Source organism: Oncorhynchus mykiss, chromosome 2 (assembly GCF_057628025.1).
Source record: "Oncorhynchus mykiss isolate SJ-2025 chromosome 2, ASM5762802v1, whole genome shotgun sequence".
In the NCBI taxonomy this organism is placed as follows: domain Eukaryota; kingdom Metazoa; phylum Chordata; class Actinopteri; order Salmoniformes; family Salmonidae; genus Oncorhynchus; species Oncorhynchus mykiss.
The window spans coordinates 99,076,866-99,221,044 of record NC_143023.1 but is presented as its reverse complement, the minus strand read 5'-3'; the positions used below and the strand labels follow the sequence as shown (position 1 = coordinate 99,221,044).

At 47.3% G+C, this 144,179-nt stretch overlaps 4 protein-coding genes, 1 long non-coding RNA gene, 1 other non-coding gene and 3 pseudogenes across 8 annotated transcripts; 6 read left to right on the top strand and 3 right to left on the bottom strand.

Moving 5' to 3' along the window:
• Nucleotides 1–40,318: 40,318 nt before the first annotated feature.
• On the top strand, nucleotides 40,319–56,619 carry LOC110500795 (sulfide:quinone oxidoreductase, mitochondrial). Of its 2 annotated transcripts, none has more exons than XM_021578338.3 (10): nucleotides 40,319–40,422; nucleotides 43,468–43,699; nucleotides 45,522–45,692; nucleotides 46,019–46,072; nucleotides 46,693–46,893; nucleotides 47,584–47,793; nucleotides 48,166–48,349; nucleotides 55,131–55,198; nucleotides 55,327–55,505; nucleotides 55,773–56,619. In XM_021578338.3, exons 2-10 carry the CDS (start codon nucleotides 43,475–43,477, stop codon nucleotides 55,828–55,830), a joined length of 1,350 nt encoding a protein of 449 aa, XP_021434013.3. In that variant the 5' UTR covers nucleotides 40,319–40,422; nucleotides 43,468–43,474; the 3' UTR covers nucleotides 55,831–56,619. The 2 variants fall into 2 exon arrangements, with proteins under 2 accessions (XP_021434013.3, XP_021434007.3); XM_021578332.3 differs by lacking the exon at nucleotides 40,319–40,422 and adding an exon at nucleotides 40,506–40,659.
• A 658-nt stretch (nucleotides 56,620–57,277) lies between these two features.
• On the top strand, nucleotides 57,278–78,858 carry ctdspl2a (CTD (carboxy-terminal domain, RNA polymerase II, polypeptide A) small phosphatase like 2a). 2 transcript variants are annotated; one of them, XM_036960597.2, is made up of 13 exons: nucleotides 57,278–57,477; nucleotides 64,135–64,355; nucleotides 66,580–66,712; nucleotides 68,462–68,608; nucleotides 68,989–69,231; nucleotides 69,515–69,608; nucleotides 69,946–70,057; nucleotides 71,853–71,939; nucleotides 73,277–73,339; nucleotides 74,714–74,793; nucleotides 75,052–75,178; nucleotides 75,984–76,079; nucleotides 77,040–78,858. In XM_036960597.2, exons 2-13 carry the CDS (start codon nucleotides 64,155–64,157, stop codon nucleotides 77,103–77,105), a joined length of 1,449 nt encoding a protein of 482 aa, XP_036816492.2. In that variant the 5' UTR covers nucleotides 57,278–57,477; nucleotides 64,135–64,154; the 3' UTR covers nucleotides 77,106–78,858. The 2 variants fall into 2 exon arrangements, with proteins under 2 accessions (XP_036816492.2, XP_036816485.2); XM_036960590.2 differs by lacking the exon at nucleotides 57,278–57,477 and adding an exon at nucleotides 57,551–57,900.
• A 4,391-nt stretch (nucleotides 78,859–83,249) lies between these two features.
• eif3ja (eukaryotic translation initiation factor 3, subunit Ja) lies at nucleotides 83,250–91,538 on the top strand. The gene is given in 9 exon segments (XM_090213802.1): nucleotides 83,250–83,334; nucleotides 83,457–83,554; nucleotides 87,169–87,223; nucleotides 87,320–87,414; nucleotides 88,229–88,340; nucleotides 89,769–89,826; nucleotides 89,828–89,928; nucleotides 90,059–90,132; nucleotides 90,437–91,538. Coding segments are annotated over 9 exon segments (771 nt in total). The 5' UTR covers nucleotides 83,250–83,291; the 3' UTR covers nucleotides 90,572–91,538.
• A 4,750-nt stretch (nucleotides 91,539–96,288) lies between these two features.
• On the top strand, nucleotides 96,289–96,404 carry LOC118944223 (U2 spliceosomal RNA; annotated as a pseudogene).
• Nucleotides 96,405–97,732: 1,328 nt separating this feature from the next.
• Nucleotides 97,733–97,907, bottom strand: LOC118944193 (U2 spliceosomal RNA; annotated as a pseudogene).
• Nucleotides 97,908–103,874: 5,967 nt separating this feature from the next.
• LOC118944187 (U2 spliceosomal RNA) lies at nucleotides 103,875–104,065 on the bottom strand. Its single transcript, XR_005039500.1, has one exon. It is a non-coding gene; the product is annotated as a U2 spliceosomal RNA (small nuclear RNA).
• Nucleotides 104,066–106,290: 2,225 nt separating this feature from the next.
• On the bottom strand, nucleotides 106,291–107,488 carry LOC118943869 (uncharacterized). Its single transcript, XR_005039177.2, has 2 exons — nucleotides 107,158–107,488; nucleotides 106,291–106,765 (listed from the first exon to the last, which is right to left on the bottom strand). It is a non-coding gene; the product is annotated as an uncharacterized LOC118943869 (long non-coding RNA).
• LOC118944200 (U2 spliceosomal RNA) lies at nucleotides 106,554–106,767 on the top strand (annotated as a pseudogene).
• A 4,431-nt stretch (nucleotides 107,489–111,919) lies between the features above and the next one.
• LOC110500708 (E3 ubiquitin-protein ligase TRIM16) lies at nucleotides 111,920–128,612 on the top strand. The gene is made up of 11 exons (XM_090213791.1): nucleotides 111,920–113,131; nucleotides 113,905–114,865; nucleotides 115,100–115,235; nucleotides 115,455–115,550; nucleotides 120,639–120,740; nucleotides 122,783–122,929; nucleotides 123,127–123,149; nucleotides 125,352–125,497; nucleotides 126,395–126,609; nucleotides 127,068–127,190; nucleotides 127,376–128,612. The coding sequence occupies exons 1-11, from the start codon at nucleotides 112,861–112,863 to the stop codon at nucleotides 127,598–127,600; spliced, it is 2,445 nt and encodes an 814-aa protein (XP_090069917.1). The 5' UTR covers nucleotides 111,920–112,860; the 3' UTR covers nucleotides 127,601–128,612.
• The last annotated feature ends 15,567 nt before the right edge of the window (nucleotides 128,613–144,179 follow it).

Below are 144,179 nucleotides of genomic sequence, written 5' to 3'. Positions count from 1 at the left end.
CACCCCACATACCGCTGTATGGTCCTGTTCCACCCCACAGACCTCTGTATGGTCCTGGTCCACCCCACAACCCCCTGTATGGTTCTGGTCCACCCCACAACCCCCTGTATGGTCCTGTTCCACCCCACAGACCCCTGTATGGTCCTGTTCCACCCCACAGACCCCTGTATGGTCCTGGTCCACCCCACAACCCCCTGTATGGTCCTGGTCCACCCCACAGCCCCCTGTATGGTCCTGGTCCACCCCACAACCCCCTGTATCGTCCTGTTCCACCCCACAGCCCCCTGTATGGTCCTGTTCCACCCCACAACCCCCTGTATGGTCTTTTTCCACCCCACAGCCCCCTGTATGGTCCTGGTCCACCCCACAGCCCCCTGTATAGTCCTGTTCCACCCACAGCCCCCTGTATGGTCCTGTTCCACCCCACAGCCCCCTGTATGGTCCTGGTCCACCCCACAACCCCCTGTATGGTCCTGTTACACCCCACAACCCCCTGTATGGTCCTGTTCCACCCCACAACCCCCTGTATGGTCCTGTTCCACCCCACAGCCCTCTGTATGGTCCTGGTCCACCCCACAACCCCTGTATGGTCCTGGTCCACCCCACAGCCCCCTGTACGGTCCTGGTCCACCCCACAGCCCCCTGTATGGTCCTGTTCCACCCCACAACCCCCTGTATGGTCCTGTTCCACCCCACAACCCCCTGTATGGTCCTGTTCCACCCCACAGCCCCCTGTATGGTCCTGGTCCACCCCACAGACCCCTGTATGGTCCTGGTCCACCCCACAACCCCCTGTATGGTCCTGGTCCACCCCACAACCCCCTGTATGGTCCTGTTCCACCCCACAACCCCCTGTATGGTACTGTTCCACCCCACAACCCCCTGTATGGTCCTGGTCCACCCCACAACCCCCTGTATGGTTCTGGTCCACCCCACAACCCCCTGTATGGTCCTGGTCCACCCCACAGCCCCCTGTATGGTCCTGTTCCACCCCACAACCCCCTGTATGGTCCTGTTCCACCCCACAGCCCCCTGTATGGTCCTGGTCCACCCCACAGACCCCTGTATGGTTCTGGTCCACCCCACAACCCCCTGTATGGTCCTGGTCCACCCCACAACCCCCTGTATGGTCCTGTTCCACCCCACAACACCCAGTATGGTCCTGGTCCACGCCACAACCCCCTGTATGGTTCTGGTCCACCCCACAGCCCCCTGTATGGTTCTGGTCCACCCCACAGACCCCTGTATGGTCCTGTTCCACCCCACAACCCCCTGTATGGTCCTGTTCCACCCCACAGCCCCCTGTATGGTCCTGGTCCACCCCACAGACCCCTGTATGGTCCTGATCCACCCCACAGCCCCCTGTATGGTCCTGTTCTACCCCACAGACCCCTGTATGGTCCTGGCCCACCCCCTGTATGGTCCTGATCCACCCCACAACCCCCTGTATGGTCCTGTTCCACCCCACAGCCCCCTGTATGGTCCTGGTCCACCCCACAACCCCCTGTATGGTCCTGTTCCACCCCACAGCCCCCTGTATGGTCCTGTTCCACCCCACAACCCCCTGTATGGTCCTGTTCCACCCCACAGCCCCCTGTACGGTCCTGTTCCACCCCACAGACCCCTGTATGGTCCTGTTCCACCCCACAACCCCCTGTATGGTCCTGTTCCACCCCACAACCCCCTGTATGGTCCTGTTCCACCCCACAGCCCCCTGTATGGTCCTGATCCACCCCACAGCCCCCTGTATGGTCCTGTTCCACCCCACAGCCCCCTGTATGGTCCTGATCCACCCCACAACCCCCTGTATGGTCCTGTTCCACCCCACAGCCCCCTGTATGGTCCTGATCCACCCCACAGCCCCCTGTATGGTCCTGGTCCACCCCACAGCCCCCTGTATGGTCCTGGTCCACCCCACAGCCCTCTGTATGGTCCTGGTCCACCCCACAACCCCCTGTATTGTCCTGTTCCACCCCACAGCCCCCTGTATGGTCCTGTTCCACCCCACAGCCCCCTGTATGGTCCTGGTCCACCCCACAGCCCCCAGTATGGTCCTGGTCCACCCCACAACCCCCTGTATGGTCCTGTTCCACCCCACAACCCCCTGTATGGTCCTGGTCCACCCCACAACCCCCTGTATGGTCCTGTTCCACCCCACAGCCCCCTGTATGGTCCTGTTCCACCCCACAGCCCCCTGTATGGTCCTGGTCCACCCCACAACCCCCTGTATGGTCCTGTTCCACCCCACAACCCCCTGTATGGTCCTGGTCCACCCCACAACCCCCTGTATGGTCCTGTTCCACCCCACAACCCCCTGTATGGTCCTGTTCCACCCCACAGCCCCCTGTATGGTCCTGGTCCACCCCACAACCCCCTGTATGGTCCTGTTCCACCCCACAGCCCCCTGTATGGTCCTGTTCCACCCCACAACCCCCTGTATGGTCCTGTTCCACCCCACAGCCCCCTGTACGGTCCTGTTCCACCCCACAGACCCCTGTATGGTCCTGTTCCACCCCACAACCCCCTGTATGGTCCTGTTCCACCCCACAACCCCCTGTATGGTCCTGTTCCACCCCACAACCCCCTGTATGGTCCTGTTCCACCCCACAGCCCCCTGTATGGTCCTGATCCACCCCACAGCCCCCTGTATGGTCCTGTTCCACCCCACAGCCCCCTGTATGGTCCTGATCCACCCCACAACCCCCTGTATGGTCCTGATCCACCCCACAGCCCCCTGTATGGTCCTGGTCCACCCTACAGCCCCCTGTATGGTCCTGATCCACCCCACAGCCCCCTGTATGGTCCTGTTCCACCCCACAGCCCCCTGTATGGTCCTGGTCCACCCCACAGCCCCCTGTATGGTCCTGGTCCACCCCACAGCCCCCTGTATGGTCCTGATCCACCCCACAGCCCCCTGTATAGTCCTGTTCCACCCACAGCCCCCTGTATGGTCCTGATCCACCCCACAGCCCCCTGTATGGTCCTGTTCCACCCCACAGCCCCCTGTATGGTCCTGATCCACCCCACAACCCCCTGTATGGTCCTGATCCACCCCACAGCCCCCTGTATGGTCCTGGTCCACCCCACAGCCCCCTGTATGGTCCTGATCCACCCCACAGCCCCCTGTATGGTCCTGTTCCACCCCACAGCCCCCTGTATGGTCCTGATCCACCCCACAGCCCCCTGTATGGTCCTGTTCCAGCCCACAGACCCCTGTATGGTCCTGATCCACCCCACAGCCCCCTGTATGGTCCTGGTCCACCCCACAGACCCCTGTATGGTCCTGATCCACCCCACAGCCCCCTGTTTGGTCCTGTTCTACCCCACAGACCCCTGTATGGTCCTGGTCCACCCCCTGTATGGTCCTGATCCACCCCACAACCCCCTGTATGGTCCTGTTCCACCCCACAGCCCCCTGTATGGTCCTGATCCACCCCACAGACCCTTGTATGGTCCTGTTCCACCCCACAGCCCCCTGTATGGTCCTGTTCCACCCCACAACCCCCTGTATGGTCCTGTTCCACCCCACAGCCCCCTGTATGGTCCTGTTCCACCCCACAGACCCCTGTATGGTTCTGTTCCACCCCACAACCCCCTGTATGGTCCTGTTCCACCCCACAACCCCCTGTATGGTCCTGTTCCACCCCACAACCCCCTGTATGGTCCTGTTCCACCCCACAGACCCCTGTATGGTCCTGGTCCACCCCACAGCCCCCTGTATGGTCCTGGTCCACCCCACAGCCCCCTGTATGGTCCTGTTCTACCCCACAGACCCCTGTATGGTCCTGATCCACCCCACAGCCCCCTGTATGGTCCTGATCCACCCCACAGCCCCCTGTATGGTCCTGGTCCACCCCACAGACCCCTGTATGGTCCTGGTCCACCCCACAGCCCCCTGTATGGTCCTGTTCCACCCCACAGCCCTCTGTATGGTCCTGGTCCACCCCACAGCCCCCTGTATGGTCCTGTTCCACCCCACAGCCCCCTGTATGGTCCTGGTCCACCCCACAGCCCCCTGTATGGTCCTGGTCCACCCCACAGCCCCCTGTATGGTCCTGGTCCACCCCACAGCCCCCTGTATGGTCCTGTTCCACCCCACAACCCCCTGTATGGTCCTGTTCCACCCCACAACCCCCTGTATGGTCCTGTTCCACCCCACAGACCCCTGTATGGTCCTGGTCCACCCCACAGCCCCCTGTATGGTCCTGGTCCACCCCACAGCCCCCTGTATGGTCCTGTTCTACCCCACAGACCCCTGTATGGTCCTGATCCACCCCACAGCCCCCTGTATGGTCCTGATCCACCCCACAGCCCCCTGTATGGTCCTGATCCACCCCACAGCCCCCTGTATGGTCCTGGTCCACCCCACAGACCCCTGTATGGTCCTGGTCCACCCCACAGCCCCCTGTATGGTCCTGTTCCACCCCACAGCCCCCTGTATGGTCCTGGTCCACCCCACAGCCCCCTGTATGGTCCTGGCCCACCCCACAACACCCTGTATGGTCCTGGTCCACCCCACAACACCCTGTATGGTCCTGTTCCACCCCACAACACCCTGTATGGTCCTGGTCCACCCCACAACACCCTGTATGGTCCTGGTCTACCCCACAACCCCCTGTACGGTCCTGTTCCACCCCACAGCCCCCTGTATGGTCCTGTTCCACGCCACAGCCCCCTGTATCGTTCTGGTCCACCCCACAGCCCCCTGTATGGTCCTGGTCCACCCCACAACACCCTGTATGGTCCTGGTCCACCCCACAGCCCCCTGTATGGTCCTGGCCCACCCCACAACACCCTGTATGGTCCTGGTCCACCCCACAACACCCTGTATGGTCCTGTTCCACCCCACAACACCCTGTATGGTCCTGGTCCACCCCACAACACCCTGTATGGTCCTGGTCTACCCCACAACCCCCTGTACGGTCCTGTTCCACCCCACAGCCCCCTGTATGGTCCTGTTCCACGCCACAGCCCCCTGTATCGTTCTGGTCCACCCCACAGCCCCCTGTATGGTCCTGGTCCACCCCACAACACCCTGTATGGTCCTGGTCCACCCCACAACACCCTGTATGGTCCTGGTCCACCCCACAACACCCTGTATGGTCCTGGTCCACCCCACAACCCCCTGTATGGTCCTGTTCCACCCCACAGCCCCCTGTATGGTCCTGATCCACCCCACAGACCCCTGTATGGTCCTGATCCACCCCACAACCCCCTGTATGGTCCTGTTCCACCCCACAACCCCCTGTATGGTCCTGTTCCACCCCACAGACCCCTGTATGGTCCTGTTCCACCCCACAGACCCCTGTATGGTCCTGGTCCACCCCACAACCCCCTGTATCGTTCTGGTCCACCCCAAAACCCCCTGTATGGTCCTGTTCCACCCCACAGCCCCCTGTATGGTCCTGATCCACCCCACAGCCCCCTGTATGGTCCTGTTCCACCTCACAACAGGGGGTTGTGGGGTGTATTGTCCTGTTCCACCCCACAGCCCCCTGTATGGTCCTGATCCACCCCACAACCCCCTGTATGGTCCTTATCCACCCCAAAGCCCCCTGTATGGTCCTGTTCTACCCCACAGACCCCTGTATGGTCCTGGTCCACCCCCTGTATGGTCCTGATCCACCCCACAACCCCCTGTATGGTCCTGTTCCACCCCACAGCCCCCTGTATGGTCCTGTTCCACCCCACAACCCCCTGTATGGTCCTGTTCCACCCCACAGCCCCCTGTATGGTCCTGTTCCACCCCACAGCCCCCTGTATGGTCCTGGTCCACCCCACAGCCCCCTGTATGGTCCTGGTCCACCCCACAACCCCCTGTATGGTCCTGTTCCACCCCACAACCCCCTGTATGGTCCTGGTCCACCCCACAGCCCCCTGTATGGTCCTGATCCACCCCACAGCCCCCTGTATGGTCCTGGTCCACCCCACAACCCCCTGTATGGTCCTGGTCCACCCCACAACCCCCTGTATGGTCCTGTTCCACCCCACAACCCCCTGTATGGTCCTGGTCCACCCCACAACCCCCTGTATGGTCCTGGTCCACCCCACAACCCCCTGTATGGTCCTGGTCCACCACACAGCCCCCTGTATGGTCCTGTTCCACCCCACAGCCCCCTGTATGGTCCTGGTCCACCCCACAGCCCCCTGTATGGTCCTGGTCCACCCCACAGCCCTCTGTATGGTCCTGGTCCACCCCACAGCCCCCTGTATGGTCCTGGTCCACCCACAGCCCCCTGTATGGTCCTGGTCCACCCCACAGCCCCCTGTATGGTCCTGTTCCACCCCACAACATCCTGTATGGTCCTGTTCCATCCCACAACCCCCTGTATGGTCCTGGTCCACCCCACAACCCCCTGTATGGTCCTGTTCCACCCCACAGCCCCCTGTATGGTCCTGGTCCACCCCACAACCCCCTGTATGGTCCTGGTCCACCCCACAGCCCCCTGTATGGTCCTGGTCCACCCCACAGCCCTCTGTATGGTCCTGGTCCACCCCACAGCCCCCTGTATGGTCCTGTTCCACCCCACAGCCCCCTTTATGGTCCTGGTCCACCCCACAGCCCCCTGTATGGTCCTGGTCCACCCACAGCCCCCTGTATGGTCCTGGTCCACCCCACAGCCCCCTGTATGGTCCTGTTCCACCCCACAACATCCTGTATGGTCCTGATCCACCCCACAGACCCCTGTATGGTCCTGTTCCACCCCACAACACCCTGTATGGTCCTGTTCCACCCCACAGCCCCCTGTATGGTCCTGTTCCAACCCACAGCCCCTGTATGGTTCTGGTCCACCCCACAGCCCCCTGTATGGTCCTGTTCCACCCCACAGCCCCCTGTATGGTCCTGGTCCACCCCACAGCCCCCTGTATGGTCCTGGTCCACCCCACAGCCCTCTGTATGGTCCTGGTCCACCCCACAGCCCCCTGTATGGTCCTGTTCCACCCCACAGCCCCCTGTATGGTCCTGGTCCACCCCACAGCCCCCTGTATGGTCCTGGTCCACCCCACAGCCCCCTGTATGGTCCTGGTCCACCCCACAGCCCCCTGTATGGTCCTGTTCCACCCCACAACATCCTGTATGGTCCTGTTCCACCCCACAACCCCCTGTATGGTCCTGATCCACCCCACAGCCCCCTGTATGGTCCTGGTCCACCCCACAGCCCCCTGTATGGTCCTGATCCACCCCACAGCCCCCTGTATGGTCCTGGTCCACCCCACAGCCCCCTGTATGGTCCTGTTCCACCCCACAACATCCTGTATGGTCCTGTTCCACCCCACAGACCCCTGTATGGTCCTGATCCACCCCACAGCCCCCTGTATGGTCCTGATCCACCCCACAGACCCCTGTATGGTCCTGATCCACCCCACAGCCCCCTGTATGGTCCTGGTCCACCCCACAACCCCTGTATGTTCCTGGTCCACCCCACAGACCCCTGCCCCTTGTATGGTCCTGATCCACCCCACAGCCCCCTGTATGGTCCTGTTCCACCCCACAGCCCCCTTTATGGTCCTGGTCCACCCCACAGCCCCCTGTATGGTCCTGGTCCACCCCACAGCCCCCTGTATGGTCCTGGTCCACCCCACAGCCCCCTGTATGGTCCTGTTCCACCCCACAACATCCTGTATGGTCCTGTTCCATCCCACAGCCCCCTGTATGGTCCTGATCCACCCCACAACCCCCTGTATGGTCCTGGTCCACCCCACAGCCCCCTGTATGGTCCTGGTCCACCCCACAACCCCTGTATGTTCCTGGTCCACCCCACAGCCCCCTGTATGGTCCTGTTCCACCCCACAGCCCCCTGTATGGTCCTGATCCACCCCACAGCCCCCTGTATGGTCCTGGTCCACCCCACAACCCCCTGTATGGTCCTGTTCCACCCCACAACCCCCTGTATATGGTCCTGTTCCACCCCACAGCCCCCTGTATGGTCCTGGTCCACCCCACAACCCCCTGTATGGTCCTGGTCCACCCCACAACCCCCTGTATGGTCCTGGTCCACCACACAGCCCCCTGTATGGTCCTGTTCCACCCCACAGCCCCCTGTATGGTCCTGGTCCACCCCACAGCCCCCTGTATGGTCCTGGTCCACCCCACAGCCCTCTGTATGGTCCTGGTCCACCCCACAGCCCCCTGTATGGTCCTGTTCCACCCCACAGCCCCCTTTATGGTCCTGGTCCACCCCACAGCCCCCTGTATGGTCCTGGTCCACCCACAGCCCCCTGTATGGTCCTGGTCCACCCCACAGCCCCCTGTATGGTCCTGTTCCACCCCACAACATCCTGTATGGTCCTGATCCACCCCACAGACCCCTGTATGGTCCTGTTCCACCCCACAACACCCTGTATGGTCCTGTTCCACCCCACAGTCCCCTGTATGGTCCTGTTCCAACCCACAGCCCCTGTATGGTTCTGGTCCACCCCACAGCCCCCTGTATGGTCCTGTTCCACCCCACAGCCCCCTGTATGGTCCTGGTCCACCCCACAGCCCCCTGTATGGTCCTGGTCCACCCCACAGCCCTCTGTATGGTCCTGGTCCACCCCACAGCCCCCTGTATGGTCCTGTTCCACCCCACAGCCCCCTGTATGGTCCTGGTCCACCCCACAGCCCCCTGTATGGTCCTGGTCCACCCCACAGCCCCCTGTATGGTCCTGGTCCACCCCACAGCCCCCTGTATGGTCCTGTTCCACCCCACAACATCCTGTATGGTCCTGTTCCACCCCACAACCCCCTGTATGGTCCTGATCCACCCCACAGCCCCCTGTATGGTCCTGGTCCACCCCACAGCCCCCTGTATGGTCCTGTTCCACCCCACAACATCCTGTATGGTCCTGTTCCACCCCACAGACCCCTGTATGGTCCTGATCCACCCCACAGCCCCCTGTATGGTCCTGATCCACCCCACAGACCCCTGTATGGTCCTGATCCACCCCACAGCCCCCTGTATGGTCCTGATCCACCCCACAGACCCCTGTATGGTCCTGGTCCACCCCACAGCCCCTGTATGGTCCTGGTCCACCCCACAACCCCTGTATGTTCCTGGTCCACCCCACAGACCCCTGTATGGTCCTGGTCCACCCCACAGCCCCCTGTATGGTCCTGTTCCACCCCACAACCCCCTGTATGGTCCTGTTCCACCCCACAACCCCCTGTATGGTCCTGATCCACCCCACAGACCCCTGTATGGTCCTGGTCCACCGCACAGCCCCCTGTATGGTCCTGTTCCAACCCACAGCCCCTGTATGGTTCTGGTCCACCCCACAGCCCCCTGTATGGTCCTGTTCCACCCCACAGCCCCCTGTATGGTCCTGGTCCACCCCACAGCCCCCTGTATGGTCCTGGTCCACCCCACAGCCCTCTGTATGGTCCTGGTCCACCCCACAGCCCCCTGTATGGTCCTGTTCCACCCCACAGCCCCCTGTATGGTCCTGTTCCACCCCACAGCCCCCTGTATGGTCCTGGTCCACCCCACAGCCCCCTGTATGGTCCTGGTCCACCCCACAGCCCTCTGTATGGTCCTGGTCCACCCCACAACCCCCTGTATTGTCCTGTTCCACCCCACAGCCCCCTGTATGGTCCTGTTCCACCCCACAGCCCCCTGTATGGTCCTGGTCCACCCCACAGCCCCCAGTATGGTCCTGGTCCACCCCACAACCCCCTGTATGGTCCTGTTCCACCCCACAACCCCCTGTATGGTCCTGGTCCACCCCACAACCCCCTGTATGGTCCTGTTCCACTCCACAGCCCCCTGTATGGTCCTGGTCCACCCCACAACCCCCTGTATGGTCCTGTTCCACCCCACAACCCCCTGTATGGTCCTGGTCCACCCCACAGCCCCCTGTATGGTCCTGATCCACCCCACAGCCCCCTGTATGGTCCTGGTCCACCCCACAACCCCCTGTATGGTCCTGTTCCACCCCACAACCCCCTGTATATGGTCCTGTTCCACCCCACAGCCCCCTGTATGTTCCTGGTCCACCCCACAACCCCCTGTATGGTCCTGGTCCACCCCACAACCCCCTGTATGGTCCTGGTCCACCACACAGCCCCCTGTATGGTCCTGTTCCACCCCACAGCCCCCTGTATGGTCCTGGTCCACCCCACAGCCCCCTGTATGGTCCTGGTCCACCCCACAGCCCTCTGTATGGTCCTGGTCCACCCCACAGCCCCCTGTATGGTCCTGGTCCACCCACAGCCCCCTGTATGGTCCTGGTCCACCCCACAGCCCCCTGTATGGTCCTGTTCCACCCCACAACATCCTGTATGGTCCTGTTCCATCCCACAACCCCCTGTATGGTCCTGGTCCACCCCACAACCCCCTGTATGGTCCTGTTCCACCCCACAGCCCCCTGTATGGTCCTGGTCCACCCCACAACCCCCTGTATGGTCCTGGTCCACCCCACAGCCCCCTGTATGGTCCTGTTCCACCCCACAGCCCCCTGTATGGTCCTGATCCACCCCACAGCCCCCTGTATGGTCCTGGTCCACCCCACAACCCCCTGTATGGTCCTGTTCCACCCCACAACCCCCTGTATATGGTCCTGTTCCACCCCACAGCCCCCTGTATGGTCCTGGTCCACCCCACAACCCCCTGTATGGTCCTGGTCCACCACACAGCCCCCTGTATGGTCCTGTTCCACCCCACAGCCCCCTGTATGGTCCTGGTCCACCCCACAGCCCCCTGTATGGTCCTGGTCCACCCCACAGCCCCCTGTATGGTCCTGTTCCACCCCACAGCCCCCTTTATGGTCCTGGTCCACCCCACAGCCCCCTGTATGGTCCTGGTCCACCCACAGCCCCCTGTATGGTCCTGTTCCACCCCACAGCCCCCTGTATGGTCCTGATCCACCCCACAGCCCCCTGTATGGTCCTGGTCCACCCCACAACCCCCTGTATGGTCCTGTTCCACCCCACAACCCCCTGTATATGGTCCTGTTCCACCCCACAGCCCCCTGTATGGTCCTGGTCCACCCCACAACCCCCTGTATGGTCCTGGTCCACCCCACAACCCCCTGTATGGTCCTGGTCCACCACACAGCCCCCTGTATGGTCCTGTTCCACCCCACAGCCCCCTGTATGGTCCTGGTCCACCCCACAGCCCCCTGTATGGTCCTGGTCCACCCCACAGCCCTCTGTAAGGTCCTGGTCCACCCCACAGCCCCCTGTATGGTCCTGTTCCACCCCACAGCCCCCTTTATGGTCCTGGTCCACCCCACAGCCCCCTGTATGGTCCTGGTCCACCCACAGCCCCCTGTATGGTCCTGGTCCACCCCACAGCCCCCTGTATGGTCCTGTTCCACCCCACAACATCCTGTATGGTCCTGATCCACCCCACAGACCCCTGTATGGTCCTGTTCCACCCCACAGACCCCTGTATGGTCCTGATCCACCCCACAGCCCCCTGTATGGTCCTGATCCACCCCACAGACCCCTGTATGGTCCTGATCCACCCCACAGCCCCCTGTATGGTCCTGGTCCACCCACAGCCCCCTGTATGGTCCTGGTCCACCCCACAGCCCCCTGTATGGTCCTGTTCCACCCCACAACATCCTGTATGGTCCTGGTCCACCCCACAGACCCCTGTATGGTCCTGGTCCACCCCACAGCCCCCTGTATGGTCCTGGTCCACCCCACAACCCCTGTATGTTCCTGGTCCACCCCACAGACCCCTGTATGGTCCTGGTCCACCCCACAGCCCCCTGTATGGTCCTGTTCCACCCCACAACCCCCTGTATGGTCCTGTTCCACCCCACAACCCCCTGTATGGTCCTGTTCCACCCCACAGACCCCTGTATGGTCCTGTTCCACCCCACAGACCCCTGTATGGTCCTGGTCCACCCCACAACCCCCTGTATGGTTCTGGTCCACCCCACAACCCCCTGTATGGTCCTGTTCCACCCCACAGCCCCCTGTATGGTCCTGATCCACCCCACATACCCCTGTATGGTCCTGTTCCACCCCACAGACATATGTATGGTCCTGGTCCACCCCACAGCCCCCTGTATGGTCCTGTTCCACCCCACAACCCCCTGTATGGTCTTTTTCCACCCCACAGCCCCCTGTATGGTCCTGGTCCACCCCACAGCCCCCTGTATGGTCCTGTTCCACCCACAGCCCCCTGTATGGTCCTGTTCCACCCCACAGCCCCCTGTATGGTCCTGGTCCACCCCACAACCCCCTGTATGGTCCTGTTACACCCCACAACCCCCTGTATGGTCCTGTTCCACCCCACAGCCCCCTGTATCGTCCTGTTCCACCCCACAGCCCTCTGTATGGTCCTGTTCCACCCCACAACCCCCTGTATGGTCCTGTTCCACCCCACAACCCCTGTATGGTCCTGGTCCACCCCACAGACCCCTGTATGGTCCTGGTCCACCCCACAACCCCCTGTATGGTCCTGTTACACCCCACAACCCCCTGTATGGTCCTGTTCCACCCCACAGCCCCCTGTATGGTCCTGTTCCACCCCACAGCCCTCTGTATGGTCCTGTTCCACCCCACAGACCCCTGTATGGTCCTGGTCCACCCCACAACCCCCTGTATGGTTCTGGTCCACCCCACAACCCCCTGTATGGTCCTGTTCCACCCCACAGCCCCCTGTATGGTCCTGATCCACCCCACATACCCCTGTATGGTCCTGTTCCACCCCACAGACATATGTATGGTCCTGGTCCACCCCACAGCCCCCTGTATGGTCCTGTTCCACCCCACAACCCCTGTATGGTCTTTTTCCACCCCACAGCCCCCTGTATGGTCCTGGTCCACCCCACAGCCCCCTGTATGGTCCTGTTCCACCCACAGCCCCCTGTATGGTCCTGTTCCACCCCACAGCCCCCTGTATGGTCCTGGTCCACCCCACAACCCCCTGTATGGTCCTGTTACACCCCACAACCCCCTGTATGGTCCTGTTCCACCCCACAGCCCCCTGTATCGTCCTGTTCCACCCCACAGCCCTCTGTATGGTCCTGTTCCACCCCACAACCCCCTGTATGGTCCTGGTCCACCCCACAACCCCTGTATGGTCCTGGTCCACCCCACAGACCCCTGTATGGTCCTGGTCCACCCCACAACCCCCTGTATGGTCCTGTTACACCCCACAACCCCCTGTATGGTCCTGTTCCACCCCACAGCCCCCTGTATGGTCCTGTTCCACCCCACAGCCCTCTGTATGGTCCTGGTCCACCCCACAACCCCTGTATGGTCCTGGTCCACCCCACAGACCCCTGTATGGTCCTGGTCCACCCCACAGCCCCCTGTATGGTCCTGTTCCACCCCACAACCCCCTGTATGGTCCTGTTCCACCCCACAACCCCCTGTATGGTCCTGTTCCACCCCACAGACCCCTGTATGGTCCTGTTCCACCCCACAGACCCCTGTATGGTCCTGGTCCACCCCACAACCCCCTGTATGGTTCTGGTCCACCCCACAACCCCCTGTATGGTCCTGTTCCACCCCACAGCCCCCTGTATGGTCCTGATCCACCCCACAGCCCCCTGTATGGTCCTGTTCCACCCCACAACCCCCTGTATGGTCCTGTTCCACCCCACAACCCCCTGTAAGGTCCTGATCCACCCCACAGACCCCTGTATGGTCCTGTTCCACCCCACAGACCCCTGAATGGTCCTGGTCCACCCCACAACCCCCTGTATGGTTCTGGTCCACCCCACAACCCCCTGTATGGTCCTGTTCCACCCCACAGCCCCCTGTATGGTCCTGATCCACCCCACAGCCCCCTGTATGGTCCTGTTCCACCCCACAACCCCCTGTATGGTCCTGTTCCACCCCACAACCCCCTGTATGGTCCTGATCCGACCCACAGACCCCTGTATGGTCCTGTTCCACCCCACAGACCCCTGAATGGTCCTGGTCCACCCCACAACCCCCTGTATGGTTCTGGTCCACCCCACAACCCCCTGTATGGATGGTCCTGTTCCACCCCACAGCCTCCTGTATGGTCCTGATGCACCCCACATACCGCTGTATGGTCCTGTTCCACCCCACAGACCTCTGTATGGTCCTGGTCCACCCCACAACCCCCTGTATGGTTCTGGTCCACCCCACAACCCCCTGTATGGTCCTGTTCCACCCCACAGACCCCTGTATGGTCCTGTTCCACCCCACAGACCCCTGTATGGTCCTGGTCCACCCCACAACCCCCTGTATGGTCCTGGTCCACCCCACAGCCCCCTGTATGGTCCTGGTCCACCCCACAACCCCCTGTATCGTCCTGTTCCACCCCACAGCCCCCTGTATGGTCCTGTTCCACCCCACAACCCCCTGTATGGTCTTTTTCCACCCCACAGCCCCCTGTATGGTCCTGGTCCACCCCACAGCCCCCTGTATAGTCCTGTTCCACCCACAGCCCCCTGTATGGTCCTGTTCCACCCCACAGCCCCCTGTATGGTCCTGGTCCACCCCACAACCCCCTGTATGGTCCTGTTACACCCCACAACCCCCTGTATGGTCCTGTTCCACCCCACAACCCCCTGTATGGTCCTGTTCCACCCCACAGCCCTCTGTATGGTCCTGGTCCACCCCACAACCCCTGTATGGTCCTGGTCCACCCCACAGCCCCCTGTATGGTCCTGGTCCACCCCACAGCCCCCTGTATGGTCCTGTTCCACCCCACAACCCCCTGTATGGTCCTGTTCCACCCCACAACCCCCTGTATGGTCCTGTTCCACCCCACAGCCCCCTGTATGGTCCTGGTCCACCCCACAGACCCCTGTATGGTCCTGGTCCACCCCACAACCCCCTGTATGGTCCTGGTCCACCCCACAACCCCCTGTATGGTCCTGTTCCACCCCACAACCCCCTGTATGGTACTGTTCCACCCCACAACCCCCTGTATGGTCCTGGTCCACCCCACAACCCCCTGTATGGTTCTGGTCCACCCCACAACCCCCTGTATGGTCCTGGTCCACCCCACAGCCCCCTGTATGGTCCTGTTCCACCCCACAACCCCCTGTATGGTCCTGTTCCACCCCACAGCCCCCTGTATGGTCCTGGTCCACCCCACAGACCCCTGTATGGTTCTGGTCCACCCCACAACCCCCTGTATGGTCCTGGTCCACCCCACAACCCCCTGTATGGTCCTGTTCCACCCCACAACACCCAGTATGGTCCTGGTCCACGCCAAAAGCCCCTGTATGGTTCTGGTCCACCCCACAGCCCCCTGTATGGTTCTGGTCCACCCCACAGACCCCTGTATGGTCCTGTTCCACCCCACAACCCCCTGTATGGTCCTGGTCCACCCCACAACCCCCTGTATGGTCCTGTTCCACCCCACAACCCCCTGTATGGTCCTGTTCCACCCCACAGCCCCCTGTATGGTCCTGGTCCACCCCACAGACCCCTGTATGGTCCTGATCCACCCCACAGCCCCCTGTATGGTCCTGTTCTACCCCACAGACCCCTGTATGGTCCTGGCCCACCCCCTGTATGGTCCTGATCCACCCCACAACCCCCTGTATGGTCCTGTTCCACCCCACAGCCCCCTGTATGGTCCTGGTCCACCCCACAACCCCCTGTATGGTCCTGTTCCACCCCACAGCCCCCTGTATGGTCCTGTTCCACCCCACAACCCCCTGTATGGTCCTGTTCCACCCCACAGCCCCCTGTACGGTCCTGTTCCACCCCACAGACCCCTGTATGGTCCTGTTCCACCCCACAACCCCCTGTATGGTCCTGTTCCACCCCACAACCCCCTGTATGGTCCTGTTCCACCCCACAACCCCCTGTATGGTCCTGTTCCACCCCACAGCCCCCTGTATGGTCCTGGTCCACCCCACAGACCCCTGTATGGTCCTGATCCACCCCACAGCCCCCTGTATGGTCCTGTTCTACCCCACAGACCCCTGTATGGTCCTGGCCCACCCCTGTATGGTCCTGATCCACCCCACAACCCCCTGTATGGTCCTGTTCCACCCCACAGCCCCCTGTATGGTCCTGGTCCACCCCACAACCCCCTGTATGGTCCTGTTCCACCCCACAGCCCCCTGTATGGTCCTGTTCCACCCCACAACCCCCTGTATGGTCCTGTTCCACCCCACAGCCCCCTGTACGGTCCTGTTCCACCCCACAGACCCCTGTATGGTCCTGTTCCACCCCACAACCCCCTGTATGGTCCTGTTCCACCCCACAACCCCCTGTATGGTCCTGTTCCACCCCACAACCCCCTGTATGGTCCTGTTCCACCCCACAGCCCCCTGTATGGTCCTGATCCACCCCACAGCCCCCTGTATGGTCCTGTTCCACCCCACAGCCCCCTGTATGGTCCTGATCCACCCCACAACCCCCTGTATGGTCCTGTTCCACCCCACAGCCCCCTGTATGGTCCTGATCCACCCCACAGCCCCCTGTATGGTCCTGGTCCACCCCACAGCCCCCTGTATGGTCCTGGTCCACCCCACAGCCCTCTGTATGGTCCTGGTCCACCCCACAACCCCCTGTATTGTCCTGTTCCACCCCACAGCCCCCTGTATGGTCCTGTTCCACCCCACAGCCCCCTCTATGGTCCTGGTCCACCCCACAGCCCCCAGTATGGTCCTGGTCCACCCCACAACCCCCTGTATGGTCCTGTTCCACCCCACAACCCCCTGTATGGTCCTGGTCCACCCCACAACCCCCTGTATGGTCCTGTTCCACCCCACAGCCCCCTGTATGGTCCTGTTCCACCCCACAGCCCCCTGTATGGTCCTGGTCCACCCCACAACCCCCTGTATGGTCCTGTTCCACCCCACAACCCCCTGTATGGTCCTGGTCCACCCCACAACCCCCTGTATGGTCCTGTTCCACCCCACAACCCCCTGTATGGTCCTGTTCCACCCCACAGCCCCCTGTATGGTCCTGGTCCACCCCACAACCCCCTGTATGGTCCTGTTCCACCCCACAGCCCCCTGTATGGTCCAGTTCCACCCCACAACCCCCTGTATGGTCCTGTTCCACCCCACAGCCCCCTGTACGGTCCTGTTCCACCCCACAGACCCCTGTATGGTCCTGTTCCACCCCACAACCCCCTGTATGGTCCTGTTCCACCCCACAACCCCCTGTATGGTCCTGTTCCACCCCACAACCCCCTGTATGGTCCTGTTCCACCCCACAGCCCCCTGTATGGTCCTGATCCACCCCACAGCCCCCTGTATGGTCCTGTTCCACCCCACAGCCCCCTGTATGGTCCTGATCCACCCCACAACCCCCTGTATGGTCCTGATCCACCCCACAGCCCCCTGTATGGTCCTGGTCCACCCCACAGCCCCCTGTATGGTCCTGATCCACCCCACAGCCCCCTGTATGGTCCTGTTCCACCCCACAGCCCCCTGTATGGTCCTGATCCACCCCACAGCCCCCTGTATGGTCCTGGTCCACCCCACAGCCCCCTGTAAGGTCCTGATCCACCCCACAGACCCCTGTATGGTCCTGTTCCACCCCACAGACCCCTGAATGGTCCTGGTCCACCCCACAACCCCCTGTATGGTTCTGGTCCACCCCACAACCCCCTGTATGGTCCTGTTCCACCCCACAGCCCCCTGTATGGTCCTGATCCACCCCACAGCCCCCTGTATGGTCCTGTTCCACCCCACAACCCCCTGTATGGTCCTGTTCCACCCCACAACCCCCTGTATGGTCCTGATCCACCCCACAGACCCCTGTATGGTCCTGTTCCACCCCACAGACCCCTGAATGGTCCTGGTCCACCCCACAACCCCCTGTATGGTTCTGGTCCACCCCACAACCCCCTGTATGGATGGTCCTGTTCCACCCCACAGCCTCCTGTATGGTCCTGATGCACCCCACATACCGCTGTATGGTCCTGTTCCACCCCACAGACCTCTGTATGGTCCTGGTCCACCCCACAACCCCCTGTATGGTTCTGGTCCACCCCACAACCCCCTGTATGGTCCTGTTCCACCCCACAGACCCCTGTATGGTCCTGTTCCACCCCACAGACCCCTGTATGGTCCTGGTCCACCCCACAACCCCCTGTATGGTCCTGGTCCACCCCACAGCCCCCTGTATGGTCCTGGTCCACCCCACAACCCCCTGTATCGTCCTGTTCCACCCCACAGCCCCCTGTATGGTCCTGTTCCACCCCACAACCCCCTGTATGGTCTTTTTCCACCCCACAGCCCCCTGTATGGTCCTGGTCCACCCCACAGCCCCCTGTATAGTCCTGTTCCACCCACAGCCCCCTGTATGGTCCTGTTCCACCCCACAGCCCCCTGTATGGTCCTGGTCCACCCCACAACCCCCTGTATGGTCCTGTTACACCCCACAACCCCCTGTATGGTCCTGTTCCACCCCACAACCCCCTGTATGGTCCTGTTCCACCCCACAGCCCTCTGTATGGTCCTGGTCCACCCCACAACCCCTGTATGGTCCTGGTCCACCCCACAGCCCCCTGTACGGTCCTGGTCCACCCCACAGCCCCCTGTATGGTCCTGTTCCACCCCACAACCCCCTGTATGGTCCTGTTCCACCCCACAACCCCCTGTATGGTCCTGTTCCACCCCACAGCCCCCTGTATGGTCCTGGTCCACCCCACAGACCCCTGTATGGTCCTGGTCCACCCCACAACCCCCTGTATGGTCCTGGTCCACCCCACAACCCCCTGTATGGTCCTGTTCCACCCCACAACCCCCTGTATGGTACTGTTCCACCCCACAACCCCCTGTATGGTCCTGGTCCACCCCACAGACCCCTGTATGGTCCTGGTCCACCCCACAGCCCCCTGTATGGTCCTGGTCCACCCCACAGCCCCCTGTATGGTCCTGTTCTACCCCACAGACCCCTGTATGGTCCTGATCCACCCCACAGCCCCCTGTATGGTCCTGATCCACCCCACAGCCCCCTGTATGGTCCTGTTCCACCCCACAGCCCCCTGTATGGTCCTGGTCCACCCCACAGCCCCCTGTATGGTCCTGGTCCACCCCACAGCCCCCTGTATGGTCCTGGTCCACCCCACAGCCCCCTGTATGGTCCTGTTCCACCCCACAACATCCTGTATGGTCCTGTTCCACCCCACAACCCCCTGTATGGTCCTGGTCCACCCCACAGACCCCTGTATGGTCCTGGTCCACCCCACAGACCCATGTATGGTCCTGTTCCACCCCACAGCCCCCTGTATGGTCCTGTTCCACCCCACAGACCCCTGTATGGTCCTGTTCCACCCCACAGACCCCTGTATGGTCCTGTTCCACCCCACAGACCCCTGTATGGTCCTGGTCCACCCCACAGACCCCTGTATGGTCCTGTTCCACCCCACAGCCCCCTGTATGGTCCTGTTCCACCCCACAGCCCCCTGTATGGTCCTGTTCCACCCCACAGCCCCCTGTATGGTCCTGGTCCACCCCACAGCCCCCTGTATGGTCCTGTTCTACCCCACAGACCCCTGTATGGTCCTGATCCACCCCACAGCCCCCTGTATGGTCCTGATCCACCCCACAGCCCCCTGTATGGTCCTGGTCCACCCCACAGACCCCTGTATGGTCCTGGTCCACCCCACAGCCCCCTGTATGGTCCTGTTCCACCCCACAGCCCTCTGTATGGTCCTGGTCCACCCCACAGCCCCCTGTATGGTCCTGTTCCACCCCACAGCCCCCTGTATGGTCCTGGTCCACCCCACAGCCCCCTGTATGGTCCTGGTCCACCCCACAGCCCCCTGTATGGTCCTGGTCCACCCCACAGCCCCCTGTATGGTCCTGTTCCACCCCACAACCCCCTGTATGGTCCTGTTCCACCCCACAACCCCCTGTATGGTCCTGTTCCACCCCACAGACCCCTGTATGGTCCTGGTCCACCCCACAGCCCCCTGTATGGTCCTGGTCCACCCCACAGCCCCCTGTATGGTCCTGTTCTACCCCACAGACCCCTGTATGGTCCTGATCCACCCCACAGCCCCCTGTATGGTCCTGATCCACCCCACAGCCCCCTGTATGGTCCTGGTCCACCCCACAGACCCCTGTATGGTCCTGGTCCACCCCACAGCCCCCTGTATGGTCCTGTTCCACCCCACATCCCTCTGTATGGTCCTGGTCCACCCCACAGCCCCCTGTATGGTCCTGTTCCACCCCACAGCCCCCTGTATGGTCCTGGTCCACCCCACAGCCCCCTGTAAGGTCCTGGTCCACCCCACAGCCCCCTGTATGGTCCTGGTCCACCCCACAGCCCCCTGTATGGTCCTGTTCCACCCCACAACATCCTGTATGGTCCTGTTCCACCCCACAACCCCCTGTATGGTCCTGGTCCACCCCACAGACCCCTGTATGGTCCTGGTCCACCCCACAGACTCATGTATGGTCCTGTTCCACCCCACAGCCCCCTGTATGGTCCTGTTCCACCCCACAGACCCCTGTATGGTCCTGTTCCACCCCACAGACCCCTGTATGGTCCTGTTCCACCCCACAGACCCCTGTATGGTCCTGGTCCACCCCACAGACCCCTGTATGGTCCTGTTCCACCCCACAGCCCCCTGTATGGTCCTGTTCCACCCCACAGCCCCCTGTATGGTCCTGTTCCACCCCACAGCCCCCTGTATGGTCCTGTTCCATCCCACAGCCCCCTGTATGGTCCTGGTCCACCCCACAGACCCCTGTATGGTCCTGTTCTACCCCACAGCCCCCTGTATGGTTCTGGTCCACCCCACAGCCCCCTGTATGGTCCTGTTCTACCCCACAGCCCCCTGTATGGTCCTGGTCCACCCCACAGACCCCTGTATGGTCCTGTTCCACCCCACAGCCCCCTGTATGGTCCTGTTCCACCCCACAACACCCTGTATGGTCCTGGTCCACCCCACAACACCCTGTATGGTCCTGGTCCACCCCACAGCCCCCTGTATGGTCCTGTTCCACCCCACAACACCCTGTATGGTCCTGGTCCACCCCACAACACCCTGTATGGTCCTGATCCACCCCACAGCCCCCTGTATGGTCCTGTTCCACCCCACAGCCCCCTGTATGGTCCTGATCCACCCCACAACCCCCTGTATGGTCCTGATCCACCCCACAGCCCCCTGTATGGTCCTGGTCCACCCCACAGCCCCCTGTATGGTCCTGGTCCACCCCACAGACCCCTGTATGGTCCTGATCCACCCCACAGCCCCCTGTATGGTCCTGTTCTACCCCACAGACCCCTGTATGGTCCTGGTCCACCCCCTGTATGGTCCTCATCCACCCCACAGCCCCCTGTATGGTCCTGGTCCACCCCACAGACCCCTGTATGGTCCTGATCCACCCCACAGCCCCCTGTATGGTCCTGATCCACCCCACAACCCCCTGTATGGTCCTGTTCCACCCCACAGCCCCCTGTATGGTCCTGTTCCACCCCACAGACCCCTGTATGGTTCTGTTCCACCCCACAACCCCCTGTATGGTCCTGTTCCACCCCACAACCCCCTGTATGGTCCTGTTCCACCCCACAACCCCCTGTATGGTCCTGTTCCACCCCACAGCCCCCTGTATGGTCCTGTTCCACCCCACAGCCCCCTGTATGGTCCTGTTCCACCCCACAGACCCCTGTATGGTCCTGGTCCACCCCACAGCCCCCTGTATGGTCCTGGTCCACCCCACAGCCCCCTGTATGGTCCTGTTCTACCCCACAGACCCCTGTATGGTCCTGATCCACCCCACAGCCCCCTGTATGGTCCTGATCCACCCCACAGCCCCCTGTATGGTCCTGGTCCACCCCACAGACCCCTGTATGGTCCTGGTCCACCCCACAGCCCCCTGTATGGTCCTGTTCCACCCCACAGCCCTCTGTATGGTCCTGGTCCACCCCACAGCCCCCTGTATGGTCCTGTTCCACCCCACAGCCCCCTGTATGGTCCTGGTCCACCCCACAGCCCCCTGTATGGTCCTGGTCCACCCCACAGCCCCCTGTATGGTCCTGGTCCACCCCACAGCCCCCTGTATGGTCCTGTTCCACCCCACAACATCCTGTATGGTCCTGTTCCACCCCACAACCCCCTGTATGGTCCTGGTCCACCCCACAGACCCCTGTATGGTCCTGGTCCACCCCACAACCCCCTGTATGGTCCTGTTCCACCCCACAGCCCCCTGTATGGTCCTGTTCCACCCCACAGACCCCTGTATGGTCCTGTTCCACCCCACAGACCCCTGTATGGTCCTGTTCCACCCCACAGACCCCTGTATGGTCCTGGTCCACCCCACAGACCCCTGTATGGTCCTGTTCCACCCCACAGCCCCCTGTATGGTCCTGTTCCACCCCACAGCCCCCTGTATGGTCCTGTTCCACCCCACAGACCCCTGTATGGTCCTGTTCCACCCCACAGCCCCCTGTATGGTCCTGGTCCACCCCACAGACCCCTGTATGGTCCTGTTCTACCCCACAGCCCCCTGTATGGTTCTGGTCCACCCCACAGCCCCCTGTATGGTCCTGTTCTACCCCACAGCCCCCTGTATGGTCCTGGTCCACCCCACAGACCCCTGTATGGTCCTGTTCCACCCCACAGCCCCCTGTATGGTCCTGTTCCACCCCACAACACCCTGTATGGTCCTGGTCCACCCCACAACACCCTGTATGGTCCTGGTCCACCCCACAACACCCTGTATGGTCCTGTTCCACCCCACAACACCCTGTATGGTCCTGGTCCACCCCACAACACCCTGTATGGTCCTGGTCCACCCCACAACACCCTGTATGGTCCTGGTCTACCCCACAACCCCCTGTATGGTCCTGTTCCACCCCACAACACCCTGTATGGTCCTGTTCCACCCCACAGCCCCCTGTATGGTCCTGGTCCACCCCACAACCCCCTGTATGGTCCTGTTCCACCCCACAGCCCCCTGTATGGTCCTGGTCCACCCCACAGCCCCCTGTATGGTCCTGTTCTACCCCACAGACCCCTGTATGGTCCTGATCCACCCCACAGCCCCCTGTATGGTCCTGATCCACCCCACAGCCCCCTGTATGGTCCTGGTCCACCCCACAGACCCCTGTATGGTCCTGGTCCACCCCACAGCCCCCTGTATGGTCCTGTTCCACCCCACAGCCCTCTGTATGGTCCTGGTCCACCCCACAGCCCCCTGTATGGTCCTGTTCCACCCCACAGCCCCCTGTATGGTCCTGATCCACCCCACAACCCCCTGTATGGTCCTGGTACACCCCACAGCCCCCTGTATGGTCCTGGTCCACCCCACAGCCCCCTGTATGGTCCTGTTCCACCCCACAACCCCCTGTATGGTCCTGTTCCACCCCACAACCCCCTGTATGGTCCTGTTCCACCCCACAGACCCCTGTATGGTCCTGGTCCACCCCACAGCCCCCTGTATGGTCCTGGTCCACCCCACAGCCCCCTGTATGGTCCTGTTCTACCCCACAGACCCCTGTATGGTCCTGATCCACCCCACAGCCCCCTGTATGGTCCTGATCCACCCCACAGCCCCCTGTATGGTCCTGGTCCACCCCACAGACCCCTGTATGGTCCTGGTCCACCCCACAGCCCCCTGTATGGTCCTGTTCCACCCCACATCCCTCTGTATGGTCCTGGTCCACCCCACAGCCCCCTGTATGGTCCTGTTCCACCCCACAGCCCCCTGTATGGTCCTGGTCCACCCCACAGCCCCCTGTATGGTCCTGGTCCACCCCACAGCCCCCTGTATGGTCCTGGTCCACCCCACAGCCCCCTGTATGGTCCTGTTCCACCCCACAACATCCTGTATGGTCCTGTTCCACCCCACAACCCCCTGTATGGTCCTGGTCCACCCCACAGACCCCTGTATGGTCCTGGTCCACCCCACAGACTCATGTATGGTCCTGTTCCACCCCACAGCCCCCTGTATGGTCCTGTTCCACCCCACAGACCCCTGTATGGTCCTGTTCCACCCCACAGACCCCTGTATGGTCCTGTTCCACCCCACAGACCCCTGTATGGTCCTGGTCCACCCCACAGACCCCTGTATGGTCCTGTTCCACCCCACAGCCCCCTGTATGGTCCTGTTCCACCCCACAGCCCCCTGTATGGTCCTGTTCCACCCCACAGCCCCCTGTATGGTCCTGTTCCACCCCACAGCCCCCTGTATGGTCCTGGTCCACCCCACAGACCCCTGTATGGTCCTGTTCTACCCCACAGCCCCCTGTATGGTTCTGGTCCACCCCACAGCCCCCTGTATGGTCCTGTTCTACCCCACAGCCCCCTGTATGGTCCTGGTCCACCCCACAGACCCCTGTATGGTCCTGTTCCACCCCACAGCCCCCTGTATGGTCCTGTTCCACCCCACAACACCCTGTATGGTCCTGGTCCACCCCACAACACCCTGTATGGTCCTGGTCCACCCCACAGCCCCCTGTATGGTCCTGTTCCACCCCACAACACCCTGTATGGTCCTGGTCCACCCCACAACACCCTGTATGGTCCTGATCCACCCCACAGCCCCCTGTATGGTCCTGTTCCACCCCACAGCCCCCTGTATGGTCCTGATCCACCCCACAACCCCCTGTATGGTCCTGATCCACCCCACAGCCCCCTGTATGGTCCTGGTCCACCCCACAGCCCCCTGTATGGTCCTGGTCCACCCCACAGACCCCTGTATGGTCCTGATCCACCCCACAGCCCCCTGTATGGTCCTGTTCTACCCCACAGACCCCTGTATGGTCCTGGTCCACCCCCTGTATGGTCCTCATCCACCCCACAGCCCCCTGTATGGTCCTGGTCCACCCCACAGACCCCTGTATGGTCCTGATCCACCCCACAGCCCCCTGTATGGTCCTGATCCACCCCACAACCCCCTGTATGGTCCTGTTCCACCCCACAGCCCCCTGTATGGTCCTGTTCCACCCCACAGACCCCTGTATGGTTCTGTTCCACCCCACAACCCCCTGTATGGTCCTGTTCCACCCCACAACCCCCTGTATGGTCCTGTTCCACCCCACAACCCCCTGTATGGTCCTGTTCCACCCCACAGCCCCCTGTATGGTCCTGTTCCACCCCACAGCCCCCTGTATGGTCCTGTTCCACCCCACAGACCCCTGTATGGTCCTGGTCCACCCCACAGCCCCCTGTATGGTCCTGGTCCACCCCACAGCCCCCTGTATGGTCCTGTTCTACCCCACAGACCCCTGTATGGTCCTGATCCACCCCACAGCCCCCTGTATGGTCCTGATCCACCCCACAGCCCCCTGTATGGTCCTGGTCCACCCCACAGACCCCTGTATGGTCCTGGTCCACCCCACAGCCCCCTGTATGGTCCTGTTCCACCCCACAGCCCTCTGTATGGTCCTGGTCCACCCCACAGCCCCCTGTATGGTCCTGTTCCACCCCACAGCCCCCTGTATGGTCCTGGTCCACCCCACAGCCCCCTGTATGGTCCTGGTCCACCCCACAGCCCCCTGTATGGTCCTGGTCCACCCCACAGCCCCCTGTATGGTCCTGTTCCACCCCACAACATCCTGTATGGTCCTGTTCCACCCCACAACCCCCTGTATGGTCCTGGTCCACCCCACAGACCCCTGTATGGTCCTGGTCCACCCCACAACCCCCTGTATGGTCCTGTTCCACCCCACAGCCCCCTGTATGGTCCTGTTCCACCCCACAGACCCCTGTATGGTCCTGTTCCACCCCACAGACCCCTGTATGGTCCTGTTCCACCCCACAGACCCCTGTATGGTCCTGGTCCACCCCACAGACCCCTGTATGGTCCTGTTCCACCCCACAGCCCCCTGTATGGTCCTGTTCCACCCCACAGCCCCCTGTATGGTCCTGTTCCACCCCACAGACCCCTGTATGGTCCTGTTCCACCCCACAGCCCCCTGTATGGTCCTGGTCCACCCCACAGACCCCTGTATGGTCCTGTTCTACCCCACAGCCCCCTGTATGGTTCTGGTCCACCCCACAGCCCCCTGTATGGTCCTGTTCTACCCCACAGCCCCCTGTATGGTCCTGGTCCACCCCACAGACCCCTGTATGGTCCTGTTCCACCCCACAGCCCCCTGTATGGTCCTGTTCCACCCCACAACACCCTGTATGGTCCTGGTCCACCCCACAACACCCTGTATGGTCCTGGTCCACCCCACAACACCCTGTATGGTCCTGTTCCACCCCACAACACCCTGTATGGTCCTGGTCCACCCCACAACACCCTGTATGGTCCTGGTCCACCCCACAACACCCTGTATGGTCCTGGTCTACCCCACAACCCCCTGTATGGTCCTGTTCCACCCCACAACACCCTGTATGGTCCTGTTCCACCCCACAGCCCCCTGTATGGTCCTGGTCCACCCCACAACACCCTGTATGGTCCTGGTCCACCCCACAACACCCTGTATGGTCCTGGTCCACCCCACAACACCCTGTATGGTCCTGGTCCACCCCACAGACCCCTGTATGGTCCTGGTCCACCCCACAGCCCCCTGTATGGTCCTGTTCCACCCCACAGCCCTCTGTATGGTCCTGGTCCACCCCACAGCCCCCTGTATGGTCCTGTTCCACCCCACAGCCCCCTGTATGGTCCTGGTCCACCCCACAGCCCCCTGTATGGTCCTGGTCCACCCCACAGCCCCCTGTATGGTCCTGGTCCACCCCACAGCCCCCTGTATGGTCCTGTTCCACCCCACAACATCCTGTATGGTCCTGTTCCACCCCACAACCCCCTGTATGGTCCTGGTCCACCCCACAGACCCCTGTATGGTCCTGGTCCACCCCACAACCCCCTGTATGGTCCTGTTCCACCCCACAGCCCCCTGTATGGTCCTGTTCCACCCCACAGACCCCTGTATGGTCCTGTTCCACCCCACAGACCCCTGTATGGTCCTGTTCCACCCCACAGACCCCTGTATGGTCCTGGTCCACCCCACAGACCCCTGTATGGTCCTGTTCCACCCCACAGCCCCCTGTATGGTCCTGTTCCACCCCACAGCCCCCTGTATGGTCCTGTTCCACCCCACAGACCCCTGTATGGTCCTGTTCCACCCCACAGCCCCCTGTATGGTCCTGGTCCACCCCACAGACCCCTGTATGGTCCTGTTCTACCCCACAGCCCCCTGTATGGTTCTGGTCCACCCCACAGCCCCCTGTATGGTCCTGTTCTACCCCACAGCCCCCTGTATGGTCCTGGTCCACCCCACAGACCCCTGTATGGTCCTGTTCCACCCCACAGCCCCCTGTATGGTCCTGTTCCACCCCACAACACCCTGTATGGTCCTGGTCCACCCCACAACACCCTGTATGGTCCTGGTCCACCCCACAACACCCTGTATGGTCCTGTTCCACCCCACAACACCCTGTATGGTCCTGGTCCACCCCACAACACCCTGTATGGTCCTGGTCCACCCCACAACACCCTGTATGGTCCTGGTCTACCCCACAACCCCCTGTATGGTCCTGTTCCACCCCACAACACCCTGTATGGTCCTGTTCCACCCCACAGCCCCCTGTATGGTCCTGGTCCACCCCACAACACCCTGTATGGTCCTGGTCCACCCCACAACACCCTGTATGGTCCTGGTCCACCCCACAACACCCTGTATGGTCCTGGTCCACCCCACAACACCCTGTATGGTCCTGGTCTACCCCACAACCCCCTGTATGGTCCTGTTCCACCCCACAACCCCCTGTATGGTCCTGGTCCACCCCACAACCCCCTGTATGGTCCTGGTCCACCCCACAACACCCTGTATGGTCCTGGTCCACCCCACAACACCCTGTATGGTCCTGGTCTACCCCACAACACCCTGTATGGTCCTGGTCCACCCCACAACACCCTGTATGGTCCTGGTCTACCCCACAACACCCTGTATGGTCCTGGTCTACCCCACAGCCCCCTGTATGGTCCTGTTCTACCCCACAGACCTCTGAGGGAAAAACGTATGTTATTGTATTCTTTGAATATTTGTTTACTGTCTCCCAAATATAGCATCATATTCATTTTATAGAGCACTACCTTTGACCAGGGCCCACTGGGTTCTATAGGGTTCTGGGCAACAGTAGTGCACTATATAGGGAATAGGGTTCTATTGGGTTCTGGGCAACAGTAGTGCACTATATAGGGAATGGGGTTCTATAGGGTTCTGGGCAACAGTAGTGCACTATATAGGGAATAGGGTTCTATAGGGTTCTGGGCAAAAGTAGTACACTATATAGGGATTAGGGTTCTATAGGATTCTGGGCAAAAGTAGTACACTATATAGGGAATAGGGTTCTATAGGGCTCTGGTCTAAAGTAGTGCACTATATAGGGAATAGGGTTCTATAGGACTCTGGTCTAAAGTAGTGCACTATATAGAGATTAGGGTTCTATAGGGTTCTGGGCAAAAGTAGTACACTAAATAGGGAATAGGGTTCTATAGGGCTCTGGTCTAAAGTAGTGCACTATATAGGGAATAGGGTTCTGTAGGGCTCTGGTCTAAAGTAGTGCACTATGTAGGGAATAGGGTTCTATAGGACTCTGGTCTAAAGTAGTGCACTATATAGAGATTAGGGTTCTATAGGGTTCTGGGCAAAAGTAGTACACTAAATAGGGAATAGGGTTCTATAGGGCTCTGGTCTAAAGTAGTGCACTATATAGGGAATAGGGTTCTGTAGGGCTCTGGTCTAAAGTAGTGCACTATGTAGGGAATAGGGTTCTATAGGGCTCTGGTCTAAAGTAGTGTATTATATAGGGAATAGGGTTCTATAGGGCTCTGGTCTAAAGTAGTGCATTATATAGGGAATAGGGTTCCATAGGGCTCTGGTCTAAAGTAGTGCACTATATAGGGAATAGGGTGCCATTTGGGAAGCAGACTCCCACTCTGCATATTGAAATGCATTCACTGAGAAAGCTACTTACTTGAGAAGATCATGCCAGTACAGATGAGGCATCACGTCAGCTTTCATGTGGTACATGGTCCATCTCTCTGTTAGGTATGCGTAACTGGCTGTAAGGGAGTCAGGCGCAGGAGAGCAGAAGTTGGGTAGACAAAGGAGCCTTTTATTTCGGTGAACAAAACACTCACGGCACTGAGAACACTAAACACAATATGGGTTTAACATAACCCAGACATAACCCAGTCTAGCGTGCACATACACGAAACAACAAACAATTCCTCACACAGACATGGGGGGGGAAACAGAGGGTTATATGCATGTCTAATACTGAGGGAATTTAATCCAGGTGTGATGGAAAACAAGACAAGACAAATGGAAAAATGAAAGGTGGATCGGCGATGGCTAGAAAAGCCGGTGACGTCGACCGTCGAACACTGCCCGAACAAGGAGTGGAACCGACTTTGGCGGGACGTCATGACAGTACCCCCTCCCTCCCCCTTGACGCACGGCTCCAGCAGCGCGCCGACACCGGCCTTGGGGACGACCCGGAGGGCGAGGTGCAGGGCGGTCCGGACGGAGACGGTGGAACTCCCGCAGCATTGAAGGGTCCAACACGTCCTCCACCGGAACCCAGCATCTCTCCTCCGGACCGTACCCCTCTCATTCCACGAGGTACTGAAGGCCCCACGCCCGACGCCTCGAATCCAGTATGGAGCGAAAGGCGTACGCCAGGGCCCACTCGAGGGGGCGGAGGAACCTCCCGCACCTCAGACTCTTGGAGCGGACCAGCCACCACCGGCCTGAGGAGAGACACATGGAACGAAGGGTTAACGCGGTAATCGGGGGGAGCTGTAAACTGAAACACAGTTTCCTCAGGACTTTGAACGGCCCCACAAACCGCAGACCCAGCTTCCGGCAGGTCAGGCGGAGGGGCAGGTTTCGGGTCGAGAGCCAGACCCGGTCCCCCAGTGAGAACACCGGGGCCTCACTGCGGTGACGGTCTGCGCTGGCTGTCTGGCGCAGCACGGCGAGCTGAAGGTGGGAGGCGTCTCATGTCTCCTCCGCACGCCGGAACCAGTCGTCCACCGCAGGAGCTTTGGTCTGACTCTGATACCAAGGAGCCAGAACCAGCTGGTACCCAAGTACACACTGGAAGGGGGAGAGGTTAGTGAAGGAGTGGTGAAGCGAGTTCTGGGCCATCTCTGCCCAGGGCACGAACGCCGCCCACTCCCCTGGCCGGTCCTGGCAATAAGACCGTAGAAACTTACCCACATCCTGGTTTACTCTCTCTACCTGCCCATTACTCTCAGGGTGAAAACCCGAGGTAAGTCTGATCGAGACCCCCAGACGTTCCATGAAGTGAACTGGAGACCCCGATCAGACACTATATCCTCAGGCACCCCGTAGTGCCGGAAGACGTGCGTAAACAAGGCCTCCGCAGTCTGTAGGGCCGTTGGGAGACCGGGTAGAGGAAGGAGACGGCAGGACTTAGAGAAACGATCCACAACGAACAGGATCGTGGTGTTTCCCTGTTAAGCATGAAAATTCCATATGGAGTTGATGAGAGAGCAGAAAGAGACTAGCAACCAGGCTAGTGCTCAAACAAACTGACCCACTGCAGCAGCAGTTCTAGCAGTGGGTCCCTCAACCTTATTCTGAACTTAACCTAATTAATCTAACCTTCTACGTAAATGATCCTAACCTTTGTCTTTAATTCATCTAACCTTCTACGTAAATTATCCTAACCTTTGTCTTTAATTCATCTAACCTTCTACGTAAATTATCCTAACCTTTGTCTTTAGTTCACCTAACCTTTTACGTAAATGATCCTAACCTTTGTCTTTAATTCATCTAACCTTCTACGTAAATGATCCTAACCTTTTGTCTTTAATTCACCTAACCTTCCTCGTAAATTATCCTAACCTTTTGTCTTTAATTCACCTAACCTTCCACGTAAATGATCCTAACCTTTGTCTTTAGTTCAACTGACCACCAAACGTAGACTCTCCCTGTAATGTGTCCTTTGTTGTTATGACACATCAGTTAACCTGGTCAGAGAGAAAGACGTATAATACTACACATGCTACAAGATGTAGGATAATTTACGTCGTCCAATTCGCACAATATTGTACGACCGCCGTTCCATCCATGTAACGTAACATATCATGCTAAATGGAGTGTCACAGACTTATATGAATTTGCCCTGACACTACGTTGTTCAGACATGTACAGTATTTGACAGCAGTGGTGGGCTAGAGGTTAGGGACGGTCCAGGTACGTACGACAAATTTCTCCATACTGGTCTGGCACTTCTCCAGGTTGATTTGTTTGACGTCCACCTTCTCCTTTGCGGGGATGACGTTAGGCTGCCTGCACCACCACTGCCGGCAACGTCTGGGAACACCCATCGGACCATCTTCAGCAGGATCTGTGGAGGGGAAAATAAGTAAAGAATTTCACGGTAAAGTCTACACTTGTTGTATTAGGAGCATGTGACAAATAAAGTTTGAGTTGATTTTAATCCTCGCCCTCCTCCCCTTCGCCTAATGAACCAAAGTACTGGCTGGACGTAGTGTCCCTCACCTTGTTGATGGCACGAGTCTCCAGATACAAAGCCGGCCGGAACAGATCAATGAAGGTGAGATAATCCCGTGCGATGTAAGTACCTCTGAGGCGAACAGCTCAGCTGTTGGTTGTGCAAGCATCCTTTAGGCTGCAGGTTGCATAGCAGCAGTATACTGTGTGAATGTAGTGACCTTTGATAGTAGTGACCCATTTCCAGGGATTTCCCTTTGACAGTGGTGCCGTTCCTGTGTACTACTCAGCTGACGGGCGTTGTTGTGCTGACGAGCCTGTATTTTCTTTTCTGTTACAACCAAATCTTTTTCCACAGCTGGGTCATTCCACCAAATGATTTGGACTTTACATTTTTTTTAAACTTTTTTAACCCAATGTATTTTCTTCTTGTTAATACCCCATGTCATGAAGGACATATTTAACCTCCAAGAAACATATTTTCCTATCTCAGGCATCAAAGCCCTTGTCACGTTTTGACCTTAGTTATTTTGTTATGTCTTTGTTTTAGTATGGTCAGGGCGTGAGTTGGGTGGGTTGTCTGTGTTAGTTTTTCTATGATTTGGTATTTCTGTGTTTTGGCCTGGTATGGTTCTCAATCAGAGGCAGCTGTCAATCGCTGTTTTTCACCCTTGAGTTGTGGGTGATTTTTTTCTGTTTTGTGTCTACACCAGACAGGACTGTTTCGTTTCGGTCATTCTCCTTTGTTATTTTGTTTCAGTGTTCTCGTGATAATAAATGATCAATGTGGACACTTACCACGCTGCGCATTGGTCCTCCTCTTCTCCTTCATACGACGACCGTTACAGCCTTATGATTGTCGGCCATTTTCTTCTGATACGGACACCATTTGTCTTCAACCGCGTTATGGACAGTATGGAAGTCGTCTGAATATGATTATAAAAAAATACTTGTAATAATCATATGTCCCTCAAACTAATTCAATAATTACAAATATAAAATATATATTAAATCTCACACTTTTGCAAATTAAAGCCTGAAATGGACACTTTGTGTGTCATCGACCTCATCATTTTTAATAAAAAAGTATGGTTTCACTTCAGAATTTGAAATAATGTCTATATTCTCATGATTGCTCGAAATATTTCAGACTGAGCTCAACAAACATTAAATTCATATTTCATAAACCTTCCAAAATTGTGTCACAAAAATGGTCATGTAACAGGGTTGAAGATGGTAACAGAGTTGAAGAGACAAACTGTAAGGACCGACACTGGAGACGAGAAGCAAGTACAGGCAGTGAACATTTAATGGAAAACGGACATCAAACAAAACAAGAACAGCGTCTGGACGGGGGGAATAAAATAACATTACGACAATAATGCTGACACAGGGAACAGACAGATATAGAGGGGGCAATCAACAACGTGAAGGAGTCCAGGTGAGTCCAATGAGTGCTGATGCGCGTAATGATGGTGACAGGTGTACGTAATGAAGGGCAGCCTGGTGCCCTCGAGAGGGAGAGAGGGAGCAGGCGTGACACAAATACAGCTTCCATATCAATTGGTTTAGTTTATTCTCAAATTCACTCCGAGATTTTCTATAAACATTGTATTTCATAGAAGTAACCATGTGACGATGGCAATTTATATCAATTTGAATTAAATTGTATTAACCCAACTCTTAACTAAACAAACCATAGCAGACATTAACAACATAGAACAGGTCATCAGAACATGTCAACAGGTCATCTTACTGAACAGGTCTTCAGAACAGATTAACAGGTCAACAGGTCAGAACAGATCATCTTACTGAGCAGGTCATCAGAACAGGTCAACAGGTCAGAATATGTCAACAGGTCAGAACAGATCATCTTACTGAACAGGTCATCAGAATCATAAATCCCTTTATGTAGGCTCCCAGTTACTACAGAAATGTCAGCGAGACCGTCCTCTCTACTCCTCAACAGCTACTGGACGAATCGAAAGACCCGAAGAGACCTGAGCCTGTCTGTTGAAACATCACAGGCTGGGTCGCCACTGGATACACTTCCTATTGGCAGGCTGAGGCTTCGGCGGTATGTTACAATCATGACCACAGAACACAATGAATATCTTCATTATAAATAAGTCTGTGGGGCTGGAAGGACATCATCAAACAGGTACCAGTGGATGTGAACAGACCATAATAATCTGTTTGATCCAACGTGATGCAAACACTTTACCTGGACATGTGTTTTCATTCATCAAAAGTCGATAAATTCTCTGCTCAGACCCCATCCAAAGAACATCAAAAGTCGTGCTATAAATTCTCGGACAACCCAAAGATTCCTAGATGCTCTTCCAGACTCCCTCTAACCTACCCAAGGACGTCAGAGTACAGACATCAATTAACCACCTAACTGAGGAACTCAATTTCACCTTGTGCACTACCCTAGATGCAGTCGCACCCCTAAAAACCAAAAACATTTGTCATAAGAAACTAGCTCCCTGGTATACAGAAAATACCCGAGCTCTGAAGCAAGCTTCCAGAAAATTTGAACGGAAATGGCGCCACACCAAACTGGAAGTCTTCCGACTAGTTTGGAAAGACAGTACCGTGCAGTATCGAAGAGCCCTTACTGCTGCTCGATCATCCTATTTTTCCAACTTAACTGAGGAAAATAAGAACAATCCTAAATGTATTTTGGTACTGTCGCAAAGTCAACTAAAAAGCAGCATTTCCCAAGAGCGGATGGCTTTCACTTCAGCAGTGATAAATTCATGAACTTCTTGGAGGAAAAGATCATGATCATTAGAAAGCAAATTACGGACTCCTCTTTAAATCTGCATATTCCTCCAAAGCTCAGTTGTCCTGAGTCTGCACAACTCTGCCAGGACCTAGGATCAAGAGAGACACTTAAGTGTTTTAGTACTATATCTCTTGACACAATGATGAAAATAATCATGGCCTCTAAACCTTCAAGCTGCATACTGGACCATATTCCAACTAAACTACTGAAAGAGTTGCTTCCTGTGCTTGGCCTTCCTATGTTGAACATAATAAATGGCTCTCTATCCACCGGATGTGTACCAAACTCACTAAAAGTGGCAGTAATAAAACCTTTCTTGAAAAAGCCAAACCTTGACCCAGAAAATATTTTTTTAAACTATCAGCCTATATCGTATCTCCCATTCCTCTAAAAAAAAAGTTAAAAGCTGTTGCGCAGCAAATCACTGCCTTCCTGAAGACAGACAATGTATACGAAACGCTTCAGTCTGGTTTTAGACCCCATCATAGCACTGAGACTGCACTTGTAAAGGTGGTAAATTACCTTTTAATGGCGTCAGACCAAGGCTCTGCGTCTGCCCTCGTGCTCCTAGACCTTAGTGCTGCTTTTGATACCATCGATCACCACATTCTTTTGGAGAGATTGGAAACCCAAATTGGTCTACATGGACAAGTTCTGGCCTGATTTAGATCTTATCTGTCGGAAAGATATCAGTTTGTCTCTGTGGATAGTTTGTCCTCTGACAAATCAACTGTAAATTTCGGTGTTCCTCAAGGTTCTGTTTTAGGACCACTATTGTTTTCACTATATATTTTACCTCTTGGTGATGTCATTCTGAAACATAAAGTTAACTTTCACTGCTATGCGGATGACACACAGCTGTACATTTCGATGAAACATGGTGAAGCCCCAAAATTGCCCTCGCTGGAAGCCTGTGTTTCAGACATAAGGAAGTGGATGGCTGCAAATGTTCTACTTTTAAACTTGGACAAAACAGAGATGCTTATTCTAGGTTTCAAGAAACAAAGAGATTTTCTGTTGAATCTGACAATTAATCTTGATGATTGTACAGTCGTCTCAAATAAAACTGTGAAGGACCTCGGCGTTACTCGTGACCCTGATCTCTCTTTTGATGAACATATCAAGACTGTTTCAAGGACAGCTTTTTTCCATCTACTTAACATTGCAAAAATCAGAGACTTTCTGTCCAAAAATGATGCAGAAAAATTAATCCATGCTCTTGTCACTTCTAGGTTAGACTACTGCAATGCTCTACTTTCCGGCTACCCGGATAAAGCACTAAATAAACTTCCGTTAGTGCCTAACACGGCTGCTAGAATCTTGACTAGAACCAAAAAATTTGATCATATTACTCCAGTGCTAGCCTCTCAACACTGGCTTCATGTTAAGGCAAGGGCTGATTTCAAGGTTTTACTGCTAACCTACAAAGCATTACATGGGCTTGCTCATACCTATCTTTCCGATTTGGTCCTGCCGTACATACCTCCACGTATGCTACGGTCACCAGACGCAGGCCTCCTAACTGTCCCTAGAATTTCTAAGCAAACAGCTGGGGGCAGGGCTTTCTCCTATAGAGCTCCATTTTAATGGAATGGTCTGCCTACCCATATGAGAGACGCAGACTCTGTCTCAACCTTTAAGTCTTTATTGAAGACTCATCTCTTCAGTAGGTCCTATGATTGAGTGTAGTCTGTCCCAGGAGTGTGAAGATGAACGGAAAGGCACTGGAGCAACGAACTGCCCTTGCTGTCTCTGCCTGGCCGGTTCCCCTCTCTCCACTGGGATTCCCCCCCCCCCCCCCCCTTGGGTTGTGCCGAGGCGGAGATCTTTGTGGGCTATACTCAGCCTTGTCTCAGGATGGTAAGTTGGTGGCTGAAGATATCCCTCTAGTGGTGTGGGGTCTGTGCTTTGGCAAAGTGAGTGGAGCTATATCATGCATGTTTGGCCCTGTCCGAGGGTATTGTCCGATGGGGCCACAGTGTCTCCCGACCCCTCCAGTCTCAGCCTCCAGTTTTTATGCTGCAGTAGTTTGTGTCGGGGGTCTAGGGTCAGTCTGTTATGTCTGAAGTATTTCTCCTGTCTCATCCGATGTCCTGTGTGAATTTAAGTATGCTCTCTCTAATTCTCTCTTTCTTTCTCTCTCTCGGTGGACCTGAGCCCTAGGACCATGTCTCGGGACTACCTGGCACGATGACTCCTTGCTGTCCCCAGTCCACCTGGCCATGCTGCTGCTCCAGTTTCAACTGTTCTGCCTGCGGCTATGGTATCCTGACCTGTTCACCGGACGTGCTACCGGTCCCAGACCTGCTGTTTTCAACTCTCTAGAGACAGCAGGAGCGGTAGAGATACTCTTAATGATCGGCTATGAAAAGCCAACTGACATTTACTCCTGAGGTGCTGACCTGTTGCACCCTCGACAACCACCTGGCCTGATATTGGCCTGATATAATCTCCACCCGGCACAGCCAGAAGAGGACTGGCCAACCCTCATAGCCTGGTTCCTCTCTAGGTTTCTTCCTAGGTTATGGCCTTTCTAGGGAGTTTTTTCATAGCCACCGTGCTTCTACACCTGCATTGCTTGCTGTTTGGCGTTTTATAGGCTGGGTTTCTGTACAGCACTTGGAGATATCAGCTGATGTACGAAGGGCTTTATAAATAATTTTGATTTGATTTGATCTGTGGACACAACATGTTATTTTCATGAGAGAAACTGACCAGGTGAAACTATAATCTCTTATTGATGTCACCTGTTGAATCCACATCAATCACAGACCGTTTAAAGAATAGTTGTTGAGCCTAGAGACAATTGAGACATGGACTGTGTATGTGTGCCGTTCAGAGGGTGAATGGGCAAGACACAATATTTAAGCGCATTTGAACGGGGTATGGTAGTAGGTACCAGGCGCACCGGTTTGAGTGTGTCAAGAACTGCAACCCTGCTGGGTTTTTCACGCTCAACAGTTTCCCATGTGTATCAAGAATGGTCCACCACTCAAAGGACATTTAGTCAACTTGACACAACTGTGGTAAGCATTGGAGTCAAGCATCCCTGTGGAACGCTTTCCACACCTTGCAGAGGTGGCGTAGGCACAGATACTGAGTGTACATAACATGTTGAACACCTTCCTACATTATCTTAGTAGCACCCCCTTTAGCCTTCATAACAGCCTCAATTTGTGAACGAATTGATGTTCCAACTGTTTTGTACACTCAGTGTAGGTCTTAAACGTGTCTGAGCCTATAGTACTCCACTGCCCAATCAGCTCTGGACTTCCCCACTGGATCTCCTCACATTTACATAATTTAGCAGACACGCTTATCCAGAGTGAGTTACAGGAACAATTTGAGTTAAGTGCCCTGCTCAAGGGCACACTTGAGATTTTCCACTTGAGATTTTGCACATGCAACTGACATCACGATAATGAACTAGCTTAGCTAATGAACTAGCTTAGCTAATGAACTAGCTTAGCTAATGAACTAGCTTAGCTAATGAACTAGCTTAGCTAATGAACTAGATTAGCTAATGAACTAGCTTAGCTAATGAACTAGCTTAGCTAATGAACTAGCTTAGCTAATGAACTAGATTAGCTAATGAACTAGCTTAGCTAATGAACTAGCTACGTTGGTCGAGGTGTGCATGACCAGAATGACACAGATCTTCACAGTCTTGTATCATATTCAGCTCCAGGCTGCCATTCATTACTCACACCTGTCACCATCATTACGCGCATTAGCGATCACTGGACTCATCTGGAGTCCTTCACTTTGTTGATTGTCCCATCTATAACTGTCTGCTCCCCCATTTGTTCCCTGTGTCAGCATTAATTTTAATTTTTTAAAATGTTTATTTCACCTTTATTTAACCAGGTAGGCAAGTTGAGAACACCTTTATTTAACCAGGTAGGCTAGTTGAGAACACCTGTATTTAACCAGGTAGGCTAGTTGAGAACACCTTTATTTAACCAGGTAGGCAAGTTGAGAACACCTTTATTTAACCAGGTAGGCAAGTTGAGAACACCTTTATTTAACCAGGTAGGCAAGTTGAGAACAAGTTCTCATTTACAATTGCGACCTGGCCAAGATAAAGCAAAGCAGTTCGACACATACAAAAACACAGAGTTACACATGGAGTAAAACAAACATACAGTCAATAATACAGTAGAAAAATAAGTCAATGTGAGCAAATGAGGTGAGATAAGGGAGGTAAAGGCAAAAAAAAGGCCATGGTGGCGAAGTAAATACAATATAGCAAGTAAAACACTGGAATGGTAGATTTGCAGTGGAAGAATGTGCAAAGTAGAGATAGAAATAATGGGGTGCAAAGTAGCAAAATAAATAAATAAATACAGTAGGGGGAGAGGTAGTTGTTTGGGCTAGATTATAGATGGGGTATGTACAGGTGCAGTAATCTGTGAGCTGCTCTGACAGCTGGTGCTTAAGGCTAGTGAGGGAGATAAGTGTTAATGTTAATGTCATTATGTGTTCATGTCCAGACACTGTCCTGTCCTGTTCCATGTCCATTGCTCCTTAAATGTTCACTTCCTGTACATGCTTCTCGTCTACCAGCGTCGATCCTTACAGAATGCTGACATCGGGGCCTCCCGAGTAGCGCAGTGGTCTAAGACACTGCATCGCAGTGCTAGCTGTGCCACTAGAGATCCTGGTCCGAGTCCAGGCTCTGTCGCAGCCAGCCGCGACTGGGACACCCATGGGGCAGTGCACAATTGGCCCAGCATCATCCTGGTAAGGGGAGGGTTTGGCCGGCAGGGATGGCCTTGTCCCCACGTCATGTTTCAGCCGGCCCATCAGGCTCCCACGCCGGGGATCGGCGGGCTCCCACGCCTCAGCCGGCTCGCCAGGCTCCCATGCCTCTGCTGGTTCATTGGGCTTCTACGCCCCAAAAGGCTTGTCCAGCGCCCATGCCTCGGCTGGCCCATCAGGCTCACCCAGGTGGGACGCCGTGTGGCGCCCCTAGAGGGGGGTGGGGGTACTGCTACACCTGCTCCCGCTCTCCCTCTCTGGAAAGCGTGATCACACAGTCTTCTGGAAACAGCTGGTGCTATCATGCATGGTTCAGTGTTATTTGCATCGAAGCGAGCATAGAAGTAGTTTAGCTCGTCTGGTAGACTCTTGTCACTGGGCAGCTCTCGGCTGTGCTTCCCTTTGTTGTCTGTAATGGTTTGCAAGCCCTGCCACATCCGACGAGCTTCAGAGCCAGTGTAGTACGATTCAATCTTAGTCCTGTATTGACGCTTTGCCTGTTTGATGGTTCGTCGGAGGGCATAGCGCGGGATTTCTTATAAGCTTCCGGGTTAGAGTCCAGCTCCTTTAAAGCGGCAGCTCAAGCCTTTAGCTCAGTGCGGATGTTGCCTGTAATCCATGGATTCTGGTTGGGATATGTACGTACAGTCACTGTGGGGACGACGTCACCGATGCACTTATTGATGAAGCCAATGACTGGTGTGGTGTATTCCTCAATGCCATCGGAGGAATCCCGGAACATATTCCAGTCTGTGCTAGCAAAACACTCCATTTAGCACGATATGTTACATTTGGTATGAAGACCAGGTTGCATATAAGGATAAATTCACATTTTTTTATGGGGCGAGATTGGTTGGCATAACAGGGTAGAATGAGGTACGCAAATAAATATTGCAATTTTAATCAATAATCATGCATTTATTTGGAAAAATACATACTCACCAAAAGTGCACAAATAGATGTTTACATCGATGGCTAAATCTATGTGCAAATTGTATTCGTCATATCCTAAGTAGAGATTCAGTGAAGGCCACAGATGACATGACAAAATGAATTGTTTCAGTTAAAAACAACATATTTTCTGATATTTCAAATCAAATCAAATGAAATTGTATTGGTCACATACACATGGTCAGCAAATGTTATTGCCAGTGTAGCGAAATGCTTGTAGTGTAGGGAAAATGCTTGTTAAAAAAATGTCATGTTTCTTACACTTCATTACAGGGGACATTTCAATGTATATAAATTAAGCTTTTTAAATTAGATGTCGGTGATCCAATAAACTTAAAAAAGGTCTGAGGAACTAAAAAAAATACAGGTTTAATAGAATGACCCAGCTACTGTTTGAACTGGTTTGAGTCGGGGTTTTGTGAAATGAGGCCAATTTGTATTTACCGTCGCCTTAATCTAGTCCCCAGACACTTCTTCCAATTTCCGTTGTGCGCAATAGCCTGGGGGCGAGGTTACTGTAGCCTTGACTGCCCTAATTGGCTCTGCAGCGACAAGTGGTGCGTTTGAAAACTATAGAAAGTTCTCTCTTTTTCTTTTCCGTGTGACTTTACCTGGAACTTTTTTGAAACCGGTAAGTTAAGGTGGTTTGGAAAGTCAACAGGGTAAAGGTGGAATAATTCGTGTCCAGTACGTTTTAAAACGATGTGCCATACTGAACGCGACCCAGGTCATTCTGGGTATTATGCAATCCGTGACACTCTCGAGGCGTGTGTTCAAAAAGATAGACCAGTTTTAATAGAAGTCTGCGGGTAGATCGCCAGCTTGCAAGGATCATATCCCGTTTTCGCAATTTCCTTCATTAAATAAGGTAGGTTTCTACCATGACAGAATTTTTGGTGTTTTCAAGACAAAAAAATTAATACGTTTTTTTTGTTGCGGTGAGCTTCCTTTTGGTTGATTCTGATACTTTCCAAGTGGGGAACTGAGTTTATCTTTCTACGAGTTTCCAAGTAGAAAATGTCGGAGTTTCCGAGTTCCGATTTTCTTGAATGCGGCAACATGAATAGGGTTTCTCTGCATGAGTTATAACTTATTTTTATTTATTTAACTAGGCAAGTCAGAACAAATTCGTATTTACAATGAAGGCGCCGCCCTTTGGCACTTCCAATTACGGCCGGTTGTGATACAGCCTGGATAACTTGATTGCTAATCATTTATGAGAATATCTGAGAATAAGCTGTTGTTGACTTCAAATAACCTTTCTCTACACAATTATTTTTCAACAAAACACATAGATGTAGCCTACCATGTGCATCGGCAATGAAGTATGTTGAATAAGTAAAATTGGTCGTGAGACAGCTACGCACTATGCGACAACACAATTTGATGTCGGGGCAATATACTGTAGCCTCAATTCACTATAAGCATGGACCGACGGCTTTTGGACTAGCAATGATTTCCAACTTCCACTGATACCGATTGTTGGTCCGGATTTGGCCCAAATGTAGAAGTCTACGCTTGGTTCAGATTTGGTCAGACCGGCCATGATTTGGCCCATCTGATTGGGGTCCGTAACAAATCTGAACCAATCATAGAGTACGTTTACACGCACACTACTAATTTGATATTAAAGTGATTATGACAGAAGGCGGAGTATGGCTTTAGTCATGTAAACATGCACCCTATTCTTCTGATATTGATCGGTGTAAGGTCATATTCAAAGTAAGAATGCGCCGATTAAAACGTCTGCTCGCTTAATCAGCTCAACCTCCCTCTTTAATACGCGATTGAAGTGAGTTCGGGAAAAATTGAAAGTATGCATCTTATAATTCGTTTTCACGTACAAACTTTATATGTCCGAACTCGGAATCAAATAGTCTTTGCAAAAATAACACGATCACTGTGGCAGAACGTTTATTTGGATTGAGTTTCTGCATTTATCAAAGTCCCATCAGTAGCCTGATTTCAGTACAGTACTCCGGCCAGCCTGTTGCACCAGTTGGGCATAAACAAGTTGGTTTTAAATGCTAAATCGGCGTATATACGTCCGACTTTGGGATCAGAATGTACACCTGTTGCACAAATAAAAAAAATAAGACTAGTTTTAGCTAAATCTGGCGTAAGCAATATGCGTTCATGAGATTTTATGGTTCATACGGGTGGTTGTTAGGCAGTGCCCGTTACTAGGCTGTTACGGTCTTCATGGCAGTAATACACTTTGCAAGACGTGTCCTCATTACTTCGCAAATCCCACCACTATGTATGCACGTTTTCTCAACCACAAGTGGATGAATCAACTAATAATTATTGTGGGAATGAATATCACTGAATTACGAAAATATTGGAATAAAGTAGGCTAGTGCCACTGAAGGAATTTATTATATTGTTGCTTTTACAGCCCCATGAATGGGACAGTAGTTATCGCGCTGCTTTGAGACAAGCGTGGGGACTCGTCTTGATTATCAATCAATGTCGGATTTTTGTTTTCATGGAATTTCCGTTTGGATATTTGGTTACAATTAGACTGGGAAAATGTTAGCCCGCGCAAGTTCCCCCAAAACACCAGTCTCAAAGTCAACAGTGAAGAGGTGACTCCGGGATGCTAGCCTTCTAGGCAGAGTTGCTAAAAGAGAGCCATATCTCAGACTGTCCAATAAAAAGAAAAGATTAACATGGGCAAAATAACACACACTGGACAGAGGAACTCTGCCTAGAAGGCCAGCATCCCGGATTCGCCTCTTCACTGTTGACGTTGAGACAGGTGTTTTGGGGGAACTATTTAATGAAGCTGCCAGTTGAGGACTTGTGAGGCGTCTGTTTCTCAAACGTGACACTAATGTACTTGTCCTCTTGCTCAGTTGTGCACCTGGGCCTCCCACTCCTCTTTCTATTCTGGTTAGAGCCAGTTTGCGTTGTTCTGTGAATGGAGTAGTACACAGCGTTGTACGAGATCTTCAGTTTCTTGGCAATTTCTCTCATTGAATAGCCTTCATTTCTCAGAACAAGAAGACTGACAAGTTTCAGAAGAAAGTTATTTGTTTCTGTCCATTTTGAGCCTGTAATCAAACCCACAAATGCTGATGCTCCAGATACTCACCTAGTCTAAATTATATGTTGAAATCTTCATTTGGCTCCTCTTTCCTATATTAAATGGATAAACAAATAATTATTGTGTTATAATGTTTACTTTATTAAGAATGTATGTGGCAGTTGAAATTTGGCCCAATGTCTCTAATGAGCACTTTTTAACTTTCATTCAGAACCGAAAATGTACGCCTGGAAAATACGTATATTCAACATCTGGAAAATGTACCTGATTTTTTTTTTTTTTAAATGTCCAGAAAAGTATTTTTAACATGATTTAACTTACTAGGGAAGCCTACTATAAAATAGCATTTGTCACTTGCACCGAATACGACCTTAAGGTGAAATGCTTACCTATACGAGCCCTTAACCAACAATGCACTTTTAAGAAAATAGAGTTAAGAAAATATTTACTAAGTAAACTAAAGTAAATACTTTAAAAAACATTTTTTTTTTAAAGGTGCTTGTTTTTATGTTTGCAGACGTGCGCCCTCTGCTGTTCATTCCTTTGACTACACTGCCTGTCAATAATCTGTCACTTTAAGCCTATGTAATCATTGCAACTGAATTCTGACTTTTGAATACATTCTAGAGAAAACATGGCAACAGTGACAGTCATGCGCCGGCAGCCAGCCCTGTGGAGGCAGTGCCATAGGACGGCTGGTATTGGCGTCTGTCGTCTCCACACCAGCAGCAGCAGTGCCTCCTCCAAAGAGCATTACAAGGTCCTAGTGCTGGGAGGAGGAACTGGGGGCATCGCAATGAGTGCTCGGATGAAGAGGAAGCTAGGGGCGGAAAATGTGGCCATAGTGGAAACCAGTGAGGTATTAAAGACAGTTGTTGACTGCTAAAGGGCGCCATATTCTCTATAGCATCGGTGCTAGGGAAAGGGGGATACCTAGTCAGTTGTACAACTGAATGACTTAAATTGAAATGTGTCTTCCGAATATAACCCAACCCCTCAATCAGAGAGGCCTACAATCTACAGTCAATCCAATGTGCCTTAAGAAAGTATTCATACCCCTTGACTTATTCCACATTTTGTTTATATAGCCTTTATTCAAAATAGATTAAAAATATATAATTCTTACCCATCTACACACAATTTATTGAGAATGAAATACAGTATTCATTTACAAAAGTATTCACATCCTTGAGTCAATACTTTTTTAGATTACAGCTGCAAGTCTTTCTGGGTAAGTCTCTAAAAGCTTTCCACACCTGGATTGTGCAACATTTGTCCGTTATTGTTTTTAAAATTCTTCAAGATCTGTCAAATTGGTTCTCACTGCTAGACAACCATTTTCAGATCTTGCCAATGATTTTTAAGTAGATTTAAGTCAAAGCTGTAATATGGCCACTCAGGAACATTCACTGTCTTCTTGGCAAGCAACTACAGAGTAGATTTGGCCTTGTGAAATTAGGTTATTGTCCTGCTGAAAGGTGAATTCTTCTCCCAGTGTCTGGTGGAAAGCAGACTGAACCAGGTTTTCCTCTAGGATTTTTCCTGTGCTTAGCTCCATTCTGTTTCTTTTTTTATCCTGAAAAACTCCCCAGTCCTTAACGATTACAAGCATACCCATAACATGATGCAGCCACCACTACGCTTGGAAATATGGAGAATGGTTCTCAGTAATGTATTGGATTTGCCCCAAACGTAACAATTTGTTTTCAGGACAAAAGTCAATTGCTTTGTCACATTTTTTGCAGTTTTACTTTAGTGCCTTGTTGCAAACAGGATGCATGTTTTGGAATATTTATATTCTGTACAGGCTTCCTTCTTTTCACTCTGTCAATGAGGTTAGTATTGTGGAGTAACTACAATGTTGTTTATCCATCCTCTGTTTTCTCCTATCACAGCCATTAAACTCTAACTGTTTTAAAGTCACATTTGGCCTCATGGTGAAATCCTTGAGCAGTTTCTTTCCTCTCCTGCAACTGAGTTAGGAAGGACACCTGTATCTTTGTATTGATACACCATCCAAAGTGTAATTAATAACTTCACCATGTTCAAAGGGATATTCAATGTCTGCTATTTATTTTATTTTGACCATTTAACAATAGGTTCCCTTCTTTTCAAGGCATGGGAAAACCTCCCTGGTCTTTGTGTTTCAAATTCGCTGCTCGACGGAGGGACCTTACTGATAATTGTGTTTGTGTGTGGGTTACAGAGATGAGGTAGTCATTCAAAAATCATATTGAACACTATTCCATATAACTTGTTAAGCAACGTTTTACTCCTGAACTTATTTAGGCTTAATCTAACAAAGGGGTTGAATACTTATTGAACTCAAGACATTTCAGCTTTTCATTTTTTTTAATGAATTTGTTTAAAAATATATATACTCTAAACACAATTACACTTTGACATTATTGGATATTAAATGAAGGTTAGTGACAATTATTATTATTTAAAAAAAAATCCCATTTAAATTAAGGCTGTAAAACACAACAAAAATGTGGGAAAAGGCCATGGTGTGAATACTTTCTGAAGGCTCTGTAGTCCACTACTTGACCAGAGCCCATAGTGCATTATTTAGGGAAAGAGGGTGCCATTTGGGACATCCACAGGCTATTGAGGATGAACTTGTAGTCTAGTGCATGGGACAACATTTATTGAGCAGCGTTCTTCCCTGTGTTTTATAGATGCACTACTATCAACCCATCTGGACGTTGGTTGGAGCTGGAGTTAAAAGTGTGGCCGCCTCTGGTCGCCCTACAGCCAGTGTCATACCTCCTGGAGTCAAGTGGGTGAAATCGAATGTACGGGAGATCGACCCAGACACACACACTGTACGCACAGACAATGGCATGGAGGTAGGAAGGGCTGTTTTTTTACTTTCCCTATCGTTCATTTGATTTAAGACATGTTGATTGACTTGATCAAACGTCATTATTGGGCTTGGTATCGACGTGAGCAAGGCAAAAGGTCAGTCGAGTGTTGTCATAATCTATTTTTTCCCACCTTTCCTGGCAACCTCAAATGCTATAGAGATTCTCTTAATATGAAATGGGTCTTGATATGCAACTAACCAAATGTCAATGAAGTCAATTTCAGCTTTACTTGTCCTATCCAAGGAGGTAGGCGTACAATCATTTTCCACCCTACTACTGACTGAAACGTGTTGTCTTCCCTGTAACAGATCTCCTACCAGTATCTGATAGTGGCTCTAGGTCTACAACTACACTACGAGAAGGTGATAATAACATAGATTGTTAGTTTCACTTCCTCAATATTGTTTCAACACAAGACTTACTGTATAATAGTGTAGAGACACGTTTGGACAGTTACATGTGCCTGTGTTCTGTTGTTCTGTTGCCGGTGTTCTGTTGTTCTGTTGCCGGTGTTCTGTGTTCTGTTGTTCTGTTGCCTGTGTTCTGTTGTTCTGTTGCCTGTGTTCTGTTGCCTGTGTTCTGTTGCCTGTGTTCTGTTGCCTGTGTTCTGTGTTCTGTTGTTCTGTGTTCTGTTACCTGTGTTCTGTTGCCTGTATTCTGTTGCCTGTGTTCTGTTGCCTGTGTTCTGATGTTCTGTTGCCTGTGTTCTGTTGCCTGTGTTCTGATGTTCTGTTACCTGTGTTCTGTTGTCTGTGTTCTGATGTTCTGTTGTTATCAGTTAGTTATTTGGTGTAGGCTATGGCCAAACAGTAGCCTGTGTGATTTATGTTAAACTAATAAATAATAAACTGTTCAATTAGGGAATTCGTTCCTCTGTTGTGGACATTCTTTTATTTATGATATATCGAGGTCGTTACAATTGTTTGCGTCAGTCTCTGCCAATGATATAATCTTTTGGTCTTTTTTTACAATGACTTTCTAGATCAAAGGCCTGCCTGAGATCGATGATTGGGAGGAATTTAAGATTGGTTCAAACTACTCCGTGCAAACCGTGGAGAAGACTTGGAGTGCCCTGCAGAACTTCAAGGAGGGAAATGCTATATTCTCTTTCCCCAACACTCCGGTGAAGTGTGCAGGAGCACCACAGAAGATCATGTACCTGACCGATGCTTATCTCAGAAAGGTACTGTAATACGACTGATACAAAAATACAGCAGATAAAGCTTCATAAACAAGTATTATGATGACCCTGCATTTTTTGTCTAATGATCTGGGTCGTGTTAGCGGACATTTTACCGAAACATTTTGCAACAGAAGTGGTTCTTATTAGACGTGTTCAGATAATATCTTCCTGTTTCACTCCGTTTTAAAGTATTTTTCTTCCATTTCATACCTACTGAACACAACCCATTTCATACCTACTGAACACAACCCATTTCATACCTACTGAACACAACCCATTTCATACCTACTGAACACAACCCATTTCATACCTACTGAACACAACCCATTTCATACCTACTGAACACAACCCATTTCATACCTACTGAACACAACCCATTTCATACCTACTGAACACAACCCATTTCATACCTACTGAACACAACCCATTTCATACCTACTGAACACAACCCATTTCATACCTACTGAACACAACCCATTTCATACCTACTGAACACAACCCATTTCATACCTACTGAACACAACCCATTTCATACCTACTGAACACAACCCATTTCATACCTACTGAACACAAACCCATTTCATACCTACTGAACACAACCCATTTCATACCTACTGAACACAAACCCATTTCATACCTACTGAACACAACCCAGCATAAAAAGTTATTCTGATCTGATCCTTCTCGAAGACAGGGAAAAGGGCAACTGCCAACGTCATGTACAACACGTCACTGCCAGTGCTGTTTGGGATCAAGAAATATGCAGATGCATTGTGGGAGATAGTGAAGAATCGCGACATCCAGGTGAATCTCAGACACAACCTTGTAGAGGTCCGGGCCAACAAGCAGGAGGCCGTGTTTGAAAACCTTGACAATCCTGGAGAAACTGAAGTGTTTGAGGTAAGTTCCAGGTAGCCTGGCCCCAGATCTGTTTGTGTTATGTTGCCAACTCCTATGCCTATGGTCATTATCATGTGTCACAAAGACCGTAGGAGTTGGCAAGACAACACAGACATATCTGGGACCAGGCTAAGTTCCAGGCAGCTATGATGTACACATGGAGAACACGGAATGGTCGTTCAGAGGGGTTTGTTTTACACATCTGCAATAGATTATCTAAGATGACATAGAAGCTTGATGCTAAGAAACAAACAATCCAGAATTATTCATATCGGAACATTCACTGGGCAACAACAAGACAGTCACGGTTGTATAATTTCATTTGTTTTTTGCTCATTTTCAGTCAATGAATCAATCTTTTCTTTCTGTCAGTATGAGATGCTTCACGTCACTCCTCCAATGGGACCCAGCCCGGTGATTAAAGGATCCTCATTGGCTGATGAGGCTGGCTGGCTGGACGTCAACAAAGAGACCCTTCAACATAACAAGTATCCCAACGTGTTTGGGATCGGAGACTGCACCAACCTGCCAACAGCCAAAACGGCTGCTGCGGTGGGTATGTGGTTTCAGTTCTTCTATTTTCCCACTACAAAAAAATAACACCACAAAACACCAAGTCAGGGGAAACGGCTCTTGCAAAACTTTTTTAATGGTATTTGCCTGCCCACCTGCCAGGTTGAAAACCTGTACCTACAGTCAGGTCCATAATTATTGGCAGCCTTGATAAAGATGAGTGAAAAAGACTGTATAAAATAAATAAATCAAATACTGAGTTATATTGTATGCTTTAAACAGTTGGGGAATTATATTATTATATACCAACCAATACAATTGCTCAGAGAAAGAGATTTTGTTTAACAAGTTATACATAAAATATATCTAAAAAAAGATAGGGTTTAAAATTGTTTTACTCCAGCACCTTCCACTGTTTTACTCCGGAACCTTCCACTGTTTTACTCCGGAACCTTCCACTGTTTTACTCCGGAACCTTCCCCCGTTTTACTCCGGAACCTTCCACTGTTTTACTCCGGAACCTTCCACTGTTTTACTCCGGAACCTTCCACTGTTTTACTCCGGAACCTTCCCCCGTTTTACTCCGGAACCTTCCACTGTTTTACTCCGGAACCTTCCCCCGTTTTACTCCGGAACCTTCCACTGTTTTACTCCGGAACCTTCCCCCGTTTTACTCCGGAACCTTCCACTGTTTTACTCCGGAACCTTCCCCCGTTTTACTCCGGAACCTTCCACTGTTTTACTCCGGAACCTTCCCCCGTTTTACTCCGGAACCTTCCACTGTTTTACTCCGGAACCTTCCCCCGTTTTACTCCGGAACCTTCCACTGTTTTACTCAGGAACCTTCCCCCGTTTTACTCCGGAACCTTCCACTGTTTTACTCCGGAACCTTCCACTGTTTTACTCCGGAACCTTCCCCCGTTTTACTCCGGAACCTTCCACTGTTTTACTCAGGAACCTTCCCCCGTTTTACTCCGGAACCTTCCACTGTTTTACTCCGGCACCTTCCCCCGTTTTACTCCGGAACCCTCCCCTGTTTTACTCCGGAACCTTCCCCCGTTTTACTCCGGAACCTTCCACTGTTTTACTCCGGCACCTTCCCCCGTTTTACTCCGGAACCTTCCCCTGTTTTACTCCGGAACCTTCCCCAGTTTTACTCCGGAACCCTCCCCTGTTTTACTCCGGCACCTTCCCCCGTTTTACTCCGGAACCCTCCCCTGTTTTACTCCGGAACCTTCCCCTGTTTTACTCCGGAACCTTCCCCCGTTTTACTCCGGAACCCTCCCCTGTTTTACTCCGGAACCTTCCACTGTTTTACTCCGGCACCTTCCCCCGTTTTACTCCGGAACCCTCCCCTGTTTTTTACTCCGGAACCTTCCCCCGTTTTACTCCGGAACCTTCCACTGTTTTACTCCGGCACCTTCCCCCGTTTTACTCCGGAACCCTCCCCTGTTTTTTACTCCGGAACCTTCCCCCGTTTTACTCCGGAACCTTCCACTGTTTTACTCCGGCACCTTCCCCCGTTTTACTCCGGAACCCTCCCCTGTTTTACTCCGGCACCTTCCCCCGTTTTACTCCGGCACCTTCCCCCGTTTTACTCCGGAACCCTCCCCTGTTTTACTCCGGAACCCTCCCCTGTTTTACTCCGGAACCTTCCCCTGTTTTACTCCGGAACCCTCCCCCGTTTTACTCCGGCACCTTCCCCCGTTTTACTCCGGAACCCTCCCCTGTTTTACTCCGGAACCTTCCCCCGTTTTACTCCGGAACCTTCCCCCGTTTTACTCCGGAACCCTCCCCCGTTTTACTCCGGCACCTTCCCCCGTTTTACTCCGGCACCTTCCCCCGTTTTACTCCGGAACCCTCCCCCGTTTTACTCCGGCACCTTCCCCCGTTTTACTCCGGAACCCTCCCCTGTTTTACTCCAGCACCTTCCACTGTTTTACTCCAGCACCTTCCCCCGTTTTACTCCGGAACCCTCCCCCGTTTTACTCCGGCACCTTCCCCCGTTTTACTCCGGAACCCTCCCCTGTTTTACTCCGGAACCTTCCACTGTTTTACTCCAGCACCTTCCACTGTTTTACTCCAGCACCTTCCACTGTTTTACTCCAGCACCTTCCACTGTTTTACTCCAGCACCTTCCACTGTTTTACTCCAGCACCTTCCACTGTTTTACTCCAGCACCTTCCACTGTTTTACTCCGGAACCCTCCCCTGTTTTACTCCAGCACCTTCCACTGTTTTACTCCAGCACCTTCCACTGTTTTACTCCGGAACCCTCCCCTGTTTTACTCCAGCACCTTCCACTGTTTTACTCCAGCACCTTCCACTGTTTTACTCCGGAACCCTCCCCTGTTTTACTCCAGCACCTTCCACTGTTTTACTCCAGCACCTTCCACTGTTTAACTCCAGCACCTTGCACTGTTTAACTCCAGCACCTTGCACTGTTTAACTCCAGCACCTTGCACTGTTTTACTCCAGCACCTTGCACTGTTTTACTCCAGCACCTTCCACTGTTTTACTCCGGAACCCTCCTCTGTTTTACTCCGGAACCCTCCTCTGTTTTACTCCGGAACCCTCCTCTGTTTTACTCCGGAACCCTCCCCTGTTTTACTCCGGAACCCTCCCCTGTTTTACTCCGGAACCCTCCCCTGTTTTACTCCGGAACCCTCCCCTGTTTTACTCCGGAACCCTCCCCTGTTTTACTCCGGAACCCTCCCCTGTTTTACTCCGGAACCCTCCCCTGTTTTACTCCGGAACCCTCCCCTGTTTTACTCCGGAACCCTCCTCTGTTTTACTCCGGAACCCTCCCCTGTTTTACTCCGGAACCCTCCCCTGTTTTACTCCGGAACCCTCCCCTGTTTTACTCCGGAACCCTCCCCTTGTAATGACAACGACACTGAGCCTTTTTCTAGAATGTTTTATGAGTTGGAGACCACGTTCGGAGGGATCTTGGACCATTCTTCCACACACATTCTTTCCAGTTCCATATCCTTCATCTGCTCTGTTTCAAATCAAGTCAAGATTTGATTTGAAACCACAGGTTTTCAATGGGGTTCAAGTCCAAAGACTAAAATAGACATTGTAAAATGTTGATATTTCAGTTAACAATTTCTTTGTGGAGTTTGATTAATGCTTGGGGTTATTGTCTTGCTGGAAGATCTAGTTGCGGCCAAGTGTCAGCCTCCTGGCAGAGGCAACCAGGTTTTTGGCTAAAATGTCCTGGTACTGGGTAAAGTTAATGATGCTGTTGACCTTAACAAGGGCCACAGGACCAGTGGAAGCAAAATGGCTCCATAACATTGAAGGATATCAAGTTGTATGGTGGAATGGTCTAAGACAGGGGTTCCCAAACTTTATCACTTGGGCTCCCCTTCCAGCATTGGGGAACAACCCCCTCCCCCCACCTGCATGCACCACATCTATTTCTATGGTGTCAAGCACTGTTCATGACACAAGCAGTTCACACCCCTCTTGTTAGTGGAGATAATTTTGTCATGCAAAAGCTTATTTCCTGCAGTTCTACACATTTTGTCATGGGGTGCAAAGAAAAGGTTGCCATTTAAAAAAAATATATATATATATATATTTTTTTTAAATACAACAATGTCTATGGGCAAAAATAATAATTAAAAAAAACATGAGCAGACTAGTTGGGCTAATTGATCTGGACATTTCTGACTAGTTATAAATATCTCTGTAAGGTCTGCAATGACTAACATGACAAGAGGAACTGATGATGTACTACCCAATTTAGATATCACACCTTGTGCAACTTTCAAGAATAAGTTTGAAATGAGTCGACTGAGTAACTTTAAAAAAAACTAAAAAACTAGAAATACACAAACTAAAAGTCAAAAGTTTTAGATCACCTACTCATTCCAGGGTTTTTCTTTATTTGTACTATTTTCTACATTGTAGAATAACAGTGACGACATCAAAACTATGAAATAACACATATGGAATCATGTAGTAACCAAAAAGGTTTTAAACAAATATATTTTATATATGAGATTCTTCAAATAGCCTCCCTTTGCCTTGATGACCGCTTTGCACACTCTTGGCATTCTCTCAACCAGCATCACCTGGAATGCTTTTCCAACAGTCTTGAAGGAGTTCCTACATATGCTGAGCACTTGTTTGCTGCTTTTCCTTCACTCTGTGGTCTGACTCATCCCAAACCATCTAAATTTGGTTGAGGTTGGGGGATTGTGGAGACCAGGTCATCTGATGCAGCATTCCATCACTCTCCTTCTTGGTCAAATAGACCTTACACAGCCTGGATGTGTGTTGGGTCTTTGTCCTGTTGAAAAACAAATTATAGTCCCACTAAGGCCAAACCAGATGGGATGGCAAATCGCTGCAGAATGCTGGTTAAGTGTGCCTTGAATTCTAAATAAATCAGTGTCACCAGCAAAGCACCCCCACACCATAACACCTCCCCTTCCATGCTTCACGGTGGGAAATACACATGCAAAGAATGCGTTCACCCACATCGCGTCTCACAAAGACACGGCGGATGAAAACAAAAATCTCCAATTTGGACTCCAGACCAAAGGACAAATGTTCACCGGTCTAATGTCCATTGCTCGTGTTTCTTGACCCAAGCAAGTCTCTTCTTCTTATTGGTGTCCTTTTAGTAGTGGTTTCTTTGCAGCAATTCAACCATGAAGACCTGATTCACACACTCTTCTGAACAGTTGATGTTGAGATGTCTGTTATTTGAAGCATTTATTTGGGCTGCAATCTGAGCCAGTTAACTCTAATGAACTTATCCTCTGCAGCAGAGGTAACTCTGGGTCTTCCTTTCCTGTGGTGGTCCTCATGAGAGACAGTTAACTCTAATGAACTTATCCTCTGCAGCAGAGGTAACTCTGGGTCTTCCTTTCCTGTGGCGGTCCTCATGAGAGACAGTTAACTCTAATGAACTTATCCTCTGCAGCAGAGGTAACTCTGGGTCTTCCTTTCCTGTGGTGGTCCTCATGAGAGCCAGTTAACTCTAATGAACGTATCCTCTGCAGCAGAGGTAACTCTGGGTCTTCCTTTCCTGTGGCGGTCCTCATGAGAGCCAGGTAACTCTAATGAACTTATCCTCTGCAGCAGAAGTAACTCTGGGTCTTCCTTTCCTGTGGTGGTCCTCATGAGAGCCAGGTAACTCTAATGAACTTATCCTCTGCAGCAGAAGTAACTCTGGGTCTTCCTTTCCTGTGGCGGTCCTCATGAGAGCCAGTTAACTCTAATGAACTTATCCTCTGCAGCAGAGGTAACTCTGGGTCTTCCTTTCCTGTGGCGGTCCTCATGAGAGACAGTTAACTCTAATAAACGTATCCTCTGCAGCAGAGGTAACTCTGGGTCTTCCTTTCCTGTGGTGGTCCTCATGAGAGACAGTTAACTCTAATGAACTTATCCTCTGCAGCAGAGGTAACTCTGGGTCTTCCTTTCCTGTGGTGGTCCTCATGAGAGACAGTTAACTCTAATGAACGTATCCTCTGCAGCAGAGGTAACTCTGGGTCTTCCTTTCCTGTGGCGGTCCTCATGAGAGCCAGGTAACTCTAATGAACTTATCCTCTGCAGCAGAGGTAACTCTGGGTCTTCCTTTCCTGTGGTGGTCCTCATGAGAGCCAGGTAACTCTAATGAACTTATCCTCTGCAGCAGAAGTAACTCTGGGTCTTCCTTTCCTGTGGTGGTCCTCATGAGAGCCAGTTAACTCTAATGAACTTATCCTCTGCAGCAGAAGTAACTCTGGGTCTTCCTTTCCTGTGGTGGTCCTCATGAGAGCCAGGTAACTCTAATGAACTTATCCTCTGCAGCAGAAGTAACTCTGGGTCTTCCTTTCCTGTGGTGGTCCTCATGAGAGACAGTTAACTCTAATGAACTTATCCTCTGCAGCAGAGGTAACTCTGGGTCTTCCTTTCCTGTGGCGGTCCTCATGAGAGCCAGGTAACTCTAATGAACGTATCCTCTGCAGCAGAAGTAACTCTGGGTCTTCCTTTCCTGTGGCGGTCCTCATGAGAGCCAGTTAACTCTAATGAACGTATCCTCTGCAGCAGAGGTAACTCTGGGTCTTCCTTTCCTGTGGTGGTCCTCATGAGAGCCAGTTAACTCTAATGAACTTATCCTCTGCAGCAGAGGTAACTCTGGGTCTTCCTTTCCTGTGGCCGTCCTCATGAGAGCCAGTTAACTCTAATGAACTTATCCTCTGCAGCAGAGGTAACTCTGGGTCTTCCTTTCCTGTGGCCGTCCTCATGAGAGCCAGTTAACTCTAATGAACGTATCCTCTGCAGCAGAGGTAACTCTGGGTCTTCCTTTCCTGTGGTGGTCCTCATGAGAGCCAGTTTCATCATAGCGCTTGAATGTTTTTTTGCGACTGCACTTGAAGAAACTTTCAAAGTTCTTGAAATGTTCCGGATTAACTGACCTTCATGTCTTAAAGTAATGTTGGACTGTCGTTTTCTCTTTGCGGGAACCACTGGTCTAAGATCCCTCCCAAAGTGTTTTCCAATCTCATAAAACATTTTTAGAAAAAGGCTCAGTGTTGTTATCCTGGAGTATTGAAAACAGAGGTCCCAATCATTTTGACCCCTATCTTCCTCAGATTTTTCGTACTACTTCTCTGAACAATTGTATTGGTATAAAACAATATAATTTCCCAATTGTTTTAAGCATACAATATAGCTCAGTATTTGAATTTCTTTTTTTTTTATACCATTTAAAAAAAAAAAAAATAACAATTTTTTATCAAGGGTGCCAATAATTATGGACCTGGCTACATGTAGTATATTTTCTATTGAGCGTGGGAAAGATAACATGGTGTATTTTATTTCCAGCTGCTCAGTCTAGTATTCTGGACAGGACTATTTCAAAAGTCTTGAAGAATGAAAAGCCGGATACGAAGGTACGTTACATAACTAAGACTAAATCAATTAAACCTAACCTCCTTTTTGAAAAATGTTATTACAAATACGTATTTAATTTTTTCATAAACTACGAGATAACACTGTGCTAAAATACTTGTGTTTACAGTACGACGGCTACACTTCCTGCCCTTTGGTGACGAGTTACAGTAAAGTCATTCTGGCTGAGTTTGACTACAGTGGTCAGCCATTGGAGACGTTCCCCATTGACCAAAGCAAGGAGAGATGGACCATGTACCAAATGAAAGCTGACGTGATGCCTCATCTGTACTGGCATGGTCTCCTCAAGTAAGTAGCTGTCAAAGAGAATTCCTGGGTTGTGTTCATTAGGCACCAAAATGGAAAAACTGACTGAAACATGGAGCGTTTAACCAATAAGACACCCTTATTTTCATTTTCTGTTGCAAAAAAAACGTTTTCAAATGTTTTCTGTTGTATGCCCTAATAAACACAACCCTGTATATAGACTATAGTGGCAGGAAATAAAGTCTAAATGGATATTTTTGTTGGGGGAATATTAGTCTTCAACGTACATCTGATCTTTTTTCCCCAAAGGGGATTCTGGGGTGGACCAGGACCAATCAGGAAAATCCTGCACCTTGGGATGAAATAGAAGTTATAACCTGTTAAGATGTGCTGTTCCAGACTGCTACACTGTAATCTTTACAATAAGCACGATCATTTCATAATACAATTTAAACAAGTCATTGACAATCAATTGGAATCTCAAAGTGAATCGATGACAAAAGTAATATTGCAGCATTCCATGACATACTATATCGTTCATTATAAACTGGGTGGTTCGAGCTCTGAATGCTGATTGGCTGAAAGCCGTGGTATATCAGACCGTATACAACGGGTATGACAAAACATGTATTTGTAGTGCTCTAATTATGTTCGTAACCAGTTTATAATAGCAATAAGGCACCTCGGGGGTTTGTGGTATATGGCCAATATACCACGGCTAAGGGCTGTGTCCAGGCACTCCGCGTTGCGTCATGCATAAGAACAGCCCTTAGCCGTGGTATATTGGCCATATACCACACCTCCACGGGCCTTATTGCTTAAATGTGCTACCAGGCAGGATTTGTTTCACATATAGGCCTATATTTATAAAAATGTCAATCTGATAATGGAATGTATATCATTGAATATCTTATAAATGTGATTTACAGAGATTCTCACAACTCATAAAGATAATTAGGGGAGAGTTTACCAGATTTATACTTCAATGCATTGAAATACTCATTTCCAAAGCCAACATTAGATCTCTACAGCTAATGTGACCATCAGCATCACATCAGTAGGCTTCTATTACATAGGATTGGCCTTCTGTCATTTCATAAACAATATGTGCTATATATTATAAAGGTGTGTGTAATTTCAATAAATAACAAATATGCCATAGCTTGTCCTTGCATTTCTTCCAGTGTTCTATTCTGCTAATAACCTATACTGAAGGGCTGCTCCTATGTCCAACAACAAGGGGTAGTCAAATACTGTAATATAACAAACAGCCTTCTCTGTGTAACGGATGTGAAACCGCTAGCTTAGTTAGCGCGCTAAATAGCGTTTCAATCGGTGACGTCACTTGCTCTGAGACCTTGAAGTAGTAGTTTTTTAACACTATAATTTGTTTACAAGCATGATAGATTAAGTTTTAGTTTTGTTTACGCAGCTTGTTGGCCATTAGCTAAGCAGCGTTTTTCAACGAGTTCAAAGCACATGAATATATCCAATTGGTTAAATTCCCACCTCCTCGACTTGGTTATGAAAGAAGCATATGGCTGCGTTTACACAGTCAGCCCAAGTCTGATATTTTTCTTCTACATGGTCTTTTGACCAATCACATGAGATATTTCAAATTGAGATATTTTTCAGAGCTGATTTGATTATTCAAAATACCAATTAGTGAAGAAAAAAAAAACAATTTGAATTGTGTCTACCTGTGTAAGATGCAGCTTATATGATTCAGGAAGAATGTGATCAGACTTTGTGTAACAGTATAAATTTAGACCGTCCCCTCGCCCATACCCGGGCGCGAACCAGGGACCTTCTGCACACATCAACAGTCACCCTCGAAGCATCGTTACCCATCGCTCCACAAAAGCCGCGGCCCTTGCACATTGAACAACAAAGGAGCTGATTGGCTGACACTCCCATTCCAAAGTGGCTACTGCTAGCTAGCATGAGGATGAAAAGTGCAGTTTTACGGGAAAATAACTATTTCAATCTTCTCGAGGTATCGGTGTGGATAAAGGTAAAATGTGAAGTACAGTGTCATATCCCATCCCTGCATTGAGGCATGTTTTCTGATATCTCAGCCCTGGCTCAGTGGTGTCTTGTCTATAACGTTCTGACCCCAGTGCAGTTTTGTGTTAACAAGGGTAATTGTAGGGTCGGTGTCTTCTGGCAATATAATTCACATTCCTAGACATCACACTAGTAGCGCTATTTATATATATATATATATATATATATATATATATATATCAGTGTAGTTCAATCGAATGCGTCCACTGTTTATGATGAGGCGAGAAATGGCGTCCACAGAGCCCGTCAGTGGTATGTGGTCCTAAACACAACGGACAGCCACACGGCTCTCTCGGTGGCCGCATAGTTGCGGGCTACCAGTGGACAGGGCGAGCGGCCGACTTTAGTTACGAGTTTCTTGGACCATTTGGTAAGTAAACGTTAATTGGTTATGGTTTGTGTCAATATGTTTTGGATTTTAAAACGACTGCCGTATCACCAGTTAGCTGTGAGCTAGCTAGCTAATGTTAGCTAGATGGCCAACTTGGTGTAGCTAATGTTAGTTATTAGTCAGCTAACTGGTTATCAAAGGAACTAACTATCTAGCGATATTGTTTTTTTGCAATAATAGTTTAGCCATTTTGTTTTTTTAATTTAATAGGTTAACGGTCTTTTCCCCCCCCATGTTCCTTGTTTTTTAGTGGAAGTCGGGAAATCAACATGGCTAGCTAGCTGGCTAACTTTAGCTAACTAGCTCTGTAACGTAACGTTAATAACAGCTATTCTCTGCTACTTTTGTTATTATCTTAGTACATAGTTAGCCAATATAAATATGAACTATCTAGTAATGTCGTGAACAACTAACTAGATCGTTTATAACGAACGTAATTAAATCATTAGTTAGCTAGCTAGTTGTTACATAACACAACTAGCTAGCTAATACAAGGTTCATGCTTCTGTGTTGTTTACTGTCTTGTACTTACTTAGTAGCAAATGTTAGATTAAACAAATATATATTTGGCTAGTTAACGTCAAATGTGTCTTTATTTCTGTCGTGTGTCAGGGAATTATCTGTTGTATTCTTACTAAGTTAGGTAGCTAGTGAGGCCTCTTATAATAGCAGCTAGGTAGAGAAACACAGCCCACTTTTCCCAGTTGCTACTGTTCATAAAATGGATCAAAACTCCATAGGCACTGTAGTATATTAGATCCCACTATAGTTTTTTTTGTGTACACGATGAGTAGTTATCTATAATCTATTAACGAGCTGAATTTTAAAATCTGATCATAATAGCAATTCATATTTTTCAGTGTCCACATTATGTAAAGGGGTGTCAAACTGATTCCACAGGTTGCCCTAGACAACCAGGTGAGGGAAGTACCTGGCTATGTAGTAACCTTAATTCATCAATCAATTACAAGAGAGGAGCGGCACTCGGTTGAATGAGTTTCACATGTAACATAATGGAAGTTGTTCTACACATCGGTTTTTACTAGTTACCACAGCCACAAACTCAATTGGTTATAACTGGAAAAATATTTATGAAAATAAACATTTGCTTTTGTCTTAATTTAAGGTTAGGCATAAAGTTAAGATAAAAAAAAACTGTTTTTTAAATCTTAACCCGAAATTGGTTTAAAGAAGTTCTAGAAGTAGGCGTCGAGTCGAGTCTAGGCGTCGAGTCAAAGCAGATAATGCCTTCACACAGAGGGCAACAGCCGCCAGTGATGTAGCCCAAGGGGCCAACAGGTGGCGATATTGAGTCGTATCATCTTACCGTCTATGAAGGATAAATTCGTATCCCTCATGGACCGGTTCATACCAAAAACTAGAGGTCGACCGATTTATGATTTTTCAATATCGATTTATTGGAGGACCAAAAAAAGCAGATACCGATTATTGGAGAACCAAAAAATCCGATACCGATTTTTAATATATATTTGTAATAATGACAATTACAACAATACTGAATGAACACTTATTTTAACTTAATATAATACATAAAATATATTTAGTCTCAAATAAATAATGAAACATGTTCAATTTGGTTTAAATAATGCAAAAACAGTGTTGGAGAAGAAAGTAAAAGTGCAATATGTTCCATGTAAAAAAGCAAATGTTTAAGTTCCTTGCTCAGAACATGAGAACATATGAAAGCTGGTGGTTCTTTTAACATGAGTATTCAATATTCCCAGTTAAGAAGTTTTAAGTTGTAGTTAATATAGGAATTATGGGACTATTTATCTATACAATTTGTATTTCATAGACCTTTGACTATTGGTTGTTCTTATAGGCACTTATAAGCCTAATCTCGGGAGTTGATAGGTTTGAAGTCCATAAACAACGCTGTGCTTCAAGCATTGCGAAAAGCTGCTGGCAAACGGAGGAAAGTGCTGTTTGAATGAATGCTTACGAGCCTGCTGCTGCTGCCTACCACCGCTCAGACTGCTCTATCAAATCATAAGACTTAATTATAATATAACAAACACAAATAAATACGAGCCTTTGGTCATTAATATGGTAAAATCCAGAAACTATCATTTTGAAAACAAAACGTTTATTCTTTCAGTGAAATACAGAACCGTTTCGTATTTTATCTAATGGATGGCAACCCCAAGTCTAAATATTGCTGTTACATTACACAACCTTCATTGTTATGTCATAATTATGTAAAATTCTGGCAAACTAATTACGGTCTTTGTTAGGAAGAAATGGTCTTCACACCGTTTGCAACGAGCCAGAGGACCCAAACTTCTGCATATACCCTGACTCTTCTTACACTGAACGCAAGAGAAGTGACAACACAACTAGTAATATCATCAACCATGTGTAGTTAACTAGTGATTATCTTAAGATTGATTGTTTTTTATAAGTTAAGTTTAATAGCTAGCTAGCAACTTACCATGGCTCCTTGCTGCCTGCACTTGTGTAAAAGGTGATCAGCCTGCCACGCAGTCTCCTTGCGGATTGCAATATAATCGGCCTCCAAAAATGCAGATTACCGATAATTATGAAAACTTGAAATCGGCCCTAATTAATCGCCCGTTCCGATTTAATCGGTCGACCACTGCCAAAAACATTCTCCATCAGGCTGCATAGTCTTCGATTTCCTCCTCAACTTGACCTTTTTATTTAACTAGGCAAGTCAGTTATTAAGAACAAAATCGTATTTACAATGAACAATCGTATTTACCTAGCAGAAGGCCTCCTGCCGGGGAGGGCGGCAGGGATGACATTTTCTATATAAATAAACAGGACAAAGCATCACGACGAGAGACCAAAGACAGCAACACAACATGGTACAAACATTAATGGCGATAAGGTGGGGAAAATGTTTACGTTCCTTATGAAACACCATTTTCCACCACCATGCAAGTGGCTAAATGCTAATCTCGGATGTTGTTTATTGATTTCAGCCAATCAGGTTGAAACAAGCCCCTCTCTACTCATTTGTAGATATAATACTTTTTGGGATATAAATTTCAACTATTGTTAGGGCTATAGATTTAAAAATAAAAATAAATATTATGAAAAAAATAAATTGTGGCTGTGAAGCTCAGCGCTACATTGCACCTCACTGGTTTCCTGTGAAATATCACATTTACATAAATATTCAGACCCTTTACTCTGTACTTTGTTGATGCGCCTTTGGCAGCAATTACAGCATCAAGTCTTCTTGGATATGACCCTACAAGCTTGGCACACCAGTATTTGGGGAGTGTCTCCCAGGTCTCTCCAGCGACGTTTGACCGGGTTCTAGTCCGGGCTCTGGCTGGGCCACTCAAGGACATTCAGAGACTTGTCACGAAGCCTCTCCTGCGTTGTCTTGGCTGTGTGCTTAGGGTCGTTGTCCTGTTGTAAGGTGAACCTTCACCCTAGTCTGAGGTCCTGAGGGCAGGTTTTCATGAAGGATCTCTCTGTACTTTGCTCCGTTCATCTTTCCCTCTATCCTTGCTTGTCTCCCAGTCCCTGCCTCGACCACAAACCTGTCTCGGAGCTTTACAGATAATTCTTTCAACCCCTTGGCTTGGTTTTTGCTCTGACATGCACTGTTAACTGTGGGACCTTATATAGACAGGTGTGTGCCTTTCCAAATCAAGTTGTAGAAACATCTCAAGGATGATCAATAGAAACAGGATGCACCTGAGCTCAATTTCAAGTCTCATAGCAAAGGGTCTGATTATTTATGTAAATAAGGTATTCTGTTTTTAAAAATATTTTTTATACATTTGCAAGAGTTTCTAAAAAAACGTTTTTCGCTTCATCAATATGTGGCATTGTGTGTTTAGATTGCTGAGGAATTGTTTTTATTAAATTCACTTTAGAATACGGCTGTAACGTGACAAAGTTAAATAAGTCAAGGGGTCTGAATATTTTCCCAAGGCACTGTAGCTACTTAGCACCTCACTGGTTTCCTGTACTGTGGCTCTCAGATATGTACTGCATGATCAAAAGTATGAGGACACCTCATTCCAAAATCATGGGCATTAATGTGGAGTTGGTTCCCTCTTTGCTGCTATTTGTTTTTAATTTTACCTTTATTTAACCAGGCAAGTCAGTTAAGAACAAATTCTTATTTTCAATGACGGCCTAGGAACAGTGGGTTAACTGCCTGTTCAAGGGCAGAACGACAGATTTGTACCTTGTCAGCTCTGGGGTTTGAACTTGCAACCTTCCGGTTACTAGTCCAACGCTCTAACCACTAGGCTAACCTCCACTCTTCTGGGAAGGCTTTCCGCTAGATGTTTGAACATTGCTGCGGGGACTTGCTTCCTTTCAGCCACGAGCATTAGTGAGGTCTGGCACTGGTGTTGGGCTATTATGGCTGGCTCACAGTCAGCGTTCTAATTCATCCCAAAGGTGTTCGATGGGGTTGAGGTCAGGGCTCTTCCACACCGATCTCGACAAACCATTTCTGGTTTTGGCCCTTCCCAAAACTGTTGCCACAAGTTGGAAGCACAGAACTGACTAGAATGTCATTGTATGCATTCAGGCATCCCCTGGCATCTGTCAAGCCCAGATTTGTCTGTTGTACTGGCAGATACTGAAATGTGATTCATCACTCCAGAGAACGTGTTTACACTGCTCCAGAGTCCAGTGGTGGCGAGCTTTACCCCACTCCAGCCGACGGGTGTAAATTGCGCATGGTGCTCTTAGGCTTGTGTGCGGCTGCTCGGCCACGGAAACCCATTTCATGAAGCTTCCGACGGACAGTTTACTGTGCTGACGTTGCTTCCAGAGGCGGTTTGGAACTCGGTAGTGGAGTCTTACCGCTTTGCGGCTGAGCCATTGTTGCTCTTAGACATTTCCAATAACAGCTCTTACAGTTGACCGGGGGCAGCTCTAGCAGGGCAGAAATTTGACAAACTGACTAGTTAAAAAGGTGTCATACGATGGCGGTCACTGAGCTCGTCAGTGCCAATGTTTGTCTATGGAGATTGCATGGCTGTGTGCTCGATTTTATACACTTGTGGCTGAAATAGCCAAATCCACTAATTTGAAGGGGTGTCCACTGTCCACATACTTTTGTGTGTATGTGTGTGTACATATACATGCATACATACAGTTGAAGTCAGAAGTTTACATACACCAACATGATGCTGCCACCCCCGTGCTTCACGGTTGGGATGTTGTTATTCAGCTTGCAAGTCTCCCCCTTTTTCCTACAAACATAACGATGTTCATTTTGGCCAAACAGGTCTATTTTTGTTTCATCAGACCAGAGGACATTTCTCCAAAAAGCACAATCTTTGTCCTCATGTGCAGTTGCAAACCGTAGTCTGGCTTTTTTATGGTGGTTTTGGAGTAGTGGCTTCTTCCTTGCTGAGCAGGCTTTCAGGTTATGTCGATATAGGACCCGGTTTACTGTGGATATAGATACTTTTGTACCTGTTTCCTCCAGCATCTTCACAAGGTCTTTTGCTGTTGTTCTGGGATTGATTTGCACTTTTTGCACCAAAGTACGTTCATCTCTAGGAGACAGAACGCATCTCCTTCCTGAGCGGTATGACAGCTACGTTGTCCCATGGTGTTCATACTTGCATACTATTGTTTGTACAGATGAACGTGGTACCTTCAGGCATTTGGAAATTGCTCCCAAGGATGAACCAGACTTGTGGAGGTCTACAATTTTTTTTCTGAGGTCTTGGCTGATTTTCTTTTGATTTTCCCATGATGTCAAGCAAAGAGGCACCGAGTTTGAAGGTAGTCCTTGAAATACATCCACAGGTACACCTCCAATTGACTCATATGATGTCAATTAGCCTATCAGAAGCTTCTAAAGCCATGACATCATTTTGTGGAATTTTCCACGCTGTTTAAAGGCACAGTCAACTTAGTGTATGTAAACTTCTGACCCACTGGAATTGTGATACAGTGAAATAATCTGTCTGTAAACAATTATTGGAAAAATTACTTGTAATCCACAAAGTAGATATCCTAACCGACTTGCCAAAACTATAGTTTGTTAACAAGAAATTTGTGAAGTGGTTGAAAAACGACTTTTAATGACTCCAACCAAAGTGTATGTCAACGTCTGACTTCAACTGTGTGTGTATATATTAATGTAGCTACATGGCATCTCACTGGTTTCCTGTGCTCTCTCTTTGTGTTGTACCTGTAATAAATATATTGCCCTGCCTGCCTGCCGTGCTGCCACACCAGTCTTCCATGTAACGTGTAGGATGATGAGGCTGAGAGTACGGAAGGCTTCTCAGCAGCCCAAACCCAGCCCCGGCCGTCCAGCCTCAGAACCCCGCCCAGCTCAGGCCAAGAGAAAACACTGCGAGGTGGCGCCCCCGCCCAGGAGAGGCCTCAGGATGCAGAAGAATGAGGCTGGCCTGTTCTCTACCATCAAGAAGTTCATCAGGGGAAATGCTGTCAAGGTGGGTGAGCCATCTTCATATAACCCCCACCCCCCCACCCCCACCCCTCTGCAAACATCAGTGTTTGGGGCGAAGGGGAAGGGAGTGATTAAAAAATAAAAAAAATGTTATCTTCATTTAACTAGGCAAGTCGGTTAAGAACAAATTCTTATTTTCAATGACGGCCTAGGAACAGTGGGTTAACTGCCTGTTCAGGGGCAGAAGGACAGATTTTTACCCTGTCAGCTTGGGGGATTCGATCTTGCAACCTTTCGGTTACAAGTCCAACACTCTGACCACTAGGCTACCTGCCGCCCCTCCACTCTAACCACTAGGCTACCTGCCGCCCCTCCACTCTAACCACTAGGCTACCTGCCGCCCCTCCACTCTAACCACTAGGCTACCTGCCACCCCTCCACTCTAACCACTAGGCTACCCTGCCGCCCCTCCACTCTAACCACTAGGCTACCTGCCACCCCTCCACTCTAACCACTAGGCTACCTGCCGCCCCTCCACTCTAACCACTAGGCTACCTGCCACCCCTCCACTCTAACCACTAGGCTACCTGCCGCCCCTCCACTCTAACCACTAGGCTCCCTGCCGCCGATATAGACCTGCTAATGGTGGCAATCTCCTGAGTGCTCTCATTCACAATTCTAAAGCAGGACATGGAGATAAATATCTAATTGTAGCTTTGCCAGAGCCCTGTTTCTCTGCTGCTTATGGCTTTTCTTTGAAAGAGCTTAACATTGAAAGATAAAGCAGTGCTCTCCTGCCAAGTATATTTTCCTACCCTCTTCTCATTTGGAGCACTTTTTACCTACAGGAAGTGTCCCCATTTAATCCCACGTCCATCTTTGGGTTACCCCCCCCCCCGTGTTAAATGTGTTATTCTAAGACAATCAGATGTTTCATTTAAGTTATTGACAATTATGTGTATGTAAGTTGCTACTGGTGGGCAATTTCAAAGCTGCATAAAATAGTCTTTGGTGTGGAGGTGACCTGAGAAACACAATCTTTCAGTTATTTCTATTACCTTCTCAGATAAGTGATCATACTTCATGTAATATATATATTTTTTAGATGAATGTGTTGATATATGCACACTACATGGATGTTTTATGACTATTTCTTGCTAATTGAAAAGATGGGTTTTCCATGCTAGCAGTCGTACACACACACACACACACACACACCAGTCAAATCAAATAGCAACACAACTTGGTGACCCGTAACAAGATGATACATCTCAACCATTTACAGCTGACGTTTTGTCAATGCATTTAGTCTTTATTTTACTGTTAAATGAACCCAGCATCGTTATGTGATTTTTAATACGTGTATGGGCTTAAAGCAGGGGTGTTAAACTCATTCCATGGAGAGCCTAGTGTCTGCAGGTTTTTGGTTTTTCCTTTCACTAAAGATGTAAACAACCAGATGTGTGGGGGGGGGGATTTCCTTAATATTTAGTGACCTTAATTCATCAATCAAGTTCATGGGAGGTGCGAAAAACCTGCAGGCACTCAGCTCATCCCTCCCTCTCTTCTTCTCTCCCAGGTAGACCAGGACATTCCAGCTCATCCCTCCCTCTCTTCTTCTCTCCCAGGTAGAGCAGGACATCCCAGCTCATCCCTCCCTCTCTTCTTCTCTCCCAGGTAGAGCAGGACATCCCCAGCTCATCCCTCCCTCTCTTCTTCTCTCCCAGGTAGAGCAGGACATCCCAGCTCATCCCTCCCTCTCTTCTTCTCTCCCAGGTAGACCAGGACATTACAGCTCATCCCTCCCTCTCTTCTTCTCTCCCAGGTAGAGCAGGACATCCCAGCTCATCCCTCCCTCTCTTCTTCTCTCCCAGGTAGAGCAGGACATCCCAGCTCATCCCTCCCTCTCTTCTTCTCTCCCAGGTAGAGCAGGACATCCCAGCTCATCCCTCCCTCTCTTATTCTCTCCCAGGTAGAGCAGGACATCCCAGCTCATCCCTCCCTCTCTTCTTCTCTCCCAGGTAGAGCAGGACATCCCAGCTCATCCCTCCCTCTCTTCTTCTCTCCCAGGTAGAGCAGGACATCCCAGCTCATCCCTCCCTCTCTTATTCTCTCCCAGGTAGAGCAGGACATCCCCAGCTCATCCCTCCCTCTCTTCTTCTCTCCCAGGTAGAGCAGGACATCCCAGCTCATCCCTCCCTCTCTTCTTCTCTCCCAGGTAGAGCAGGACATCCCAGCTCATCCCTCCCTCTCTTCTTCTCTCCCAGGTAGAGCAGGACATCCCAGCTAAGAGGAGTCGTATTGATTGTAAAGTGGAAAACAGCAACCTGATCACGTCTTCTCCTCACCCACCAACCAAAGCCATCGGCAGGGGCTGCAGGAGAGGTGCTAACAAACCTGGTGAGTTAGAGAGTCCAGACATGTTTATTTATTTATTTCCCCTTTATTTAACCAGGTAGGCAAGTTGAGAACAAGTTCTCATTTACAATTGTGACCTGGCCAAGATAAAGCAAAGCAGTTCGACACATACAACGACAGAGTTACACATGGAGTAAAACAAACATACAGTCAATAATACAGTAGAAACAAGTCTATATACGATGTGAGCAAATGAGGTGAGATAAGGGAGGTAAAGGCAAAAGAAAGGCCATGGTGGCAAAGTAAATACAATATAGCAAGTAAAACACTGGAATGGTAGATTTGCAGTGGAAGAATGTGCAAAGTAGAAATAAAAATAATGGGGTGCAAAGGAGCAAAATAAATACATAAATTAAATACAGTTGGGAAAGAGGTAGTTGTTTGGGCTAAATTATAGGTGGGCTATGTACAGGTGCAGTAATCTGTGAGCTGCTCTGACAGCTGGTGCTTAAAGCTAGTGAGGGAGATAAGTGTTTCCAGTTTCAGAGATTTTTGTAGTTCGTTCCAGTCATTGGCAGCAGAGAACTGGAAAGAGAGGCGGCCAAAGAAAGAATTGGTTTTGGGGGTGACTAGAGAGATATACCTGCTGGAGCGTGTGCTACAGGTGGGAGATGCTATGGTGACCAGCGAGCTGAGATAAGGGGGGACTTTACCTAGCAGGGTCTTGTAGATGACATGGAGCCAGTGGGTTTGGCGACGAGTATGAAGCGAGGGCCAGCCAACGAGAGCGTACAGGTCGCAATGGTGGGTAGTATATGGGGCTTTGGTGACAAAACGGATTGCACTGTGATAGACTGCATCCAATTTGTTGAGTAGGGTATTGGAGGCTATTTTGTAAATGACATCGCCGAAGTCGAGGATTGGTAGGATGGTCAGTTTTACAAGGGTATGTTTGGCAGCATGAGTGAAGGATGCTTTGTTGCGAAATAGGAAGCCAATTCTAGATTTAACTTTGGATTGGAGATGTTTGATATGGGTCTGGAAGGATAGTTTACAGTCTAACCAGACAGCTAGGTATTTGAAGTTGTCCACGTATTCTAACGGGCGGGCAGGTAGCGATCGGTTGAAGAGCATGCATTTAGTTTTACTTGTATTTAAGAGCAATTGGAGGCCACGGAAGGAGAGTTGTATGGCATTGAAGCTCATCTGGAGGTTAGTTAACACAAAGAAGGGCCAGAAGTATACAGAATGGTGTCGTCTGCGTAGAGGTGGATCAGAGACTCACCAGCAGCAAGAGCGACATCATTGATGTATACCGAGAAGAGAGTCGGTCCAAGAATTGAACCCTGTGGCACCCCCATAGAGACTGCCAGAGGTCCGGACAGCAGACCCTCCGATTTGACACACTGAACTCTTATCAGAGAAGTAGTTGGTGAACCAGGCGAGGCAATCATTTGAGAAACCAAGGCCACATGACACGGGGTAATCTGTCATCTACATTATAATAATAATAATAATAATAATAATACGAGTGTGGAGAAATAGGGGGCGTCGTTTATAGTTCTGCTTGATGACATCACACTGTAGCCACACCCTCTTTGTGCACATCTGTTTCATTGGAAACGTTGGCAGCAAGTCAATTATGAATATTTATGTTTTCAGAATGTCTTAATTTACCGTAGATGTCGCTGTAGTGCTCATTTTATTTAATTTAAATTTAAATTTATCATGTCAGTCTTAAGTAGTGTCAGTTCAAATAACAGTTTGAAATAAGTTCCTACTTTCTCTCAGAACCGATGACGTTGAACAGTAAGCCCCTGAAGCCCAACGGTAAACTGGAGGTCCCCGTGGAGGAGGCGAGCAGTCCACCTCGCACCACTCTCCTGGGGACCATCTTCTCTCCCGTCTTCAACTTCTTCTCTCCTGCTACCAAGACAGGTAACACAATCTCTCTAAAGTGTTTTATCATTTTAGTCTCTTTAAAAAAAAAAAAAATACATCGTTTTTTTTAAACTATCCTAAAGAAAATTGGTTATTTAACCTTGTGCTCCGTGGTTGAATCTAAAATGTATTGTCCTTGATTTGCCACGACCGCTTCTCGCCTCCCTATCAAGAAGTCAGAGAGGAGCGAGGAGAGCATTGGACAGAAGATCCGTGGAGAAGATCTTGTCCAATGGGCTCTTCTCTTCCCTCTGTTATTTTGAGAAGGAGAGGAGAGGACGCCACGAATGGAGGACAAAAAAAACATCGGAGACTCAACACGTGGCAAAAATTTGAGATTCGCTCAATTTCTTTCCTGTGTTCCCTTCTGTGTCCAGCCACTCCTGAGTCTGGCTCCCCCGGGCAGGGGGGGTCGGAGGCTGAGGAGATGCCGAAGCAGCTGGAAAAGGAGACGGTGGTGGAGGAGATACCCACCAGTACCCCTGCATCTACAGGGGGCGTCGTCCTGTCCTCTGTTGCCCCAGCTCCATCAGTACCCCCACCACAACAGGCTCCTCTGGCTACCCCAGAACCATCTGTCGAAGGAGGGGAGATGGCTACAGATATGCCCCCTCTAACAGGTAACCATGACGTTGGTTGCTCCTAGGTTATGCTATGGGTCAATTTAGAACTTGCGAGTGAGACTTGTAGATTGTGTGATTTAAAAAAAAAAAAACGTGATATGGACTATTGTGGAATTGTTTTACTTGTGCTTTATATCAATGATGAATTCGCTGGGGGGGGGGGGGGAGTAAATGTGATTAAATAAAAGGTGATTTTCTGTATTTATTCATTTATTTTTTTAATAAAAAAAAAAAAAGATTAGATCCTAAATGTTTGAATATGCCGTTGTTCCTGAATTAGCTCCGGGCTGCATTCCAGTCCGCTGTTACCCCCACATCTCTCCCACGGCCCCTGCAGAGGGCACCTACGAGGAAGACTGGGAAGTCTTTGATCCGTGAGTACTGCTTAGTTTATTTATTTTTAATCAAATTCACCAACCAATCACAGTTTATGTGCCTCTCTCTTTAAATAATATGTAGTAGAAAGAGCTCGGCAATTTGGGGATTTGAACGTAAAAATAAATAAATTTTAAAGGAACATTTTTATTCCATTTTAAACAGACAAACCCCACCTGTTTTATCACACCATCTAACCTACAAGCATTACGCTACACTCGCATTAACATCTGCTAACCATGTGTATTTGACAAATAAAATTGAGTTACTTAGTAATAGTGAGCAAGGACCAACGACTTGGATCAACTAAGATATCTGTGTCTCCTCTGTTTCCAGGTACTTCTTCATCAAGCACGTGCCTCCGTTGACAGAGGAGCAGATAGCCAGGAAACCAGCACTGCCCCTTAAAACACGCAGCACACCAGAGTTCTCCCTAGTTCTAGATCTGGTGAGATGACAGTCCTATATGTTCTCCCTGGTTCTAGTGAGTTTACAGTCCTATATGTTCCCCCTGGTTCTAGTGAGTTTACAGTCCTCTATGTTCCCCCTGGTTCTAGTGAGTTTACAGTCCTATATGTTCCCCCTGGTTCTAGTGAGTTTACAGTCCTATATGTTCCCCCTGGTTCTAGTGAGTTTACAGTCCTATATGTTCCCCCTGGTTCTAGTGAGTTTACAGTCCCATATGTTCTCCCTGGTTCTAGTGAGTTTACAGTCCTATATGTTCCCCCTGGTTCTAGTGAGTTTACAGTCCTATATGTTCCCCCTGGTTCTAGTGAGATTACAGTCCCATATGTTCCCCCTGGTTCTAGTGAGATTACAGTCCTATATGTTCTCCCTGGTTCTAGTGAGTTTACAGTCCTCTATGTTCCCCCTGGTTCTAGTGAGTTTACAGTCCTATATGTTCTCCCTGGTTCTAGTGAGTTTACAGTCCTCTATGTTCCCCCTGGTTCTAGTGAGTTTACAGTCCTCTATGTTCCCCCTGGTTCTAGTGAGTTTACAGTCCTATATGTTCCCCCTGGTTCTAGTGAGTTTACAGTCCTATATGTTCTCCCTGGTTCTAGTGAGTTTACAGTCCTCTATGTTCCCCCTGGTTCTAGTGAGTTTACAGTCCTATATGTTCCCCCTGGTTCTAGTGAGTTTACAGTCCTATATGTTCCCCCTGGTTCTAGTGAGTTTACAGTCCTATATGTTCCCCCTGGTTCTAGTGAGTTTACAGTCCTATATGTTCTAGTGAGTTTACAGTGCTATATGTTCTAGTGAGTTTACAGTCCTATATGTTCCCCTTGGTTCTAGTGAGTTTACAGTCCTATATGTTCCCCCTGGTTCTAGTGAGTTTACAGCCCCATATGTTCCCCCTGGTTCTAGTGAGTTTACAGTCCTATATGTTCTCCCTGGTTCTAGTGAGTTTACAGTCCTATATGTTCCCCCTGGTTCTAGTGAGTTTACAGTCCTATATGTTCCCCCTGGTTCTAGTGAGTTTACAGTCCTATATGTTCCCCCTGGTTCTAGTGAGTTTACAGTCCTATATGTTCCCCCTGGTTCTAGTGAGTTTACAGTCCTATATGTTCTAGTGAGTTTACAGTGCTATATGTTCTAGTGAGTTTACAGTCCTATATGTTCCCCTTGGTTCTAGTGAGTTTACAGTCCTATATGTTCCCCCTGGTTCTAGTGAGTTTACAGCCCCATATGTTCCCCCTGGTTCTAGTGAGTTTACAGTCCTATATGTTCTCCCTGGTTCTAGTGAGTTTACAGTCCTATATGTTCCCCCTGGTTCTAGTGAGTTTACAGTCCTATATGTTCCCCCTGGTTCTAGTGAGTTTACAGTCCCATATGTTCCCCCTGGTTCTAGTGAGTTTACAGTCCTATATGTTCTAGTGAGTTTACAGTCCTATATGTTCCCCCTGGTTCTAGTGAGTTTACCGTCCTATATGTTCTCCCTGGTTCTAGTGAGTTTACAGTCCTATATGTTCCCCCTGGTTCTAGTGAGTTTACAGTCCTATATGTGCCTGAACAACCGAGTGCCATCAACAGATTTCTTGTATTATTTTGGGGGGGGGTTACCTGTAGTCGTCCTGAATGTCCCAAGATGCATTTTGAGTCTTCGATATCTACAGAATGTTCTAAAATGTGTTTAATTTAAAACGCTCTCGTTCAGATCGACGTACAAATCAGAAACATTCAACTAAAGTAGGTAAAAAAAAAAAAACAACCACTAAACCATAAGGTGTTTGTGTATTGATCAGGACGAGACGTTGGTGCACTGTAGTCTGAATGAGTTGGACGACGCAGACCTGACCTTCCCTGTCCTGTTCCAAGACGTCATCTACCAGGTGGGTACAACAGGCTGTGACGGCACAGAGAAACACACAGGTTTTTATTTTTCAACATTTTGTTAGGTTCTGACAGAGTAAAACTCACCGGGGACAACTAGTGAAGCTCCACCCACTGGGTCACACGTCGCTGCACACGACAAAGACATGTTTACCCTAGCTCATATATTTACACCTTCCTCCTGTGCTGAGTCTCATCGTTACACATCTGGACAGCCAATAGATCTCCGTTGCTAGGCAGAATTTAACGACGCCTGTTCTTTCTCGCTTTATCTGACCTGACCTCGGCCAAAATTCCTCACTCCTCCCCCAACTCCTCCCCCAACTCACGGCTGTCTTGTTGACTTGAACCAGACTGTGGCCCTTTCTCTCTAACACGTTCTGACAGAATGGGAACTTTTTTTGTTATTTTATTTCTCTCTTTCCCTCGGTGACGTGAATAAGGCTATTTGAAGTTCAGAAGTCCGTAATCGTCAAGGTGATTGAGAAAGGGCTCTTTCTCAATACGTCGTTCCTTCATTCCTTGTGTCCTCACTTTCTTCTCAAACCTTATTGGAAGACAATATCCAACGTCTTTTACCGTGGATTTGCTCCTGGACGGACGGACGGTATTTAGAGTGGACATGAGGACTCAAGAAAAAGACATTTAGAAAAAGCCGTCGGTTTTATGTGCTTGTCATGGAAAACGCCTCTCTTTTCAGTGAGTATCTTTACATGCACAGGAAATAATTTGATATTAAACTGTTTATGACAGTAGGCAGATGATGCAATAGTCACGTAAACACCTTACTTTGTTTATCTTAATCGGCGTAAAGTCAAAATCAAAGTAAGCATACAAGGATTTTTTTTTATTTTTTAAAATGCATTTTTTCCAGAGCAATCTTTTTATTAATAATTAGGACAGTCGGCGTTCCAGCGGTGTATTTGATCTGTACGCGTGCTAGCACCAGCCGAGAGCCTCGCTCTGTAGCGCGAGGTGAAGTGGGTTCGGAATCAACTGAATGAAATGCGTCTTGGAAGTCGTTTTCACATAACTTCATGTGTCCGATACTCAGAATCAAATAGGCTGCTTCCCCCAAAAAATAACATGGTCGCTGTGATAAAATAAAATGTTGTAACTTTACAATTCATCAAGAGTCCCATCAGGTAGCCCTGATTTTCAGATGTGTTCATTTTAACAGGATTATTAGGGAAATACATTTTTTAAGTCGCACTGTTATATTAATCTGACTATCCACAATATATGCATTATTGTGTGCGTGTGTAACCGTAGTCCGTGAAGAGGAGTTGGATGGTCTCCGTAGACCATTTCGTGTTATTTTCCCTCTTCTCTGCAGGTGTACGTGCGGTTGAGGCCGTTTTTCAGAGAGTTCCTGGAGCGCATGTCTCAAATTTACGAGGTGAGTCATTTAGCAGAAATGTGAGTCATTTAGCAGACTCTCTGATCCAGAGACACTACAGTAGTGAGTCATTTAGCAGACTCTCTGATCCAGAGACACTACAGTAGTGAGTCATTTAACAGACTCTCTTATCCAGAGACACTACAGTAGTGAGGCATTTAGCAGACTCTCTGATCCAGAGACACTACAGTAGTGAGTCATTTAACAGACTCTCTGATCCAGAGAGACTAACAGTAGTGAGTCATTTAGCAGACTCTCTGATCCAGAGAGACTAACAGTAGTGAGTCATTTAACAGACTCTCTGATCCAGAGACACTACAGTAGTGAGTCATTTAACAGACTCTCTGATCCAGAGACACTACAGTAGTGAGTCATTTAATAGACTCTCTGATCCAGAGACACTACAGTAGTGAGTCATTTAACAGACTCTCTGATCCAGAGACACTACAGTAGTGAGTCATTCAACAGACTCTCTGATCCAGAGACACTACAGTAGTGAGTCATTTAACAGACTCTCTGATCCAGAGCCACTGCAGTAGTGAGTCATTCAACAGACTCTCTGATCCAGAGCCACTACAGTAGTGAGTCATTTAACAGACTCTCTTATCCAGAGACACTACAGTAGTGAGTCATTTAACAGACTCTCTTATCCAGAGACACTACAGTAGTGAGTCATTTAACAGACTCTCTTATCCAGAGACACTACAGTAGTGAGTCATTTAACAGACTCTCTGATCCAGAGCCACTACAGTAGTGAGTCATTTAACAGACTCTCTTATCCAGAGACACTACAGTAGTGAGTCATTTAACAGACTCTCTGATCCAGAGACACTACAGTAGTGAGTCATTTAACAGACTCTCTGATCCAGAGACACTGCAGTAGTGAGTCATTTAACAGACTCTCTGATCCAGAGCCACTACAGTAGTGAGTCATTTAACAGACTCTCTTATCCAGAGACACTACAGTAGTGAGTCATTTAACAGACTCTCTTATCCAGAGACACTACAGTAGTGAGTCATTTAACAGACTCTCTGATCCAGAGACACTACAGTAGTGAGTCATTTAACAGACTCTCTTATCCAGAGACACTACAGTAGTGAGTCATTTAACAGACTCTCTGATCCAGAGACACTGCAGTAGTGAGTCATTTAATAGACTCTCTGATCCAGAGACACTACAGTAGTGAGTCATTTAACAGACTCTCTGATCCAGAGAATCGAACCCACAACCCTGGTGTTACAAGCACCATCCTCTACCAACTGAGCTAAACGGGACCACTGATCTCTGTAGACTTCACCGGGACAAAGAATCGGGAAATGCCATTTTAGGCTGTTTGTTTTGTTTCATTTTTCCCCCCTTCTATTCGTTCACAGATCATTCTGTTCACTGCCTCTAAGAAGGTGTATGCAGACAAGCTGCTCAACATCCTGGACCCCAAGAAACAGTTGGTCAGGTCAGTGAAGGAACAACCTTATCGCTTATTGAATGATTACGACCGACCAAGTTTCACCGTGGATTACGTCCCAAACGGAACCCTACGTAGCGCACAACTGTTTTTGTTTTTTTATAATCAGAGCCCTAACGGAGGGAATAAGGTGCCATTTTTGGGAACACAGTGGTAGAGAAAGGTTGAGCTAATTACCAATTAACCGGCTACACTAGACTTTTAATCGTTTTGTTGTTTTTTTGTTTTCTTCTACCTCTCCTACAGACATCGGTTGTTCCGTGAGCACTGTGTATGTGTTCAAGGAAACTACATCAAGGACTTAAACATTCTGGGAAGAGATCTTTCTAAGACTGTAATAATAGACAATTCACCTCAAGCCTTCGCCTATCAGGTACGCCGGTCATACCTTTCACAGTACAGCCACTACATATAGCCCACAGGAATCACGCACACACACTATGTGTCTGTATGTATGTATATGTGTATATGTGTGTCTGTATATATTCTTAACTACTGTTATGTGTGTGTCTGTATATATACAGTGGGGCAAAAAGTATTTAGTCAGCCACCAATTGTGCAAGTTCTCCCACTTAAAAAGATGAGAGAGGCCTGTAATTTTCATCATAGGTACGCATCAACTATGACAGACAAAATGAGAAAAACACATTGTAGGATTTTTAATGAATTTATTTGCAAATTATGGTGGAAAATAAGTATTAGGTACACTTTTTTGCCCCACTGTATGTGTGTGTGTATGTATGTATATATGTATATATGTGTATGTGTATATATATATATATGTATATATGTGTATGTATGTATGTATGTGTGTATATGTATGTGTGTGTGTATATATATGTATGTGTGTGTGTATATATATATATATATATATAATGTATATATATATATACACACACACATACATACATACATACATACACACACACACACACACACACACACACACATATACATATGTGTATATATATATGTGTACACACACATACATATATATACACACACACACACACACATACATATGTGTAATTATATAGATATATATGTATGTATGTTTATATACACAGTAAGTCGTTGGATAAAAGTGTCTGCAAAGTCTCTCATAATTACATTTTACATAATTACATTTTTAGTGTGATATCGCAATTCAAAAACCTCCTTTTTGTTCTCAATCACAGCTTTCCAATGGGATTCCCATCGAGAGCTGGTTCATGGACAGGAATGATACCGAGCTCCTCAAGCTGGTTCCTTTCTTAGAGAAGCTGGTGGAGATGGTATGTAGTCATTCTGAAACAAATGTGTTCAAACTCAACCTCCTACCTTATATATTCACTCAAACATTTTCCCTGTCTCTCTGTAGAGCCTGTAGAATGGGTCTCTGTAGGGCCTGTAGAATGGGTCTCTGTAGGGCCTGTAGAATGGGTCTCTGCAGGGCCTGTAGAATGGGTCTCTGTAGGGCCTGTAGAATGGGTCTCTGTAGGGCCTGTAGAATGGGTCTCTGCAGGGCCTGTAGAATGGGTCTCTGTAGGGCCTGTAGAATGGGTCTCTGTAGAGCCTGTAGAATGGGTCTCTGTAGGGCCTGTAGAATGGGTCTCTGTAGGGCCTGTAGAATGGGTCTCTGCAGGGCCTGTAGAATGGGTCTCTGTAGGGCCTGTAGAATGGGTCTCTGTAGGGCCTGTAGAATGGGTCTCTGCAGGGCCTGTAGAATGGGTCTCTGTAGGGCCTGTAGAATGGGTCTCTGCAGGGCCTGTAGAATGGGTCTCTGTAGGGCCTGTAGAATGGGTCTCTGTAGGGCCTGTAGAATGGGTCTCTGTAGGGCCTGTAGAATGGGTCTCTGTAGGGCCTGTAGAATGGGTCTCTGTAATGGGTCTCTGTAATGGGTCTCTGTAATGAGTCTCTGTAGGGCCTGTAGAATGGGTCTCTGTAATGGGTCTCTGTAGGGCCTGTAGAATGGGTCTCTGCAATGGGTCTCTGTAATGGGTCTCTGTAGGGCCTGTAGAATGGGTCTCTGCAATGGGTCTCTGTAGGGCCTGTGGAATGGGTCTCTGCAATGGGTCTCTGTAGGGCCTGTGGAATGGGTCTCTGCAATGGGTCTCTGTACGGCCTGTAAAAGTGTTTATCGTTATAGAGACAGACCTGTCTTCTGCTTTTTCAAAAAAAAAAATATTTTTTGTCTTCAAGTCACCTCAGTCATTTTGTCTTTATTTACTGTTCTCTCTCTCTCTCCTCCACAGAATGAGGACGTAAGGCCTTACGTCAGACAGCAGTTTCGTCTTCATGACCTACTTCCTCCCGACTGATCCGTGATTGGCCGACCCAGCAGGCTAACCCATAGAAGTAGAATGTGTACATTATTCATTCTGATTCTACGGGCTAAACCTCCCAGCACACGGAGAGGGGATGCCTTCCGTCCAACACGGTTGGAGATGACGAGAATCAACTTCCAACTGACTCTGAGGATGTCGTCCAAGTGGAGAGCTGTCTACAGCATTGCCCGTTACCAACGAGAATCTGTTCAACAAAATAACAGTTTACAGAGGGACATTTGTATCTAAACAACTACAAAACAAATATTTTGAAGCTATGTATATGTTTTGTATACTCAAACTAAACTGTTATATTCCAACTAAACTGTACACCCCCCCCCCCCCCCCCCCCCCCAAGAGTATAGCAGTCCCCTTGTATTACGAAAGGCATCTGTCTGGACAGACCTCAAGTCTATGCTCAAAAGCAGGGTTGTGTTCATTAGGGTGCGAACGTTACAAAACATTTTAGCAACGGCGAACGAAAAATGTGCTTTTCCCATTGGACAACTCCAGGTAGAACATCCTCCATTTCAGGAACGTTTTCTTGGGTTTTGGTGCCTAAATGAACACGATCCTGGCGACTTTCTGTGAGATGTTTTCTCGTCCGCAGCTTCAGTTTTGGACTGACGGAACTGAATGGCGGTATTTGACTGCTCAAGACTCATTTTAACAGGAACGGGCAGTCAAACCTGTATAATATACAAACGTAATTACATGTATATATGACATGTATATATCTTTTTTTTTCTTCTTCATGGTTTTTAAAAACGTTTTTTTTTTTGTGCTTCCGATTTTATTTTAGCTGACTGTTTTATTTTACTATTTTAGTAAATAAAAAAAAATGTTTTTACCTTTTTAAAAAATATATATTTTTTTGTTGTTGTTTGTTTTTGAAGTTGATGCTACACAGCTGCTGTTGTCTTCCTGCAATTTATGCATCCCAAATGGCACCTTATTCCCTACTGTATATAGTGCCCTTCTTTTGAGCAGAGCCCTATGGGCACTGGTCAAAAGTAGTGCACTATATAGGGAATAAGGTTCTATAGGGCCCTGGTCTAAAGTAGTGCACTATATATAGGGTTCTATAGGGCTCTGGTCTAATCTAGTGCACTATATAGGGAATAGGGAGCATTCTTTATTTTCTAGTCTGCTTTTTAGTCCCATTAACTACTGTTATGTGGTCTCTGTAACAGGTTTTTAAAAATATATTTGGGAGGAAATGTTTATGAAATCATGATGGGTTTTTTAAGGTTATGTAAATGTATTATAGTGTTTTAACTTGAAGACCCTTCAACAAGCTGGCCTGGATATTAATTTAGATCATGTATATTTGAGATTTCACCCCTGAAAGATGTTGAAACGACCCTTAGCTGCTCTGTGTCTGGGTGGTGATGGGAGGGAAGGAAGGAAGGAAGGCTTCAGAGCTCTCCTGCCCTATGTAAAATCTTGTCAATCTTTGTACACACGTTATCACCTCTAAATTGTGAATGCCCGTACAATTTTGAAATTGTAGCACCAGCAAAATGGCCAACATTTTGTTTTATCTTTTAAATCTTGTTTTCAATGCTGTTCATAGTCTTGTCTGTGAAATATCTTTTATGTAGGAGTCACACATTTTTTTAAAGAAAATAAATAGGAAAAGACTCCGTTGTTGTCATTGACCGTCTTGGACGGCCACTCCTGTTGTACTCCGTGTTACTTCATGGTTTCCTTGATCATAAATACATTTTTATACAATTAATAAAAATGTGTGATTTGGGATTTTTACTGAACTGCGTAAGTTGAGATACATTAATGCGTGTGTAATGTAGGCATGACACTCACTATACATTTATTTATCAGAATGCTCTTAGCCAGAGTCACTTTGGTCACACACACACACCATTTAAATGAAATGAACTTGGCGTGTCATCCGGTAATGTGTATCCTGCTTTTCGAAACGCTGAACTGAATCCACAAACTACAACGTATGCTATCTTACACCTACAGTGGGGCAAAAAAAAAAGTATTTAGTCAGCCGCCAATTACAGCTATATTCAATGGTAAAAAAAAAAATGGTACACTTTGAATGTGTTTTTGACACCTTTTGACCATAAAAGGAATGATAAACTACACGAACCAAATAATATAAACGCTACATGCAACAATTTCAAAGATTTTAACCGAGTTACAGTTTATGTGAGGAAATCAGTCCATTTGAATACATTCATTGGGCCCTAATCTATTGATTTCACATGACTGGGAATACAGATATGGATCTGTTGGTCACAGATACCATTCATAAATAGGTAGGGCCTTCAATCAGAAAACCAGTCAGTATCTGGTGTGACCACCATTTGCCTCATGCAGCGTGGCATCTCCTTCACATCGTGTTGATCAGGCTGTTGATTGTGGAATGTTGCCGGATGTTGGCAGGAACTGGAACACGCTGTCGATCCAGAGCATCCCGAACATGCTCAAACGGGTGACATTTCTGTTGAGTGCAGGCCGTGGAAGAACTGGGACATTTTCAGCTTCCAGGAACTGTGTCCAGATCCTTGCGACTTGGGGCCGAACATGATCATACTGAAACACTATGGCGGCGGATGATTCGAACAACAATGGGCCTCAGGATCTCGTCACGGAATCTGTCCTCATTCAAATTGCCATTGATAAAATGCAATTGTGTTCGTCATCTGCCCAGTATTTGTATTGCTGTTATTATTTCACTGAGATGAGATAAGATGTTTTTGAATCTGTTTTTTAAGTCAAATTGTATTACTTGATGTGGAATAGAGTTCCAGGTAGTCATGGCTCTATGTAGTACTGTAGAATAGAGTTCCATGTAGTCATGGCTCTATGTAGTACTGTAGAATAGAGTTCCATGTAGCCATGGCTCTATGTAGTACTGTGGAATAGAGTTCCATGTAGTCATGGCTCTATGTAGTACTGTGGAATAGAGTTTAATGTAGTCATGGCTCTATGTAGTACTGTGGAATAGAGTTTCATGTAGTCATGGCTCTATGTAGTACTGTGAACTTCCCAAAGTCTATTCTGTATTTGGGGACTGTGAAGAGACCTCTGGTGGCATGTCTTGTGGGGTATGCAGGGGTGTCTGAGCTGTGCGCCAGTAGTTTAAACAGACAGTTTGGTACATTCAACATGTCAATACCTCTCACAAATACAAGTAGTGATCAAGTCAATCTCTCCTCCATTTTCAGCCAGGACAGATTGACATGCATATTATTAATGTTAGCTATTTGTGTACATCCAAGGGCCAGCCGTGCTGCCCTGTTCTGAGCCAATTGCAATTTAGTCCCTCTTTGTGGCACCACACGACTGCACAGTAGTCCAGGTGTGACAAAACTTGGACCTGTAGGACCTGCCCTGTTGAGAAGGCAGAACAACACCTTATTATGAACAGACTTCTCCCCATCTTAGCTACTGTGGTACCAATATGTTTTGACCATGACAGTTTACAATCCAGGGTTACTCCAAGATGTTTAGTCTCCTCAACCTGCTCAATTTTCACAATATTCATTACTAGATTTAGTTGAGGTTTAGTGAAATATGTGTCCCAAATGTAATGCTTTTAGTTAGACAATAATGTTTTCACCTCTTCCAAACGTACCTCTCGGAATTCAAAATTACAATGTTTGTCTTTCATAATTTGGTCAAATATACTTGGCTGTGTAGTGTCAGAGTTTGTTGTTTGCATGTTATGCCTACTTGTATTGCTAATCTTACCAATGAAAAAAATAATTAAAGAAGTTGGCCATATCAATGGGTTTTGTGATGACTGAGCCATCTGATTCAATGAATGGTGGAGCTGAGTTTGCCTTTTTGCCCCAAAAATTTCATTTATCGTACTCCAAAGCTTTCAACTATCATTCTTTATGTCATTTATCTTTGTTTCATGGTGTCATTTTTTCTTTTTAAAAATTCAGTTTAGTCACATGATCTCTCAATTGGCCAATCGGTTGTGCAGCCAGACCTGTTTTGCCATTTATTTTGCCTCATCCCTCTCAACCATATAATTTTTCAATTTCACATCAATCCATGGGGATTTAACAGTGCCTACAGTCATTTTTCTTAATGGGAGCATGCTTATTAGTAACTGGAATAAGCTATTTCATAAATGTGTCATGTGCAGCATCTGGTTGTTCCTCCATTGCACACCACAGACCAGCAAATATGATTCACATCAACAACATAGGAATCACTACAAAACGTATTGAATGACCTCTTATACACTATATTAGGCCCAGCCTGACCTCTTATACACTATATTAGGCCCAGCCTGACCTCTTATACACTATATTAGGCCCAGCCTGACCTCTTATACACTATATTAGGCCCAGCCTGACCTCTTATACACTATATTAGGCCCAGCCTGACCTCTTATACACTGTATTAGGCCCAGCCTGACCTCTTATACACTGTATTAGGCCCAGCCTGACCTCTTATACACTGTATTAGGCCCAGCCTGACCTCTTATACACTATATTAGGCCCAGCCTGACCTCTTATACACTATATTAGGCCCAGCCTGACCTCTTATACACTATATTAGGCCCAGCCTGACCTCTTACACACTGTATTAGGCCCAGCCTGACCTCTTATACACTATATTAGGCCCAGCCTGACCTCTTACACACTGTATTAGGCCCAGCCTGACCTCTTATACACTATATTAGGCCCAGCCTGACCTCTTACACACTATATTAGGCCCAGCCTGACCTCTTACACACTATATTAGGCCCAGCCTGACCTCTTACACACTGTATTAGGCCCAGCCTGACCTCTTATACACTATATTAGGCCCAGCCTGACCTCTTACACACTGTATTAGGCCCAGCCTGACCTCTTATACACTATATTAGGCCCAGCCTGACCTCTTATACACTGTATTAGGCCCAGCCTGACCTCTTATACACTGTATTAGGCCCAGCCTGACCTCTTACACACTGTATTAGGCCCAGCCTGACCTCTTATACACTATATTAGGCCCAGCCTGACCTCTTATACACTATATTAGGCCCAGCCTGACCTCATACACTATATTAGGCCCAGCCTGACCTCTTACTCTTATTAGGCCCAGCCTGACCTCTTATACACTATATTAGGCCCAGCCTGACCTCTTACTCTTATTAGGCCCAGCCTTTGTAACTGTGGTTTTCCTAGAAGTGGTTTCTGTATTGTGATCACTACATCCGATGGATTTGGATACTGCTTTAAAGCATATTTCTGTAGCTTTAGTAAAGATGTGATCAATACATGTTGACAATTCGATTCCTGTGCTGTTTATAGCTACCCTGATAGGTTGATTGATAACCTGAACCAGGTTGCAGCCACTAGTTACAGTTTGAAGCTTTCTGTTGAGTGGGTAGCCTGTTGAAAGCCAGTCAATATTTAAATCACCCAGAAAATATACCTTTCTATTAGTATCAAAGACATTATCAAGCATTTCACACACTTTATCCAGATACTGACTGTTAGCACTTGGTGGTCTATAGCAGCTTCCCACCAGAATGGGCTTTAGGTGAGGCAGATGAACCTGTAGCCATATTACTTCAACAGTATTTAACATGAGATCCTCTCTAAGCTTTACAGGAATGTGGTTCTGAATATAAAACAGCCACACCTCCACCTTCGGCATTTTTGTCTTCTCTGTAGCTGTTATAACCTTGTATTGCTACCACTGTATCATCAAAGTTATTATCTAAGTGAGTTTCCAGAGATTGTCACAATATGTAAATAAATGTGTGCACAAAATTTGAGAGAAATAAGCTTTTGTGCTTGTGGAAGATTTCTGGGATCTTTTATTTCACTTCATGAAACATGGTACCAACACTTTACATGTTGCGTTTATATTTTTGTTCAGTGTAGATCGGGTACACCAATATAATTGACTGCTGAAGCTGCACCCCACGTCACAAAAATTACTATGAAATCACCTTATATTCAGTGAAATTAAGAAAGATATTCATTTTTATTTTTCAAAATTGTAGATATTCTGTACATGTGTAACTGACAGTATTTTTTGGGGGGGCTTGATCTAATTCTATGTTGTCACTAAATAGGGAGCAGCAATGACTGGACAGACAAGAATAATGGGAGCACACACACGACAGCACACGTACGTTAATTTTCTCTCGGAACCAAAGAGCCAGTTACCGATTGTACACACACGGAATTCATTATGATCAGACACACAGGCAAGATGGCGGAGGGAGATTCATGGGGTAATAATCCACCTGTGTGTGGAATGGCGTATTATTCAAGTTATACCTCATCGTTGACAATTACACATATCAGAGAGGATAGTTTAAGTTTGTAAAAAAAATGTTTGTATTGTTGGTCTTAGATGCGGACACTTTTGATCCGGATGAGCTTGTTATCGGGACCAAGAAGGCTGTTGTAGCGGATAAATGGGAAGGCGAGGACGAGGATGACGATATCAAGGTAACCAGCTAAATTAATTAGCTGGCTAACATCACAGTTGAGTGGACAACCAAAACAACACTATATCATTTATCGAGAACGTGTATTTTACTCTGAATATCACCTGAACCTTAAATTGATTTCGAGGTCCTCTCTTCGCATCCTAGCTAACTAAGGTTAGATCACCCAGAACCCAGATGATGTGCACAGTGTTAGCCAGTTAGCTAAAGTTTAGCCGAGTGGTCCCCAGTCTAGCGAGGACCAGTATGATGACTCATATGATGACAGTTGTTATTGATATATATACATATACAGTGGGGAGAACAAGTATTTGATAACCTGCTAAATCGGCAGTGTTTCCTACTTACAAAGCATGTAGAGGTCTGTCATTTTTATCATATGTACACTTCAACTGTGAGAGACGGAATCTAAAACAAAAATCCAGAAAATGACATTGTATGATTTTTTAAGTAAATAATTTGCATTTTATTGGATGACAAAAGTATTTGATCACCTACCAACCAGTAAGAATTCCAGCTCTCACAGACCTGTTAGTTTTTCTTTAAGAAGCCCTCCTGTTCTCCACTCATTACCTGTATTAACTGCACCTGTTTGAACTCATTACCTGTATAAAAGACACCTGTCCACACATTCAATCAAACAGACTCCAACCTCTCCACAATGGCCAAGACCAGATAGCTGTGTAAGGACATCAGGGATAAAATTGTAGACCTGCACAGGCTGGGATGCGCTACAGGACAATAGTCAAGCAGCTTGGTGAGAAGGCAACAACTGTTGGCACAATTATTAGATAATGGAAGAAGTTCAAGATGACAGTCAATCACCCTCGGTCTGGGGCTCCATGCAAGATCTCATCTAGTGGGGCATCAACGATCATGAGGAAGGTTAGGGATCAGCCCAGAACTACACGGCAGGACCTGGTCAATGACCTGAGGAGAGCTGGGACCACAGTCTCAAAGAAAACCATCAGTAACACACTATGCAGTCATATATTAAAATCCTGCAGCGCACGCAAGGTCCCACTGCTCAAGCCAGCCCCATGTCCAGGCCCGTCTGAAGTTTGCCAATGTCCATCTGGATGATCCAGAGCAGGAATGAGAGAAGGTAATGTGGTCTGAGGAGACAAAAATAGAGCTTTTTGGTCTAAACTCCACTCGCCGTGTTTGGAGGAAGAAGGATGAGTACAACCCCAAGAACACCCTCCCAGCCATGAAGCATGGAGGTGGAAACATCATTCTTTGGGGATGCTTTTCTGCAAAGGGGACAGGACGACTGCACCGTATTGAGGGGAGGATGGATTGGGCCATGTATCGCGAGATCTTGGCCAACAACCTCCTTCCCTCAGTAAGAGCATTGAAGATGGGTCGTGGCTGTGTCTTCCAGCATGACAACAACCCGAAAAATACAGCCAGGGCAACTAAGGAGTGGCTCCGTAAGAAGCATCTCAAGGTCCTGGAGTGGCCTAGCCGGTCTCCAGACCTGAACCCAATAGAAAATCTTTGGAGGGAGCTGAAAGTCCGTATTGCCCAGTGACAGCCCCGAAACCTGAAGGATCTGGAGAAGGTCTGTATGGAGGAGTGGGCCAAAATCCCTGCTGCAGTGTGTGCAAACCTGGTCAAGAACTACAGGAAACATATGATCTCTGTAATTGCAAACAAAGGCTTCTGTACCAAATATTAAGTTATGCTTTTCTGATGAATCAAATACTGATGTCATGCAATAAAATGCAAATTAATTACTTAAAAATCATACAATGGGATTTTCTGGATTTTTGTTTTAGATTCCGTTTCTCACAGTTGAAGTGTACTTATGATAAAAATTATACCTCTACATGCTTTGTAAGTAGGAAAACCTGGCAGTACAGGTCAGTAGTTGTAGTACAGGTCAGTAGTTGTAGTACAGGTCAAATCAAAATCAAATCAAATGTATTTATATAGCCCTTCGTACATCAGCTGATATCTCAAAGTGCTGATCCCAGCCTAAAAACCCAAACGGCAAGCATTGCAGGTGTAGAAGCACGGTGGCTAGGAAAAACTCTCTAGAAAGGCCAAAACCTAGAGAGGAACCAGGCTATGTGGGGTGGCCAGTCCTCTTCTGGCTGTGCCGGGTGGAGATTATAACAGAACGGCCAAGATGTTCAAATGTTCATAAATGACCAGCATGGTCAAATAATAATAAGGCAGAACAGTTGAAACTGGAGCAGCAGCACAGTCAGGTGGACTGGGGACAGCAAGGAGTCATCATGTCAGGTAGTCCTGGGGCATGGTCCTAGGGCTCAGGTCCTCCGAGAGAGAGAAAGAAAGAGAGAAGGAGAGAATTAGAGAGCACACTTAGATTCACACAGGACACCGAATAGGAGAGAAGTACTCCAGATAAAACAAACTGACCCTAGCCCCCCGACACAAACTACTGCAGCATAAATACTGGAGGCTGAGACAGGAGGGGTCAGGAGACACTGTGGCCCCATCCGAGGACACCCCCGGACAGGGCCAAACAGGAAGGATATAACCCCACCCACCAGTCCGGGTCAGTAGTGGTAGTACAGGTCACTAGTCCAGGTCAGTAGTGGTAGTACAGGTCAGTAGTGGTAGTACAGGTCAATAGTGGTAGTGCAGGTCAGTAGTACATTTTCATGTTATGAAAATTTTCCTTAAGCTATTTTAAACATCTTCATTTACATTGGCAGCCATTTTGAATTCAAGTTTGCAATGCGTACCCCTTCTAGGATGTATTTCGTATCATCTGAAGGAGCGGCAGGTAGCCTAGTGGTTAGAGTGGAGGGGCGGCAGGTAGCCTAGTGGTTAGAGTGGAGGGGCGGCAGGTAGCCTAGTGGTTAGAGTGGAGGGGCGGCAGGTAGCCTAGTGGTTAGAGTGGAGGGGCGGCAGGGTAGTCTAGTGGTTAGAGTGGAGGGGCGGCAGGGTAGCCTAGTGGTTAGAGTGGAGGGGCGGCAGGGTAGCCTAGTGGTTAGAGTGGAGGGGCGGCAGGGTAGCCTAGTGGTTAGAGTGGAGGGGCGGCAGGGTAGCCTAGTGGTTAGAGTGGAGGGGCGGCAGGGTAGCCTAGTGGTTAGAGTGGAGGGGCGGCAGGGTAGCCTAGTGGTTAGAGTGGAGGGGCGGCAGGGTAGCCTAGTGGTTAGAGTGGAGGGGCGGCAGGGTAGCCTAGTGGTTAGAGTGGAGGGGCGGCAGGTAGCCTAGTGGTTAGAGTGGAGGAGCGGCAGGTAGCCTAGTGGTTAGAGTGGAGGGGCGGCAGGGTAGCCTAGTGGTTAGAGTGGAGGGGCGGCAGGGTAGCCTAGTGGTTAGAGTGGAGGGGCGGCAGGTAGCCTAGTGGTTAGAGTGGAGGGGTGGCAGGTAGCCTAGTGGTTAGAGTGGAGGAGCGGCAGGTTGCCTAGTGGTTAGAGTGGAGGGGTGGCAGGTAGCCTAGTGGTTAGAGTGGAGGGGCGGCAGGTTGCCTAGTGGTTAGAGTGGAGGGGCGGCAGGGTAGCCTAGTGGTTAAAGCGTTGGGGCTAGGAACCGAAAGGTTGCAACTGTTCCCCGGTAGGCCGTCATTGAAAATAAGAATTTCTGAAGCTTATATCCATTTGTCCCTAACCTTGTTTTCTCCTGTTTCCTGTTTTGAAGGACAACTGGGATGATGACGAGGAGGAATTGAAAAAAACAGAAGAGAAAAAAGCAGGTATTTTTTTAAACCACGTGAATTGAACCAGTGAGATCTGACTATATTAATTGAATACAAGCTCAATAGTTATTTATTTTTCTCTTGTCTTTGTAGCAGAGACAAAACTATCTGAAAAGAAGAAATTAGCTGAAAAAATCAAGGAAAAGGAAAGTTTACAAATGAAAAAACAAGAAGAGCTGAGAAAGCGGGTAGGTGTTTTTTTTTTTTAAGTAGGTGTTTTTTAAAAGTAGGTGTTTTATAAAGTAGGTGTTTTTTAAAGTAGGTGTTTTTTAAAGTAGGTGTTTTATAAAGTGTGTTTTTTTAAGTAGGTGTTTTATAAAGTAGGTGTTTTTTTTTAAGTAGGTGTTTTATAAAGTAGGTGTTTTTTTTAAGTATGTATTTTTTTTAAAGTAGGTGTTTTTTAAAGTAGGTGTTTTTTTTTAAGTAGGTGTTTTTATAAAGTAGGTGTTTTTATAAAGTAGGTGTTTTTTTTAAACTAGGTGTTTTTTTTAAAGTAGGTGTTTTTTTTAAGTAGGTGTTTTTATAAAGGTGTTTTTTTTTAAAGTAGGTGTTTTTTTTTAAGTAGGTGTTTTTTTTTAAGTAGGTGTTTTTTTTAAAGTAGGTATTTTTTTTAAAGTAGGTGTTTTGCATACAGGGATTTTTTTTTCTTGTTGTTGCTATGGAGTACATTCGTTATGGCAACCCAGCTACTGCAACAGTGACTGCTAGTTTGCTTATCAAAATTCAGCAGAAACTGAACCTTTTTTTGCTTTAAGCCAATTTCCCTGATTATTTGAGTTGTATTTATCAAATTTTTAAAGTTTAATTTTAAATCACTAGAAGAGACTTTTTAATTTTGGTTTGGGCCCATATTAGGAAACAAACTGTATTTCATCTGGTTTTCCGGACCCAGATTAATTAAGCCTCTAAAATCAGCCTTAAGGGGTTTCACACACTGTCCATGAATAACAAAGTCATTGGCTGCTGGATCTGAAAGTATATTTCTTTGTGTTTGTTTGTTAGTTAGAGGAATCACAGGAAACAGAACTCTCACCGGAGGATGAGCTAGCAGAGAAACTCAGAGTGAAGAAGCTACAGGAGGACGCTGATCTTCTATTGGCTCAGGAGGCTTTCGGTAAGAGACCTGTATTACAGGAGGACGCTGATCTTCTATTGGCTCAGGAGAACGCTACCTGCTCGACTGCATAGTGCCAACTGTGAAGTTTGGTGGAGGAGGAATAATGGTCTGGGGCTGTTTTTCATGGTTCGGGCTAGGCCTCTTAGTTTCAGTGAAGGGAAATCTCAACACTACAGCATACAATGACTTTCTAGACGATTCTGTGCTTTCACATTTGTGGAAACAGTTTGGGGAAGGCTCTTTCAGCGTGAATACCCCCGTGCACAAAGCGAGGTCCATGCAGAAATGGTTAGTCGATCAGTGTGTTTAGAACTTGACTGCACAGAGACTTGACCTCAATCCCATCGAAAGCCTTCGGGATGAATTGGAATGCTGACTGCGGGCCTAATCGCCCAACATCAGTGCCCGACCTCACTAATGCTCTTGTGGCTGAATGGAATCAAGTCCCCCTGCAGCAATGTACCAACATCTAGTGGAAAGCCTTCCCAGAAGAGTGGAGGCTGTTATAGCAGCAATGTTCCAACATCTAGTGGAAAGCCTTCCCAGAAGAGTGGAGGCTGTTATAGCAGCAATGTTCCAACATCTAGTGGAAAGCCTTCCCAGAAGAGTGGAGGCTGTTATAGCAGCAATGTTCCAACATCTAGTGGAAAGCCTTCCCAGAAGAGTGGAGGCTGTTATAGCAGCAATGTTCCAACATCTAGTGGAAAACCTTCCCAGAAGAGTGGAGGCTGTTATAGCAGCAATGTTCCTACATCTAGTGGAAAGCCTTCCCAGAAGAGTGCAGGCTGTTATGGCAGCAATGTCCCAACATCTAGTGGAAAGCCTTCCCAGAAGATTGGAGGCTGTCATAGCAGCAATGTTCCAACATGTAGTGGAAAGCCTTCCCAGAAGAGTGGAGGCTGTTATAGCAGCAATTTTCCAACATCTAGTGGAAAGCCTTCCCAGAAGAGTGGAGGCTGTTATGGCAGCAATTTTCCTACATCTAGTGGAAAGCCTTCCCAGAAGAGTGGAGGCTGTTATAGCAGCAATGTACCAACATCTAGTGGAAAGCCTTCCCAGAAGGATGGAGGCTGTTATAGCAGCAATGTTCCAACATCTAGTGGAAAGCCTTCCCAGAAGAATGGAGGCTGTTATAGCAGAAAAAGAGGGACCAACTACATATTAATGCCCATGATTTTGGAATGAGATGTTCAACAAGCAGGTGTCCACATACTTTTGGTCATGTAGTGTATGTTGAATGATAAATATTTAAGGCTGACAGTCTACACGTATTACAGATTCATAGAAAGCTTTACAGAGAATCTGCCATTTATATTGCAAAATGTCTGGTTTAAGCATCAAGAGTTTTAGACATTGTCAACACCAGTTGCCTGTGGAAAGCTTCATATCATTGGTGCTCAAATCATTTTTTCCTTCTCAAATCAGGTGTCGTCAACAACGTAAAAGGAATTGATGCCATAAGCCCGTCTTCTAAAGATGAGTTCAGAGTTTGAAAAGTTGTTAAAAGACAAGATATCACCTTTTGAGACTTCAATACACTATTCCGGCTTCCTGGAGTCCTTGTTTCGAGACCTCTGTCTCTCATGTAAGTATTGATTTAATAATATACCGTTTGAAAAGTAACCGATGTTATTGGTCATGCATCTCAACGGTCAGTGGGGCTGTTCCTGTATTATATGAAATACTGTTTTAACTGTGCATCTCTTATGTTACAGTGGAGGTAGAGGACTTGAAGAAAGTCAGCAACTCCCTCACAGTCTTACTAAGTGAAAAACAGAAACAAGAAAAGGTTAGTGGGTTTTTTATTATTTTCTTTTTCAAAATGACAGACAAAAAAAAAGTTAAAAAAAAAAAAATCTGTGACAAAACTGACATGCTTTATTTACAAATAAACCAAAAGCAAGCTTTTAAAATGGTTACATACAGAGACATTTATCACCAGTATCCATGGTCTACTTAGACCGGTATTCAGTCCGGGTCATGTTCATTAGGCATCAAACGGAAGAAAACAGACTGAGGCGTGCCCTAATGGACATGATGATAAAATGAATTACTGTCATAAGACAAAACGAATCCGTCTTTATTTCCAACAGCAGCTGAATAAAGGGAAGAAGAAAAAGAAAGGTGTGGTTGCTGCCGGAGGGATGAAGTCCAAGATGAAGGATGACCTATCGGACTACGGAGAGTTCGATGGAGGTTACGCACAAGACTACGAGGACTTCATGTGACGTGACACCAACCCGATTTCTGTCTCAAACGACACCCTGTTCCCTATGTAGAACCCTTTATATAGGGGATAGGGTGGCATTTAGTAGGGTTCCAATGTCTGTCCCCATTCCCCCTCCGCTCTGCTCCACCAAGCCCCCTCAGGGCATGACCTATGACCTATTCTACTGCCCAGAGCCATCCAATGATAACCACCCTTATGTCGCCCGCCGCCAGCCGCACACAAACTCGATTCTGAAAAGAAGTGTTGAATGGTTTGACGAGGAACGTCTGATTTCAGCAGGGTTGTTTCTCCTCGTTAGAAATTCCTTCAACGATTCCTCGAAACTGACTGACCAATAAGACTGTGTTCTGGATACCAAAATGTTTCACCTCCCATAATGAGATGCGAAAACCCAGCATCAAACTTGTTTTTTTTCCCAATCCTAGAATGAATTTAATTAGATCTTTTAAAATAAATGATCTGTCAAACAAAATTTAATTGTTACTGTTTGACGAAGGAAAATACATTTTGTATTTTACATTTTGCATTTCAATAAATAGCCGTAGGGTCAAGTAGTAAACACGGCGCTGACCATTTCATCCTGGGCCTATGTTCACAAAACGTCTGAGTAGATACGCTGATCTAGAATCAGATGGCCCCCCCCCTTCTTATTCATTATGATCAGAAAAAGACTAAACTGATCCTAGAGCAGCACTGCTACACTGAGAAACCCAGTATAATCGCTGCCACTGAGTTGAAGCAACAATCACTCTAGGTCTCCTTGGCATAACTTTGCACGGCTTGTATCAAGTGAGGTGAGAAACAGACCAAATGTATTTAGGAAAGAAGGTTGTACTGGGTTATTATCACTTGTTTTTCTTTTTCACAGCACATTTTCAGGATTGGTAATGGAAATATAAACAATATTAAAGATTAAAGTTGTCTTATTTTATCCACCTAATTTAATAAAATCACTGTTTTAAGAATATTTTTTTAATGCATTTTAGAATAACAAATGAAGTATTTTAATGTTATTTATGGGTTGATCTGCTAATTGCGCCCAGAGCATAACAGGGAAATACATTGGATTTGGAGAAAAAAAAAGGTCTTAACTTGTTTCGAGGGTGAAATTTCAAACCACAATATTATGTCGTCATGATAACCAAATTTTGTTCAACTTGCATTGCAAGGTTTGTCTGTTCCTTTAAAACAATGTCAGATCATCGATGTCATATCCACGATCAGATGAAAGAAAACAATAGGCTTGGCAGCACATCCTACTGGAAAAATAGCTATGATAGTTGTCACTGACTGTTGTTACCAATGAGCTATCGTGAGAATGATTGTCGAAAGGTCTCCACTTGAAAACTAAATAGATTCACTGTTGCTATCGAAGTCATTCTGAAGGGTAGATTTAACAGATGCAAATGATCCTGCTTTATCACTATTTAGGCCTGTAAACTGAGTGTACAAAACATTAGGAACACCGTCCTAATATTGAGTTGCACCCCCTTTTGCCCTCAGAACAGACTCAAATAAAGTATATTTGGGTACAAAAATAAAATCCAAATTAAAACAATAGCAGGGCATAACCAGTCATTATTATTCCTGGACTCTACAAGGTGTTGAAAGCGTTCCACAGGGATGCTGGTCCATGTTGACTCTACAAGGTGTTGAAAGCGTCTCCTCCCCTTCATCTTTAACCCGGTCTCCTCCCCTTCATCTTTAACCCGGTCTCCTCCCCTTCATCTTTAACCCGGTCTCCTCCCCTTCATCTTTAACCCGGTCTCCTCCCCTTCATCTTTAACCCGGTCTCCTCCCCTTCATCTTTAACCCCGTCTCCTCCCCTTCCTCTTTAACCCGTCTCCTCCCCTTCCTCTTTAACCCGGTCTCCTCCCCTTCCTCTTTAACCCGGTCTCCTCCCCTTCCTCTTTAACCCGGTCTCCTCCCCTTCCTCTTTAACCCGGTCTCCTCCCCTTCCTCTTTAACCCGGTCTCCTCCCCTTCCTCTTTAACCCGGTCTCCTCCCCTTCCTCTTTAACCCGGTCTCCTCCCCTTCCTCTTTAACCCGGTCTCCTCCCCTTCCTCTTTAACCCGGTCTCCTCCCCTTCCTCTTTAACCCGGTCTCCTCCCCTTCCTCTTTAACCCGGTCTCCTCCCCTTCCTCTTTAACCCGGTCTCCTCCCCTTCATCTACACCGATCGAAGTGGATTTAACAAGCGACATCAATAAGGGTTAGGGTTAGCTTTCACTTGGATTCACCTGGTCAGTCTGTCATGGAAAGAGCATGGTTTTGTATGTACAGTGGGGCAAAAAAGTATTTAGTCAGCCACCAATTGTGCAAGTTCTCCCACTTAAAAAGATGAGAGGTCTGTAATTTTCATCATTGGTAGACTTCAACTATGACAGACAAAATGAGAAAAAAAATCCAGAAAATCACATTGTAGGATTTTTAATTATTTATTTGCAAATTATGGTGGAAAATAAGTATTTGGTCACCTACAAACAAGCAAGATTTCTGGCTCTCACAGACCTGTAACTTCTTTTTTAAGAGGCTCCTCTGTCCTCCACTCGTTACCTGTATTAATGGCACCTGTTTGAACTTGTTATCAGTATATAAGACACCTGTCCACAACCTCAAATAGTCACACTCCAAACTCCACTATGGCCAAGACCAAAGAGCTGTCAAAGGACACCAGAAACAAAATGGTAGACCTACACCAGGCTGGGAAGACTGAATCTGCAATAGGTAAGCAGCTTGGTTTGAAGAAATCAACTGTGGGAGCAATTATTAGTATATGGAAGACATACAAGACCACTGATAATCTCCCTCGATCTGGGGCTCCACGCAAGATCTCACCCCGTGGGGTCAAAATGATCACAAGAACGGTAAGCAAAAATCTCAGAACCACACGGGGGGACCAAGTGAATGATCTGCAGAGAGCTGGGACCAAAGTAACAAAGCCTACCATCAGTAACACACTACGCCGCCAGGGACTCAAATCCTGCAGTGCCAGACGTGTCCCCCTGCTTAAGCCAGTACATGTCCAGGCCCGTCTGAAGTCTGCTAGAGAGCATTTGGATGATCCAGAAGAAGATTGGGAGAATGTCAAATGGTCAGATGAAACCCAAAATATAACTTTTTGGTAAAAACTCAACTCGTCGTGTTTGGAGGACAAAGAATGCTGAGTTGCATCCAAAGAACACCATACCTACTGTGAAGCATGGGGGTGGAAACATCATGCTTTGGGGCTGTTTTTCTGCAAAGGGACCAGGACAACTGATCCGTGTAAAGGAAAGAATGAATGGGGCCATGTATCGTGAGATTTTGAGTGAAAACCTCCTTCCATCAGCAAGGGCATTGAAGATGAAACGTGGCTGGGTCTGTCAGCATGACAATGATCCCAAACACACCGCCCGGACAACGAAGGAGTGGCTTCGTTGCCCAGTCTCCAGATCTCAACACCATAGAAAATCTTTGGAGGGAGTTGAAAGTCCGTGTTGCCCAGCAACTGCCCCAAAACATCACTGCTCTAGAGGAAACCTACCTGAGCCACTTGTGTGGGTTGTAGACTCCGTCTCATGCTACCACTAGAGTGAAAGCACCGCCAGCATTCAAAAGTGACCAAAACATCAGCCAGGAAGCATAGGAACTGAGAAGTGACCTGCAACGTGGTACTCTCCTCTGAGACAGTCTGCTACACCTGCAACGTGGTACTCTCCTCTGAGAGTCTGCTACACCTGCAACGTGGTACTCTCCTCTGAGACAGTCTGCTACACCTGCAACGTGGTACTCTCCTCTGAGACAGTCTGCTACACCTGCAACGTGGTACTCTCCTCTGAGACAGTCTGCTACACCTACATAAGAGAACCAGTAGAAAGTGAGAATAAAGCCTGGTCCAACAATGGGCTGGTTGTTCTCTGAACATCCTTCTGTAAAAAAATTGTGAAGAAATAGTTCCTCAAAGATTTTTTTTATTCACAAGCACTGGTACAGTAAAACAAAGTCTGTCTTCATTCGGTCAATCCACTGACATCTTGGATGTCTCAGTTACAATCACATGCGTCTGAAACTTCACACGAGATACAACTAAGATGATAAAAATCAAGAGGATGTAGGCTGCTTCTCCATTCAATTAGAATTCTAAAAGTTATTAGTAAGACGATTGAGATTCAATATCTCGCAGATAAAAGCACAGTTTTGCAGGCCACAGCCTGTCTGAAAGCTATTATCCACTTCTATGTTTGGATGTTCAGGGAATACAAGAGGAATTATACTTAAAAGGTTGATTTAAATTGGTAGGTAAGTGATTGGGTATTGTTGGGCTCCCGAGTAGCGCAGCGGTCTAAGGCTAGAGGCGTCACTCCAAACCCTGGTTCGATTCCAGGCTGTATCACAACCGGCCGTGATTAGGAGTCCCATACTGCGGCGCACAATTGGCCCAGTGTCGTCCGGGTTTTGCCCGGTCGGTAGGCTGTCATTGTAAATAAGAATTAGTTCTTAACTGACTTGCCTAGTTAAATAAATGAGTCGAGAGGAGGAAACAAAAGAAGAGGATGAAGAGGTTGGACGAAGATGAGGAAGAGGAGATGTGGTGAGCTTTAGTGGTAATACTGGAGAAAGGCCTGATGAGGTTATTCTAGTCCTATACCTCCATCGTGAGTTAGGAGGAGGAAGAGGAGGAGGTGTGGTGAGCTTTAGTGGTAATACTGGAGAAAGGCCTGATGAGGTTATTCTAGTCCTATACCTCCATCGTGAGTTAGGAGGAGGAAGAGGAGGAGGTGTGGTGAGCTTTAGTGGTAATACTGGAGAAAGGCCTGTCCCAGTCTCCTCTCTATATGTACCACTAATGTAAATGTAAATATCAAAACAGATACCAAACATTAAGAAACTATAAGGAAGAGAAGAGTAACTGCAATGAAATAAACCAGAGACCTGTGGAAAGAAGCCCCCTGATCTCCTCGTGTCTGCCAGCAGGGGAGGACACCACGCCTCAGCTCAGGACACCACGCCTCAGCTCAGGACACCACGCCTCAGCTCAGGACACCACGCCTCAGCTCAGGACACCACGCCTCAGCTCAGGACACCACGCCTCAGCTCAGGACACAACACCTCAGCTCCTGCTGTAACGGGTGGACCGAAGGCCGATTCCACCAAGCTCTGGCTCACCCTCACGTGTCTGAAGGACGCACTGCGGTCCTCTGACAACTTGTTGGTAGGGAAACGCATGGAGACCACCCATCAGACAGTGGCCTTGATAGCTACGGAAGCCCTGAGGTGGTATGGACAAAATAGAGCCTCGACCCCAGACAAAGTATCACCAACACCATCTAAGGTCCCGGCCTGACAGTGCTGCAGCGCCTAGGGGAGGGATCTCTTCTGGGCCCTGAAGGATGGGGGCGGAGTTGATTCGGAAGAGCAGGAGGAGGCAAGTTTGATAAGGACTCACCTCGTTCCTGCACAAAGGAGAGAAGACCTCTTTTTTAATAAAGGGACTTTTAAACCGTTTACATGTCTTTAAAAGGTATACTCTTGTTTGAATTATAATGTGCACATTTGAAAATGGCTTTTACAGATTGGATATGTTTAAAAGTACTTCTTTCTTAGGGTGTTTTAATAACATGTACTTTTAACATATAATGTTTCAATGCAGTTTTTTATGCATATTATGTCGTTTTAAAGCGTACAAATGATTATGTTAAAAGTATGAGCTATTTTAAGAAACCCTGCGACAATAACCATTTTTCCAAAATAAAATAAATCTGTTCTTATCAGTTTAATATCTGATATGTCCTCTATCTGGGGACAATATATGAAATGGATTTTTCCACGGTCTAGTAGGTTATACATAACTGTGCCATTATTCAGAATTCTGATTGTGTGCCGTCATGATTCGCTTGTATGACATTTGGAGCCCCAAGCTACAGGCTTCTGTAGGGCTAAACCTGCCGAGCTGAAAACATGCGATTTAGAAGGGTTCGATTATACGCCCAGGCTTTTATTTTACAATTAGTATCAGCAACGATCTGGAGCCGTCTGTCAGTAATACCCACATACATTTATTTTAGCGATCATTTTGGACATGTAGCCTATTGTAATCATTATGGAACTTATGTAGCAGGTTAAACCTGGAGCACGGTTCACGACGACTGGACTGTTGTCATACAGTTCCACGATTAGTGAGAATGAAAGTAGATTTGTAGGATTATAGTTCAACCACTATTGGACACTTTTTCTCCACATACCAATATTTCATGGATGGAACTTGAATTCTGACAACTTTCAGTATGAAACAAAGCAGTGCATGTTTTATTCATCGATACAGTATTTCGTGAGTAGATAGATGCTCTCCAACCCAATAGGCCTATCGGTATTTTATGTGCATGATATGAAGTTTGCTGTAGTGACTGACTAAGCCTAATTTTAAAAGTGTGCCTCAAAAGTGCCATGTTTGCAAAAGTGTATTATGCGAAGCACACATTTAGTTAGGCAGCCAGGACCGTAGGACGCATTGTCGGTCTAGCTCTCACTGCAGTCCAGTGCCATGGACATCTTTGAAGTTTGGCCTCTAGTAATTTAGGAGGGCAACTTTATAAAGGCCTCCCTACAATGACCTTATCATGCAAGGCTCTACAGACAGATTTAAAAAAATATATAGACTATTTTTATTTCATACATTATTTGTGTTGATGATGTACTATGTAATGAGGTCGAGTGGTTCAACATTAAAATGCATTTTGATTGAACACATAGCTTGAACAAGGCGACGGTCGGTGGAAGTCTGGCGCCACCAAGTGGACAATTATTTTACCTGAGATATTTTGTAAAATATCAAATGTTATGTCAATATTGTTATCTGCAAATTGTTTCCCACACCCCTATTTGATAGATTTTTATTCCAGTTTAGCAGTACATCTGGTTTTAACTCAATAAGGATTTGTCTCGTTTCGTTGGTGCAAGTAAGAACAGGTGTTTTCTGGAAGTTTTGTTGCATTTCCTTTGAAAACAGCTCATCTGTATGTTTGTACATCATTTTATACACATACAAACGGCATAAAAAAAAGCGTCAGGGCCGAGTGGCTTCACCACTTTCTAGGCATCATTGACAGACTTGCTCAAACGTAATGATTCTAATAAAACTAACATCCGGTTAACTTCGTCCAATTTATATTTACAACGGCAGGGGGTGCACCGTTCCTGGAGGTACTGCAATACCAGGTCGATGCGTGGAGTGGACGGAGCAAGCCCCTATTCCATCTCCCTATTCCAAAAATCAATTTAATATATGGTCCCCAGATAGGGGACGTATCAGATATTAAACTGATAAGAACAGATTTTTTCTTTTGGAAAAGTTTTATTGACACATTTCCTTTAAAAACAGCTCATACATTTTTTACATCATTGATACATAAAAACGGCAACAAAGCATAAAACACAGCATTTGAAAGTTACATTTAAATTTGTTAAAAAGTACATGTTGTTAAAACCAATGAAAACAACCATGAATAAAAGTACTTTCCTTGTAAAAACATCAAATCTGTAAAAGCCATTTAAAATGTGTACTAATGATCTAACAAAGGTAAAACATTTTTAAGACATGAAAAACCATGTTAAAAAGTCACTTTGTTAAAAGGCTGTCTTCAGTCCCTTGTACAGGAGGGGGGTGAGTCTTTATCAAGCTCACCTCATCCTGCTCTTCTGAATAGATCATCGTCCCGTCCTTCGGGGCCCAGAGGAGATCCCTCCCCTAGGCGCATCGCCCTAGGCGCCGCAGCGCTGTCAGGCCGTGGCCGCCGGGACCTAGGGTGTTGTGGGGGACCCTTCGCCTGGGGTCGAGGCCCCCTTCCTTCCGTACCACCCCAGGGCTTCCGTGGCTACCATGGCCACTGCCTGGGGGGTGGTCTCTACGTTTTTCGCTACCAGCAGGTTACGGGAGGACCACAGTGCTTCCTTCAGGCACGTGAGGGTGGGCCAGAGCTTGGTGAAGGCCTTCGATGGGATGGGCCTTCGGCCCACCCCATACAGCACGAGCTGAGGTGTTAGGTCCTCCCCTGCTGGCAGGCACGAGGTGATCAGGGGGCCTGCTTCCTTCCACAGGTCCCTGGCGGCTCTGCACTCCCAGAGCATGTGCCTCACCGACTCTTCTTGGCCGCAGCCTGGTCGGGGGCACGCGGATGTCCTCGCCATGCCCCGTGAGTGCATAACGGCCCTGACCGGGAGGATCTCGTGGGCGACCATCCAGGACAGGTCCCGATGCCGATTCAGGAGAGCAGGATGGGCCACGTTGCGCCAAACCGTTGTGGGCTCACCTATAGCGAGCCCGCGCACTGGACACACTGGTTCCCGATCCTGCACAAGAGAGAGAAGAGAGCGGTGTTTTGTTAAAACCGTGACTGTTTCTTTTTCCAGTTTAAAATGTCTTAAAAACTTCTGGAGCTGGACGTAGTGCGGGGGTAGCAGGAAAGAGACTGGGGCTCGCAGGTCGACTGGGATCAGCCTCAGAGTCCTGAGGTAAGATCCCAGCCAGAACCGTGCGAGGGCCTGGGTCTTGTTGTTGACCGGGGAGGTGGCAAGAGTCAGATGTAACGCTGTGTAGCGGCTGCCCAGGAACAAGTAGAGGTCAGGCAAGCCTTTCCCCCCCTTGGACCTGGGCCTCTTGACCACCTCCCTCCTCAGCCTCTCCCACTTGCATCCCCACAGGAAGTAAAACAGCGTCCGCTCCAGGTCTAAAATGCTCCTTCGAGGGGGGATAAAAACAGAACTGATTAATAAAAGCACAGGTAAAATCACAGCTTTAATGATTAAAACCTTGCCCTCAAAAGTCAGCTGTCGTAGTCCCCAAAAACCCAGTCTCTGTCTTACCGTCCCCAGGATTCCGCTCCAGTTACCGCTCCCTCCTCCCCCCCGGTCAAACTTTACCCCCAGTACCCTTATGTCCGTCAGTTTAACTGTCAGAGGTAGTCTGGTCAAGTCTGGGTCTGCCCACGGTCCGAAGAATTGGGCCTCTGTCTTGTCTCTGTTCAGTCTCGCCCCAGAGGCTCGTCCGTACCAGTCAGTCCTGTCGACGGATAAAAGGTCGGTACATAAAATGTTGACGTCGTCCATGTAAAAGACGCACTTGGCGGTCATCCCCCCACTCCCCGGGATACCCACCCCACTGATCCCTTGGTCCCTTCTCAAGACCTGTGCCAGTGGTTCAATACAGGCCACGAACAGAAGGGGAGATAACGGACAGCCCTGACGGACGCCGCAGTGTACTCCCACTGCTTTTGACAGATGCCCATTTACAAGGATTTTGCTGGTGATGTCCCCGTACAGCAGTCCCACCCAAGCTAAGAACCTGTCCGGGAAACCCATTTTTTGCAGTACCTTAAAGAGGTACTGGTGCGAGACCCGATCAAAGGCTTTTTCAAAATCTAAATTTAGGACTACAAGCCGCATGTTTCTGTCTCTCGCATAACAGATGGCATCTCGGATCAGTATCAGGCTGTCCGTGATCTTCCTTCCGGGCACGGCACAGGTTTGGTCCGGGTGGATCACCTCCCCTAAAACAGAAGACATTCTGAGTGTTAAAACCTTGGTAAAAAGTTTACAATCAAAGTTTAAAAGGGTAATCGGTCTCCAGTTTTTCAGGTCCGTCCTGTCGTTTTTCTTATGTAAAAGAGTCACGATCCCCACTCTAAAACTGTCGGGTAGTCTGTCGAGGTGTTCGAAGTCAGTAAAAACAGTCAGAAGTTCGTCGGCTAAAACATCCCAAAAGGTCAGATAAAACTCCAAAGGGAGGCCGTCCTCCCCCGGTGATTTACCCGTCTTAAAACGTTTCAGTCCTTGGTCGATTTCTGTCCTCGTCAGGTCTTTTTTCAGGTCGTCTGTATTGGGTAAGGTCTTGTCGATGTATGTTAAAAGGTCCCCCATTGTTCCCTCGCACACATCTTTTACCCCAAACAGTTCCCCATAAAAGTCCTCGACCACTTCCTTTATTCCCTCTGTGTCTGTTTTTAAAACCCCGTCCTTGTTTCTCAATCCTGTCATAATCCTACCCTTACTAATTATTTTCTTAAAAAAGTACCTAGTGCACTTCTCCCCCTCTTCTAATTCCCTTTCCTTGCTTCTTAAAATAACCCCCTTGCTTCTCTGTTCTGCTAAAAGTGCCATTTCCTTCTTTACTTCTTTAATTTCTTGGTTAAAATCAAGGCCCTGTTGGCATAGGTTAAAATACCTTTCCAGTCGCTTTTGCAGTCCCACCATGCGTCTATCTTTTTCTCTGCTTTTTTCCTTTCCTATCTCTCTAAAGAAGGTCCTTGTCCTTTCCTTCACCATTTCCCACCACTGTGCTCGCGTGTCAAAGAAGTCCTGTAGCGTCTGCCACTGGCTGAACTGCTCTCTGTACTGACTAACTACTCTATCATCTTCTAGAAGGGAGCAGTTCAGTTTCCAGGGCCCTCTTCCCACAGTCACACCCGAAGATAGTGAAAGGGTGCACGTCAGCATTACGTGGTCTGAGAAGAAAGCAGGGGTTATTCTAGCATCAGTTGGGGGACAGTCCCGGGTAAACAGATAATCAATGCGAGAGGCTCTGGTGCCATCACCACTGGTCCAGGTGAAGCCCTCCTCTCTTGGATGCAGGGTTTTAAAACAGTCAGTCAGTTTAAAATCCCTGCACAGCACTTGCAATAAAACACTTGACCTGTCTACCTTAAAATCCCCTCCTGCCCCTCTCCTGTCTGCTCTGCTTAAAACACAATTAAAATCCCCACCCACCACTAGAGGATCCCTCCCTAGCATGTGGGACTGCAGGTCCTCTAAAAGTGCACACCGGTCATGTTTATCGTTAAAACCATACACGTTTAGCACGTTAAAATCCCTCCCCATAAAAGTACAGTTGGCTAAAAGAGCACGCCCACCTACCACCACTGTGCTCCCCTTCACCACCACCTGTGGGGTCTTGATTAAAATGGCAACACCGTCGTTCTTGTTAAAATTGGAACCACTCCAAATGGAGGGCCCGTGCCGCCACTTATCCTCCCATTTCCTGTAAGAGGATAAAAAGGGTAGACCACACTCCTGTAGTAAAAACACATCAGAGTTAAACCTTTCTAAAAAGGATAAAACCGACTGTGCTCTTGTTGCTGTCTTTACGCTCCTCACGTTTATAGTGGTGATTTTAAAAGCCATGAAAGGGGTGAGTAAAAACAGTGCTAGAAGAAAAGCCATTGAAAAGTTAAAAGGGGGTTAGTCTTCAGGGACTTTCTCTCTCTCCCTCCGGGGTAAGGGGGTTTGGAAGGGAGAGGAGGTTAAAACAGGACTTAAAAAGGAGACTTGATTGGGGGAGTTGGAGGGGAAGGTTCTGGGTTCTTCCTCCCCCTGGGAGCTCTCCCACTCCACCTTTCCCTTTTTCTCCTCACCCTGTTCGGGGTCAGAGAGCTCCTCAGCGTTTCTTTTACGTAGGGGGAGGTGTTCCTTACTCTCCCCCTCCTCTCCCGTTCCTTCTGACACAGTCTCCATGGTGCTTTCCGACACCGACCCTATGATGTCTGACCCACTTGGGGAGCTTTCGCTAAACATCTCTCCGGAGCCGTCTTTCTCGGCCCTTTCTCCTTCAGGGGTCACATTAGTCTGGGGCAGGGGGATTGGGGTGGGGAGGGTTTTGTCCTCTCCTCCCACTTCTTCCCCCACTGCACCTTCCGCGCCCTCCACTACAGCCACCACCACCGGCTCCACCACTGTCTCCTCTACCACCACTGCCGGCTCCACTACTGCCTCCTCCTCCACCACCGGCTCCTCCACTACCACCTCGGCAACTGCCGTTCCAGCCCTCTGGCGCTCGAAAGCCCGGTCCGCGGCCGCCCACTCCCTCCTTCCAGCCTTGGCCCTGTTGGCCCAGGAGGAGGGGCAGTCGCGGATGAGGTGGGACCGCTCGCCACAGATGGCACAGATCTGGGGACAATATATTAAATAGATTTTTCCACGGTCTAGTAGGTTATACATAACTGTGCCATTATTCAGAATTCTGATTGTGTGCCGTCATGATTCGCTTGTATGACATTTGGAGCCCCAAGCTACAGGCTTCCGTAGGGCTAAACCTGCCGAGCTGAAAACATGCGATTTAGAAGGGTTCGATTATACGCCCAGGCTTTTATTTTACAATTAGTATCAGCAACGATCTGGAGCCGTCTGTCAGTAATACCCACATACATTTATTTTAGCGATCATTTTGGACATGTAGCCTATTGTAATCATTATGGAACTTATGTAGCAGGTTAAACCTGGAGCCTGGCGCACGGTTCGCGACGACTGGACTGTTGTCATACAGTTTCACGATTAGTGAGAATGAAAGTAGATTTGTAGGATTATAGTTCAACCACTATTGGACACTTTTTCTCCACATACCAATATTTCATGGATGGAACTTGAATTATGACAACTTTCAGTATGAAACAAAACAGTGCATGTTTTATTCATCGATATACAGTATTTCGTGAGTAGATAGATGCTCTCCAACCCAATAGGCCTATCGGTATTTTATGTGCATGATATGAAGTTTGCTGTAGTGACTGACTAAGCCTAATTTTAAAAGTGTGCCTCAAAAGTGCCATGTTTGCAAAAGTGTATTATGCGAAGCACACATTTAGTTAGGCAGCCAGGACCGTAGGACGCATTGTCGGTCTAGCTCTCACTGCAGTCCAGTGCCATGGACATCTTTGAAGTTTGGCCTCTAGTAATTTAGGAGGGCAACTTTATAAAGGCCTCCCTACAATGACCTTATCATGCAAGGCTCTACAGACAGATTTAAAAAATATATAGACTATTTTTATTTCATACATTATTTGTGTTGATGATGTACTATGTAATGAAGTCGAGTGGTTCAACATTAAAATGCATTTTGATTGAACACATAGCTTGAACAAGGCGACGGTCGGTGGAAGTCTGGCGCCACCAAGTGGACAATTATTTTACCTGAGCTATTTTGTAAAATATCAAATGTTATGTCAATATTGTTATCTGCAAATGGTTTCCCACACCCCTATTTGATAGATTTTTATTCCAGTTTAGCAGTAAATCTGGTTTTAACTCAATAAGGATTTGTCTCGTTTCGTTGGTGCAAGTAAGAACAGGTGTTTTCTGGAAGTTTTGTTGCATTTCCTTTGAAAACAGCTCATCTGTATGTTTGTACATCATTTTATACACATACAAACGGCATAAAAGCGTCAGGGCCGAGTGGCTTCACCACTTTCTAGGCATCATTGACAGACTTGCTCAAACGTAATGATTCTAATAAAACTAACATCCGGTTAACTTCGTCCAATTTATATTTACAACGGCAGGGGGTGCACCGTTCCTGGAGGTACTGCAATACCAGGTCGATGCGTGGAGTGGACGGAGCAAGCCCCTATTCCATCTCCCTATTCCAAAAATCAATTTAATATATGGTCCCCAGATAGGGGACGTATCAGATATTAAACTGATAAGAACAGATACTACACTTGATCTTAGCCAAAAGGCCGAGAAGCGATACCGCAATGCTTTCGGGAGGAAGGTGCCGTTCTCAGACACGTTAAATCCGGTAAAGGTTACACCTAAATGAGCTCTGTACACTTTACAACAAATATCAAAGATGATGCTATTTTAAAAAAATGGTGGCATAGACTGGGATTTGATCAACGTCGGGAAAATACACTTTTCACTGTTACAATGTAACACATTGGTAGGTTCCAAAGTGACGTGGACATCCGCCCTCCAATCTGAAACGAGACAAATCCTTATTGAGTTCAAACCAGATTTACAGCTAAATTGGAATAATAATCTAGCAAATAGGGGTTGGAGAAATAATTAATACTGACATAACATGTTATCTTTTATATAATATCTCAGGAAGCGTTGATGCCACAAGGGAACTAAAATAATTGTCCACTTGGTGGCGCCAGACTTCCACCGACCGTCGCCTCTCCTATGTGGTCAATCAAAACGCATTTGAATGTTGAACCACTTGAAAAATATATTTAACTAGGCAAGTCAATTCAGAACAAATTCTTATTTTCAATGATGGCCTAGGAACAGTGGATTAACTGCCTTGTTCAGGGGGCAGAACAATAGATTTGTACCTTGTCAGCTCAGGGATTTGATCCAGCAACCTCTCAGTTACTGGCCCAATGCTCTTACTAGGCTATTTGCCGCCCCAGTTGACTTCAATACATACACCATCAACGCAAAAATAGCCTGTGTATTTTTTAATCTGTCTGTAGAGCCTTGCATGATAAGGTCATTGTGAGGAGGCCTTTATAAAGTTGCCCACCTGAATTACTAGAGGCCAAACTTCAAAGATGTCCATGGCACTGGACTGCAGTGAGAGCTAGACCGACAATGCGTCCTACGGTCCTGGCTGCCTAACTAAATGTGTGCTTCGCATAATACACTTTTGCAAACATGGCTCTGTTGAGGCATACTTTTACAATTAAGCTTAGTCGGTCACTACAGCAAACTTCATATCATGCACTTTAATTGCCATTATGCAGAAAATACTTCATATTGATGAATAAAAACTACACTGGTTTGATTCATACTGAAAGTTAGGTTTAGGCTACTACATGATACTGTCCTTGTACCCATCATGAGGTTGCTACAACCTAGCCTATGAATGAAAGTTTACAACGTAGGTGAACACAGGTTGAGAGACTTTTGAGTAATCAAGATGACAGACATTATTGACACATTCAATACCGCCTTGTTCAATCTTGCCTTCATCTAGCTGATCTAGAGTGTAATCATTAGTCCAACATTTGCAAATGAGAGTTTCCATTGGACAAATTCAGGTATGTTTATCCCCGTTTGGTTCCGTTTGCTTTCGCTTTAAGAAACGTTTTTCAACAGAATCAACGGAATGAATACACCCCTGATCACACGCAAACACAGATCATTTTCAAAACAGCACGATCCCTTTGATCGTGGGATAATTCCTTCTGGCACCTACGTGCTCTCCTCCTCTCACCTTTAACCTTCACTTGTGGACTTCAGTGCACAACACATCAGCTGTCTGACCAGGCGAAAAAAAACCTTACCAAGCCAAACCTTCATATCATAACCACTAACTGCTACACACAGCCTACAATAGAGTACCACAGTATGAGTCATAATACCCATAACACCTAGCAGTCAAACAGGGAAATGGTTCCAAGTATTTTGGCAGAAATTCTCCCCCCACTTCTAATTTACTTCATTTTGTGGCTAGAGTCAAATACTTTCTGTGGCACATATCTGAGTCAAATACTTTCTATACTACAAACGTCACGTCAGGATAGGCAACCCGAAAGGAATAATTGATGCATGTGTGTCACATTAAACATAGATGAGGGAGTAAAATGTTGGCAAGCAATAAACATTTCAGAACAACTACTAGTCGAATAAGACATGGGAGAGATGATGAATTTTGATGATGAATTTTGGCAAAGAGAAGAGAAGAAAACTGCAGAGATACAGTGAGGCAAAAAAGTATTTAGTCAGCCACCAATTGTGCAAGTTCTCCCACTTATTTTCCACCATAATTTGCTAATAAATTCATAAAAAAATCCTACAATGTGATTTTCTGGATTTTTTTCTCTAATTTTGTCTGTCATAGTTGAAGTGTACCTGTGATGAAAATTACATGCCTCTCTCATCTTTTTAAGTGGGAGAACTTGCACAATTGGTGGCGGACAAAATACTTTTTTTGCCCCACTGTATATTGACTATGATAGCTGATATGAATGGTGAGTTGATCATCACATCAACGTTTATTCGTCACATGCACAGGATACAGGGTGTAAACGGTACAGTGAAGTGTTTACGTGCATCATATACACATTACAATACAATACGCCCGGTCTCGGAAGTTAAGCAAGGTCAGGCCTGGTTAGTCCTTGGATGGGAGACTGCCTGGGAATACCAGGTGCTGTCAGCATTTTTGTCCCTCATGGTACTGTAATCTTGTACTATTTAAATCCGGAAACAACCTATTACAGTTTCTCAATCGTCTACAAGCATTTTTCTTGGAACAAGGTTGTCGAGTTTTTAGAACAGAGTCCATAAGACACAGAGCTGTTGCAAAACAGTAAATGGATTTTCAAAATGTAGACCATATATTAAATTGATTTTTGGAATAGGGAGATGGAATAGGGGCTTGCTCCGTCCACTCCACGCATCGACCTGGTATTGCAGTACCTCCAGGAACGGTGCACCCCCTGCCGTTGTAAAGGAAAAGTAGACCAAGTTAACCGGGTGGTTCTTTTATTAGAATCATGATGGATATTACATTTGAGGTAGTTAACTAGTGACTCCCCATCCCACAAGAGGGAGAGTAATTATCGACTGACACTAATTAGCATAACGCAACGGACATACATTTCCCTAGAAAATATTCATATTCATGAAAATCACAAGTGAAATATATTGAGACACAGCATAGCCTTTTGTTAATCACCCGGTCATCTCAGATTTTCAGAATGTGCTTTACAGCCAAAGATAGACAAGCATTTGTGTAAGTTTATCGATAGCCTAGCATAGCATTTTGTCCAGCTAGCAGCAGGTAACTTGGTCACGGAAATCAGAAAAGCAATAAAATTAAATCGTTTACCTTTGATGAGCTTCGGATGTTTTCACTAAGGAGACTCCCAGTTAGATAGAAAATGTTCCTTTTTTCCAAAAATATTATTTTTGTAGGAGAAATAGCTTCGTTTTTTCTTCACGTTTGGCTGAGAAATCGCCCGGCAATTGCGGTCACTGAAAACACCGAAAAATATTACAAATTAGCTCCATAATATCGACAGAAACATGGCAAACGTTGTTTATAATCAATCCTCAAGATGTTTTTCAAATATCTATTCGATAATATATCCACCGGGACAATTCGTTTTTCAGTAGGACAGATTGGAGTAATGGCTACCTCTGTATTTTACCCGAGAGTCACTCTGGCAGCATCAGGTGACCACTTGCGCAATGTAGCCGCTAAATGCGTAAAACTACGTCACAATGCTGTAGACACCTTGGTGAATACGGAGAAAAAGTAATCTGGTTGATAGCCCATTCACTGCTCAGTAGGGACTCATTGGAACGCAGCGCTTTCAAAACATGAGGCACTTCCGGATTGGATTTTTCTCAGGCTTTCGCCTGCAACATCAGTTCTGTTTTACTCACAGACAATATTTTTACAGTTTTGGAAACTTTAGAGTGTTTTCTATCCTAAGCTGTCAATTATATGCATATTCTAGCATCTTGTCCTGACAAAATATCCCGTTTACTACGGGAACGTTATTTTTCCAAAAATGAAAATAGTCAATGTCAATGATGACTAGATAGTGTTGGTCAAGTCAGTCACCTATTCTATTGACTATGACAGCTGATATGAATGGTGAGTTGATCATCAAATCAACATTTATTTGTCACGTGCACAGGATACAGGGTGTAAACGGTACAGTGAAATGATTACTTGCAAGCTCTCCTAAACAAAAATATCCACAAATAGCTAAGTAATAAAGTTGTTAAAAAAATAAAATGGCTGATTGGAAATATATACACAATAACAATATACAGTATTAACTCTGTAATGTGTGTAAGTTATGTACTGGTGTCTTTACCTGTATGAGTGGCAGTCCATGTTATCTGATGTACAGTGGGGAGAACAAGTATTTGATACACTGACGATTTTTCAGGTTTTCCTACTTTAAAAAAATTACAGGCCTCTACATGCTTTGTACACTTCAACTGTGAAAGACAGAATCTAAAACAAAAATCCAGAAAATCACATTGTATGATTTTTAAGTAATTCATTTGCATTTTATTGCATGACATAAGTATTTGATCACCTACCAACCAGTAAGAATTCCGGCTCTCACAGACCTGTTAGTTTTCCTTTAAGAAGCCCTCCTGTTCTCCACTCATTACCTGTATTAACTGCACCTGTTTGAACTTGTTACCTGTATAAAAGACACCTGTCCACACACTCAATCAAACAGACTCTAACCTCTCCACAATGGCCAAGACCAGATAGCTGTGTAAGGACATCAGGGTTAAATTGTAGACCTGCACAAGGCTGGGATGGGCTACAGGACAATAGGCAAGCAGCTTGGTGAGAAGGCAACAACTGTTGGCGCAATTATTAGAAAAATGGAAGAAGTTCAAGATGACGGTCAATCACCCTCGGTCTGGGGCTCCATGCAAGATCTCACCTAGTGGGGCATCAACGATCATGAGGAAAGTGAGGGATCAGCCCCAAACTACACGGCAGGACCTGGTCAGAGCTGGGACCACAGTCTCAAAGAAAACCATCAGTAACACACTATGCAGTCATGGATTAAAATCCTGCAGCACACGCAAGGTCCCCCTGCTCAAGCCAGCGCATGTCCAGGCCCGTCTGAAGTTTGCCAATGTCCATCTGGATGATCCAGAGCAGGAATGGGAGAAGGTCATGTGGTCTGATGAGACAAAAATATATATTTTTGGTCTAAACTCCACTCGCCGTGTTTGGATGAAGAACGATGAGTACAACCCCAAGAACATCATCCCAACCGTGAAGCATGGAGGTGGAAACATCATTCTTTGGGGATGCTTTTCTGCAAAGGGGACAGGACGACTGCACTGTATTGAGGGGAGGATGGATTGGGCCATGTATCGCGAGATCTTGGCCAACAACCTCCTTCCCTCAGTAAGAGCATTGAAGATGGGTCATGGCTGTGTCTTCCAGCATGACAACGACCCGAAACACACAGCCAGGGCAACTAAGGAGCGGCTCCGTAAGAAGCATCTCAAGGTCCTGGAGTGGCCTAGCCAGTCTCCAGACCTGAACCCAATAGAAAATCTTTGGAGGGAGCTGAAAGTCCGTATTGCCCAGCGACAGCCCCGAAACCTGAAGGATCTGGAGGAGTGGAGGAGTCTGTATGGAGGAGTGGGCCAAAATCCCTGCTGCAGTGTGTGCAAACTTGGTCAAGAACTACAGGAAACATATGATCTCTGTAATTGCAAACAAAGGCTTCTGTACCAAATATTAAGTTCTGCTTTTCTGATGTATCAAATACTTATGTCATGCAATAAAATGCTAATTAATTACTTCAAAATCATACAATGTGATATTCTGGATTGTTTTAGATTCCGTTTCTCACAGTTGAAGTGTACTTATGATAAAAATTAGACCTCTACATGCTTTTTTTTTTTTACACTAGAAGCTGTCAATCTCTATTTAAATATTTCTGTAAAGCCAATATTGAAAGACATTTCAATTTGCGTGATGTTTTGTTGTCTCTACCTTCTTGTCCTTTGTGCTGTTGTCATTTGCCCAATGTTGGCACCCTGTTTTGTGCTGCTACCATGTTGTGTTGCTGCAATGTTGTGTTGCTACCATGTTGTGCTGCCATGTTGTGTTGCTACCATGTTGTGTTGGCATGTTGTGCTGCTACCATGCTGTGTTGTCATGTGTTTCTGCCATGATGTGCTGCTACCATGCTGTGTTGTCATGTGTTTCTGCCATGATGTGCTGCTACCATGCTGTGTTGTCATGTGTTTCTGTCATGCTATGTTATCTTTGGTCTCTCTTTATGTAGTGTTGTGTTGTCTCTCTTGTCATGTGTGTTTTGTCCTAGATTTATATTTATCCCAGCCCCCGTCCCTGCAGGAGGCCTTTAACCTTCTGGTAGGCCGTCATTGTAAATAAGAATTTGTTCTTAACTGACTTGCCGAGTTAAATAAAGGTGAAATAAAAGTTAAACAGAGAGGAATTGGAAGAGGTTCATTCCAGGGACTCATCAACTTTTTATCGTGTAGAAAGAGTTACTCCTTTGCTTACGGCCATACTAGCCTGAAACCGCCCGACCTCGGCTGCTAAGCAGGGTTGGGCTTGTTTAGTACTTGGCCGGCTGACTGCCTGGGAATACCAGGTTCTGTACATTTCAGCATGGGGTGTCTTCTTTCCTTGTTTTATATTTAGAACATTCACATTGTAATGAAACAGGCAGGGAGCAGGTCTCGAACCCTCGACCTTCTAGCCCGAAGTCCAGCGCGCTATCGACTGTGACGCAAAAGCAATGCTCGGGAGGCAGAGTCCGATATCCTCGCTTATAAACCCAGGGTCGTTACAATGTTCTGTCAGATCCAATTTGTAAGAGGTAGTGTGGTTGAAACCCTCTGCCATTATAACACTTTATTAATGCTCCCTGACTTAACATGCCAGTATGGGACTCACCTATGAGTTAGTCTGGCTAACACAAAGTCCTGTCGTTGTTGTTGAGAGAACCAACCAATGTGTCGGCTCCAATTCTGAGCAAATGATGCCTTTTTTACTAAAGGCCTCCTGTCCAGACCAGTGTGTCACAGCTCTAAAATAACGTGTCTTAAAACATGGAAGGCGGTCGGGAGGAGGCAAGATCAGGTCAAATCAAATTTATTTATATAGCCCTTCGTACATCAGCTGATATCTCAAAGTGCTGTACAGAAACCCAGCCTAAAACTCCAAACAGCAAGCAATGCAGGTGTAGAAGCACGGTGGCTAGGAAAAACTCCCTAGAAAGGCCAAAACCTAGGAAGAAACCTAGAGAGGAACCAGGCTATGTGGGGTGGCCAGTCCTCTTCTGGCTGTGCCGGGTGGAGATTATAACATAACATGGCCAAGATGTTCAAATGTTCATAAATGACCAGCATGGTTGAATAATAATAAGGCAGAACAGTTTAAACTGGAGCAGCAGCACGGTCAGGTGGACTGGGGACAGCAAGGAGTCATCATGTCAGGTATTCCTGGGGCATGGTCCTAGGGCTCAGGTCCTCCGAGAGAGAGAAAGAAAGAGAGAATTAGAGAGAGCATATGTGGGATGGCCAGTCCTCTTTTGGCTGTGCCGGGTGGAGATTATAACAGAACATGGCCAAGATGTTCAAATGTTCATAAATGACCAGCATGGTCGAATAATAATAAGGCAGAACAGTTGAAACTGGAGCAGCAGCACGGCCAGGTGGACTGGGGACAGCAAGGAGTCATCATGTCAGGTAGTCCTGGGGCATGGTCCTAGGGCTCAGGTCCTCCGAGAGAGAGAAAGAAAGAGAGAAGGAGAGAATTAGAGAACGCACACTTAGATTCACACAGGACACCGAATAGGACAGGAGAAGTACTCCAGATATAACAAACTGACCCTAGCCCCCCGACACATAAACTACTGCAGCATAAATACTGGAGGCTGAGACAGGATGGTGGGTGGGTGGGTCCATTCTAGCCAATAAGAGGGCAACAATAGACACAACTCTGCATATAAATTGTTTTAGAAAAAAAAAAAAAGTGTCCGTGATGTCATGTGTCCTACTTTTATATATCAGTACACTCAGAAACACCTAAGCACGAGTGGGACTGGGGAGGAGATTAACATTTAGTTTTCCCCCCCAGAACCACACAAACCACAGCTGATTCAAATAATAAGAGCTTGATGATTAATTTATTATTTTAAGTCAGCTGTGTAGCGCTGGGGGCAAAAAAACTAAACGTTCAACCCCTTGGGATCCCCAGGACCCAGTTTGGAAAAAGGCCGCTATTGGACAGACTTCAAAACACGGCCTGCTATAGGACAGACACTTCAAAACGTGGCCTGCTATAGGACAGACACTTCAAAACGTGGCCTGCTATAGGACAGACACTTCAAAACGTGGCCTGCTATTGGACAGACACTTCAAAACACGGCCTGCTATTGGACAGACACTTCAAAACGCGGCCTGCTATTGGACAGACACTTCAAAACGCGACCTATCTGTTTCTAAACGTACGTCTGAGCTCCAAAAGCCCAGGCCACAATTTAAACTATGAATGAAACACAGAACACGTATTGGAATTGTTTAGTAAACCAGATGAAGAAATAATTGAAAGGTTAGAGTAGACCTATGTTCAGAGATTAACTTCCACAATCTATGTTTACAAGCCATTCAAAATGTATTTCATGTGACGTTAAAATGGTGAGAGGCCAGTATGATTTTAACCCCTTGGGTACCTTACAATCACAGCCATCCTGAAACTGCCGGGTAGGGCAACAGGTACGCATGCTTTTTCCTCGTGTGTATGTTTTCTTCAAATGATGACACTAGTGCAGACCTCTGCGTAGTTTGATCTGTCGACCTAACGAGCTACATGTATTTGGGTCAGAGGAGACATTGTTTTCCTGTACCTTTAAGAGTGGGGCGCAGTGTGCAGGACTACACTGGGGACGTAATTCAAACACTTGGCTCCTCCTAATTTTACGGTTTCGTTTCCTGGAGGTCGAGCCTGTCGTGTTGTTGACAAAAAAAACGTAACAAATATCGTTTTTTACTGGGCAAAATGGGTCAGTCGTTGCCGACCCCGGACTGCGAGCCCTCGGTGTGTCCTTTGTGCCACGGTATATGTCGGAATCCGACTGCGCTGAGATGCAAACATATTTTCTGCTACTGCTGTATACAGGAGTTATGGAGTGGTTCGCCCACCGGTCCATACTACTGCCCCGAGTGCAAGGAGGAGTACAAGACATTACCGGTGGGGTTCAAGAGAGACACTACCGCAAGTCCGTGGCGACATGAAGCGCCTGCACATACACGCACCAGCTCAGCCACAGGTAACTTCCCGAATTCACCAGACACTTCTGCCCATGCGCAATTAGGCTGGGGACAACGAGACAGGGGTTTATTCATTACGCCGATTCTGTTGCAAAACGTTTGGTCTGTTACAAAACGTTTTGCAACACAAACCGTTTATTTCAAACGGAAAACCTTTTGCAACGAAAACGAGAATTTAATATTGGACCAATTCTGATAGGTCCCTCCACGCTTCATTCCGTTTGCTCTGTTTGGTTCATAAACGGTAAACGGTTTCCGTTCCAAGACGTAATAAATACACCCCAGGTTCGCTGACTAGTCATGGGAACGAACATTTCCAAAGTTAGGCTACTGCTGGGGAAGATGTACCTGTGTAATGGTACTAGGCCTACAGTTTAAAACAATAACACATCGTTAACACATTGTTTTCATATGGTGGTGATGACTTGGCTATGATAGAAACATTAACAACAATATTACGCTATATTGACTGACGCACACGAGTAACGACACAGGTCAAAGTCTACTGAAGTCCATTGACTTGCCTTAAAATCAATCGACCTTATTCTATCTTAAAATAATATGATATTTATGATATTTCCCATCATTTTGTATTTCTGCATCATTGGGAAGGGCTTGTAAAGCAAGCATTTCGCTTAAAGTCTACACCTGTTGTATTCTGTGCTGTGACAAATACAATTAGATTTAGCTAGGTTTGTGTCCTTTTGATGTAACCTAAGTAGGCCTAATCACTACTAATTTATTTGTGTTATGTATGTTGTGTTGGGTATAGAAGGCAGAGCCAATGAAGAGGATGTCATTGAGATAAATTCAGCGGGCTGGACCCTTGGGAAGAGAGCCTCCATCTCTCAATCCAAGCGTCTGTTAGGGAAGAGACCAGCCAGTTCTCCTGTCCCAGGAGGCCATCTTCACGACAACAAGAGACAAGCGACTGGCAGCTCCTCTTCCTCCCACTCCAGGGGACGGTCTGGTGACCGTAAGAGACCCGCCACATCCTCTTCCTCCTCTTCAGCCAATCAGAACACGTCGTCTGACGTCGAGTTGTCCAGTGAGGAGGAGGTGCCAGCAGCACCATTCTCCTTAGCAACCAAACCGCCTAGTACTGCGTCCGTCGCCGTCAGAGGTCCGGACCTGACACGTGATAGGTCTAGGTCCCCTAGGAGAGACCCACCCATTGAGCTGGACGAACCCCCTGCTGCAACAGAACCTCTTACAAGAGAACCACTGAATGACCCTAGAAAATCACCTGAAGCAGCAGCAGGTCACATGACCAACACATCGCCAAGAAGAATCACCACCGTTGAGCTGGACCCACCTCTACCCCCTGCAAGAGATCCGTACACACCCGCCAAGAATCCTGCTGAAACGACCATAACAACCCATTTACGTTTAGTCACCCCTACGAAGGAGAAGCCTGTTGAAGCTGAGCGGGAGCCTCTTCCAGAGATCTCCAACAGATCTGGTCCAATCGGCACCTCCACCTCTCCTACCCGTGCTGCCAACAACCTGTCCCCTGGACGTACCAACCTGTCCCCCAGCCTGGCTCGTCAAACCTCTAGGGAGACCTTCCTACCCTGCCACTATTGCCCCAGCCAGGGCTCTCTCCCTGCGGTGAAGACCTGCCTGGTGTGTGGCGCCTCCATGTGCTCCGACCACCTCCGGCCTCACTTGGAGTCCCCTGTCTTCCAGAGCCACACCCTGGTACCCCCTGTGGAGGACACCTCACCCTGGAGGTAAAGTTTCACTCTTATTTTGGGGAGAATCTCAATTGAATTTCCTTTTCTGAGCTGCACAAAGTAAAATTGCTAACAACTTTGGACGGTATTTGCAGTAAAGTCTTGAATTCCTGTAAATACTTTGTGTTTCAACGTTTCATTTAAAGTTGACGATTGTTTTATTTAATTTATTATATGACAAATCATTAAACAACTGGCAGCAAGCTGAAGTATAACTTACATGGTCATCAGGTGCCCGGAACACCAGGAGATGAACCGAATCTACTGCCGTCAGTGTAGTGTGTGTGTCTGTACCGTGTGTACCGTGATCGGGTCGCACCGGGACCACGCTTGCGTCAGCATCAGAGAGGCCGAGAGGGAGCTGAGGGTGAGAAACAGAGGAGTGTTTACCAAACACACATACCAACACACCACAAAAATACCTGATCACATCCCAGCTGTATGAGCCGTAGTATTAATGTTGTCTAAGGATCGTTAGTGGTGAATAAACATATCACACGCGTTATAGTATAAATACGTGTTCCAGAGAGCTAAAGCATGTTTTCTATTGACGGCAGGATGACGGCACTGTGTTTTTGTCTTGCAGGGGAACCTGAAACAGGAGATGAAGAAGATGCAGGGAGCGGAACAGTCTTTAATCAGCAGAGTGACTGAGATGACAGAGAAGAAACAGAGATTCCAGGTAAGAAGGACAGGACCTCAGTTGGACCAGGTATTTTTTTTTTTAGGTCTGACCTGACGCAAAAGCCTAATAATGTACACACCCTGTATCCCTCTAAATCAAATGTTACAGTTCACCTTACAGTGAAATGCTGAATACAACAGGTGTAGTAGACCTCACAGTGAAATGCTGAATACAACAGGTGTAGTAGACCTCACAGTGAAATGCTGAATACAACAGGTGTAGTAGACCTTACAGTGAAATGCTGAATACATCAGGTGTAGTAGACCTCACAGTGAAATGATGAATACATCAGGTGTAGTAGACCTCACAGTGAAATGCTGAATACAACAGGTGTAGTAGACCTTACAGTGAAATGCTGAATACAACAGGTGTAGTAGACCTTACAGTGAAATGCTGAATACAACAGGTGTAGTAGACCTCACAGTGAAATGCTGAATACAACAGGTGTAGTAGACCTTACAGTGAAATGCTGAATACAACAGGTGTAGTAGACCTTACAGTGAAATGCTGAATACAACAGGTGTAGTAGACCTTACAGTGAAATACTGAATACAACAGGTGTAGTAGACCTCACAGTGAAATGCTGAATACAACAGGTGTAGTAGACCTTACAGTGAAATGCTGAATACAACAGGTGTAGTAGACCTTACAGTGAAATGCTGAATACAACAGGTGTAGTAGACCTCACTGTGGAATGCTGAATACAACAGGTGTAGTAGACCTTACAGTGAAATGCTGAATACAACAGGTGTAGTAGACCTCACAGTGAAATGCTGAATACAACAGGTGTAGGTAGACCTCACAGTGAAATGCTGAATACAACAGGTGTAGTAGACCTTACAGTGAAATGCTGAATACAACAGGTGTAGTAGACCTCACAGTGAAATGCTGAATACAACAGGTGTAGTAGACCTTACAGTGAAATGCTGAATACAACAGGTGTAGTAGACCTCACAGTGAAATGCTGAATACAACAGGTGTAGGTAGACCTCACAGTGAAATGCTGAATACAACAGGTGTAGTAGACCTTACAGTGAAATGCTGAATACAACAGGTGTAGTAGACCTCACAGTGAAATGCTGAATACAACGGGTGTAGTAGACCTCACAGTGAAATGCTGAATACAACAGGTGTAGTAGACCTCACAGTGAAATGCTGAATACTACAGGTGTAGTAGACCTCACAGTGAAATGCTGAATACAACAGGTGTAGTAGACCTCACAGTGAAATGCTGAATACAACAGGTGTAGTAGACCTCACAGAGAAATGCTGAATACATCAGGTGTAGTAGACCTCACAGTGAAATGCTGAATACAACAGGTGTAGTAGACCTTACAGTGAAATGCTGAATACAACAGGTGTAGTAGACCTCACAGTGAAATGCTGAATACAACAGGTGTAGTAGACCTTAGAGTGACATGCCGAATACAACAGGTGTAGTAGACCTTACAGTAAAATGCTGAATACAACAGGTGTAGTAGACCTTACAGTGAAATGCTGAATACAACAGGTGTAGTAGACCTTACAGTGAAATGCTGAATACAACAGGTGTAGTAGACCTCACAGTGAAATGCTGAATACAACAGGTGTAGTAGACCTCACAGTGAAATGCTGAATACAACAGGTGTAGTAGACCTCACAGTGAAATGCTGAATACAACAGGTGTAGTAGACCTTAGAGTGACATGCCGAATACAACAGGTGTAGTAGACCTTACAGTAAAATGCTGAATACAACAGGTGTAGTAGACCTTACAGTGAAATGCTGAATACAACAGGTGTAGTAGACCTTACAGTGAAATGCTGAATACAACAGGTGTAGTAGACCTTACAGTGAAATACTGAATACAACAGGTGTAGTAGACCTCACAGTGAAATGCTGAATACAACAGGTGTAGTAGACCTTACAGTGAAATGCTGAATACAACAGGTGTAGTAGACCTTACAGTGAAATGCTGAATACAACAGGTGTAGTAGACCTCACAGTGAAATGCTGAATACATCAGGTGTAGTAGACCTCACAGTGAAATGCTGAATACATCAGGTGTAGTAGACCTTACAGTGAAATGCTGAATACAACAGGTGTAGTAGACCTCACAGTGAAATGCTGAATACAACAGGTGTAGTAGACCTTACAGTGAAATGCTGAATACAACAGGTGTAGGTAGACCTTACAGTGAAATGCTGAATACAACAGGTGTAGTAGACCTTACAGTGAAATGCTGAATACAACAGGTGTAGTAGACCTCACAGTGAAATGCTGAATACAACAGGTGTAGTAGACCTTAGTGTAATGCTGAATACAACAGGTGTAGTAGACCTTACAGTGAAATGCTGAATACAACAGGTGTAGTAGACCTCACAGTGAAATGCTGAATACAACAGGTGTAGTATACCTCACAGTGAAATGCTGAATACAACAGGTGTGGTAGACCTCACAGTGAAATGCTGAATACAACAGGTGTCGTAGACCTTACAGTGAAATGCTGAATACAACAGGTGTAGTAGACCTTACAGTGAAATGCTGAATGCAACAGGTGTAGTAGACCTCACAGTGAAATGCTGAATACAACAGGTGTAGTAGACCTTACAGTGAAATGCTGAATACAACAGGTGTAGTAGACCTCACAGTGAAATGCTGAATACAACAGGTGTAGTAGACCTTAGAGTGACATGCCGAATACAACAGGTGTAGTAGACCTTACAGTAAAATGCTGAATACAACAGGTGTAGTAGACCTTACAGTGAAATGCTGAATACAACAGGTGTAGTAGACCTTACAGTGAAATGCTGAATACAACAGGTGTAGTAGACCTCACAGTGAAATGCTGAATACATCAGGTGTAGTAGACCTCACAGTGAAATGCTGAATACATCAGGTGTAGTAGACCTTACAGTGAAATGCTGAATACAACAGGTGTAGTAGACCTCACAGTGAAATGCTGAATACAACAGGTGTAGTAGACCTTACAGTGAAATGCTGAATACAACAGGTGTAGGTAGACCTTACAGTGAAATGCTGAATACAACAGGTGTAGTAGACCTTACAGTGAAATGCTGAATACAACAGGTGTAGTAGACCTCACAGTGAAATGCTGAATACAACAGGTGTAGTAGACCTTAGTGTAATGCTGAATACAACAGGTGTAGTAGACCTTACAGTGAAATGCTGAATACAACAGGTGTAGTAGACCTCACAGTGAAATGCTGAATACAACAGGTGTAGTATACCTCACAGTGAAATGCTGAATACAACAGGTGTGGTAGACCTCACAGTGAAATGCTGAATACAACAGGTGTCGTAGACCTTACAGTGAAATGCTGAATACAACAGGTGTAGTAGACCTTACAGTGAAATGCTGAATGCAACAGGTGTAGTAGACCTCACAGTGAAATGTTGAATACAACAGGTGTAGTAGACCTTACAGTGAAATGCTTACAAGTCCTTAGGGTCTCTAGGGTTATATACAGGGTATTACGGTACAGAGTCAATGTGGAGGCTATATACAGGGTATTACGGTACAGAGTCAATGTGGAGGCTATATACAGGGGGTACCGGTACAGAGTCAATGTGGAGGCTATATACAGGGTGTTACGGTACATAGTCAATGTGGAGGCTATATACTGGGGGTACCGGTACAGAGTCAATGTGGAGGCTATATACAGGGGGTACCGGTACAGAGTCAATGTGGAGGCTATATACAGGGTATTACGGTACAGAGTCAATGTGGAGGCTATATACAGGGGGTACCGGTACAGGGTCAATGTGGAGGCTATATACAGGGGGTACCGGTACAGGGTCAATGTGGAGGCTATATACAGGGGGTACCGATACAGGGTCAATGTGGAGGCTATATACAGGGGGTACCGATACAGGGTCAATGTGGAGGCTATATACAGGGTATTACGGTACAGAGTCAATGTGGATGCTATATACAGGGTGTTACGGTACATAGTCAATGTGGAGGCTATATACAGGGGGTACCGGTACAGAGTCAATGAGGAGGCTATATACAGGGTATTACGGTACAGAGTCAATGTGGAGGCTATATACAGGGGGTACCGGTACAGAGTCAATGTGGAGGCTATATACAGGGGGTACCGGTACAGAGTCAATGTGGAGGCTATATACAGGGTGTTACGGTACAGAGTCAATGTGGAGGCTATATACAGGGGGTACCAGTACAGAGTCAATGTGGAGGCTATATACAGGGGGTACCGGTACAGAGTCAATGTGGAGGCTATATACAGGGTATTACGGTACAGAGTCAATGTGGAGGCTATATACCGGGGGTACCGGTACAGAGTCAATGTGGAGGCTATATACAGGTGGTACCGGTACAGAGTCAATGTGGAGGCTATATACAGGTGGTACCGGTACAGAGTCAATGTGGAGGCTATATACCGGGGGTACCGGTACAGAGTCAATGTGGAGGCTATATACAAGGGGTACCGGTACAGATTCAATGTGGAGGCTATATACACAGGGTGTTACGGTACCGAGTCAATGTGGAGGCTATATACAGTGTGTACCGGTACAGAGTCAATGTGGAGGCTATATACAGGGTGTTACGGTACAGAGTCAATGTGGAGGCTATATACAGGGTATTACGGTACAGAGTCAATGTGGAGGCTATATACCGGGGGTACCGGTACAGAGTCAATGTGGAGGCTATATACAGGGGGTACCGGTACAGAGTCAATGTGGAGGCTATATACAGGGGGTACCGGTACAGTGTCAATGTGGAGGCTATATACAGGGGGTACCGGTACAGAGTCAACGTGGAGGCTATATACAGGGGATACCGGTACAGAGTCAACGTGCAGGGGCACCAGTGTCGAGGTAATTGAGGTAATATGTACATGTAGGTTGAGTTTGAAAATGACTATGCATAGATAATAAACAGAGTAGCAGCAGCTTAGAAGCGGGGGGGGGGGTCCATGTCCAGGGTCCAGGGTCCAGGGTCCATGATGCTCCATATGCATTAGACACACTACTACACTGGATGTATCTGTACGTTAGGTGTTTTGATACAACTATGTCTACATACTGTCACTGTGTCAACCCTGACTCCTCCTCTCCCCAGGTGTTGCTAGGTGATGCGCGTGCTGGTGTGCAGCAGCAGTACGAGACCATGCGTGAGGCCCTGCAGCAGGAGGAGGACACGGCCCTGCTGTGTGTGACTCGGGTAAATAAGGAAGAGAACCCAGGCTCAACTCTAGCCTAAAAAACAAACAATGAATCTGGGCTTGGAAGTCAACCGAGGTGGGCTGTAAACCTGCAAATGCATGTTTTCTAGTAGGATAATGGTGGCTTAAAGCTGAAAATAAGAGAAACAAAGCCTTAATTGCGACTGCATTAAAAGCGTGAGGGGGGGGGGGGTTGTGAATCATGTGAGTCGGTGCAGGGCTGGAACAAAAACATGGGCTGTACTTTAAGTAGGAACACCGTTGTCAAAGCCTTAATTGCGACTGCATTAAAAGCGTGAGGGGGGGGGGGGGGGGGGTTGTGAATCATGTGAGTCGGTGCAGGGCTGGAACAAAAACATGGGCTGTACTTTAAGTAGGAACACCGTTGTCCCGCAGCCTGGCTCAACATAAGTAGGCTTTGATTGAAGCTTAGCGTTACATTCAAATCTCCCTACCAACACATCACAGCCAATATGACACCAATGTCTGTGACAACTGGAAATCGTCCTGATTGAAGGTACACAACACACTCCCTGCCTCTAGTCATGAGGTGGACGTGACCGTCCGGGTGTTACCTAGAACCACATACTGGATTTTTAACAAGGTCGTTAGCATAAGGCAAAAAAAGACAATGTCTTGCCCTGACCTAACTCAATATCTAGGTGTCCATAAAGTGACCATCGACTTGCCACCTTTCGTACTGAATAAGTTTGTAGGGGGCAACAGTTTGATTAAATATATAATTTATCGATCTCACGTGCTCATTTCTGTCCATGAAGAACCGAAGATGTGCAACCTATTTGTAGCATTTCTGACATTGCTAACATGTTTATTTTTTTTAAATCCAAAGCTCAGTTCTAACACTGGGTCTCAACTCAGTTGCTTGGCAACAACACAGTTAATACTAAATGACAAAAGCCTGCTCGCTAAACATCTCATTCCACAATCATGGGCATTAATATGGAGTTGTTCCCCCCCCTTTTGCTGCTATAACAGCCTCCACTCTTCTGGGAAAGCTTTCCATTAGATGTTGTAACATTGCTGCGGGGACTGATGTTGGGCGATTAGGCCTGGCTCGCAGTCGGCGTTCCAATTAATCCCAAAGTTGTTCGTTGGGGTTAAGGTCAGGGCTTTGTGCAGGCCAGTCAAGTTCTTCCACGCCGAACTCGACAAACCATTTCTATATGGACTTGTCATGATGAAACAGGAGAGGGCCTTCCCCAAACTTCAAATGGCTAGCTAACATGACATGTAAACAGAGACTCAGTTGTACACTGACTGCAGTGTACGTGCTTGGTAGCATCAGAAAAACTCCACAGTTTCTAACATCCCTAATACATTCCAGTACGCTGCTGTCTTCTTGACATTTTAATTCCGAATGTGTGCTGATTTTAACAGTGCCAAACTAACAAAGACCTGGTATTGCAGTACCTCCAGGAACGGTGCACCCCCTGCCGTTGTAAAGGAAAAGTAGACCAAGTTAACCGGATGTTACTTTTATTTTCACTTTCACTTTAATCCGAATGTGTGCTGATTTAACAGTGCCAAACGAAACAACTCTGCCAGGCGTTGGATATTTGTCAACAACTCTTCCATGCAAGGCCATTCCAGTGTCGCGGCTCAGGCTTTTCATGTGGAAATCTTGTATAATGCACAAATTTAACAGAGAATCTACTTCCAGTGTAAAAACCATGACAATTAAAAAATAAATTATAATAAATAAATGTAAAAAAATTAAGTGAGAAGGAAGCATTGGTCTGAAGAAAGGAAATTCCCATGAGCACCACGATGCCTCCTCCACCCATGCTCTACCAAGGTTTTCCAGCACAGCTTTGTAGCTATGTTGGTCTATTGTAATTTAAACAATGTGTATGCAGGTTGCTTAGGATTCAAAACCTTCTCAAACTGTATTGTGGTGCTCATGTGAATTCTTTTATTGTTCAACCTCAGACCAATGCCTACTTCTCACTTAAAACGTAGTTTAAAAAATTTAAAAAGTGCATTAGTGAGTGTTTTTCTGTGTGTGTGTGTGTGTGCCCAGGAGGAGAGCAGGGCGGTGGGGGGACTGGAGGAACAGCTGACACAGCTGCAGGAAACCCTCTCCTCCCTCCAACGGGGTCTTCATACTCTGGAAGGGCTGGCTGACACCCGGGGCGCCGCACGCGTACAGGAACAGTCCTTCATCATGGTACTTCCTCAATCCTCTTACTTCCCGTAGGAACATAGGGCACATACTAAAGGATACTACTATAAGGAAAGTGTTTGTGTGCCTACCGCACCTTGCCCTGACCTAAATACACATGGAACAGTGGCTTGTCTCTTGTTGTCGTGACGATGGTCACCGGGAACACATGTTTTCTTATATTTTTGTTTTGTTCTTGACAGGAGTACAGTAAGATAACCAAAAGGTAAGCAACTATTATACATGACGATAGGCTAATTCTCATATAGTTTCTAAGAAAGAAACAAAGTTTAGAAAAGTTAAATGGCTAGAAAAGTGAAGTCAGAACTGAGTCAGTATGTTAAGTAGAAAACCTTGTCTAAGCTCTTTTTATATGAGTATAGAATCATTTTATAAATTACTTAGACCACTATTCCCCAACAGATTTATTACCTTGGTGAAAATATGTGTCCTGCGTTTTTCTGTAGATCAGCCCGCATTTCCTGTCGTAGCATTGTGATGCTGTAGCTAGCATTGTGGCGTGTACGGATGCTGTAGCTAGCATTGTGACGTGTACGGATGCTGTAGCTAGCATTGTGGCGTGTACGGATGCTGTAGCTAGCATTGTGGCGTGTACGGATGCTGTAGCTAGCATTGTGGCGTGTACGGATGCTGTAGCTAGCATTGTGGCGTGTACGGCTGCTGTAGCTAGCATTGTGGCGTGTACGGCTGCTGTAGCTAGCATTGTGGCGTGTACGGATGCTGTAGCTAGCATTGTGACGTGTACGGATGCTGTAGCTAGCATTGTGATGCTGTAGTTAGCATTGTGACGTGTACGGATGCTGTAGCTAGCATTGTGATGCTGTAGTTAGCATTGTGACGTGTACGGATGCTGTAGTTAGCATTGTGACTTGTACGGATGCTGTAGCTAGCATTGTGGCGTGTACGGATGCTGTAGCTAGCATTGTGATGCTGTAGTTAGCATTGTGACGTGTACGGATGCTGTAGCTAGCATTGTGATGCTGTAGTTAGCATTGTGACGTGTACGGATGCTGTAGCTAGCATTGTGGCGTGTACGGATGCTGTAGCTAGCATTGTGACGTGTACGGATGCTGTAGCTAGCATTGTGGCGTGTACGGATGCTGTAGCTAGCATTGTGGCGTGTACGGATGCTGTAGCTAGCATTGTGGCGTGTACGGATGCTGTAGCTAGCATTGTGACGTGTACGGATGCTGTAGCTAGCATTGTGGCGTGTACGGATGCTGTAGCTAGCATTGTGGCGTGTACGGATGCTGTAGCTAGCATTGTGATGTGTACGGATGCTGTAGCTAGCATTGTGACGTGTACGGATGCTGTAGCTAGCATTGTGATGCTGTAGTTAGCATTGTGACGTGTACGGATGCTGTAGCTAGCATTGTGATGCTGTAGCTAGCATTGTGACGTGTACGGATGCTGTAGCTAGCATTGTGATGTGTACGGATGCTGTAGCTAGCATTGTGGCGTGTACGGATGCTGTAGTTAGCATTGTGACGTGTACGGATGCTGTAGCTAGCATTGTGGCGTGTACGGCTGCTGTAGCTAGCATTGTGGCGTGTACGGATGCTGTAGCTAGCATTGTGACGTGTACGGATGCTGTAGCTAGCATTGTGATGCTGTAGTTAGCATTGTGACGTGTACGGATGCTGTAGCTAGCATTGTGATGCTGTAGTTAGCATTGTGACGTGTACGGATGCTGTAGTTAGCATTGTGATGCTGTAGTTAGCATTGTGACGTGTACGGATGCTGTAGTTAGCATTGTGACGTGTACGGATGCTGTAGCTAGCATTGTGATGCTGTAGTTAGCATTGTGACGTGTACGGATGCTGTAGTTAGCATTGTGACTTGTACGGATGCTGTAGCTAGCATTGTGATGCTGTAGTTAGCATTGTGACGTGTACGGATGCTGTAGCTAGCATTGTGATGCTGTAGTTAGCATTGTGACGTGTACGGATGCTGTAGCTAGCATTGTGATGCTGTAGTTAGCATTGTGACGTGTACGGATGCTGTAGCTAGCATTGTGATGCTGTAGTTAGCATTGTGACGTGTACGGATGCTGTAGCTAGCATTGTGGCGTGTACGGATGCTGTAGCTAGCATTGTGGCGTGTACGGATGCTGTAGCTAGCATTGTGACGTGTACGGATGCTGTAGCTAGCATTGTGGCGTGTACGGATGCTGTAGCTAGCATTGTGATGTGTACGGATGCTGTAGCTAGCATTGTGGCGTGTACGGATGCTGTAGCTAGCATTGTGACGTGTACGGATGCTGTAGCTAGCATTGTGACGTGTACGGATGCTGTAGTTAGTTTCCGGTATATTTACAGAATACAAATAGTTGCTTAACGGTTTCTTAGTAATAGTAGTACAGCCAGTATTGAGAGTGAACCTCATATCCTGTCTCCTCTCCCTCCAGTGTGTCTGAGAGCTGTTCTGTGGAGGAGCTGGAGGTTCCACAGGAGGTGGACAGGGCCAGGCTGAGATGCCTACAGCAGTGGACTGAGAGGCGGCTGGTCTCGGTGGTCATCTCCCTGCCTGACCGGGACCCCTTCAGGCTGCTCTGTAAGGGACCCCCCCCCCCCCCCCCCCCCCCTCCATCTCATACAGTACCCACACCAAGGGTTCCCAAACTGTTTTGTCCTGCGGCCCATAAAATATGCGACCCCAACTTGTGAAAAAAGTGACGTAATCAACGGCAAATGTTTACTTTAAAAAATATAAAAAAATCGGGCTATGACCATCTGTTACAAATCATCCTGACAGAACTTGACAGTATTTAAATCGGAAGGAAGTGACTGAAATGCATCAGAAAAGGTATTGGCAAGTTCAGAAGACAAGGGCAAATAATTTTTGCCTGATTTTCTGTTTAGAAATGAACGTTGTTAATGATCTTTAAACCCCGAGTCTGATTTAGTGCCTGGTCTTGTCCACTCTGTCCTTCGCGGCTTGGTCCCTGTAGAAGGACACTGAAGACACACGTACGTGTTCGTCAGAGTCTTATCTGTCAGTGAAAGGGGTCATAGTATGTTGTAGCTTCGACCGTTCAAAAAGGATTGAGACACGTTTTGTAGGAAGGAAACAGAAAGCACGGCTATCTGAGGTGACTGACGTTCTATTAAACAAGCACGATTTTAATTTCATAGTTTCTCTCGCGATCCCGTTTTAAAAATCCCTAGTTTGGGAAACGCTACCTTACACCATACCAGCTCCCTACTCAAAAGGAAGTGGATATTCAACCAAGGCTATTAAAATAGGTTACGGTTAGGATTAACATTAGGGTTTAGGTTAATTAAGGTATTGGGGTTAGTGATCCGCCATCCGAAACCATTCAAAATCTGCCTGTCTATATCAATCACAGCACCCCAGACAAGTTCTGTTAGACACAATGCCAATGACTATGGGTCGTTTTTTGACTGACACACCTCTTCTGCTCATGCCCCCCGTGTGTGTTCTGTGCAGATGGCGCCAGCCCCCGTCTGGACCCGGACACAGCCCACCCCAAGCTGCTCATCTCTGAGGAGAACAGGAAGGTGTCTTACAGCGAGGTCCAGCAGGCCTACCCGGAGCAGGGGGCTCGCTTTAGCTCCTTTCCCCAGGTCCTGGCCTCTAAACCCCTGGAGGGAGGCCGTGCGTACTGGGAGGTGGAGGTGGAGGAAGACGAGGGCAAATGGAAGGTAAGAGGTCAGAGGGTGTACCGTTTAGGGGTCAGAGGGTGCACCGTTTAGGGGTCAGAGGGTGCACCGTTTAGGGGTCAGAGGGTGCACCGTTTAGGGGTCAGAGGGTGCACCGTTTAGGGTCAGAGGGTGCACCGTTTAAGGTCAGAGGAGGTTATAGACAGGCAGATTACCGTTAGTTTCTTAGCATCTGCTAAATGGCATATTATTCTAATATGTTACAAGAGGAGATTAGGTAAAACATCACATAGCATATAGTTAGTAACACATCACAACAGTTTCACATTCCCTATTGCATTAACTGAGCCCTGTCAAGAGGACATCATTGATTTACATGTACGGAAACCCTTCGTTGGCACTATTTAGCTAAATCAAATGCCCCCCCCCCCCCCCCCCCCACAAAATAAAATGTCACTATCTAGTACAGAGTTGTCATAGTCCCCTGCGCTTATCTACAGGTGGGAGTCTGCGAGGGTCAGATCGGCCGTAAGGGCCAGAAAGACACCTGCCGTATCGGCTTCAACCCCTATTCTTGGTGCCTGCTGAGTGAGAAGGGGAAGATAGAAGCCCTGCACGACAAGGTATGTGCATATGATCGCTGATGTGGATGCTTCCGTAAAAGTCACATATTGAATCAGATCTCTATGAAAGCGTCTATGTACAACACCAAGAGAAATTCCTAGGAACATTTTTGTTGATGTTGTTGCCGCATTGCAATACATTTCTCTCTCTCTCTCTCTCTCTCTCTCTCGTTCTGATTCCGAAGGTGGCTGTCCCTGTGGAGGTCGGCGGACTGGGAAGGGTTGGGGTGTTGCTGGATTTCGAGGAAGGTAGCCTGTCGTTCTATAAAGTGGCACAAGGGGGCGCTCTGAGCTTGCTCCATTGTTTTAAACAGAGGTTCAGTGAACCATTGTATCCTGCACTAGCCGTGTCTAAAACCCAGCTCAACATCCCTGATCTGTTCCAGGCAGAATCTGTTAAGTCAGAGTAGTTACACGGGTAATTCAGTTCTCTATAAATCTTTTTTTTTTTAAAGGCAATCTGTGATTCAAACAACAACAAGGGGTCAATCCGCCACTATTTTGTTCTGTAAACCGCTGATGACTGAGGCTAGAGAATGGAATTGTTCCAGACAGGCTCAGTAGAATAGTGCACAGTGGGGAAGATAAGTTTTCTATAGATCATAAATACCTTTTTTGTGTAAGCAATAAAAAAAAAAATTAAACTTTTTATAAATGTTAATCAAATAGAGGATCGCAAAGAGAAATCTCAACGCAGAGATAATCTTAAATATTCTTATGTTTCATTGTTTTCAAATGTGATGGAATGAGAAGCATCAATACACTGAGTGGACAAAAAATTAGGAACACCTGTCCTTTCCATGACATAGACTGACCAGGTGAAAGCTATGTTCCCTTATTGATGTCACTTGTTAAGTCCACTTCAATCAGTGTAGATGAAGGGGAGGAGACGGGTTAAAGAAGAGTTTTTAAGTCTTGAGCCATGGATTGTGTATGTGTGTCATTCAGAGGGTGAATGGGCAAAACAAAATAATTAAGTGCTTTTGTACGGGGGATGGTAGTAGGTGTCAGGCGCACTGGTTTGGGTCAAGAACTGCAACGCTGCTGGGTTTTTCACGCTCAACAGTTTCCTGTGTGTATCAAGAATGGTCCACCACCCAAAGGACATCCAGACAACTTGACACAACTGTGGGAAGCATTGGAGTCAACATGGGGCCAGCATCCCTGTGGAACGCTTTCAACACCTTGTAGAGTCCATGCCCTAACGAATTGAGGCTGTTCTGAAGTGGAAAGGGGGGGGGGGGTGGCAACTCAATATTAGGAAGGTGTTCTTAATGTTTTGTATACTCAGTGTAGAGATCTCTGTTCAGTATAATCTGCATTGCTTGCGGTTTGAGGTTTTAAGTTGGGTTTCTGTACAGCACTTTGTGATATCTGCTGATGTAAACATGGCTTTATAAATACATTTGAATTACCCTTCCATTTCCTGACCAGTTGTCTGGGATTTTGTTTTGATGTGCCAATTTGTAGGCTAGTTCTCTGGGTTTGATGTTGGTTTGATGCCACCGACACCATGAAACTGGTCTGCCAGATTCTTCATATGTTTATCAAGCTCAGACTCTGTGTCATCAGATACAACTTTGTGTTCCTCTGCTCCTCTAAATCATAGAGGGTGTGGTTAGAGTGGAGGGGCGGCAGGTAGTCTAGTGGTTAGAGTGGAGGGGCGGCAGGTAGTCTAGTGGTTAGAGTGGAGGGGCGGCAGGTAGCCTAGTGGTTAGAGTGGAGGGGCGGCAGGTAGCCTAGTGGTTAGAGTGGAGGGGCGGCAGGTAGCCTAGTGGTTAGAGTGGAGGGGCGGCAGGTAGCCTAGTGGTTAGAGTGGAGGGGCGGCAGGTAGCCTAGTGGTTAGAGTGGAGGGGCGGCAGGTAGCCTAGTGGTTAGAGCAGGTAGCCTAGTGGTTAGAGTGGAGGGGCGGCAGGTAGCCTAGTGGTTAGAGCAGGTAGCCTAGTGGTTAGAGTGGAGGGGCGGCAGGTAGCCTAGTGGTTAGAGTGGAGGGGCGGCAGGTAGCCTAGTGGTTAGAGTGGAGGGGCGGCAGGTAGCCTAGTGGTTAGAGCAGGTAGCCTAGTGGTTAGAGTGGAGGGGCGGCAGGTAGCCTAGTGGTTAGAGTGGAGGGGCGGCAGGTAGCCTAGTGGTTAGAGTGGAGGGGCGGCAGGTAGCCTAGTGGTTAGAGTGGAGGGGCGGCAGGTAGCCTACTGGTTAGAGTGGAGGGGCGGCAGGTAGCCTAGTGGTTAGAGCAGGTAGCCTAGTGGTTAGAGTGGAGGGGCGGCAGGTAGTCTAGTGGTTAGAGTGGAGGGGTGGCAGGTAGCCTAGTGGTTAGAGTGGAGGGGCGGCAGGCTAGCCTAGTGGTTAGAGTGGAGGGGCGGCAGGCTAGCCTAGTGGTTAGAGTGGAGGGGCGGCAGGTAGTCTAGTGGTTAGAGTGGAGGGGTGGCAGGTAGCCTAGTGGTTAGAGTGGAGGGGCGGCAGGCTAGCCTAGTGGTTAGAGCGTTGGGCTAGGAACTGAAAGGTTGCAAGTTCAAATCCCGAGCTGACAATTTACAAATCCGTCGTTCTTCCCCTGAACAAGGCAGTTAACTGACTTGCCTAGTTAAATAAAGTTTTTTTTAAAAAATACTCTCTTTCACACAGGTAAGTTTTTCTCAGTGTACCTCTTCCGTGACATTCAGTTTTTCGTCCTGCTACTCTACTGGACCTGGTTGCTCTCTAAAGAACCTCAAGGGAGGGTTCTGTGTTCTAGACCCCTGTGTTGCGTTCCCTCTCCCTAGAGGCGTGCGTAAAACCCTGCTTGCTCTACATTTGTTTACACGGGGTGATATCTGCCATGTAACGATACACACGTCACAGTCTGGAGTTTGTGTACATGACGTGTTTTTTAAATACTATGCGTATTATTTATAAAACAAACTAAAATGTTTTTTTATTTGTATTGGGTATTTGATTCGATTTATTAGGACAATGCTTTTGCTTCACTCTGCGCTCCAACTCATTCCAAACCAACTCAATTGGGTTGAGGTCAGGTGATTGTGGAGGCCAGGTCATTGATGCAGAACTCTCCTTCTTGGTGAAATAGCCCTTACACAGCCTGGAGGTTGTGTTGGGTCATTGTCCTGTTCAAAAACAAATGATAGTCCCACTATGCGTAAACCAGATGGATGGGATGGGAGTATTGCTGCAGAATGCTGTGTTAGCCATGCTGGTTAAGTGTGCCTTGAATTCTAAATAAATCACTGACAGTGTCACCAGCAAAGCACCCCCACACCATCACACCTCCTCCTCCATGCTTCACTGTGGGAACCACATGCAGAGAGCATCCGTTCACCTATTCTGCATCTCACAAAGACACGGTTGTTGGAACAAAAAATCTCATCTGGACTCACCAGACCAAAAGGACAGATTTCCACCGGTCTATTGTCCATCTAATGTCGTGTTTCTTGGCCCAACAAGTCCCTTCCTATTAGTGTCCTTTTGCTTTGCAGCAATTCAACCATGAGGCCTGATTCACGCAGTCTCCTCTGAACAGTTGATGTTGAGATCTGTCTGTTACTTAAACTCTGTGAAGCATTTATTTGGGCTGCAATTTCTGAGGCTGGTAACTCTGATGAACGTATCCTCTGCAGCAGAGGTAACTCTGGGTCTTCCTTTCCTGTGGCGGTCCTCATGAGAGCCAGTTTCATCAGAGCGCTTGATGGTTTTTGCGACTGCACTTGGAGAAACTTTCTAAGTTCTTGATATTTTCCGTATTGACTGACCTTGTGTTAAAGGGCTCCCGAGTGACGCAGCGGTTTAAGGCGCCTCTACAGTCCCTGGTTCAAATCCAGGCTGTATCACATCTGGCCTTGATTGGGAGTACCATAGGGCGGCGCACAATTGGCCCAGCGTCGTCCGGGTTTGTCCGGGGTAGGGAGAGTAGGTCGTCATTGTAAATAAGAATTTGTTCCTAATTGACTTGCCTAGTTAAATAACAAAAACTTTAAACATTAAGGTAATGATGGACTGTCGTTTCTCTTTGCTTATTTGAGCTGTTCTTGCCAGAATATGGACTTGGTCTTTTACCAAATAGGTCTATGTTCTGTTTACCCCCCTACCTTGTCACAACACAACTGATGGCCTCAAATGCATTAAGAAGGAAAGAAATTCCACAAATTAACTTTCAACCAGGCACACCTGTTAATTGAAATGCATTTCAGGTGACTACCTCATGAATCTGGTTGAGAGAATGCCAAGAGTGTACAAAACTGTCAAGGCAGAAGGTGGCTACTTTGAAAAATCAAAAATATATTTTGATTTGTTTAACACTTTTTTTGTTTTTTTGGTTACTACATGATTCCATATGTGTTATTTCATAGTTTTAATGTCTTCACTATTATTCTGGTCAGTACTGTGCCATGAGGTGTTGTTTATTTTATTACTATATAAGTCCACAAAGCTACAACGATGCTCTTTCATGCTAGGTTTAGGACCTCATATTGTATCCTATAGAGACAACTGACGTATACAACTATCTGTTTTGATTTAGATACAAGCAGTATGAAACCTGGAACACTAACAAAACAGTGGGCAGCATCGATTTCTCTATCAGCCCTTCAGGGCAGCACCTATTTCTCTATCAGCCCTTCAGGGCAGCACCTATTTCTCCACCAGCCCTTCGGGGCAGCACCTATTTCTCTATCAGCCCTTCAGGGCAGCACCTATTTCTCTATCAGCCCTTCGGGGCAGCACCTATTTCTCTATCAGCCCTTCAGGGCAGCACCTATTTCTCTATCAGCCCTATAGGGCAGCACCTATTTCTCTATCAGCCCTATAGGGCAACACTTTTTTAGTTTTTAAAATGTCACAATTAATTCCATTTTTATCCTGGAAGCACAGGAGGTTGGTGGCATCTTAATTGGGGAGGACAGGCTCGTGGTAATGGCTGGAGCAGAATGAGTGGAGTGGTATCAGGCACATGGGTTCCATGTGGAAGGCCCTGAAAATTGTCTAAGACTCCAGCCACCCCAGTCATATACTGTTCTCTCTGCTACCGCACGGCAAGCGGTACCGGAGCACCAAGTCTAGGTCCAAGAGGCTTCTTAACAGCTTCTACCCCCAAGACATAAGGCTCCTGAACATCTAGTCAAATGGCTACCCTGACTATTTGCATTGCCCCCCCCCCCCCCCCACAGAACTAGAACCTGACGTTAGAGGGTAACGAACTAGAACCAGACGTTAGAGAGTAACGAACTAGAACCAGACGTTAGAGAGTAACTAACTAGAACCAGGAGTTAGAGAGTAACTAACTAGAACCTGACGTTAGAGAGTAACTAACTAGAACCTGACGTTAGAGAGTAACTAACTAGAACCAGACGATAGAAAGGAACTAACTAGAACTAGACCGTAGCAGTCTCCACTGAGTTCCATGTTAATTGTCTTATCCTGGTGGAGTTCCATGTTAATTGTCTTATCCTGGTAGAGTTCCATGTTAATTGTCTTATCCTGGTAGAGTTCCATGTTAATTGTCTTATCCTGGTAGAGTTCCATGTTAATTGTCTTATCCTGGTAGAGTTCCATGTTAATTGTCTTATCCTGGTAGAGTTCCATGTTAATTGTCTTATCCTGGTAGAGTTCCATGTTAATTGTCTTATCCTGGTAGAGTTCCATGTTAATTGTCTTATCCTGGTAGAGTTCCATGTTAATTGTCTTATCCTGGTAGAGTTCCATGTTAATTGTCTTATCCTGGTAGAGTTCCATGTTAATTGTCTTATCCTGGTAGAGTTCCATGTTAATTGTCTTATCCTGGTAGAGTTCCATGTTAATTGTCTTATCCTGGTAGAGTTCCATGTTAATTGTCTTATCCTGGTAGAGTTCCATGTTAATTGTTTTCTCATCCTTCTTCATTGTGATCCACAATGCGTCAGCCAATCCAATGATTACTCCTACCGTTCGTAAATAGTTTGTGTGTTGATGCACAGTGATGCACCGTAATCATTACTAATGCGCTGTACTGCGTGTGGCTCATTAAAGCCAGTGTGTCCGTTAGCTGCGTGGTGTCTTCGGGAGTGTTCACAGACCGCAGTGCCGCGCTGCCAGGAGACGCTTAGTAGGCCGCTGTGATGCCACGTAGCTCTGTGTGGTGTGTGTGTGTGTCAGTGCGCTCCCTGCTCTGTGTCTGAGACAGCTGCTGTCTGTCGGCTGCCATCCTGCAGCCAGGCCTCGTCCCAGATGGCATCCATGGGACTCTGGTCAGAAGTAGTGTACTATGGTTGAACACTTCATTATTGTAATGTTCTCTCTGAAGCCACTGTTTCCTCTTCCTCTTCCTGCTCTGTGTATCACCTTCCTTTCTGTTTTTCTCTCAGGTTTTATTCTCCTCTGTCTGGTCTCTTCTCTCTTCTGTCTCCTCTCCTCTGTCCTGTTTGTCTCTCCTGTCTTCTGTCTCCTCTCCTCTGTCCTGTTTGTCTCTCCTGTCTTCTGTCTCCCCTGTCCTGTTTGCCTCTTCTCTCTTCTGTCTCCTCTCCTCTGTCCTGTTTGTCTCTCCTGTCTTGTCTCTTCTGTCTCCTCTCCTCTGTCCTGTTTGTCTCTTCTCTCTTCTGTCTCCTCTCCTCTGTCCTGTTTGCCTCTTCTCTCTTCTGTCTCCTCTCCTCTGTCCTGTTTGTCTCTCCTGTCTTGTCTCTTCTGTCTCCTCTCCTCTGTCCTGTTTGTCTCTTCTCTCTTCTGTCTCCTCTCCTCTGTCCTGTTTGTCTCTTCTCTCTTCTGTCTCCTCTCCTCTGTCCTGTTTGTCTCTCCTGTCTTCTGTCTCCCCTGTCCTGTTTGCCTCTTCTCTCTTCTGTCTCCTCTCCTCTGTCCTGTTTGTCTCTCCTGTCTTGTCTCTTCTGTCTCCTCTCCTCTGTCCTGTTTGTCTCTTCTCTCTTCTGTCTCCTCTCCTCTGTCCTGTTTGTCTCTCCTGTCTTCTGTCTCCCCTGTCCTGTTTGTCTCTTCTGTCTTCTGTCTCCTCTGTCCTGTTTGTCTCTTCTGTCTCCTCTCCTCTGTCCTGTTTGTCTCTCCTGTCTTCTGTCTCCCCTGTCCTGTTTGTCTCTTCTGTCTTCTGTCTCCTCTGTCCTGTTTGTCTCTTCTGTCTCCTCTCCTCTGTCCTGTTTGTCTCTTCTCTCTTCTGTCTCCTCTCCTCTGTCCTGTTTGTCTCTCCTGTCTTCTGTCTCCTCTCCCCTGTCCTGTTTGTCTCTTCTGTCTCCTCTCCTCTGTCCTGTTTGTCTCTCCTGTCTTCTGTCTCCTCTGTCCTGTTTGTCTCTTCTGTCTCCTCTCCTCTGTCCTGTTTGTCTCTTCTCTCTTCTGTCTCCTCTCCTCTGTCCTGTTTGTCTCTCCTGTCTTCTGTCTCCCCTGTCCTGTTTGTCTCTTCTGTCTTCTGTCTCCCCTGTCCTGTTTGTCTCTTCTGTCTTCTGTCTCCTCTGTCCTGTTTGCCTCTTCTGTCTCCTCTCCTCTGTCCTGTTTGCCTCTTCTGTCTTCTGTCTTGTCTCTTCTGTCTCCTCTTTTCTGTCTCGTCTCTCCTGTCTTCTGTCTCCTCTCCCCTGTCCTGTTTGTCTCTTCTGTCTCCTCTCCTCTGTCCTGTTTGTCTCTTCTGTCTTCTGTCTCTCTTCTGTCTCCTCTCTTATGTCTCCTCTCTTCTGTCTTCTGTCTCCTGTCTTGTCTCTTCTGTCTTGTCTCTTCTGTCTTGTCTCTTCTGTCTTCTGTCTTGTCTCTTCTGTCCCATTTGTCTCTTCTACCTCTGCTAAAGTCCTTCATTATAGCAGTCTGTCTGGTAGGACCAAGGTTCCTGCTGCTCTCTTTGTCCCTCTCCACCACACCCCTCGCCGCGAGACAACATTACTTCGGATGCGTCCCAAATGCCACCCTAAAACCTACATCAGGGATGGGCGACTCCAGTCCTCGGAAGCCTGATTTAGTGTCTCACACTTTTGCCCCAAGCCCCAGCTAACACACCTGACTTCAATAATCATCTGATTTATGATCTATCGGTTTAGAATGCAATTAGTATTAATTATGGTGTGTTAGCCAGGGATAGAGGACAACGTGTGACTTTAGCCCTTGACAACTGGAGTTAACCATCCCTGCCCTACATAGTGCACTACTTTTAACTAAGAGTCCTATGGGCCTTGGACAAAAGTAGAGAACAGGGTGTTATTTTGGACGTAGCCGTAGTTAGGAAAAGAGGGATATTCCTTCACAGCTCTGACGTGTGTGTCCTGACTGCCCTGTGTTGGCATGGCAACGTGTGAGCTTCTGGTCCCTGGCATCTGACTAACCCGGCCTCACCTGTGCCACAGTGTCTCTATCTCTCTCTCTCTATATATATCTCTCTCACACACAGACACGAAAGCTGGTCTCTGGCATCTCTGAGGCCGAGGCCACCTGTGGAACAGTGTCAACAGAAATCAGATGAGGATGTGATGAGACTGTTATTGGGTGACACGCCTATTAATTTCTCCATCCTACCTTTCCTCCCTCCTATTCATTTCTCCCCTCATCCTACCTTCCCTCCCACCTATTAATTTCTCCATCCTACCTTCCCCCCCACCTATTCATTTCTCCATCCTACCTTCCCTCTCTCCTATTCATTTCTCCCCTCATCCTACCTTCCCTCTCTCCTATTCATTTCTCCCCTCATCCTACCTTCCCTCTCTCCTATTCATTTCTCCCCTCATCCTACCTTCCCTCCCTCTTATTCATTTCTCCATCCTACCTTCCCTCCCTCCCTCCTATTCATTTCTCCCCTCATCCTACCTTCCCTCTCTCCTATTCATTTCTCCATCCTACCTTCCCTCCCTCCCACCTATTCATTTCTCCCCTCATCCTACCTTCCCTCCCTCCTATTCATTTCTCCCCTCATCCTACCTTCCCTCTCTCCTATTAATTTCTCCCCTCATCCTACCTTCCCTCCCTCCTATTAATTTCTCCCCTCATGCTACCTTCCCTCCCTCCTATTCATTTCTCCCCTCATCCTACCTTCCCTCCCTCAAATTAATTTCTCCCCTCATCCTACCTTCCCTCTCTCCTATTAATTTCTCCATCCTACCTTCCCTCCCACCTATTCATTTCTCCCCTCATCCTACCTTCCCTCCCTCCTATTCATTTCTCCCCTCATCCTACCTTCCCTCTCTCCTATTAATTTCTCCCCTCATCCTACCTTCCCTCCCTCCTATTCATTTCTCCCCTCATCCTACCTTCCCTCCCTCCTATTCATTTCTCCCCTCATCCTACCATCATTTCTGCCTATGAATTTCTATCCCTCCCCTCCCCCCTCTATTCCCTCCCCCCTGCCTATTCATTCATTACCCTTTTCTATTCCCCGTGCAGACAAATCAATCCTCCGTGTGTACCTTCACACAAAGCAGGCCCTATTGACTTTCATGACTGAATCTTTCATCTTTCCCCTGTTTGTTTTTTTCTGCCTGTCTGTGAGCAAGGTCTTTATATTGTGTAACAGAAATACCTTGTTGAATAGAGGTGAAACTTACATGGACTTTTGAATCACGGGCATTTCACACAAACACTCCATTATCTTATTTATTTAAAGGTGACGTTAGCATTACTAATGATCTTATTTATTTATTTAAAGGTGACGTTAGCATTACTAATGATCTTATTTATTTAAAGGTGACGTTAGCATTACTAATGATCTTATTTATTTATTTAAAGGTGACGTTAGCATTACTAATTATCTTATTTATTTATTTAAAGGTGACGTTAGCATTACTAATTATCTTATTTATTTATTTAAAGGTGACGTTAGCATTACTAATTATCTTATTTATTTATTTAAAGGTGACGTTAGCATTACTAATTATCTTATTTATTTAAAGGTGACGTTAGCATTACTAATGATCTTATTTATTTATTTAAAGGTGACGTTAGCATTACTAATGATCTTATTTATTTATTTAAAGGTGACGTTAGCGTTACTAATTATCTTATTTATTTATTTAAAGGTGACGTTAGCGTTACTAATTATCTTATTTATTTATTTAAAGGTGACGTTAGCATTACTGATTATCTTATTTATTTATTTAAAGGTGACGTTAGCATTACTAATTATCTTATTTTTTTAAAGGTGACGTTAGCATTACTAATGATCTTATTTATTTAAAGGTGACGTTAGCATTACTAATTATCTTGTTTGTTTTTTTAAAGGTGACGTTAGCATTACTGATTATCTTATTTAAAGGTGACGTTAGCATTACTGATTATCTTATTTATTTATTTAAAGGTGACGTTAGCATTACTGATTATCTTATTTATTTATTTAAAGGTGACGTTAGCATGACTGATTATCTTATTTATTTTTTAAAAGGTGACGTTAGCGTTACTAATTATCTTGTTTGTTTTTTTTAAAGGTGACGTTAGCATTACTGACGTCACCGTTGCTCGCGGGCCGATAGTCTGAAAACATTGTGCCGTCTGACGTTAAGACTATATATTGACAAGCCCTGTAATCCATTTGGAATTATAATGAAATTGAACCCACACATGTACATATATCTACACTGAACGAGGCATATATCTACACTGAACGAGGCATATATCTACAATGAACGAGGCATATATCTACACTGAACGAGGCATATATCTACACTGAACGAGGCATATATCTACAATGAACGAGGCATATATCTACACTGTGAACGAGGCATATATCTACACTGAACGAGGCATATATCTACAATGAACGAGGCATATATCTACACTGAACGAGGCATATATCTACACTGAACGAGGCATATATCTACACTGAACGAGGCATATATCTACACTGAACGAGGCATATATCTACACTGAACGAGGCATATATCTACACTGAACGAGGCATATATCTACACTGAACAAGGCATATATCTACAATGAACGAGGCATATATCTACACTGTGAACGAGGCATATATCTACACTGAACGAGGCATATATCTACAATGAACGAGGCATATATCTACACTGAACGAGGCATATATCTACACTGAACGAGGCATATATCTACACTGAACGAGGCATATATCTACACTGAACGAGGCATATATCTACAATGAACGAGGCATATATCTACACTGAACGAGGCATATATCTACAATGAACGAGGCATATATCTACACTGAACGAGGCATATATCTACACTGAACGAGGCATATATCTACAATGAACGAGGCATATATCTACAATGAACGAGGCATATATCTACACTGAACGAGGCATATATCTACAATGAACGAGGCATATATCTACACTGTGAACGAGGCATATATCTGCACTGTGAACGAGGCATGTATCTGCACTGTGTACGAGGCATATATCTGCACTGTGAACGAGGCATATATCTGCACTGTGAACGAGGCATATATCTGCACTGTGTACGAGGCATATATCTGCACTGTGAACGAGGCATATATCTGCACTGTGAACGAGGCATATATCTGCACTGTGAACGAGGCATATATCTGCACTGTGAACGAGGCATATATCTGCACTGTGAACGAGGCATATATCTGCACTGTGTACGAGGCATATATCTGCACTGTGAACGAGGCATATATCTGCACTGTGTGTGTGAAAGGATATTGAGATACATGATCTAAATCACACCAGTTCATCTTGCTGTGCATCATATTTCCAACAGCTTTATTGCACCTGAGGTCATGGTGGTAAATGTGTATTTTTACTCCTAGTGTTGTTATTAGGATGTGTTCCTAATGGTAACCTGTTCCCCATATAGCGTACACTATGGGCTCTGGTCTAAAGTAGTGCACTATATAGGGAATAGGGTTCTATAGGGCTCTGGTTTAAAGTAGTGCACTATATAGGGAATAGGGTTCTATAGGGCTCTGGTCTAAAGTACTGCACTATATAGGGAATAGGGTTCTATAGGGCCCTGGTCTAAAGTAGTGCACTATATAGGGAATAGGGTTCTATAGGGCTCTGGTCTAAAGTAGTGCACTATATAGGGAATAGGGTTCTATAGGGCCCTGGTCTAAAGTAGTGCACTATATAGGGAATATGGTTCTATAGGGCTCTGGTCTAAAGTAGTGCACTATATAGGGAATAGGGTGCCAGTAGGGACTGATCCTTGGTGCTTAAAGGCCATTACTGCTAACTGCTATGTAATCTCCTCTCTCTCTGCCCACGTTGTAATGGAGATGCCCTTTACTGTGGCCAAATGAACCATCAACGTATCAACACACAGTGATTAGGAGGAGACAGAGAGGCCAGGGAGAGAGGAGACAGAGGGGGGCCAGAGAGAGGGCCAGAGAGAGGGCCAGAGAGAGGGGCCAGAGAGAGGGAGAGAGGGGCCAGAGAGAGGGAGAGAGGGGCCAGAGAGAGGGATAGAGGGGCCAGGAAGGAGACAGAGGGAGAGAGGGGCGAGAGAGGGAGAGAGGGGCGAGAGAGGAAGAGAGGGGCCGGAGAGAGGGGCCAGAGAGAGGGAGAGGGAGAGAGAAGGGTGAGAGAGGGAGATAGATGCTCTCTCCCTCACTGTCTCCTATCTCGTACTGCAGCCTCTCTATGGCTGGGAGGGCTTCAGCTCTGGTGCCTCCCTGTCTCTATCTCTGTTTGTAGTCTCTCTCTCTCTCTCTCCCCCTTAACCCACTAGCTGTCTCTCAAGACGTCTGTCTCCCCCTCTCTCTCTCTGTAAATTGGCCAATGCGTTCAGGAGTTAAGATTTTTTTTCGGATGACTTTTGGAGACAGCTCTGTGTTTTTTTTTTTTTTTTGTGTGTGTGTGTCTGCCTTCAACCTCCACGGTCAAATTGTCAGCCAGGAAAGGTCTCCTCTCGTCTCAATGCTGTCTGGGTCCTAGCATTTCACTGACTGGGTTCCCTAGCAACCTCTTAACACATACTAGACATTTTTTTGTACCGTCACATATTATTCTGAATGAATGTGAACTTGCTAGTTGCTACGTCTCGACCGCTTGAAGCAGGTCAGTGCAAACGGAATGGTCTCGTCGAGCCAACACTCCTACAGTATATGTGGTAATAGAGCTCGCCAGTCCTAAAACCCCGGAAATGAGTTACGTGTGGTTGGTTCAGCCATCCCTACGGGGGGAAAATGAATGGGCGATTTAAAATAGAGTTTTGGGATGACCGCCGAAAATAAGGTCGGAGATCAACACAAGTTTGGATAATTTGCAGGTTTTTTTTAATTACATAAATGCTTCAAAAGGAAACATTTTTTTTTTTTTTAAATGCCGTTAGCTGATAAATATTATCTCATAGAACAAAACGTATGAGATCTCCTAAGCCTGTGTTTACCACAGACCTTATTGTCGGGCCTTTCTCCCCCCCCAAAAAACTACGACTATGCCCTTTAATTTCCCCATAGGATTTGTCCAACGAACCATAGAGGAACTAGCGTCTACAAAAAGACACCATTACTGTTTCTGGCTATAGCAGAGCAATGTTTGTTTTTTAAACAGCTGAAAATGTATAGACATTTTCCTTATATTTGAGACTTGTTTTTATTTTTATTAACCTGAATTTGCAGTAACAGCCCTGTTACATTCTGAAATTGTAGCTGCAGCCCTGCACTGAGCCACATAAAACTAAGGAAGCCCATCCCCGCCAAAAAACACATGTCGAATGTAGATCAAACCAATAGGATATGTATTTGCAACATTGTGTGATGGTTTCAGAGGTGGCACCACAGCTCTTAAGAGTGGTTGGGTGGAAATGGTTTTCCTGATCTGGTAGTAGACCAACCTAACCAACTCTGGACCCTACATGGTGCAATGCCATCGTAATAAACTGTTTTATCTGGGCTGTTATGGGACCAGAACCTTTTTTATGAATCAGGGCATATTTGTTGGGGGGGGGGGGTTGCAGGTACAGTGCCTTGCAAAAGTATTCATCCCCCTTGGTGTTTTTCCTATTTTTGTTGCATTACAACCTGTAATTTTAAAGGATTTTTCTTTGGATTCCATGTAATGGACAGACACAAAATAGTCCAAATTGGTGAAGTGATTTTTTTTTTTAAATGACTTGGTTCAAAAAATATAATAAGCAAAAGTGATGCTTCCATATATGTATATTCACCCCCTTTGCTGTGAAGCCCCTCCCCTTTGCCGTGAAGCCCCTCCCCTTTGCGGTGAAGCCCCTCCCCCTTTGCTATGAAGCCCCCCCCCCCTTTGCTACGAAGCCCCTCCCCTTTGCTATGAAGCCCCCCCCCTTTGCTATGAAGCCCCTCCCCTTTGCTATGAAGCCCCTCCCCTTTGCTATGAAGCCCCTCCCCTTTGCTATGAAGCCCCTCACCTTTGCTATGAAGCCCCCCCCCCTTTGCTATGAAGCCCCTCCCCTTTGCTATGAAGCCCCCCCCCTTTGCTATGAAGCCCCTCCCCTTTGCTATGAAGCCCCCCCCCCCCTTGCTATGAAGCCCCCCCCCCCTTTGCTATGAAGCCCCTCCCCTTTGCTATGAAGCCCCTCCCCTTTGCTATGAAGCCCCTCCCCTTTGCTATGAAGCCCCCCCTTTGCGATGAAGCAATAAAATAGGAAAAAAGGCAAAGGGGGGTGAACACATATGCTAGCCACTGTAGCCCAGTGGTTAGGGCGCTAGGCCGGTAACAGGTTGCTGGATCGAATCCCCCGAGCAGACGAGGTGAAAGTCTGTCGTTCTGCATCTAAACTAGGCAGTTAACCCACTGTTCCCCAGTAGGCCGTCATTGTAAATAAGAATTTGTTCTTAACTGACTTGCCTGGTTAAATAAAGGTTAAATAAATATAATGTGAATTAAAAAGTAGAATTATCTTTCCCAGTCCTCAGACTGTTCTTCATATCACCTAGTGGGAATATCTGACCTGGGTTGGGACACACACACAGTCAGAGCTCAGGTTTAGGTGAAACGCCATTGGCATTTTCAGCCACACAATAGGAATCTGTGTGGTTAAAATGTGGTCTTTGTTAGTTCTGGCTGTAGAGTGTAACAGGTTGATGTGGAGAGAGAGGGTTGTAATGGGTTTGATCCATGGATCCTGTGGTGTTAGGTGAGAGCACCACAAAAGCCCGGGCAGAGGCAGTATTATGTAGGAATCCTGTCTGTAGGGGCAGTATTATGTAGGAATCATGTCTGTAGAGGCAGTATTATATATGAATCCTGTCTGTAGGGGCAGTATTATGTAGGAATCATGTCTGTAGAGGCAGTATTATATATGAATCCTGTCTGTAGGGGCAGTAGGTCTGTAGAGGCAGTATTATGTAGGAATCATGTCTGTAGAGGCAGTATTATATATGAATCCTGTCTGTAGAGGCAGTATTATGTAGGAATCATGTCTGTAGAGGCAGTATTATGTAGGAATCCTGTCTGTAGAGGCAGTATTATATATGAATCCTGTCTGTAGGGGCAGTATTATGTAGGAATCATGTCTGTAGAGGCAGTATTATATATGAATCCTGTCTGTAGGGGCAGTATTATGTAGGAATCCTGTCTGTAGAGGCAGTATTATATATGAATCCTGTCTGCAGTAGGATGTAGGAATCTTGTCTGCAGTAGGATGTAGGAATCTTGTCTGCAGTAGGATGTAGGAATCTTGTCTGTAGAGGCAGTATTATGTATGAATCCTGTCTGTAGAGGCAGTATTATGTAGGAATCCTGTCTGTAGAGGCAGTATTATGTATGAATCCTGTCTGCAGAGGCAGTATTATGTATGAATCTTGTCTGCAGTAGGATGTAGGAATCCTGTCTGCAGAGGCAGTATTATGTATGAATCCTGTCTGTAGAGGCAGTATTATGTAGGAATCCTGTCTGTAGAGGCAGTATTATATATGAATCCTGTCTGTAGAGGCAGTATTATGTATGAATCTTGTCTGCAGTAGGATGTAGGAATCTTGTCTGTAGAGGCAGTATTATGTAGGAATCCTGTTTGCAGAGGCAGTATTATGTATGAATCCTGTCTGCAGAGGCAGTATTATGTATGAATCTTGTCTGCAGTAGGATGTAGGAATATTGTCTGTAGAGGCAGTATTATGTAGGAATCCTGTCTGCAGAGGCAGTATTATGTATGAATCCTGTCTGTAGAGGCAGTATTATGTAGGAATCCTGTCTGCAGAGGCAGTATTATGTATGAATCCTGTCTGCAGAGGCAGTATTATGTATGAATCTTGTCTGCAGTAGGATGTAGGAATCTTGTCTGCAGTAGGATGTAGGAATCTTGTCTGTAGAGGCAGTATTATGTATGAATCCTGTCTGTAGAGGCAGTATTATGTAGGAATCCTGTCTGTAGAGGCAGTATTATGTATGAATCCTGTCTGCAGAGGCAGTATTATGTATGAATCTTGTCTGCAGTAGGATGTAGGAATCCTGTCTGCAGAGGCAGTATTATGTATGAATCCTGTCTGCAGAGGCAGTATTATGTAGGAATCCTGTCTGTAGAGGCAGTATTATATATGAATCCTGTCTGTAGAGGCAGTATTATGTATGAATCTTGTCTGCAGTAGGATGTAGGAATCTTGTCTGTAGAGGCAGTATTATGTAGGAATCCTGTTTGCAGAGGCAGTATTATGTATGAATCCTGTCTGCAGAGGCAGTATTATGTATGAATCTTGTCTGCAGTAGGATGTAGGAATATTGTCTGTAGAGGCAGTATTATGTAGGAATCCTGTCTGCAGAGGCAGTATTATGTATGAATCCTGTCTGTAGAGGCAGTATTATGTAGGAATCCTGTCTGTAGAGGCAGTATTATGTATGAATCCTGTCTGTAGAGGCAGTATTATGTAGGAATCCTGTCTGTAGAGGCAGTATTATATATGAATCCTGTCTGCAGTAGGATGTAGGAATCTTGTCTGTAGAGGCAGTATTATGTAGGAATCCTGTTTGCAGAGGCAGTATTATGTATGAATCCTGTCTGCAGAGGCAGTATTATGTATGAATCTTGTCTGCAGTAGGATGTAGGAATCTTGTCTGTAGAGGCAGTATTATGTAGGAATCATGTCTGCAGAGGCAGTATTATGTATGAATCCTGTCTGTAGAGGCAGTATTATGTAGGAATCCTGTCTGC

Bases quoted from the DNA above. Each gene is read 5' to 3' on its own strand.
- LOC110500795 (XM_021578338.3), top strand. From the start codon at position 43,475: ATGGCAACAGTGACAGTCATGCGCCGGCAGCCAGCCCTGTGGAGGCAG. The intron at 46,073-46,692 runs GTGATAATAACA...ATGACTTTCTAG, and splicing joins TACAACTACACTACGAGAAG to ATCAAAGGCCTGCCTGAGAT. The intron at 55,199-55,326 runs GTACGTTACATA...TTGTGTTTACAG, and splicing joins ATGAAAAGCCGGATACGAAG to TACGACGGCTACACTTCCTG.
- ctdspl2a (XM_036960597.2), top strand. From the start codon at position 64,155: ATGATGAGGCTGAGAGTACGGAAGGCTTCTCAGCAGCCCAAACCCAGC. The intron at 66,713-68,461 runs GTGAGTTAGAGA...ACTTTCTCTCAG, and splicing joins GAGAGGTGCTAACAAACCTG to AACCGATGACGTTGAACAGT. The intron at 69,232-69,514 runs GTAACCATGACG...TTCCTGAATTAG, and splicing joins AGATATGCCCCCTCTAACAG to CTCCGGGCTGCATTCCAGTC.
- LOC110500708 (XM_090213791.1), top strand. From the start codon at position 112,861: ATGGGTCAGTCGTTGCCGACCCCGGACTGCGAGCCCTCGGTGTGTCCT. The intron at 114,866-115,099 runs GTAAAGTTTCAC...CATGGTCATCAG, and splicing joins GAGGACACCTCACCCTGGAG to GTGCCCGGAACACCAGGAGA. The intron at 127,191-127,375 runs GTATGTGCATAT...CTGATTCCGAAG, and splicing joins TAGAAGCCCTGCACGACAAG to GTGGCTGTCCCTGTGGAGGT.